The following is a 144,179-nucleotide window of genomic DNA, read 5'->3' as shown; positions in this document are numbered from 1 at the left end:
TCAGAAGCAAGAAAGCCTGCAGATAATCAGCAGAACTGATGCCAGTTCAATCAAAGCAAACCAGTAAGAGCAACTGGGAGGAGTACAGATTACGCAGCATCATTCTGTACAGAAAAAAATACCCTTTTCGTTATGCAACAGTTAAATAATTTAACTAGAAACCCCTTCTATCCCAAGTCAGAACTGCTGACTGCTCAGCTAGTCATTTTGGCTATTATGTAGCATTAATCTCTGCTGTTTCTGAAGTTAGCCTTTCGGAGAAAAAAGGCAACTTCAAAACATGCAAAAATTAATGAAACCCATATGTGGGATACTGTCATTATTCCATGTTTATAAGAGGATCAGGTTTTGTTAAATGGGCTTATTTAATGCAGACGCAAAAGAAAAAATACCCAGCAAAAGATCTGAAAGCTATTGAAAGAAAAATATTTTCTTTGTTAACCCAAGCAGCCAGTAACAAGCAAAAAGACACAATTTAAACTAAAAGCCACTATATATTTTGGTGCAACTTTGTTTACAGCTTCACTGACAGCTTACAAAATTATCCTAAGTAGAGAAATCTCTCCTAGATATATTTTACCCTTTTGACCCTTTTCACCCCTGTACTGTATTTATAGAATACATATAGAATGTATTTATTTAAGCTGGGACAACCTAAAAATCAATGGCTTATGGAAACATCTGTTGGTACAGGCACATGATTTAGACTTTTTTCAACAGCTGTTGTTATTTCATGCTTATTTTGGCTAGGTCAATCGGTAAGACTGGAAGAAAACATTAGTTGGGCTCCTTTCCTGACTTTGGTCTCTCTATAGTGACTGCAGTCAGTGCCCCATTCCCTGGGAGTTTGGGACAAAAAAAAGTCTGAATATCCCCCCAAGTCTGGTTTTTCTCACCAGCCTCAGACAAGAAATAAAGGAAATACATCTCCCAAATGGGCACCTACGTTATCTCACTCTCTCACCTAAATACTGGCTTAAAACGTCCCCTGCTATAGCTGCTTTCTGCCCCACACAGGGGAGCGAAACCTCTCGCCCCCAGCACCCTCCGCTACCCATCTCCCTCCATGGCTCCCCTTTCCACTTCCAGCAGCGCTCCACAAGAAACCCCGGCTTTCTCTTGCCTCCCCTCCCGCTATTTTCAGTGCCGGCATCCAGACATCTGCCGACATCTCCTCCATAAAAGATAACATACAGTATATTGTAAGAGCCAACCTGCCAAAAGGTATTCGATGTGCCAGACAGCACTACTTACCGGGCAGGGAACACGCATTGCTCACAATAAGACATGCATAAAAACAGAATGTACTTTTCTTGGGAGACTAATGCTCACATTTAAAAAAAAAATAAAAATAAAAATTAAACCAAAATATCCTATTTTTAAACATGTAATTCAGCTGCTACTTGAGACAATATGTTTCTATATAAATTCTGTTTTCTTGAAAGAGAAGAAAACAACTTACAAAGCTTTTGAAGTGTTCTAAAAATCATTTTTCGGTGTATACTCAAACTATCGAGAGCCAGAGAAAGGCAATACTCCGAGCACAGATTTCCTCCCCCCCGCTTTGCTCTTTTTAACAGAGAGGAACTTGTTTGGTCTTACCTTTAAAACTTCTTATTTCCCGGCCATATAGTCCTAGTGTCACCATCAGTATTGACTGAATTGTGCCAATCCTTGCCCAAAAGGACAGTGGCAAGAAAAGCCAGTTTAAACAGAAACCGCCTATCTAGAGGAAGGAGAGCTCCAGGTTTGCAAGCGGAGGAGATATTTCAGCATTAAAGAATTCTAGGAGCTACTCCAAGACGCAAATTTTTGTTGTCTGGTGCAGTGTAAGGATTTTAAGCCCAGAAAAAAGTTATTTATTTCGTCTATATACTTACATTTATAACAAAGGCAGAGGATTCATCTACACTCTTCTGGGTGCCTTTTGCATCGTTACAACATAGGAAGTAAATCTCAGCTTCCCCCAAAGACAGAAAACAAGTAATAAACAAGCCTGGACAAGCAAATCCAATGCTGTCCCCCTAAGTTTCCAGCTATGAACAAAAAAGCCTTTAGAGGTTTCTCTCCATGTCTCCCCAAAACACAATTAAAACGAGAATTTGCAAAGTGACCTAAACCCATTTCAGCCCATGCAGCAGGGAGCAAAGGACTCACTCTCCCCCTTTCCCTTTTTAACACTGTGGAACCCCAATCTTTACAGTCAACGTCTCCCTTCAGGCATCTGCGGGTGGGAATTATTTGGAAATGGTGTAAGCAACCGTCCTTCTCCTTTAAAAGGCTCAAAAAGGTACGTTACTGCTCTTTTTTCACCCTTCACATGCAGGCATTAGAAGCCAAGACTTGTCCACCTCCTCCTGTGCAAGCGGGTAAGTATGCATTTCCTCACCTTGTTACGGGCAGTGAGTTAAAAATAACAATAATAGTGGACCAAAACACCAAGAAACACTTCTTTAATCTCAGCAGACTTTAACAGCCCATCCCTGTCCATGTAAGAATCAATGTGACCTGCAGTATAATATTTTGGAGGCGCAGAAGAGATTTTTATGTTCCCAAGCACAAGATCTCAGATCAAAACCAATGTTTCAGAGAACTGCACCTCCAGCCTTTAGAAATGTGTATTTTGGAAATACTATCCCACCCAACCACTTTTAGGCATTTAGTGTGTCCAGCTGTGTTAAGAAACCAAGCAAGAGTTCAGTGTCAAGTAAGTGAGGATTATGATCTTCTCGTGATTTATGGAGGTAAGTACAGTCTCAGACAGAAGAAAAACAAGTCACTTGACGCTGAGCAGACTCAGAACCAGGGCTCAGACTAATGAGTTAGCAAGGGTGAGGCTTCACGTTCCTGCCTCTTATCTCACCAGCTGGAAGGACAACATCTAAGAAGGAAGAACATACTCAGCTGGTAAATGAGACTGGCAGACCCAGCGCCACGGTACTTACAAACACAGTATTAGTGTTTGCAGTAGGAGATGGAAATGCTTGAGGACAGGGAGGCACGCGGTCTCTGAAAAAGGTGCCGTACTTCCTGCAGGTAAGAATATGCCCTCAAATAACTAAGTGCATAAATAAGGTGAAACTACTATTGTTGTGGCTGTAATGGTATCAGGGTATACACCAAGGCAAAATCTTTAGGGAGAAATAATATCTAACTAGGCTGAGGAGATCATAAGCCAAGCATCGGTCCTTCTTGCAGATCTGAAAGGAGAGCAGCGTAACTCAGGTTAAACACAGGCTAGCAACAATTCCTCTGATTCAAGCTACACAAACAGAAGAGAAAGCATACGAGATAACCCAGAAACACTGGCTCTGTCTTTTGGACTAGCCTCTTGGGCATAGCTACCGCCTTCATTTTCGCTGAGTACATTGCTGGCACCAAGACGATAAACACAGTAAGCAAGAAGGGTGGGAGCAGCTAAGTTCACCACTCTAAGAGAAAATCAGAAAGTTAGCTGCATCAAACACATGCTTATTTAGGCATAAATTTAATGCATAAGTGATGCAGAAAGAAAAGGTGGAAGAAGAACCTTGTTAGCTGTGAGACACCAAGTGCAAAAGAAAGCCTGGTTTAGAATTTGCTCCCGTCTGCTAATTCCTATACAGCTGATCAAGTATATTTTATTAAACCATTGCAAAACTCTGTCACATTCTTGTTACAGCCTCCATGTTGGGGTTATTCCAAAGCAGAAGTCCAAAACACAGACCACAGGAGTAAAAACAACAAACTGGCAATGGAGGGAGGTAAGCGGCAGTCAGAAGAAACTCTCATCCCTTACGTCTACCTGCTCTGGGGTGTCCACAAAAACGTCACCACTGTCTGTGCTTTTTACAGGATCTGCACTTGGAGCCATCACATCTGCTTCAGCGTGACCGATCACTAGCACAAGTCTTCTACCAAAATTCAAAGTTTCCTTTCCTTGAAAGTTTTGATGAATTTGCGTCCATGACAGTAAGGACAGCTATGGCTGACCAGGGCCAAACACAACACCAACGCACTGCTCGGTCCCTGGGCTTTTTAGTTCTGACTTGCAGCTGCCTCTGCTCAGCCAAACCCACTCCCTTCCATACCAGTCAAGGGCTTTTTTATTTTAGATCTCATACGCTTGGATACCAAATCACTCAGTCCTTCTATCCAGACTCACATTTTAATCAGCCTTTACAACACTCACCATCTGTTCTTGTTTCACAGTCCCAAGCTTAAAGCCCTCTCCATCACCGCCAAACTGCCCCATACGACTGCTCTGCACAGCGCAGACCAGGCAGCAGGAGAGATGTCCCTGGCAAAGCCCAAGAGCGAGCAAGGATGCTGCATGGAAAGGCAAACATTTAGTTATCAACCAGGTTTTTACCTCACCTGACGTTTTACCAGCAGTTTGATCCCAGAAACATTCTGCAACACAGTTGAGGCACTTTGGGCCACACCAGGATGTGCACACGACACCGAGCAGTAACAGCAGAGATGCTGGAGGAAAAAAATCTGGGATTTCCATCTCTGCATGAAAATGGTATAATAAGGGAAGATGGACCACCTAAAAAGGTGTGTGTGAGGGGGAGGCAGGCTGAGAGCGATAACAAAAAGGGGAATCTGTGCAACTACCACGAGGCTAAATGCATTTTGATTCCATGTTTCCATGGAAAGAGTTTTAACAGTACTGGGTAAAATGCCAAATACGTTTTCATAACGATTCACACTGCATGAATGGAAACACTTAAGAGAAGAATTCTTTCTAATCTGCACTCTAGCTTGACATACAACTCTCTCTCCTTTGTCCTTTACTTTTTTCTTCTTATTCACACCACTCTCTTCATCCTTTGCTGGAAGATTAAGTCAGAAACACCATGCCTGGATGCTGCTGGATCCTGTTATTCTTCATCAGCGGCCAAAAGCCCTGCTCTTCTCTCAGACAGCTGTCCCCAGCTGAGGGCTCTCAGACTGCACTGCTAGGTTTCACCTTCTAATGCGGACCTTAAAGACAGGCGTCTTTAAGGACCTTAAAGACAGAGAGCTCACACCTTCCTACAGTAACTTACTTTAAGAATTAACTATTTTCACCCTTCAAAGTTTTCAGTGTAATTCCTACAGTCTCAACTTGTTTGTCCTCACCTTCTAAACGCTGCATCTCATTTATGGCTCTTCCATCGGAGTAAAAAGTCGGAAGGAAGCTGTTCCCCATGCAATGGTTACAGTCCAAAGCTCCCCAAATGGCAGGCCCTGCTCTGAATCCGGAACAAAAGCTTTGCCCAGGTCTCGTCTCACTTTTGAACCTGCCCCGCTCACAGCACGACCTCCCGAACACTTGTGCTGCCGCAGCGGAGGAGGAACCGCGGTGCCCATCAGCGGCTGTGGCTGCTGCAGCCATGATCCGGTGGTACCCAGGGCCTTCTCCCTCCATGTGTCATTGCTCATCGTGGTTCACATTTCAGAAGACTTCCTGGATTTGGCACAAATTGTCCCAAAAAGCTTTCCCAAATCCTGAAAAACTATACTTAAAAAAAACCTGCCAGGTAGCATAGTGGTTAGTGCAGGATGGCAAGAAAACTGAAGCACCAGTGCGTGACTCCCCAAAATCCCAGAACAAATGTACGGCAATATAATTAAAAACCTATTCCTCGTATTAATGAGGTTTTCCTCTAAGGCAGTGTAACTACCAATGAACTGCAAAAAACATAAGTCCACAGAAAAACATAAATGCTAGCTTCTCCACGTTGTAGGGTGCCAATTTTGGCTTCCAATATATTAGAGCTAGACAGGTTCCTTCAGAAGGATAAAACCCCAGTGATGTGACACTCCAAAGCACCTATTTGTCATAATAACGCGGTCTCCATCGAAAAGTCCACATTTGGTCTCCCATGTTATCGTCCTAATTTCCTCTATATTTAGACCAGGAATTCAGTGTGCAGTAACCATGTCTACCATACAACAGTTACACCACAAAACTTTAAGAGATTTCAAACACAAATAAAAGAATCCATATGAAACAGGAGATTGAACGACTCAAAAACAGAACAGTATTTTCCTTCTCAAGGTATAATATTCAGTGCCAGCATTCCTTTGCCACAGTAACAGTTTTATACATCCATTATTTTATGGATCCATACTTTCATGACTGTGTAAAAAATTAATGTATCTAACCACTGGAAGAGAACTCCAAAACCAGGATTTTCTATAATGGAAATCCTTTAGCTCTGTGTTTTACAAACTTGTGAAATCATGGAGTCCTGATACTAGAAAGGGCCTCTACACTGATGTTAAATAATTCGTATGAGTGAATCCCTTTGTCTGAAGCAAGTCAGGGGCAGAAGGTTCATAATATGTAACAGTTGCCTTCAGTCTGTATCCATTGCAAGACTACAGCAGGAATATATCCACAGCTCTGCCGTCGAGGCAATAGTATTTGCAGATGGTAAATAAAATTGCAGGTAACTTTTGATGCTTTCAAAATGAGTATGAAAAAGCTGAGGGATAAACTTCCCTTGCAGCCGATACCGGCAGGATGGCAGAGCCAGAAGTTTTATTAGAGGAAATGATGAAAAAACAAGAGTATCAGGGCTGCACACAGCAATCCTTCCTCTAAAAAACATTGCCTGTGGTGGCTGAAGGGGAAGGCGTAGGGGAGGAGGAGTAACTCACCCTCTCCAGAGATCTGCGAGGGCTAGCACAAGCCCTGCGGCTGCTGCGAGCCGTGGGGGCGGCGCAGGCACCTTCATCTGCCCCGTCTTGTCACAGGCTCGCGCCGAGCCAAACCTGGGAGCAGCATCTTTGTGCCGAGTCGGAGATTTGGCTCGTCATCCGTGTTCCTGCTTCTCTTGCTAACAGCCGTGAATCCTGTGACTGAGCTCGGAAACGACTGTCTCGAGCTGAGGATTAGCAGCGTTCGGGAGAAAAAGGCTTCGGAACTGCAGTACCCAGGGAAATTAAGCGCAGGACAAAAAAACCTGCCACAATAGTTGTATAAACGCCTTCCTGCTACAGATTTCAAAGCATGAACAATAGTAAAGGCCAAACAACAATCCCAGCCTGGTTTAAATTTCTTTTTCTTTCGCCCTGCATTTATTCTAACTCTCTGCAGCATGTACCGGGAACTCCAGCTTATGCAGCGATGCGCAGAACAGATGGCTAAACCCAGGGCGAGCTATTCTGCACAGCGATGAATTTACTCAGGGCTTGACTGTCTGAAACAGTTTCCTCCAAGACCTCTCGAGCCCCTGCTTTGAGCATCCGGGGCAGACACAGGATGCTGGTGGGTGTGAGAAAGGGCCTCGCAGATGACTAGCCCAAAGCCTTGACCCAGTGGGTATGTGTGTGTCACCCTCCCAGCAGCAATGCCAGGCTTAGGGCAGGCTCCTTTTTGGCTGGGTTTTTCCATGTTTACTCTAGTTACAGGACAACATTTACAAAGAGAGAGTTACACAAGTGATTTTAAAGAGGCAGGGCGAGGACGCAGCCTATTGTTAAGGCTGCACTTTCCACCGCCGGACCCCGCTCTGATTTGTTTCTAACACTCCAGCCACTCGCTCAGAAATGTCCCACACTGTTCTGCAGGCCCTTTGGAAAACAGGAATCTACAATCACCGCCCCAAGTATGTACATACGGACACATGGAGCAAACGGACTTCAGTGCGCACAGGGAACCTGAATTTTGGGACGTCCTCAGGGTGACCAGTTTGTTAAAAAAGTTACTTCCTAAGAAAATAAACTCGAGCCTGGAGAACTATAATAACCCCTTGCATTGGGACACTGACAAGATTCAGCAGTTTTGAGTCATGAAGCATCTCTCTGCTACTTGACTTGACCAACAAACCAGCACCAGCACCAGGCTCTCCTCCTATGGACCAGACACTAGAGGGGATGGTGACACCGTACACCTTGGCCGTAATTTTCTCCATTTATCTGCTGACTCCAGGGAAAAGGAACACGGAGGGCTACAGTTGAGGGGGAAAAAAAAAAATCTGTGGATCCTTCACACCTACTGTCCATCCCAACGCCCATCTCAATGCCGTGTGGGTCTCTCCTCTCTCTCACAAGCCCTCTTCCACCCAGTCCAGCCCATCCCTTCTTCCCACCTCCATCTCCTAGGGTCCTGCCATGCCTGTCCGCTTCTTTGCACTCTGCTGGACTCCGGACAAGCTGTCCCCTCCTCTTCTCCCTGTTCAAAGCACAAACCTGGGGACCTACAAACCAAAAGCAATGGGCAGCAACAGACCTGGGGCTCTGTCCTGACAGAGCATCATCTATCTTATCTGTAACAACTCCCAGGGAAGGAGGTTTCCTAGCCTCCCTAGGTGGTCTTGCGACAGTTTCATGATGATAACAGGATGTTTTCTCAACATCCAGCCTAAATCATCCTGGCAAATTAGCAAATCAGTAAATTAAGCTGCCACGGAAATCTGGGACTTTAATAACCACTATCACATGTTGGCAGAGTGCTAGATTGCACAATAGTTTTCTTTTTGTTGCACTGAATAAATTTAATTCTTTCAACCTCTTCTCACGTTTCTTAATCTGTTGTTGTTGTTTCCTTCTGGACACTTTCCAGTACACTCGTGTCCTCCTCGGAGGAGGGCACCCAAAACCGGATTCAATGACACTGATGGTGCCTCTGCAGTGCCACGCACGGGTAAGTCACCTCCCACACCTTACGGAGGACACTCCTTCAATCTAACTCAAAACAATATTTGTCTCTTTTGCAATAATCTCTCGGTGATGATTCATTTGTGGTCCACTAAAAATCCTCATTTTTTTTCTACTCATCCCTCTCCAGCTTAAACCTGACTTCGTAAATGTGCATTTTGATTTCTTCTTTGCACGTGAAGCACTCTCTGGCTGCTTTTATCTCTTATCTGGATGTACTCTCCAATTTCTTAAGGTCACTCTGAACCCTGACCCTGTTCTCCCAAGTGCCTGCAACCCCTCCCAACCTGACGTCATCCAAGTAAACATACTTCCATCTTCCAAATCATGACTGAAAATATTGCAAATTTTCCCCCAGAAGGCGACCTTGCTGATATATCACATGTTACTGCACTACTTGGATCAGTAGAGAGACTAAAGTGCAAATCTTTTTCCAGCTTCATTCTCTGCGAAGATATTTAGAAATGCCGTGTTTATCTGGTAGACTGCAACTTCTGAAAATACAGACATTAATTAAAAACTAATTCATGTGGTAAAGGTAGGATGGATTAAATTCAATAGGAACTAACTAATGAAATTAATAAATGCAATGAGAAGGCTATTTCCCAGTGAACTCTGTTTCTGGGGTCAGCCAGCTACAATTTGTCAGTCACAGGCTTAGACAACCGAAGCCGTTGGATGAACCCAGCAGTGCAACCTTATTCAGCAAATAATGAAAGATCACCCATTTCTGGGATCAACAAAAGAAGAGAAGTATATCAGGATACAGTTCATTTCAAACTGTCGCTTTGCTTTCATAACGCTGGAGCCACCAGGCGCCATGTCTAAATTATTTTAATATCACAGTATGCAGAAGCCAAACCAGATTTCTCAGCACAGTTAAGAATCTGAAGTCATTCAATTTAAAAAATGCTAAAGTCTAATTTTAATAGATCACATCAAGTTATTGCCCCAGCTCTACTCAAGATCCCCAAACAAAGCAGGAAGATAAGGACCAGGGGAGTCTCCGGCAGGATGAGCACCCACCGCCCAACATGAAAGGAGCTTGGGAAATTCTGGTTACAGAATTTCTATAGCTGAACAAACACAACCTCTGAGAAAACATTCTGGAGATTTAAGAAACAGTCACTTTAAAAACCCATTTTAATTGGAAAAACCATTTTTCCATTATTTTCTTTTCAGTGCTTATAACCCTACAAACCATTATTTTCCTAAACATTTTTCAGCTGCAGCTTTTCCATGACATGCACAAGAGCCTCTCTCAGGCAAAGTCTTCTGAAACAACTACAGGGGCAAGCATGTGCAATCTTACACATCTAATACTGGCATCACGAATCCAGCTAATTCTCAGCCTTTCAGAAACCAAGTCACGAGAAGGAATTTTCCCATTTCTTTTTCCAGCGTGCTCAAGCTTACTGTCAATTCAGCCTGATTGCACTATACAAGAAGTTGCAGTTTTTAGGGTCCGAAGCATATTTTTTTTTAATAGTCTGTGCATATAAACAGCTTTCCACATTGCATATTTATAAATAACATTGTGCGAATTCTCACCCATAAAACCGGAGTTAATGCCATTCCCAAGGTCCAAAGTTGCCGACAGCGCTGGTGAGACTGCTGAATAGCTGACCAGGTGCAAGCAACAACATTCCTATTTGCACCAAGTTAAGAAAACCGCTTTTACTAACCACAAAATGGCTCTGTAATGAGAAGGGAATGAGCACCTGAAAGACTTCTGGCTACAAAAAAAGTCAGCACTAAATAAAGCCGAGACAGGACGTGGCAGGAGATGCACGCTTCGCCATGGCTTTCACCAGCCAGCTCCCTGCCCAGCCTACACGTGTGAATTAAGCTCTATTTATAAGTCTTCCACTGATTTTTTTTTTTTAAATGACCTTAATATAGTGCAGTTGTTATTTTGTTTCTGTTGAACTTAGCAACAGGAAACCCTGTCAGTCCTGCAGCAAACTTTCCATTCCCCTGGCGCTCCCATTCCTACACCAGAAAAGCCAGATTTCTAAAGAGGTGTTTGACGGGGTGGGAGAGGGAGGAAGAAGAGATGAAAGCACACACACAAAAAAATCAAAATGCCTGTACAACATGCAAAATAGAAGCCAAATTCAATATGTTTCTTTTCTTTTTTCCCCTGTTTGAAAGGAAAAGGCAGTGCCCTAATTTGCATTTTCTAAAGATACCGTACTTTACCACCAGACACCTAAGTATTAGTCATGAAAATTACCTTTAATAAAGGGTTGGTAAAAAAAAAATCATCAGCACCTTTACACTCACGCATTCCAGTAACAAAAGACTTACTTATCAGACACCACAAATTTTAGCTTGGAAAGTTATTTGCTCTAGTCCCTGGCTAACTCATGGAGCAGACAGCTACAGAAATTAAGCCTTAACTTGTTAAAACCAAAATAAACCTGATTTTATTACAAGCTTTGGCAAGAGTGTTCTGCCGCCTAAAGAGCTTTACTGCAGGATGAGCAAAGTTTTTTTGATGCTCCACCCTGCAACGTTAACTCATCCCCGCAATATTTTCTCTTTTAACAGCTTCATAATGGTACGGTAACACACAAACACAGCTGCTCAACAGCAACGTGCACCAACACAGGCTGCGAGCAATCTAGCATTTACAAAACACTTCCCTTTTCAGGAAGAAGAAACAACACATAAAAGAGAGGAGCAAATGCAAATCCAGGTAAGAAAGGTAACACTAAAAAACCCGGGCTCCTGACAAAGTTGAATATATATTAGGGGCGATTTAAACCAAAATTATGTTCCTGTCAAGCCCAATATTCACTTTTTTTTTTTTTTTAAATCATAGACAGTCCTTAAATATGGCAAAGCACAAGTAATAGTAAACAATATCAACTAATTTCTGATGCCTGGCATGACCTTTCTACGTTGTTTCACTGACGTGAGGAATACAGCGTTTCCCCCCACATTCGATTCCTGTATGTATTCCCATTATTAATTTTCCTTCCAGGAAAGGCACTAACGCTCCCAGCCAGCAATGCCTTCAGACCTCGGAGCCTGTGCACGCACCAATACCGGCCGCAGCCATGCTTCCCTCTCCCAGAAAATCCCTGGAGAGGGGATGGGGCGACTCCCCACGACCACACACGTGCCGGGACCTCGGAGGCGCTGCCAGCCCCCAAACGCGGCATCACCAACCCCAAAGCACATTACGGGGCATCGCTTTTATCAAATTATATATAAATCTTGCTACAGCCCCGCCTCATGAGGGACCTTTTGGGTCAATCTCTATGTCACTTACTGAGAACAAATACATGTGGCTTAATCCAGTGGCTGAAAAATGCACGGTCTAAAAAAGCCCACGGTATTTTTAAAAGGCTAAAACGACGTCATGGTGATGGACGCTGTTCAGCTTTGCAAAGGCGACAGAAAGGAAACCAGCAGGTTAGGCGGCCGGCCGCAGCAGCGGTGGCGTTTCTTTAAAAAGCACAGAAAAAGACAAGGTGACAACGCATAAGTGGCACTCACCGCTTCCTCGTGGGCTGCGCTCCCATCACGGTCTTTCAGAAAATCCACCTCGTCTTCAGTTTTCATTTCCAACTTCCCTGTGAAAACAGAGGGTTCGCACAGGCAATTTAAAAACAAACTTCTCGCAGTGCTGCTGGTATTCTTCTGTTTATTCAAACCAGTCTCAAGAAAAAAAAAAAGGAAAGAAAACCCAACTCCAAAACCCCCTTCAACAAGTCCATTTGACTTCCAACATCTGGTTTCATTCCTGACTTTGCTGCTTGTTTGTTATTAGTTTTACAACTATCGTGTCTGGGACTGAAGGAAACTATGAAACAGCAGCAAGCACGGGGTAAAACTCCTGAAAAGCTCTAGGTGAGGCTGAGCACATCTGCATGTATTTGTCCATGTGTTTTCTTGGCTCCCGTTCGTCTAGTTAAAAAAAAACCCCACATTTTTTGCTGTCTTTCTTTTTACCATAACCTGAAGATAACGCAAGAAACCAGCCTTGCCTTCTCTCAACAGGCATTTTAAGTGTTGAAAAAAAAATAAAATCACAAGCTTCAAAAACTTAGCCCACCTGCACTGCCTTAAGGATGACGATTAGGTCCCTGGCCCTAAAAGAAAGAGGCAAACCCTTTTCTGCTGGAGTTTACAAAGTCTCAGCTGATTTTCCCCTCTTCCTCACACTCCCATGACGGTGTCACCGCCACAGTGGTACAAACATCATGTCCCAGACGCTTTCTCTGCCCAGCAAAGCTTTTGTTAGTCACCATTCCCCTGGGGTTCCCTTCTGCGTACCTTTTCCTGGCATGAAGTAAATATCCCAATCCTCTTTCAACCCTACGCCAACAACTCTCCTAACACACAGGATACTTTTAGAGGAGTTAAGTGATATGACCAAAGCCACCCAGATGGAGAGTGGCTCTGTTAGGGCTAAGCTCCCCTCTAATCCCAATCCCACTCCCTCTCTCATTTCTAGTAATAACAAACGTTGGATGGATGACAACGCCTTCTTAAGGGCGATGTATGTTTGCAGTGAGTTTATCCGTTCAGGGATTTAGCAAGAGGAGCCTCCCATCTTCACGGGGAAATTGCTCTAACAACTGTCACCAATGGGTTTCCATTGGCATTAAAGTCTACCCTTGATTTTGGGACGATCTGGTTTTGCAATGCTCTATCGATAAACTAATCCAACAGCATTAAGTCAAAATGGCGTGATTTTGTCTCGATTAGATGAGTTTGCGGGCAGACTCTCAGAAATCAGAGGTAATGCTACAAATTTCTGTGGGTCCCATTTGTTGGCAAAGCAGAGATCACGGTCACAATGAGATCTCCTCGGGGTTCACAGCAATGTCATGATGGTTGAGATCTTGGTTCAAAGACAAACACGCAAGGAAGAAACCTCTGGTACACTGAGGACAGGAGGAGCAAGCGGTGTAAACGATACTCCATGCTGGGTAAGAACTGGAAGACAAAGCCATGTACCCTCAGGATGAAATTCAAGTGGACAGCTTTTTGCTCTCTGCCATTTTCTCCTAAGCTTTAATTACGAAACATATCCCAAAAGAAAATGCAATCACAGAGGTCTCTGGGGCACAGAGCATATTATCGCATGGGTGGTATCATCAGTGACATTTGTTAGTGGTTCATCCTGCTTCTCTACCAGGGGAGGGGAAGGAAATTGTAGTAAGTACTTTTCCATAGGGAAAATGCCATCGATGAGAATGAAGTGAAGACTGGTAAAATTCAAAATAAGGTGAAATTCTTCTATATGGCAATGAATGTTTTCTTTAAATGCTGAGATCCACTAGGGATATTTCTCCCAGGAGGAGACCTAGGAAGCAGTGTTTACAGTATTTGTTAATTTAAGATGCCAAACCCCAACCACACGACCTAGTCTTGCTGGGGTCGCTTTCTGCCAAGAAGCTGCATCTACTCAGAGGTGTTTTGTCAGCACAGACACATGCCATTTCTTCTCTTCTTGCCCAGCCTGCCTACCGTGGTATCGTTTCATATACTAACTGCCTGCCTTCTTACTGAGTAGCATACATCTGCCTGATGTGCAAATAATGGTCTTGAAGAAGCCATTACTCAATCGTAATGCAGTTCTGAGCCCAAAGCTAACAGCATGAGGAGCTGCCTTATGAAAGTAGAATCTTCCAGCTTCATCACCTTCCTTCAATGTTGTGATCAGTCACTAGATATTTGTCTGGATAAGGCAATTACCCCTTTGAGGTCTCTGTTTTGGGGGTAGGGTGAAACTAAGGAGAGGCAATGAGATAAACAGGTATATATTTGGCAGCAATTTCACAATATAAGTAAAAAAAAAAATAAAGAGGTCAATGATTTGGAGTAATGGAAACTGCAACTATCAGCCAGTTAGATCTCTGATAAATTAGCATGACAATAAAACCCTCCGACCACACGTGTTTCTGAGAAGTGACCTCGTGAGATACACTTCCTTTGGGAAGGTTTTATTGTAGTCTATCAAAAAAAAGATCTGATTCATTCTGCTGAGCACCGATGACTCCTGCATGGCTAGAAAATACCCTGTACAAACCCAGGCTGCAAGGGAAAACTCCCCAGCACTGACACAGGAAAGAAGAACTGACACAAAGAACTGAAGGCTGCCACTGAACTAGTACACAAAACACGCTATCCAAAGCTTAGACATCAACATGAAGCATGTGCACAGCAATAATAATAATAAACAATAAATCTGTTCTCTGGGATTACTGCCATATCAGAGTCCTAGATGCTGCTTTATAGGAGGTGAATTTCAGAAATATTTCAAATAGTGAGCTTGGATTCACAGCAGTCGCTTGTCTCTACTTTAAGCTAATATTTTATTTGGGCTTCCCTAACATTTTGCCTCAGAGCAATCCTAAAGTTCCTCAAGAGAAGATATTCCAGCTGAAATTTTGCTTTGTGCAGCATCCCATTGCAAATAACAATTCTTCCTTTTGGAGAGGTCAGACCATTGTATTCCAAAAGCTGTAAATCCTTATGTATTTTAAATCAGTGACAGGATCACCTCCTTTTTCCCCCCCCGCTTTCCATACCCTAACACAGAATGATGCCTTAATATTGCTTTCCTACTTCAGTCAGCATCTTATTGGACCGTTCAGTCCCTTCTCCTTTTAAAACCTCGCCTAGACAATGTCATGTCTCCAAGAATCCAACCAGAGATAAAGACCTGGACTGTACGGACAGAGCCAGCAGAGCGGGAGGCTCCCAGAAGGAAGGAGCGCTGCCAGGTATTGACTTACAGCCACTCCCGTCCTATTGAACTGTCACTCTGCCACAGCACTAAAATAGCTTCTTTCTGAAAAACAGCTTGCTAACCCGCCTTTAAACCTTTCTGCTTATTTACTAACGATCTCCTGATGAACGTTTACTGGTTATCTCCAGACACATAAACTTTCTAAAACTCCTGAGCTCAACGAGAAAAGGATTTGCTGGACCCATCACTGACTCCCCCCAAAATCAATCTTTTCCCCTGCCCCCAGTTATTCTGCTGTCACATATCAGAACAAATCCTCTGTCATCACCCCCTTTTGCATTCAGGCTGAAGAAACTGCTCCCAGCATTAAAGCAGTGAAATAGCTTTATAACTTCCTGATTTACACCATGGCACATTTTTTTTTTTTTAATCGCTTAAATGTTTTGTTTGTTTGGTGCTGGGAAAGCAAGAGACACTGTATCATTTTCTCATAGCAAAGAAGAAAATGGCAACTGAAAAAGTTCAGCTGCTTCCATTCAACAGCTGCCTGAACAGGTGGAATATAAAGATCAGATTAGCTCCATGGCTTCAGTAGAAAATTCACCTATGATTTAATTCCAAGCTGGAGCAACAAAGCCATTTCTCTTTCATTCAATTTATCCCTTAATTTCCCTTTTCTGAGTTACCTGGCGAAGTTTTCTATTAGCTCCTGTCGCACGGGCATCAGATGTCTACGCTGTCCCCCAAGTTCCACCGCTTTCTCCCATCACCACTCATCTGCGGGGAATGCCGGTCCCGCTTCCCAGCCGATGGCAGCAAGCAAAACTCCTCATCTGAGTTCCAGTACTGCTTAAATGCACTGGAAAACACCCCCAGCTGCTCTGCCCAACAAAAAAACTTCGCAGCCCGGAAAAGGCGGTGGGGGTAGGGCTCACTGGCTCTTTTAAATGACCTAATACCGCCGATTAGGAAGTGGCTTTGCGCAGCTCAGAAGGACACTGGCAGCTGTTTCAAGTAGATGAGCAAAGAAAATGCCCCGTTGTACCCTCTGACTCCACGTTAGCAAAAATAAAGGGGAGAAGAGAAGGAATAGCACTAAGCAAATAAACCCTCTGGCCCACATGAAAGCATATAACTTGAAGATACAGTAATCCAAAGAGCTCCCTCCCATTCATTCCTTCTCCAGGGAGGACTCACGTGCTAAAAATTCCTCTGCACAAACTGATAGGAGATGATGTCCTGCCCTTACCTCCAGTGCCAGCCAAGCAACACGCATTTGAACTGAAAGTTTTAGTACGTAACTTCAGATTTCTTCTTTCTCAGAAGAAAACTCCCAAACACCTACACTTCCTCTGCAAGGCAGGCCTCCTGCTCTTATTTCCCTTCCTTTGCTGATGAGATGCTAGAGGCACACCTACAAAGAAACAACTAAAAAGTAGGAAACCAACTGAATTTTCCTACCTGTAACAGGCTCAGCTTGTTGCACTGATGGGCTGACGCCCCTCTTCTTTGTCGAGGAACTTAAATCCGTTTCTCCGTTAAGGCTGGCTCCCACATCCACTGCAGTCTGGGGCTCAAGCCCCGCTTTTTCTGTGGCTGGTAATTCCGGGGAACAAGGTGTCTCTGCTGCAAAAACCACTGCATCAAAACTTTTTACCATTTTAGGAACTTTATCCAGAGAGGAGACATCATCTGCCGAAACCAAACTCTTTACTCCCACATTTTCCAGTGACTCAACAGCATGTAAACGGCACGAACACGGTGAGAAGGGCAATTCGGGTATGGCTCGGCTTTGCTTTTCGTTGGGCTCAGCCAAGACCTCCCCCTGAGCTGCTTTTGCAGTGGGACCAGCATCACTCTCGCTGGTTGGATAAATGGTGTCGGTGCTGGAGTCGCTGTCGCACGTGGGCTCTTCTGCGATGGGCTGAAGTGCTGCCCGGGGAAGCACGCTTTCCATATCCCCCTGCTCTTCCGGATACGCTGCAATGGGGGTTATTGCCACCGGCCTTAACGCTTCCTTACCCTCAGAGGCACCGCTCAGGGCTCCCATTTCCAAAGCATCCCGTAATTCGGGGGTGCTGCTGCACGGGGAGATTTGCTGTTGGGTTTGACTGGGATCACATTCCCGGTTCAGCCCTGCATCTGGACAAGGGTTGCTCTCTGCACCCAGTGCCTCGCCTGCCAATGCAGGTCCATGCATGGTGTCTTCTCCTTCACCCACTGCCCCGGTCTCACAGGCTTCTTCAGCAGGGACCATTCCTTTCAGCCCAGCATCCATATTGTTGCCACCTGCCACAGGCCCCCCCTGAGTGCAGGCAGAGGGTTTCACAACAGAGGTAAGAAGTTCCTCCGACAGTATCTGCTCCCTGCCACTTGCACAAGCCTCCTGGTCAGGCTCAGCTTTGCCTCCTTCAGCCTCCTCCGAGAGGCTCTGCTCCGGAGAGCCCTCGTCCCCAGCATGGTCCCCAGGCCAGCCAGCCCTGGCAGCTACCCTGCCATGCTCCCCGCCGCGCTGCTGGGCGAGCTCTGCCGAGCCTGCTGCCACCACTTCCTGGTTTTGTTTAGATTCTTCATTATGAATTACAGAGGGTGTGCCTATTAAATTACCCTCCACACAGCCTGCGCCCTTGGCACATGGAGCTAATCCAGGGTCATTACCTTGCAGAGCTGCCTCCTGCCCGGGAGGTGCCACTGCAGTGTCTCCCTCCTGACTCGCAGCCAGTCCCTCTCCTCTGGGTAGGGGACAGAGTGATTTCTTCTCACCATTCAGTCCCTCCTGCTCCAAAGCACTTTCTGCTATCTCTGCTTCGCTTTGTGCAGGCTCTTTTTCTGCCAGGCATGTGCTCACATCCTCCAGAGGGAGCGATGCAGGTTCACGTTTGCTCTCTTGAGCAGCGTCCAGTTTTAAGCTGTCGCCCATTTCATTGTTAACAACAGTTTGATCAGCAGAAGGGCAACAGCTAGCAACTTCCTGAGCTCCATCTGCAGAATCTGCGCTTCCTCCATCTATGCTGCTGCTGGTATCAGTTCCTGCTGGTTCCACTTCATAGGCTTTGCTGCCCTCCATTGCTTCAGCTGCATGTTCACTCATCTTACCGCTCTCCTGGCAACTCGCAGGGTCTGCACTGCTTTGATTAGATCCACCATCATCGTTTTCAGGTTTAGCATCAGAGTCATCAGTTTCCACGCTATCTTTCAGTAAGGGTGAGCTGGATTTCCCATCTGTGCAACCTGCTTCCACCTGCCCTTCTTGCTCCCCGCTGCTGTGGATTTCCAAACCAGGACCAGGTTTTGATGCACACAAGGGAACTTTCACTCCATTCACTGCTGGCAACGCTGCCCCGGTGCTCGCAGTGACATCCTGCCCCGCTGCGACACGAGCATCACCTTGGCTTTTTGAGAAGCCACTGTTTACCTGATCAGTGCCTGAGTCCGCCCCAGTCTCCTTGTCATCGCCAGTCTTGCAAAGGTCAACAGAGACATCACCAGTGCCACTGTCTGCATTCATACCGTCATGTGCCAGTACCACTCCCACATTTGCATCCTCCCCATCTGCACACTCAGTGCCATTAAAACCACTGAGTAAGGGCTGAGCAGCACCGGCTAACTCTTCCTTAGCTGGCGATTGCTCTTCTAGGTTTGCCGTCCTCCGTTCACCAGCCTCAGCCATCCCATCCTCTACCTGCTGCTGGCCCGCAGCCCTCTCAGCCGCCCCTGTACAGTTCCTGCATTCAGTTTGGCCCATAGCCACATCCACGCCCTCCGAGGAAGCTGAGGCTTCGCCTGCAGTTTCAACCACAGTAACAGTACTGTCAGCTGCACGCTCCTCGGCAGCTTGCGCTTCCTGATGGGTGCTATCTCTACTGCACAAGCCGGCTTGATCCAAACCAACTCCAACAGATGTCATTCCAGCTTCCTCATTTGTATTTCCACAGGATGGAAGATTTACGGCACCGTTTACACTTGCACACGGGCTCACTATGCAGTCCTTCTCATCTGCTACAGTCCCAGAGCCTTCAGCAGAGGTTGGCCCCTCCTCTTCCTTTTTACTCCACGTCACTGTATTTTTACTTTCACAGAAGCACTCTGGGCTCTCTGCATCCCCCAGGCTCAGCAAGTCATTTGGCGCATCATTAAAAGCTCCCAAACTCCTGCTGTTGCATTTGTCCTCCTGGTCGGTTTGGTCTGAGAGCTGCCTGATGTCCTGCTGAACAAGATCAGAGGGACTTTCCTGCCTTCCTTCTCTTGCCATTTCTTCTAGGCTCTGAGAGGTAGTGCCCGGGTGACCATCTGGCTCTGCTCCTTTAGCACAGTTGTCTCCAGGATCTCCCAGTACAGGCTCTGTCTGCTGCCTCAAACTCTGTAACAAGACCAAAAAAAGAAAAACACATATATTTTATTATTTTACTCTGTCACATATTTACACAGTATCCACCATCTACAAGAGCTGTATCTACATAATCCTATTTGATGTGATTCCTTCCTCCTTGATGTGATTCTTTCCACCCTCCTTCTACCTCTATCTGGTGTCCCTTGGGACAGAGTTACAAACAAACTGCAGCGGGTATTTTACGTGTTGGTTTTGTTACGCAGTAATATCGAAATTACTAGAATGACAGAAATTTTGCTTGGAAAGAGCACCTGGAGGTCATCTAGTTCAACCTCCCGCCCGAAGCTGGACTATCAGCAACTTAACATCAGGTCAGCCATGACTTCATCTTGCCAAGTCCCTAAAACCTCCAATGGTGGAGTACCCGCCACCTCTCTGGGCAACCTGTTCCCCTGCCACACCACCCTCCCATGAAGAAGTTTTTCCTAACGGTCAGCCTCAACACCCTGAAGCTGAAATTTGTCCCTCTGCCCCCTTGTTACACCATCTGCCACCACTGAGAAGAACTGCAATCTTTGTAATTGCTCGGCAAGCAGCTGTAGTCATATTTCTTGAGTGCACTTAAATTCAAGATCAGTAAACAGCAGAATTCAGTCTACCAAAAAAATGCAAATATATACCAGCCTAGTCCCAAAGGGCTTGAGTAAATGCCACCTAAAAGCAAGTTCAGATCACCGCCCGACGGCCCTCCCCAGTTCTCAACAGCGTTGCTCGATTTTCTCTGTATTAATGGAAACGCTACTTCAGACCTGGGAATTGGCTGACGATGTCCAAACACTGCCACTTGTCTCCTACTCCTAGGACTGAACTAATCATCTAATCTATTCCAGAGAATTGCATGCATAATTAAATATCTGAAATTTACTTCCTAAATGGATATAAGAATTTGAAAACGATGACATACTATTAAAATTAATACGTGCATTGTGTGGAACAGTAGCAATGTACTCAGTTCCTCTCTAATCTGCATTTTCCTTCCAGAGCATCTGCTTTGTCAAGGATCCCTGAAGCTTTTATAGTATGATACAATCAAACCTTTATTTAAAATAACCGTCTCTTTCAATACCTTCTTTTTTATTCTCTTTGCTGCATATCAATGTTCACATCTTAGAAAAACCGACTTGTTAAATTAACGAGTGACCTCAATCCTACAGCGTACACCCCACCGAGCTCCCTTGATTTTCTGTGGCAGGCGCAGGGTTTTGCACCGTAAGCTTTCAGAGGTCACGCTGTTTTCTCAGTAAGTGCCTGTGACTCCCCACAAATACAAAACCCTAATTAACTACTTCAAAACTGTTATTTTTTTGCATTTATTTGTAAAAATACTCCCAAAAGTAGATGCATCCTAAAAGCCTAACTTAAACAGGTCCCTGCAAAATTGGTTTAAGACTCTAGTTCTTAAAGAAATAGAATTTCATACCAAAAATGTCAGCTTAAACGCCCCTTTTCTCCCTGAATATTAAAATGGCCAATAAGTTAATTGATGCATCACAGGGAACCTTCTGGGTATTGCATATATAAACAGTGGCTAAAATCATCACCGCTATGTTGAGGATATTGCATTTACTCTTCTTTCCACTCTCTGGGGTTTGCAAACAATGAGCACCGCCACTGAATCACAGACCATTAAACATACTTCTGGTGTTTACCATGAACCTCCTTCTTTAAAATCATCCTGCTGCTCAGCCCCCACATATGCGGTCACCTATGCCAGAGCTCCCTGCTTTTGAGGCATCCCAAGATAAAGTTAGCATTGGAGGCAGGCAGCACGGCATCTCCATCCACGGCACAGCGCCAGGAATGGGACGCAGGGCTCTGCGTGCAGCGGTACCCGCAGGCTGCAGCTATTTTTTAACAAGGGCAAAAAAAAAAAAAAAAGAAAAAAGGATCAAACGGCGTGCCAGCCGTCTGGTGGCTAGAACCCTGCAGCAGGGCACGGAGACCGCGCTTGCTGGTTCCCAGCCAAGATGGACAGACACAGACAACACAACCAGGACAGACAGACACAGACAACAGTAATGCTTGCTTGGGAACAAGCAAGTTTTTCACAAGGAGAGGCCGCGGCAGCCCCAGCATCCTCATGGTGAAATCACTCTGCCGATTGCCTGAAAAATAGAGCCGTCTCCAAAGGAAGTCAACTGGCTTTTAACTGACCCGAAATGAACCTAAATGAAATAATTACAGGGCTGCTTTCCAAATTCAAATCAGATTAGATGTGAAGTGAAACAGTGCTGGAAAGAAAAAGTCTAAACATAGCCTTTTCTGATTTCATTGTCAGGCAAAATGTACCCATCTGGCATTCGCACAAGCAAACAAGCACGCTGGATATGCCACCGTGCTTTAGCGTCTTTCGATGGAAAGGGGAAGCGATTTCACAGTTAGCCTGGGTTTGCCACTCATGCCACCAGTTCCTGTTGAGACCGGCAGTAACTAACATCTCAGGTGCCCAGGGAAGGGTGAGAATGGCTCAGGGTGGCCCATATCTCTGAACGTCCCCCCAGCCCACTGCCTGCAGACAATGATTCCCCCCTGAAGTAAAGGAACAAAAATATACTATTGTTTAGACCTCACAGCTCTGTAACAGCAGATCTATGAGCTGATAAAGAAACTCCCACAAGTGATGCCCGCTGTGCAAGATGCACAGGTGTTTCTGAGAAGTGGCAGAGAAGTGTCACACTGTTTCACCTTCCCGACCCAACCGAGTCCCTGTGGCACCTACTTTAAAGCAGTAAGAGGAAGCCCTTCCAAAGCCTCATGGCTCCTACAGTCCAACCACCATGGGGTCCCAAGAGGAGCGCAGCGAGGGAACCGCTATGGACTCACACCCCGTGTGTCCAGGGCAGGCTCGTCCTCTGAGTCCTACACCAAGGTGCTAAGGAAACGGCTGCTTTCTCCATCACCTGCCCCAGAGACTCTCCCCTCAGTCTCCTTTCTGACCCTGAAATTTCCATCTGAACAGAGATGTACCCACCATGTGCAGCCCCCACAGACCCAGCCCTGCGCCGGAGCGTGCCTGATGGCTGACAGACACCGTGGAGGGACAGTCCACCTCCAGGGAGGTTTCCCTGCCCATCCAAGCAGGTCCCAGCCTAATGGAGAAGGCAGGAGCTGGGAGCAGAGAGAGCCCACAAGGCCAAGCAAAGCCAGCTTTGCACAGCCCCAAACCCGTTTCTCTTCTCAGAGGGAAAATTTGCTGCCTAGTACAACTTGATCAGATCTCCCTGTGCTCAAACGAGAAGAAAATAGGCAGATGTCTACCTCGATGTTTGCTAATGACATCCAGAGAAAACGTCAAGGTAAATATACCCCCGAAGGGTGCTTACATAGGGAAGTCCTCCACAGGTGCCAGCCTGCAACCAGCCAGCTCCGCTTCTCTGTCATCACCTCAGCCTTTTCCTTACCCTGTGCTGGTGGCTCTGCATGTGCATCTGAAGGTGCCGTATGTCACTCTCCAAGCTGGCTGCTACCCCTTGCTTGGCTTCAGCTGTCAGCATGTAAACATCCAGCCCGCGGTGGTGCTTCACGCTGTAGTCCCCTGAGTGCACAGTGTGAGACAAGGTGCTCCAGGAGTCCGGTTCCCTGGCTTCCTCTCTGCAATGAAACAAGGGCAGGTTAATCTGCAGGCGAGGAGGGATGCTGCATTGCAGGACACGCACGCTGTTCTTCACTCTGGACAGTCATCTAATCAACGGCCCGAGTGAAACAGAGCACCGGCTCCAGGGCCAGACAAATACACACGCACACTCCTCAGTCTTGAAAATTAATGTGATTTGGAGTTAATGCCAGCCACAAGCTTTATTTCACAAGGTCTTTGTCAGGTAGAGAGACCTGCTTTTTTCCCCAGACTACGAGAGACTAGCAGCAAAGGGCACAAGTATTGCTTTTTAAAATGGAATTTATTAGGTGTAGATCACCAAAGCAGCTATTGCAGAAAAACAGACACCTGAAAGACGGACTGCAGAAGGACAAGTTAGAAGGAATGGGGAGTACTGTGATACTGATACTACAACTTCTACACTGAAACCAGCAGACCACTTCACAAACACCCAACAGCCATCAAATTGTAGCAATTTTTTCACTCCTGAAATGAATTTAGCTTGCCCTGTGAAACTGCTTCTGTGCAAGATGTTCTCAATGTTGTGAGACAGCTGCTCTTCTGCAGCAGTGTCCCAGATTTTCTTTTTACTAATCAAAAGAAAAGAAAGGAAAAAAAGATGCTGCTGTAGATCGGAATGAAAAAATAACTCAGCAGTTACATGCATTCAATAGAAATTTCTATTCAGTCATCTCTTTTGGAATGTCAAACCCTGACTTTGCACAGGCTTGTGACTCAAAGCAGTAATTCTTCAGGTCTCACTGAGCTGCACAGAGGCTACATCGCCCCTTTAAGGGGGTGAGGAAACATTTATCTTCTTGAGGTGTTCATCTAAAGCTTCAGATTTAGAGATTTCATTTTGAATCAGAACTGATTCAGGAAACTCAGAATCTGTTTTAATTGTCGCAGGACAGAGCAGCTCACACAGGTCCCTCCTGAGCGCTGCATCTCCCAGGAGAGATATGGAGCTGAGCAGGAACGTTACGGGAGCGGGGGCTTTGGCTGACCTGCTCAGGGGGGTGAGAAATGGAAATTTCTCTGTTTTCCTTTCACTAGGGCTGCATCTACCGAGTGCCTGCCCAAGCCGAAAGCATGTCCCCTCCTTGTCATGGAGACCAGCCACAACAGGCATCCCCAGCTTCACTCTGCAGCACAGCTACAGATTACCCTCCAGGGGGCTTGGGACAGAGACTCTATGCAAATAATTAAGGAATTCAAGAAGGTATGTATATAGAAATGTATACCGTCAACCAGGTAAAATTACACACAGCTTTCAGCATCTTAGCCAACTGGTTTCTTACTTTAAAAGTAGCAAACCTTTCTAATGGGCAGGTGAAGCCCTGGGCTCAGGCAAACCACAGGGCTACCTCTCTGGGAAACCACACAATTTAGAAAGCAAAGTTGTAACGAGCAAACAATAACACGATTGGCAACAGGAATGGGCAGAGCAGGGTAGGGAAACGGTCGGACAGTTCATGACATGGCAGAGAAACCTGTGCAGACGTCGGTGGTGGCAGTGGCTGTCCCCACTCTGCCCCGGAACAGCCACCCATCCGCTCCTGTGACTCATTTTGGGCTAAACCTGCAGGGAAATTCAGACAAAGCAAAACTACGTCTTCCACCATTCACCACCGTTTAAATCAACTGACTTCAGTAGAACTAGTCTTGATTTACGCAGACTCAATATTTCTACAGAGAAACAGAAGTAAGCGGCCAGTTTTTGGTGGTGATTAGTACAAATCCATGGAGGCACTGAAGTCAACTGAGTCATTAGAAGTGACTAAAGAAATGACCTTCCTTTATCAAGGAAACAACACAGACATTTCTGTCTGGAGTATTTTTCTTTTCAGCTGTCATATATGCAAAACTACTGTACTCAGGGCCACTCTCAGAGTACAACGAGGCAGTCAGCACAAAACCCACGTTCACCCATTCATGGACAACATCAGCCGGATTAAAGAACCAAGCATGATAAGTCTGCTCCACTTTCTCATCAGCTTCAAGTACACTTACGAGCATCTTCAAATCAGCACCCACAAAGCAGCCTGTACAACGTGAGCCTTAAAGGACCCTCAGAGACTTCAAAAAGCCCCAAAATCTGGAGCGAGATGACAGGCACAGTCCCCTGCAACACTCCACAACTTCTGCGATTCGCCACCTTCACATGGCCCAGACCGATCAAATAATCACTTCTGCTTACAAAGACAGCAATTTCTTTTCATATTCAAGCTGCCGATCTGTGTTACACTCTTATAAAGTGCTTTAAACCTTTTGAAAAACGAAGCTCTTTCCCCCACCCAGCCAACAACGAACAACTCCAAACTCTCGTTTTCAGTAGCAGTCACCCAGGTTGCCCAAAATTAAGCAGTAAGGTAGTGGATGGCTCAATCTATTGATGCCTTCAAATCATCCCTTTCATACACCGCTGCATCCCGGCACTGATGGCCCGCAGCAGAGAGCAAAAAACAGGTATTCACAAGTGTTAACTTGTTTGCACACTGCTATTTCTGTCATTCGGGCAATCACTTCCAAGGGCACGTAGATCACATGAAAAGATGTTCCTGCACGTTTGTCTTCATACATTGAGCTTAACTGTTTGTTTCACTCCCGCATGTCTCACTGCAAGCCCTGGTTTTTATTGAGAGATGATAAAAACACACTTTCTTCCAGGGGAAAAAAAGCTTTGCAGTTATGTATTTTGTACTGCCTGGTTGTGAAGGATCCTTATTTTGTACAGATTGGGAATTTCTGCAGTAATTATATACAAGTGCATACCCAAGCTGGTCTACTAGGAGATAAAAATAGATATGCAAATATTTACTGAAGACTTAATAACAAAAATGTACATAGAAACTCCAGCATTCAAGAAGTCTGAAAATCTGCTTCCATTCAGCACAAAAATTCAGTTTGCTGCCGTTTGCTAGCAGCAAGGGAAATCTGCCTTATGAGGTTTAACCATCCTGGGTCAATTCTTTCTCATCCTCCCTTTTCAACAGCTTCTCATCAACATACATAAAAGATAACCAGAGAACTGAAAATTTCATTGGTGTAATCTTTGAGCCCAACTTCTGCAGAATAAAGTATCTTGCTTGGTTAAAAAAGCGAGGGCTGACCGATAAGGTTGACAGCGTTCACTAGCTCCATGCTCAGCACAACCATGTTGTGTCCCCCTGAAAAAGCCTGGAAGAAATCCTCCGCCTCTGGCCCCTGCTACTTCTGCTGGAGGCTGCTGTCCCGTGGATGTAAACCCAGAAGGGAAATTGATGGCTTCTGGAAAGGACAGACTTACCAGCTGGCCCTTCATCCGCAGAAAGGTGGCTCAAAGAAGGATGCTGACCCTAAACAGGGTGAGAGGAGACGCAAACAAGCCTCCAAACTACTCTCAGGCCATGCCCTGCTCGATACAGGGGCTGATTAGATTGCTTAAATGGCAGCATCACCTCCTGCCCATTTGGCTCATAAGACAAGACGATAGGTAGTGTTCTTTAAACCTCCGAGCATTGCCCGAGTAGACTCGTGCCTGGCGAAGGAGGAGCCGTACCATACTCATGTGCTGAATCTCTCCTCGTCTCGCCGGGGAGCAGATAGGATGGCCCTGGGCCAACGAGCGGTGGAAAGAGGGAGAGGAAAGCCTGCACCGACACAGCGCGGCTCCCGGCTTCCTGCAGATACAGGCGAGATACTTTTAAGAAGGGGGAAGATAAGTGAGAAAGGGAGAACAAAAAACCCAAGTAAAAGCTCTGCCCGCCTTCAAAAGTTGCAGAAATGGTGCTGGGTGACAATGGTTTGAAATTCGGCGGTGCCAGTGCTCCTGGCAGGCATGTTTTCTCATATGGAGATAACGGGTTTTGAACAGAGGGGAAAGGAAGAGGAGGGGGAAAAGATCAGAGGAGGAACAAAAAAGCCTTAGTGGGTCAAGCAGAACCTCGTGTTAGGAATATTTATTCCACACTTTTACAAATGGGCAAGGAAGGCGGTGTGGGAGCTCAAGGTGTTATTTCCTGGGGATATCCCCTTCAGATTTCTGAGCTAGACATTGCCTGAAACAAAACAAACTCAATAGCGTTGCCGGCTCTTATGATCTTACTGTAAGTCTGACAACAGCTGTGGGTTTTTTCTGAAAGCATCACCCCCTAGATTCACGTGATAAAGAAGGAAAAACAACCCACCAAACTACTTTTTTTTTTCTTCTTCTTAAATTAAACAAAGCCCCAAGTAACATGCTTACAGTGAAAAGCTAGGAAATGCTAGAATTTAGATGCTCTTATCTGTAATAAATAAATAAAAACTAAAAAATAAATAAAAACTAAACTAAACTGAAATTTAATCTTACATCCTTATTCAAATTCTGAACTGTTATTGTTGTTATACTATTACACTGAAAATACTAGATCAGACAAACTGTGATCTGGGATAAACAAGCAACAGTGCCTACAACAGGATGCTGGGCTTGGTGGCGATTGCACAACATGTGTCTAGCACAGGCAATTTAAATCAAGCCAACAACCCTTCCTGTGAAAACCCAGCACCAGACTTAACGCAGTCACCAGCATCTAAACCCAAGACTTCTTAGAAATTTGACAAATTAGAACTCCAACGCTATTTGCAGAAGTGTTGGGGTAATAGAGGCTTTCTACAGGTATGATCAACTTTGCACCCACAATCTTTAGTGACACACAAAATTCAAGTGCACACAAACACTTTCTTGCTCCTACTTGTTTTTGTAACCATCAATATGCATTGTATATGAGACTCGGAAAACACCTGCAAGCAGTATGTGCTAGAATGGGTTCAAACAAATCAACCATTCATAAATTTGAAAGCTATTTAACAAGCACAGCATTCATACTTCAGGTGTTTCCAAGCGTTCCAAAAGCCCCAGGAAAGTAAAGAAAAAAAAAAAAGTTTCTTATATAAGAAAATTTTATAGATCACTCACTAATTTGAATACTTTTGATGTTGAAGGAAAGAGTTAAAGTTCATCTGATGTAGAAATGATGACTAATCGCTTACGGTGCTTCACACAAACATGAACTGCAGTGGGTTCGGACACTGAACTGAATTCAGGATTGCATAACCTACCCTTCAATAGCGGATTAAATATTTAGCAACTGGATTCAAAATACTTAATACTAACTTCTCAGTCCATTGGTCAACACATTATACTGTAGGAAATCATACAGGAGAAAAAGCTGGCTTGGTCCTTCAACAGCGGTTTGCAGACGCACATATCCTACGAGAAGATGTCCAGTATTTCCTACCACAAAGGGTTTGTGCTCCTAAACCCAAGCATTTCTTAGGCCCCAATGTTAAAATATTATGTTATATATATTAAATATTATATTAATATTAAATTATATTATATTGTTTATATATTAATATTATATTATTTATATATTAATATTATATTATATTAATATTAAAAAATATTATATTAAAAAAATAAAATGCAGCTACAAACTGTCATCAACTATATTTGCCAAAAAGTACAATGTGCATTCCATACAATAACTGTCTGTTATTAAATGTGCTTTTCCATTTGTTTTATTTTCATAAAAATAAATGAAATCCCTGCTCGGGATGTGGAGCCGTAGGTCCAACACAAAACTCCACGTCAACTTGGAGTCACATCAGTAAACAAAAGAAATTTAAGGTGCATTTATGAAATGCACTCAGAGCAAAACCAGATGCCATCTGTTGCATTTTAAATACAAAAGCACAGTCATGGAGACTACTTCATCAAGCAATGTTTCCTTTACAGCTAAAAACAGCATCTTAGATCAGGACAAGCGATATGGAAGGAAGACTTGTCTCTGCAGAACATCTCCGTGTGCTGCAAGTGAGCGTGACCACAGACTCCGTAACGCAACCCAAAGATGAAGCTGTTGCTTTGGCTGCCTCTGACACAGCAGTTTACAAAGTCTTCTTCTACAATAATCTGTTCAAACTACAATCCCCACCATGAACGTCACTACCTCTAGCAGATCTGTTCCAGAGACTAAATACAAGTATCCTAACCAGGTATCCAGCTGACCCACACCTGAAGCCAAAAACCCAGCAGTTCTCAGAAATCACTTACCTGCCTTTTCTAAATTTATCCTGAAATGGAGCTGGTCTATCATAACCATTTAGCAATCATGCAAGGCTTATTATAGGGGCTTATGGCCCCTATAATTTTTGGGATCACCTCCAGATCAAGATTGCTGTTGGGGGTGGGGCGGGGGGAATAACTGTCTTCTCGTATCTGACCACATCTTCCCAAATCTCTTCTTCTTCTCCTCACAAGCCTGTTTACATGAACATCATCTCCCAGGACCTCCAATTTCTGAGCAGGATATCAGAGACAGTAAAAAGCTGTTTCTACCATACAGACAAAGCCACTTCTCTGTCTTCTGTATTCAGAGGTAGATACATACAAAACAAAGGAGAGGAGGGAGCCAAAAAATGAAAAGACATGTCTTCACAGGGATGTGGGAACACACTAGGAAACCAGTAAAAGCTGGAGCATGCCGTGGTGAGTAGGTGGAAAGAGAGAAACACAAACTCTTCCTGCTCCATCATGATCACACCTGATTCCTCCGTCCCTCTGCTCCCAGTCTGCTCCTCTGCCGTGGCCAGAAGAAACCCACACCACCTCAGCATCCTAAGCACGATGATCAATCAATTCAACAATGGTGTTCCAAACAATAATCTTAAAGTTCAGCAATACACAGCCACAAAACCAGACCCTGTTGGATCACCGCTCCTGCCACGCTTCTGTAGCTAAACGGCATCTTAACAAACGCATCTCTCATGAGGTCCTCCTTCACTGCCCTTCTATAACGTCTTTGTATTCCCCTTTAAATGTTAAATTTGTGCCAGCGCTTATAGAGACACAAAGTCAACTGTTCTCCTCTCCAAGCCATATCCTAAACCTACTGCCCGGCACCCTGAATAGCAATTGAAAGGACCTGTTGCTTGTTTTAGGGTGGAAGAATAGAGGGAAAAACATCAGCATTACTTCAACAAACTCTTTGGCCGTTGATTCTGCTTAGCCAGAAATAAAAATACGTGTAGCATCACCTGCCCAGTGTGGTGACAACCTCCTGGCCACCAGCATGTCCCCCGCTGCATCCTGCTCGTGTTCCCTGTATAAAAATACTGGGAGAACTGGTGTAACCAAGGGGAGACTCGGAGCCTTGCACACAGTTCCCAGCTCGTGATAACGGCAAGGGTGCACAGAGGAAAGGGGGGTTCAGCCTGTGCATTCTCAGGGGTACAAGCACCCTGGTTACATACAGCTGCCGCCATCTGGCACTGAAGTCGGAGCAGTTGGCCATGTTTTTAGCCCCAGGAAACTAGTGATTTTGGAAAGCATCTGCACCACAGACAGCTCTGTGCCTATGCAAAGACTGGATTTAATGGAACAACTTAACACCAAAATTCAATGAAAAACGTCCATCTTTAAATACCGTCCGATTTGGCAAGTCACTGTAAGAAATGCTTATTTTTAAGAACACGCTTAAACTCTCTGCTGAACATGAACTGGATGTTTCTGAAATTAAACACATGCTTAAAGGACTTGCTAAGCTGGGGTGCAAAGAAATGAGGTACCAAGCAAATCCTCTCACAGCTCTGGCTCAGAAAAGCAGAAAAGTGTATTCAATTATAAAAGTAAAGTTACTGAAAAAGCTCCCTCATTTGAGAGGCACCATGGAGATTACAGCACAGACTTCACCAATTACTTACGTAAAATCAGAACAATAGCAAATGATAATCACGGATTGCAAAACGTTCATAAAACCCTCCTGCTACCAGTGAGTTATTCCTCATGTGTGTTAATTAAATCAGTTTAATTTTGGAAATGCAGACTTGTACTGACTTACGGTTTCACATACTGAGCCACCTGGCTGTCACCAGGAGATCCGAAGAGCGAGCAATCCCAGAGCTGTGCAGAAGCGCTTTATAGCAGTAAGCAGGCAGAGAAACCAGCAAAGGCCAAAGTAATATTAGAGTGAAAAACTCAGAGACTGTTAGAGCTCTGACACTTCTCCTTTGTAAGGACTGGAAAAATGCAGGAGTTTTTCTTATGGGCTTTACTTTTGTCTTACTCCCCCTTTTTCAGAGGACATAAATCGCTCTCAGCTGTGAAGGAACTACAAGCATTTGGCTTCACGGAAAAAAACAATACTTTGGGGTTACCAGACAGAACTCTGTTCCGCAGAAATGAAATCAGAAATAAAATCAGCGTTTGTATGTTTTACAAAACTGCACTTCCGACTTCCCTGAAATCCTGCACGCTCGCTATTTCTTGGAGCCATTTTCCTTGCCTGACTTCGGGAGCACTGAAGAACATGGAGCTGGCAGGCAGATTGTATCACCGCACCGAGCTGCATTTGAAAACATCAACTACTGCAAACTGCAGCTGTCCTACTGCAGAGGCCAAGTTACTCACCGGGAGCATATTACTCCCTGTTTAATAAACTTTTCGGAGCCAGCCCTTCTCTAACGAGCAGAGCAGCCCAGCGCTGCCAGTGCCCCGCAGTCAGCATCGCCCGGTTTCTACCCAGCGAAGCAACGGGCTTCAACCAAGGACCCTTCGCTTTGGAATTTGCTCCTACCAGACTCAGGAATTATTGAAAATCAGAGAGGGCTGTGCAACCTGCCTAGTTTCCAAAGCTTTTTCATGGAAGTAAAGCTAACTTGTTTAACTTGTATTTAAAATTTGTATTCAAATTTGTATTAAAAAAAACCAAAACAACAAACTGTTAACCAAGCTGCCAGCAAGCAAACAAGAATGTTTCTACAGAAAATCCTTTTCCCCCCCCCCTAAAAAACTCCTGCCCTTATGGACTGTCCTATATCATTTGCACCACAGGACAATGCTTTACCGTGCAGTTTCTCGAAGATCAAACAAGCACCCTCAGGAACAACACACAGCCAATGAATAAACACTGCTGTCAGCATCCTGCTCTCCATCCCACGTGTGCTCTATCGCAGCTCCTCAGTTTGGTCCCAAAAGCAGCAGCCCATGCACCTTTCCTGCCAGAGGATGCACGAGCCAGTGCACAAGCTCAGGACTATGGAAAGGAATACTTCAAGGGCTGTAAGATTTAAATTGGAAGCGTCTTTCTGGTTTTTTTGTACATGAAGAACCGCAGCAGCTGAAAAGGGAAAGCTCATCTGATAAACAGAAATTTAAAATGTCACCAGTGCAATTAGTTTTTGAGAAAAATATTTACACCGCAGCTGAATCAAGCTGCTTTGCAGCTGAACCCTGGCAAAACTGCAACAACGGAGAAGGTTTTGTGTCCGCTTTTTAATGATTGTATGCTAATTACAGGAAAATTTCACCCCTTCCCAGTGCTGGCTGGGAGAATCATTGTAAAATGCAGGGTCCCACGAATTAGCAAGCTAGTGAACAATAAAATCCCCCCAAGGATAATGCATCACAAAACACACTGCATTCATTTATTTGGCGCAGTGCAGTTTAATTACTTGTAAAAATAATGACTCCTTTGTACGGGTTCTCACTAACATGCGTTGCTGCTCTGTATTTTGCTGAGTGGGACGAGTTGCATGCCAAATTTCTGTGCATGGATTATTCAGCGTGCGCACAAGCAGAGCGCAGAAAAGAGGTTGCACAGTATCCATTGTGTTTTGACAGCACATAAATGATATATACTCTCTTCATGGAATTTGGCTGCTTTTCTATATTTTGAAACTCAATATTTCTCCTCTCAATAGGGATTTTCAAGCCCCAATCCCATCGCATTGCAGAAAGCACTAAGCACAACAAAAATCTCTGCTGGGAAATCAGGATGTGTCCGTTTTGCAGCCATCACCCTCCCATGGGGAAGGGCCATGGAGGTCCCCACATCACACCGTGCTCCCACCGCTCCGGCCAGCCCCAAGCTCGTACCGCGGTGCTTCACCAGCGTCCCACCCATTGAGAAAAGGGGTCCGTGACTTCCAGCATCCACAGATTTCTGTTTGCAGGCCTTCATGGAGACAGCAGGGGTTTGAGAGTCACGGGATATGTGGGATGGCTCTCACATGTTTATACATTATATTTCCACTCAGCAGCCCAAGAGGAAAACTAACCATAATGAACAGTTTAAGGATATACTAGAAAGAACAGGACCGGGGATCTTGGTGGTAACGTTACAGAAGTGCATAGTGTCTTGGTCTTGCTAGTGCCTTATTTGCAAAGATGAACTGTAAAGGTCATCAGAGAAACCCCTTGGATTACACCAGCAGCATCCATTAAAGCCAACGGCACAGGACAATGCCAGGTAATCCAAGTCCTCCCTCTTCTTTCTTTCCACTCAGCGAGAACTGCCATTCCAATACTGGAATCGGTTGTGAAATACTCCACCAAATACATGAATAGCTGTTGTAATAGCTTTGTTTACTTCCCATTTCTTTTTAAATTACCAGCTCCACTCATATTCAAATTGCAGTATGTGCTGTGAGCTCTATAATCAAGTTTTGGCCAATTTAGGCTTTCTATAATAAAGTTTTGGCCAACTTAAGCTTCTTTACAGTGTGTAAAGTCTGTTAATATGGTTAGTCTCACCTTGGAGAATTTTGCTACAGTTACAGGATGAATTTGTACGTTCCAATTGTACAAGATAGCCTGCAAGAGAGTTGTGTTGAACTGACTGTTGAACTTGATGAAGAAAAAAGTAATATTGTCATCATCTCTGTGTTAATCCCAGCCAAGTGTGGCAGACAAAAAGGCTATAGAATCATAGAATGTGTTGGGTTGGAAGGGACCTTTAAAGGTCACCTAGTCCAACCCCCCTGCAGTCAGCAAGGACATCTTCAACTAGATCAGGTTGCTTAGAGCCTCATCAAGTCTGGCCTTGAATGTCTCCAGGGATGGGGCCTCCACCACCTCTCTGGGCAACCTATAGCTCCTGTCCTACCCTGCACCTTCTCCTTCACCCTGACTTTGCATGTGGTTGGCTGAATTGTTAAAGATGAAACTTAAATGCAATCACTCCGGTAACACAAATCATATTTTTTGCCTTCTAACAGTCCGTCCAACAACTATAGAAAGAAGAATAATTTACAATTTCTAACACAGAAATGTCGCGTGATAATGTGGACGACACAGCAGACTCCTAAACATGACATCGGGTCACTCAACATAAACCCCTAGTATCTGAAATCTCAATTGAGAAAAACAAAGTTAATAACAAAGCTTAAGAGAACCAGGCATCAGAATAACACACATGCAGACCAAATCTTTTCTCCTTTACAAATGGACCCCTTGGGACTTATTTAAGCTCTTTGTCTTTATTAGCCTCAGCTTTTAAAGCTAGATCTCCAAGCATTTGCTATTCAAACATAACTTGTCATACTCTGAAGAATTCCTTGTAAAACACTGCAGTATATGCTCATGCCAATAGTTACTTCCTACAAGTTTGTAAGATCTGTCTGCTTCTCCAGACCAATCAAGAGAGTTTCTGCTGCTAAATAATTGCTTTAATTCTTACCAAACTTTTTTACCTATACTGGTAAGATACCTATTCTCTACAAGATACTGCCTTCTTTCAATACAATTACCATTATTTCACTTAAACAAAACACTCCACATCTACAAAGTAAGAACACAACAGTCAACCACCACCACAAAGCCCACCCGCTTCCCTCTTTTGGGCAGCTGTGCTTGTTTGAAGAAAAGTTTTTTCACTTGTGTTTGCATAAGGTTTGTCTTAATTAGTCAATATTACAGTGACTCACTTTGGGCTTTAAGAGACAGCTGGAAGGAGAACACTGTGCAACAGAAAAGGAGAACGCAACAACATCATTGCATTTCCCCTAAACCTTAAGGACCTGCTCCCACTGTTGCTAGCAAGAAAGGTAAAAGCAAAATTACACAAAAAGTGCCTTTAAGGGTAGAGTATAGCTCTTAAACACGATTCAGTGATAACGTACAGCAAAGGCAAGCATGATACAGAATGGAAAACTAGCAGAGGAACCATCAAATGATCCTTACTCTGTCAAAAGCTGGTGCAGCTTCTGGTAGCCCCTCTCCAAGGCCAAGCTCACGGGTGTTGCCCCTTCGTTGTTGTGGATGCTGAGAGCTCCTCTTCCACCCGGCTGCTGGAGCAGAAACCACGTCAGCCGCAGCAGACCCAGCCTCACCGCAAAATGCATCAGTGTTTCCCGAGGGACGTTCTCTGGGAAGAAAGAAAAAAAAAAACAAAAAAAAAAAAAAAAACAAAATGGGAATTTGTAGGCTGAGGGTTAGGGGAATGCCATATCCCCACCTCCCAGCCCCACCACACACAACTGTGGGAGCTGACAGCCCAAAAGCCACGGAACCTGCAGCACCTGGAAAAACACGCTGGCTGCCAATACCCAGGAGAGACCAGTACTTTAAAGTGAGGGACACGCTACGGTGGGATGGGAAGTGCTCAGGACCTCGCAGGGTGAGACTGACCACTGAAGTCAATGTGAAAAACCCACCATTTCATAAACAGACACAGCAACCACCAAGTTGCAGCGCATCCAAACAGAACCTGGCATGGTCAGGTGGGTTTTTCTGGATGTCCAAGCCTTCTCCTCACGCATCCGGCACCAGGTTTTAGGAATGGACAAGTTTTGTTATTTAATGGGACGCTGATTTGTCGCAAGGCATGGCAAAAATCAATTGCATTTGAAGCACAAAACTAAAGCAGTTATAAAAGAGAAAAATTTAACCTCTTGTGTAGACAAAAAAATTGAAGATTTTGCTTTCCCGTCTTGATTATGCCTCAGACCAGCTTTTCTCAGCTTTATACAGTAGCTCTATCATTCTGAGCAGCAGCATTTACAAAGTAGCAAGCTCCACTGCTGCTTTTTATGTTTAATAACCGTGACCTTCTAATTTAGTAAAAGTCACCCTTGAGCCTAAGCTTTCATCTCAGAAAAATGTCCCCCTACTCTAAAAGCTGCAGCCCTAGAACGATGCTCTGAAAGGCTTCAACCAGAAATGAGCTCCAGATGCACTGCTGAAATACAGTATTTGCAGATCAAAGCCTGTTACTTCTCTATGAAGGGCAAAAGCATTTGGGTTAAAAAAAGTACCAGAAATAAAAATTCATTCTTTTTAATTAACACAGGATTTCAGTATTGACTGGCAGCAACAACACAACAAAAAAGCACCAACTGGGCCTCGGTAAACCATGCCAATGAGCACCCTTGGTATAATACCTTTAATATCACAGCAATGATTTATTGGGTTATTAATTTGGTTGCCAGCCAAACCTATACAGAAGGTTTAAAAATGCAAGTGCATAACGGCTTTAGGATTTAATTAAGTATTTTTTCCTGAAGAAATATGGCCCAAGAGAAATCACTTCTTCAAAGTGCTGCTGTTTTTCTTGCTTACTTGCTTTCTTAAGGGACATCATTAAGACCTTTCGTCAAAAACAAAGCAAAAATGGGGAGTTCTCCCCTGACTGACACACAATTTTCCCCGACATTTTGGATCAATTCCTGAAGAACTAATCTGTATTCAATAACCGAATGCTTTCTGGCACCACCTCTCTTCCGAATGACTCCAAATTAGGTGTCTGGGCTACAAACCAATCCTTCCCCCTAACCTCCTCTTGATTACTGTAAAGCAAAACCATGCTGTCCTGAATACATGAACATGTCTGAATGGAGATTCCAGCTGATCAGAGAAAAAGGGAATAGCTGGGCTCACTCAGAGACAAATTCTCAGCCTGTGGGAGAGTAACAACAAGGATTTTGGTATTAAGTGCTATGAAGTGTAATGCTTTAGAAATGAACAGGGCAACAAGGTACTTAATCCATGGTTGTCAGTCTTGGACTTAAAGAATAATGAGAAATAACACACCATATAGGCAGACGTAAAGGAAAGGCTACTGATGAGGGTGCCAAAAGGAGAAAGTGTTGATACATGTGGGACTTACCCAGAGTAAAAGCAGATGCCCAAGGTTTCACTCAATGAATTTGCAGTTGGACAATACTCCTACGTTACCTGTACTAACACACTGGCAGAGTCAGCTAGTGTAAATAAAGCAGTGCGAGTCTCTTCCTACTGAGACGTAGAAAGCACAAAAGCACTTCTGTTCGAGCAAGTGACTGCCGTCCAAATAAAGAATACATTCCACTGGTCTCACCACATCTGTTCTCACATGAGATCTCCTCTTCTAGCTGCTTTGTTGAAAGGAAAAATCATCTTCCTAACTAAAATGGATAGACCGGCACCAAAACTGAGCAGTGTAGACCTGAAAAGCATAAGCGTAGGTCCCTGGACCAAAATGCTTCCTCTCCTTCACATGAGAGCCTTACAGTCAGGTAGAAGCATCTTCTACTCACCAACTTGTGGTTCACACATACCAATTGCAAGTTTTGCAAGATGCTACTCATCCTGTCATCCTGTCCCTGATCCAACTGGGTGCCCCTCTCTATCTCATATTTCCATCGATGAAATGTCCCCTCCCACCTGTCCCAAATGCCCCGCTGATGTAATCTGCTCAAATGACTGCAACTTCTGAAAATCCCACCTTTTTCCCATTCTTTTAAAACAAGCTTCTTTATCGTTAAATAGTGGACACGGTAGTCCCAGCATTTGGATGGAGGTGTCTACAAATGAAACGAACTGAATGCGGCCCTGCCCCAATGCCTTTGAGCAACAGCGACGTGCACAGAAGATCTGTACAAGAAGACATGGCGTGTTGCCATCCAGAGCATATTAAACATACAAACACACTATCCAGGCCTATTTGGAAAGATCTGCCTAAAATATATACTGGCATGAGGCCATCCTAACAGATGGGCACAGATGATGGCAGCAAAGAGACAAAGTACTGTACATACAACAACTGCAGGGGCCCCAGGGAATGGCTTTAGAAGGTTCTGGAGTGTACAAAACTTCCATGGCTACAGTTAAAAGGCGTGTGCCATCTGTGGGCTGGATTAACTAATATGTAATGGCGTATGGTGTTGCTCAGAACAAGATGAGAGCTGGTCTGCATCAAGTATGGGAGTGTTGCTGGATGGAGAGAGGAGGAAGACAGACAGATCCCACCAGCCTTCCTACCTTTGAAGGGATGAAGCTTGTAGCACAAAATGTTGGAAATTCAGTCAATGATTTCAAAGTCTTGTCATGGTGCAAAATGTCCGCCCCCAGGCACGGAAGAATAATGAAAGCTTTAACTTGCAACAGCCAGAGCTCCTTCTACTACCACAGATCAAGCATGAGCTCCTGGGCTTAAAATGGCTGCCCTCTGAATGGCAACAAAATTTTCTTGTAATTAGGAAATTGTGGAAATATAAGACACACGATACTGGAAAGGCTAAGGTTGTTTTGTTCCTCTCTCGTTTCCTAGTAATAGGCAAGAGTTGAAACTTATGATTATTGTCCCATAATGGCAGGGCACTCTAATCCAGCTGGCAAAACACAAGACTAGATTTTTAATTTATTTTTTTTTTTTGCAGCTGTAACACATGAACAGACAATTTATCCGGGTAACTAAGGACAAAATTTCCACAGAAGACTGACAAACGTACTTTGCTAATGGTAAAGGATTAAGGTTTAAGGTGCTATTAGCACAAAACAAATAAGCATTGAAGGAAAAAAAAAAAGTTTGGGTATGACACAACCAAGAACGCACAAACAGCTCTGTAAGTAAAAACTTACATTATAATCCTGATTAAATAACAGAAAAAAAAATACTGCTCCTTTTTAAAAATCGCTCTTTATATAGAGTAACCCACACCTAACTGCTCAGTTTATCCTCCGTGCCCTGAGACATCTTATCAAGGAACAGCCAGCCATGGACTGGCTAGCATCTCTTGCTAGTCTTCCTCTCATGGTGACCTTCACTTGGTTCTCACCCAGAATCCTATCTACTCAGCAGTTTTGAAATCTACCATCAAAACTGGCCTCAAAATCTTGTTTTCTGCTGGAAATGTTCTCACTGATCAATCCTGGAGAAACACAGGGAACAACAACCAGACATGAGCTATCACTTGATGCTGAGGTCCTCGAGGAAGGCTCCAGCAGACAACAGCGCTGAAGAAAGGTCAAGGCAAAGAAACTGTGTTTGGAGTTACGAGTTCAGTTAATAAAAAGATGTGTGAGCAATTCTTTTTTAATCTTATAAACAAGAAATTTTTCAAAGCACACCAGAGGATCTTCATGTCCCCGTTCCCACCAATATCAAAGGGAATAGAAACTTTCTCATGCCAATGATTTCTCAGCCACAGACTGAGAGTACATCTGAGTACTGAGCAGCACATCTCAGACACTGCCTGAACACAAATTCTTTTCTGCTGCCCATTTGCCACCGCAGAGGGTGGCAGAGAATTTAGGTACGGAAAAGATTTTTGTACATCTTATCGAGGACTATAGCTGAACAGACAACCTTGCACTGTTGGCACTGAAAAGATCGTGGCAATTTATACTACACAGTCCTTTATCAGAGGGCAGAGAGGAAGGTGAGCAGCAGATTGGGAAAGGATATGAAACCTTACAAAAAGAACACCTGTCACTATTACACTGAAAGGGTTCTAAGAGAAACGATAAAAAGAGCGCAGTAGATGAACAGACTGAAGCTTTATGTCTGCAAAACATCACCAACTGCTTATCTTTAACATCCTCTCATGGAAAAACACGTTAGCTCCTGATAATCAAATTTCGTTATAACTATTTCTGAAAGCTTTTCTAGGCTTTTTGCTTTTTTCTTTAAAATAAAGTGCTTTTTTTTTTTATCTTCTCTCTTCAGATATTCTCCCTTGCTGTAAAAAGAACAAATTAACCATCTCTAATCACAACGACACTCACATTGCACTACGCACTGAGATCCTACTGGTTTTGTGTGTACAGTTATTAAACTCGTAACCCAAATCTATCCAGACTATTTCAGACCAGGGCGAAGCATTCCCCTCTCTACCCACCTCCCACCTGGCAAGCTCACGGGTTTCATTTCTCAAGCAGTACTTACTGCACGCAGATGTGTATTCCGCAGCATTTCTGGGAAGCTGTACGTATTCAAGACGTCAGTAACTGCGTTCCTATAGTTAAGGAGCTGTTAAGTGTTTTATCTAATGAGATGGGCTCCTGGTTATATGCTCGTAATCGTGGCTGACTATCTCACAGCTCAAAGGGAATGCTACCCCTAACGCTCCCAGCGGCATGGCTCCATTCCACAGTTGACCACCACAACCCTCTGCCAACCGTAACCAGCTCCTGAAAGCTCACGCTGCTGAAATGGTAACCATAGGTCTGGATTTCACGCTTACTTTTAATAAGCAAAACAAAATGTTTCCTCAAAGGTTTTGTCAGAATATTACGTAAAAGAGATTTTGAAAGTGATCTGTTCTCTACTAATAGTTACCTTAAGGATTAAGCTCTCTAATCTTTCCATACCTGAGCCCTGAATCCTCCCTAATTTTTTTTTCTGCTTTTTTTCTGCAACATAAACAAGCCATAATCATTACTCATACCTCCAAATATTCTGTTCTGGTTTCCTAGTTAGCTTATTTTCCCTTCAGTCATTTAAAATAGAAAATCACAGTCCTGTATTTACATTGCATGCATCCTCAGAATACATATTAAATTTTGATTTCTAGATATAAAGTGTAACAATCTGTTCCATTTAAACAACCACATTTAAATGCCACTGAGAACAGTAAATAACCCTATTTTGACAGCCGTAACAACTATGTTCTTTAGAAAGTTACAGTGCACTTGTAATAATTAAGATGGACATGATTATACGGCACCTGAAAGTAATGCTGTGTTTGGAATACCATGGTAACAGGAGTAATCCTTAATTATGGATATTCTGAAATTGCAGATGCCATTTAAGTTCATACAAATAGACAGATAATTAAGAGCAAGACCCGGGAATCGCCTGCTGCAGAGGGACAGGGTATGGCTGGGGGAAGAGCACAGTCCTGCCCCAGGAGAGAAGCCATGAGGACTGCAGCCGTGCAGGGAGAAGGTCAGGACACACTTGCCCAAGGGGGTTCACACACAGTCTTTACCTGCAATGCAAATCCTCTCCCTGCCCCTGCAGCACAAGGACACGCTGCTGCGCCAGCTGAACGGGAGCATGGCACCATGCACGGTGCTGCTTCCTCTGTCTCCTTCAGCCTCGGCACATGTCAGGCTTTCTTTTGCTATCCATTCATCTAACCAAATGGTTGAGTATCTTCTGCCTGCCTCAGTGAGAGAGGACGGAGCCCAAGGACCTCTGAAGTCAGGAATCTTAGGTGCTCCCATCCCCAGTTCTGCTAGCATGGCACCAAGTGGGATCGGGAAGACGTTTTACTCTCCCCACGTCCCATTACCTGGGACCTCTATAGCGTACTTTATATCTGTGGGTAAACAGATACTTAATGCAAGCCTTTCTGGGGTCCTTTTCTCTAAACTAGGGATTAAAAGCTAAGACTTGGTCCCTGAGATCTTCTACAAATAGCAAGTAGGCGGCTGCACCTCAAGCCTCCTACACAGCAGGTGGGTTCAGGGAGAATGAGAAAAATAAAAGAGATGGAGAGCAGGAAGGCAACTTAGAAGTCAGATGCACAACACCCTAAAAAGAAACCAGACAGCAAAAATATGGCCACTGCTACCGGAAAAAGGACCAACACACCACAGGTGCCTTCTTCTCTGCTTTCAAGTCAGCTGCACAGGTGTTGGTCAATCGTGCTACTTCTCCACAGGAATATAATGGTGATCAATACACCCTGAAACCTAAGTATACTTTTTGAGAGTAGGTGTCGTGAGGAAAAGCTTGAGAGAACAGCTTTTATGTGTGTGTATATATATATATATATGTATTAAAGGGGAAAAAATTCCATAAAGAAATTGTTACCTAGACAACTTATTAAAGTCAAATCAGGATCAAATCAGAAGGTCAAAGAATTAAGAAATTTGGACAAGAGTATCACCTTTCCACAGGAAAGCAAGCAGGAAAAGCTGGAAAATGAGACCACTGATAAATACTTCCAGAGAGAGGATTCTGTTTTCTGAACTCGCTTTTCCCGTCAAGTATTCATGATGCGCAGCCACTGCCCTCCATCACCTGAGCGTTACTGTCAGTGGTAAGACCAGGCTGGGTACCACGCTCCACACTGCTGGCTGCTGAACAAAAAGCTCGCCATCAAAGCCCTAATCCTACAAAAAAGTAGTCTGGTGTTCAATTTGGCACAAAGGGTTCATTCAAAGCTTCCTGAGGTCCAAACAAATCCACTTTTTTTCCAATGGATTTTGGGTGAAGAACTAAGGACTTGTGATCACTAACATATTTAGTCTTTTACACTGTACCAGAGTAATATAAATCAGTAAATATTTGGGTTCGAGCAAAGTTAACCAAATACCTACAATAATATTACTGTAAGGATTAGATTAACCAATGCTGCTTAGTGCATTTAATTTTGGGACAGTTTCTTTTTAAGTAATACAGCCTTTTGCTGTTCCAGAACAATATTAAAAAAAAAAAAGCTAATAAGAATACTGCAAATGAACATAGTGGGGTTTTGAAAATGCCCTGATGAAAATACAGGAAGAAATGTTCATTTTATTTTCTATTTGTTTTAATGAAAATGATGTCTAAAGAGATAACAGAGGAATAAACGTAAAGACAACCTCGTGTGTAAGAGATTAAGATTTCCAGGATTACTGAAGCTGAACAAACTTCTCTTGTCGAATGGCAACAGCTAACTTGAGTAGGTTATATACAAATAAATTAAAAAAAAAAAGAACACTGGAATGTTTGCAAATGTCCTCCAGCAGTTTTAAATAATTTTGGAGGTATTTCTAACCCACAGCTGAAAGGACACGCTCTTAGCAATTTGACTATATGACGGTACCACACCTTTAATCTTCAGCAATGGGAAACTCTTAAAGAAGGAAGATCTTGGTTTGGTAACCAAAACATAGGCAAGAAGATGACTCTCAAATAGCTTTGTCCACAGTAATCCCGCACTTTTCCATGCTAAATAGTCAAACCTACTAATGTGTTAGAAAAGAGGTGGAGGATGCTGGTGTCCCTGCCCAGGGCAGGGGGCTGGAACTAGATGATCTTTACAGTCCCTTCCAACTCTAACCATTCTATGAATAAATGGATGAATGCAAACCACTGAAGATCATTTTAATGATGTGACCACCAGTCTGCTGGCACCTGGGGGTATATGGGCTGTTATGTTCCTCCTCCTCCTCCTCCTCAGTGTGTGGACCTTAACCGTTCACTTTGCACTGCACAAACCTACTGACACGGATGGTGAGTTAAACAGCCTCAGCAGACGGAGCTGGGTGTTACTTTTAGCAGCTTCTCTGCTCTCTGGGGGGTGTGACGGCAATGAACTCCCTGCCCTCTGCTCAAAGACTGGTCAGGGTTGGGTGCAGGCAAAAGCAAGGAGAAGCCTCCACACAGAGCCATCCCCTCGCCAAAAATCAGCACAAAGTTGTGCTTGGTGGTGGATCTTCTACCCAGCTTCTGCCTGCAGAAAGGCCATTACTTCCTAACTGGTTTTGTACAAGCTAGACTCCGACTTCAGCCCTTAGAAAAATCAACTTTTAAACACGCTTGACAGCAACAGCCATCTCTGAACAGCAGTTCCCCATCAAGCTGCGGCACTCGGGGAGCTGGCTGGGGTTCCCGGCTCGCTCCTGCCTTCAGAGGTTTTGCTAAACAGCAGCGTTTTGTTTCCAACCCACAAGAGCCCATAGAGACATGCCAGCTTAGAGGCAGCGCTAAAAAAATCTTTCAAGACGGGCTCTGACATTTTCTTTTGTTCTTATTTCTATAGTATTTTCTCCTTCAAGAAGGTTATTTGAAGTATCTGGGGCTGACATTTAGCGAAATGTGAAATATGAATTGGAATAGCTGTTCATAGGTAGTGACGCAGCGCGGGACGGGGTGTCCCACTGGAGGGGCACTGGCCAGAACACATGTAATTGTCCACATGCTCCCACAGCTTCAATCTTTGCTGTGCTTTTCTCTCTCCCCCACACAAATCAACCCACAACCACCAGCAGGGGAGTGCAACTTTTTACCCCAGAGGTTTTTCTAATCTACTGCTCCATCCTAAATCAGAGACATCTCTTCCATCTTGCTCTAGGAAAACAGAGTTCCATGACCAAAAGGATGCTTACACACGCAAATCCTTCCCACCACAATCACAAAAATTCCCCCAAATTCCCTATGTATAATTAGCTCACTGCAAAAAATTACCAGATAAATCTGCCTCTAGCAAATAAGCTGATCAGAAGATGAAAGACCAAGACATCAATAAACTGCCCTTTTTCAGTTAATTATGAAAGGACTTCCTGCAAGGAAATATATTTTATAGCACCAATGTTCTTGGATGAAAGTTGTGTTTAGTGCCATTATATTTATTCACTTAACACGTTTTTCTACAAAAACCTCACAAGATGCCAAAATGCCCAGCACTGCAGAGCTGCCCCTTCTCACTGTGGATGCAATGGATGCTCTACAGGTCCATTAGCATTCAGAGCCCCACACCATCACGACTTCCAGGCCCACAAGCGCATGCTGAGCAGATCAATGTAAATCCCACTGCCCCATTTCCCTAAGTGCTGATTTTCCAAAGAATAATCAAAGTCAAAAAGAGAAACCGGATCTCAGCCTTCCTGCAAAATCAGTGACAATTCAGAGCTTCAATCAAAGTTTTCATTAACTTAAGATCCCTTTGACTTAAACTAGAAACGGCAGCATTATCATAACTTTTTTAAATGCAGAAAGAAACATCAGTGTCTTCCACACAGAGGAAAAAAACACCAAGTGTTTATCTCCTTGTAAACATGTGTCAGCATCTGAATTTCTATCCAGAAACCATTAAATATGATCAAATCTTTTAACGTCTGCTAACACTGCTCCAATTGACTGCCTGTGTATTCAGGTTTCCAAAAGCAGTCAGCAAGTCAGTGAAAAATAAAGCAGAAAAGAGAAGAAAACCTCCCGTAGAAAACCCTGGCGCTGCGAGCAGAACTGAGCCTGCCGCGCTGAGCAAGCCCCGTCCCCTTCCTCTTCATGTGTTTATGTCATTGTACCCTATAAAAGATAACAGATACCTCACAGCCACATTCCTCAAGTGCAACTATTTGCCAGAATACCCTGATAATTTACAGTAAGAATTTGTACACACTGGAACTAGCCCCCCCGGTGCATCAATGTGCTTCCTTAAGCTCCTCTGTGACAAAAAAAAAAAAAAAAAAGCAGAACTCCAAGGACACGGATGTGCCACAGCATCCCGAACACCTGGGCACCTCTGCTCCGGCAGTCGCCAGAGACTTTGGGCCAGCGTTGGGGTTTATTTATGAGCTCTCAGCAGCCCTCTCCGCTATGGTTAAGGGCTACCATTAGTCAGGCTCTCCCACCTTCGCATTTCATATGCCAAATTGTCCAAGGCTTATTTTGGGGAGCGCTTGTGTTCGCACAGCTGGTACCCAACCAGGGATGTGATACAAATCCTCAGGGGCAGATCCCCAACTTCTCCAAGAAAAATTAGATATATTTTACACATTATTGTCACTTTGCACATGTGCTGTGAAACCAACTTTTACCAAAAGTGCCGAGTTCGTGGCACAAGAGTAATATTTGCGGGAGCATCAGACCTTCTACACACAGACTGCTTTCTTTCAGGAAATCTCAGAAGTGTGATGCTGATACACATAACACTGCATACACACAAAACCCCAACCCTTCAGGGTGTGTTTTAAAACACCGACCATTTACAACAGCTTGTTCTATTTCATAAAAGAAGACACAGAAAAAACATCAGTGCTTTTTATGTTTTAAGGCGGCTGAAGTGCAAAGCACAGGATGGAGATGTAGTAGGGGCATGCTGGTGCTTATCCCATCCCATCTCCGAGCACAGAGGCCAACACACCTTTTGAAAGACATGTGGAGTTTTGGGAACCCTTCTGCTTTGGAAAACCTTTCTCCCTGGCTTTTTACCTCTCACCCACGAGTCTCACGCATGCCCTAGAGGTCCTCACCGGTCAGGGACTGGTCCGCTCCCAGCACGTTCCATTCTGGTGGCAGTTTCAGGTGTCGAAATGCCAAAGCCACTTTTTCATCCAAAAAGTCCACGTCGGCAGCGGGTGGTCTCGAGCGGTCCAAGAACCGAGTGAAATTTAGTGCCTGCTGGTTGCCGGCGCAGGTGGCCAGAAACTGGGCAGCGTCATAGGCTTCATCCTGGACAAACTGGAAACTCTCTTCTGCCACAATCAGAACAGGATGACCTTCTCTAGAGGCACAAAGTGCCACCTTCACTGTCTCACAGCAGTCATGGCCTGCAAAATAAAACCAAGGGAAATGGTGAAAAAGAACAATTGCATGCGCTGAAGAAACACAACAGAGCAACTCCTTTGACACACATAGCCTTTACATTAAATCAGGTAAGAGCAAGTTATTGAGGATCACAACTCTAAATTAAACACTCTCTTGGGAGTTCATACCTATCATCAGTATTTCCTTTAGACTTTAAAAGGAAAAGATGTGTAACTTTTCCCTGTCAAAATATAAACCAAGTAATATAAGCCTTATCGGACCAGGCTATTTTTGATCAGCGACAAGTAAACTCAAGAGAGTTAAGTAATTGAAGATTTTGCCAACATACCAAAAGCCAGATTACACGGTCAAAGTTTTCTTTTCCAGCTCTGCAGGACTCCAGCAACTCCCCAGAAACTAGAATCGGAGTGCCGCAAAACCACGTACTCCAAATGCTGTCACAACACTTGGCTTGTACTGAAAACACTGCAATTTCACCTAAAAGAAAGACCTAAATGGCTAGGAGAGCACGACCTGCCCAGGCATGCCCTGTGCGTGCCCTTGGATCTCAGGCTCGCTGCTGCACCTGCCCTTTGCATTTGGGTTCACAAGACAAAAGTAAAACCAAGCTGCTTCTGCTAAATAAAAACATGGAAGTGGCCACTTTCCATATTTACAAAACAAGAAGGGCGGGAGTTTAATAACTTTAAATTTATTTATTTATTTAGGGCAGAGGAAACAGGAGAAAGGACGCCCTGGCATAGCAGCAGTTTCATTGACTCAGAAACTATTAAAAAAAAAAAAAATCAACAAAACTCACAACACCTTTTTGCAATTTTAAAAGGAAAAATATAACATGTATCCAACACAACCAGCACTTGTAATTGTCCGGCATGCCCCTTCAATAATAAGGTTTGTGTTTCAAGTTCACCGTACGGCACAGTTTTTGTTCCAGTCTCGGACTGACGTCATGGCTGTTTTTGCCAGAACAGCATGGACCCTGCACTAATTACTGGAAAAGCTTCTTTTTGCCCATGACCTCAGCATACTACTACATTCATGAAACTCTGCTTAATTAAATACAAAATGACGATTTATTTTTAAAGGCTTGAAAATTGAATTTAAGCCCCTATTTGTGGTCAGTGGGAAAGTTTCCTTCTTGTATCGAGGCTCGTTGCTGTTGATTTCCCTGACAAAAGGAAAAATATGTCCTTAATCTTCATGGTTTTTCAGCCAACCTTCCAAATCTGTTCTGAGGCTTTTGGCATCTATACAGGTTTTGTCTGCTGAAAGAAGCGATCCTGAAGTTAATTGAAAGGTCACAACTGCTATTAGGACACTGTGGGTAGCACCAAAATTGTCAGAGACGGGGCTGCGCGGCTTCCTAAGGAGAGCAAATGCAGCTGGAAAGGTATCAAAGACAAGTGCAGAAGGGAAGGAAAACACACATGGATGTTGCTGCAACAACTCAATACAACCCGGAGGCTCTGAAGCTGAAAGGTGAGAAAACTTATTTCTTTCCAGCACCGGGCATCTATTAGCAAAAGGATGATGTGAAAGCTGAAGGAATATATTTACTAGCATTGATGTTGTAAAAAAGAATAAGGGTAGGAAGACCTATTTCTGTTCTTAAAAATATTGCACGTGTGTTCTAATACATCACCAGTCAATAGGACGGGCAGGGAACTCAGCAGCCCAGATGAAACCCATTCACAAACTCCACTCATCCTCACAGTAGAAGCCTCAAATGTTCAAGGGAGGAGTGGGGGGCCGGTACAACTTTGGGGGGAAACTTGCCTTTAGTGCAGGTCAGAACTGTACATCCCTCCCCCTACAACTTCTTGCTTTGCACATCTTCCTAAGGACATCAGAATAAGGAGCAGATAAGAGTTATTACTTTTGTTTATAGCCTCCACAAAAGCAGTGAGTTACATGCAGGCTGTAAAGAAGGCCGTGCTATCCTGTGGGAGCTGATGCAAGTACTCCGAACTTGGCTCTCCCTAATGCAAAGCAGTGGAAGTTTGCTAGAATGCGGAGTTAAAAAAAAAATAATCATAATAAGAGACTCTTTAATTGCATGAGAAAAGCTAAACCTTTTATTTTACTTCATGTTTTTTAAACTATTTTCTGTCTATTCCCATAAGAATTCCATCTGCAAAATAACCTAGAATACAGCTACCCTGCCAGAAAGCCAGTGGACTTTCAGGGTTGAAGCCGAAGGCAAACACGGCCTGTGAGCAGCTACAGAAAAACACTTTGGGACAGTCACTTCCTTGTCATGAAGCCAAACAACTCTTCTGTGGGACAGCAAAAGCTCCATCATGACAACAACTAGAGAAACCTCAGTCAAGACACATGGTCTCCTTAAACCAGTACATCATGGATGTACACAAAAATTTCCCTGGGATGGAGCATTTGTGAAACACCAGCCCCAAGGGGGCAACAGGAGGTGACAAAAAGACCATGTCCTGATCTGCAGCCAGCAACGGTTCTCTTGAAATTCCCCCAGATATCTAATACAGTCTTGAAAGGGAGGTGACAGAGCTGATGATCCATTTTCATCTAACAGGATCAAACAAGCATCCTGCTAAACCCTGGGGAATGTTCTTCGAAAGGGCAACCGCTCACAACGCTTTGATGTTCTCCTTCCCTACATCTGAGAAGATGTCAGACTTGGGGAGGGAAAAGAGTCTGGGACAGGTTCTGACTTTTGGCAAACAGTTCAAACGAAAGAGGAGCCAGTAAGTAACAAGCGCGGCCAATACTAAACAGATTGCTCAAGAGGTCTCTGCCCCCCTGCTTTGAAACCAGCACAGGAACGATGTAAGCAAACATGTCCCCAGTACACGACCTTCTGAAGGAACCATCAGTGGGGCAACGCTTCTCTCCACATCAAAGACCGTAGCTTCCTTCGCCTAGACTAATGTCTGAACTTCAACAGCCCTTCTTCCCAGAACATCAGCAGAAGTGAGCTAAGCTTTCTGGCACTCACTGGAGATAAGTGGTTATCATCTGTAAAACAAGCCCAAATCTGTGTTTACGAGGTTCAGTAACTTGCCCAAGATCACAAAGAGCTCCGGGCAGTGCCAGAACAGACATTATTGCTCTTGGTCGTCTCTCTTCTGCTCCGGGCTTCCTCCTAACACAGGTTAAGCACCAAGTCATGCACTCTGCAAGCATCGGGGCATTCGGCTATCAATGACTCTAACTCCCTCAGACACCTTCCCCAGAAGCGGAACAAAAAAAAAATACTGACCCATTAAAATGGCAAAACAAAACCCCTGGGTGTGTCAGGAAGAGCCATGAGCCTATTTATAGCCTATTTATAAAGGTTTGCATTTTGGTAGGCTGAAAACACACGTAACCGAATAAATCGTGCACAGATTTATTCACAGAAGGGAAGAGAAGTCTCCGTGCTTCACAACGTGATCAGGTTCACGATGCTACCCAGCACCGCTCCCATTGCCTTCAGTCTTCTCCAGCAATCAGGCCCTTTGGCCAAAATAGCAATCAAAAGCAAAACGATGAAATACCGAACATCACCCAACTGGTATCATCCATCAGTATCCCAGTTCAAATTTTAATTCTTCTGACAAACACAATAGTGTTTCTCCTTTGCTGATGTCCCAGACTGCACAGAAGAACTTCTTCAAATGCATACCTAGGCTCCTCTGTATTGTTTTTTTTTGCCACAGTATGAAATTCGGTCATTTATGCTAGCCTAACTGTGATAAAAGTTAAATAACCCATTCCTTAATTCTTCTTGCATTGCATTTTACTCCATTTCTCCTTCTGCTTCTCAGTTACTTTAAATTTAGCTTGGAAACAACTCACGACTTGGAGCTGTTTTGCGAAGTGCCAACACATTGCAGGAAAAATACAGAAATTTAAAAACCATTTCAGTCTATACTGAGATGGGCGCAGGGACTGCTTCTGTTGTGACAAAGCAAATTCCTCATCTTCACGTAAAAACACGCTTCAAAAATTATTTAAAATGAGACGGCGACTCTTTAACTAAAGAATTCATTAGTGGGTCACTTATTGAAACTTGTTTTGGGCAACACATAAGAGCAACAAATGGAAGAACACAGGGTTCTGGCCTCTCCGAAGAGATGAGATGCATCACTATGATAGCACTACATCCTCTACGTGATGATGATGCAAAACAATGAGCAGAAGAAAAGGTGGAGATTTCTGAGCTCTAAGTAATTACAGATAAGTTAATGTAGGGCCGTAGACCTGGCCATCTAACTGGTACCCGTGTCTGCGATCTGGGCTGTGGTTAAAAGGGCAGCAGCAAAACCCTTCTGACTTTTTCTCATTAAACAAGGCGCACATGGAGACAAAACACCCCTAAACAGAGCTTTACTAAAACATGATTTCATTTCCTACTCCTCTAAAAGTGGAAATCCTGTCCAAACCTCCTATTTTCAGAATTCACATTTGAGCTATCAAACAATGGGCCCCCAGCCTGGGCAGCTATTTAAAGCCCTGGTGGAAGCACATGTTTGGGTTTGCCTGGTAGGTGACTAAGGACTCCAGTGCTAATCGCATCCTCTGAGTTACCATGGTGGGGCTGGGTTGAAAGAGGTCTCACAAAGAGATTTGAGCAGGACAGGAAAACCACACAACAAATGTGGTGAATCTCATGGAGTATCTTGGATCTGCATCCAAAAGATGGTGGCATCTGGTGGCTTCTGGACAGTGAAATCAAGGGATCTCCCATGACCACCCAAAAAGTGGTTCTTTTCTGCTTCAGAAATCCTAAATTCGGGTTCTGAAAAATCAGAGCCCGTTTTTGAAGTGCATTTGTGTGCTTTGCAGAGTTATTGTATTCACTCTTGCAACACAGGAAACTTTATGAAATGCATAGGCACAGTACCAGTAACAGACAGGAGCCTTTGTTTTTCATTTTAAACCCTCAACCATTAATATGGAAAGCGTAGGAAGATTTTTTTTAAAGCCCTTTATATACTGCAGATGTTCTAAAAATCTATAGAAGTGTAAGACCCCACACATTACATCATAAATAATTTCAATACAGATTCAATCACTTTTTCCTGTGACTGATGTCATCTAGAACTGGCATCATTTCCTTTTAATTACACTGCCTAAAGCAATTAAGTACACCAAAGAGGATGGACTGCAAAAAGTCTTCTTGGCTATGCTATTTTATTCTATTTTAGGGGGGTTTTGTTTCATAATTAAGAGTATTTTCAAATCCACAACTGGTATTGCCAAGTGGTCATTTGTTATGCAACTTGTTTACCCTTTTGGTCTACCAGTACAAAGATTGTATTTCATGAAATACAGCTTTTTCTATGAAAAGTTGTTTCCTAGGGGAAAACACAGTCTGCAGTAGAAGAGAATAAAACATGAACATATGTAAAGGATTTCACAGTGAAATAAAAGTTTGAAAGGAAGATACTTGCAAGCTAATTGAAATTAATTTTAGTCTATCCTTTTAACTAGCAGAAAGAAAGTAGAGAAAAAAATAATCTGAGAACTACAGGAATTAAGAACAAGTAAAAGACTGAACCTGCTTCTCCACCTTAGCTTAAGCACGGAGAGGAAGCTCCTGGTGAGTCAAGGCATTTGGAGTACGCGGGAGGGTTTCAGCCCCGTGGAAACTGCTGACAACCAGCTACCGGCAGACAGACAGCCTCGCAGGCCCTTTTCCTGCCTCTAATTTTGTTCCTCCTCCCCTCTGAAACCCACGCAGGAATCCTGCATCTTCTGAGAGCAACCAGTAAGAATAAGTGATGTAGGTATTCCAGAGCAAAGGGTCAGAGTGCTGGAACACATTGCAACAGTACACACGAAGGCAGTTATATCTCACAAAATTACCTTAGTTATTGTTTCAGTGACTCAGCTCACAGACAGGGTGTTTCTTACCCTTCACTTGGTTGATGAGGAGCTGCTGCAGCTCTGGACTTACAGTACTGGATTGTCTCTTCCTATTTTCCTCCACTGAGCTCCTCTGCCTCGCCCAGATACTACACTCCAGTCTTTAAATGCAAAGCAAAATTTGTGCCCAATAATGCAGCCATTATCGTGACAGCACCCAACTTGCACTAGATGCACCACACAAACACTCGAGCTCCCAGCACACCAGCTCGCTCTGTGAGCCTTCTTCTGAGAGAAAGTTCTCCCCAAATCTGCCCTAGAGCTTCCCGATGCCAAGATGCCTCCGCTGCCCATGGCAGGCTGCGGTCAGGGCTTTTCACTCATGTGGACAGGGATGAGGTTGTTCCTTCTTTCATTGGTTTGTTTGCCAGATCATGATTTAAGGTTTTGGTTTTTTTTTATGAGCTGGTGGAGTTTTTTTTCCAGCGGGGAAAAGCTGCTCTAGCAGCAGAGGCAGGCGATGAGGCTGTTAGGCTGTTTTCTTGCAATGAAGTTTCACTTCCCTGCTTGAACACAGACTTTCTACACTACCACATGCAATCTGCTTGGCCATTCAATGCCTCAGTTACCCTCTCTACTCTACAGAGACGTTGGGAAGAAGAAAAATGTATTAAATATCATGACAGTCTCAGTTGTTAGAGTAATAAGAACTTGCTGAAAAGCTCAGTTTATGACCAACACTAAGCAGGATGAGCATCCATGAAATAAGTAGACACATCCATCCCCAACAATACAATTTCAGCAGCAACAACAGTTTAGCCGTAGCAGCAGAGCCGATATATCTCTCTGCATCTTTCCCTGCTCAGACTTTTGGTAGTTTCTTAATACCCAAACTCCAGCGACCAAGCTTTTGCAACTACTGATAGCCAAACCAGAGAAACATCCAGTGCCACAGCATCTCTGCCTGCCCCACAGGTGGGCTTTGGTGTGGGAAGTGTCTCGTGAGAGAATTGTTCTGCGGAACTACAGAGTGCCTCTGGTACTGAGGAAAACTTCTTCAGTTATGGAGAATTTGAACCAGATCACTTCGAAATACAAGCATTTTAACAGCGACAGTAAAGCAACAGTTAAACAAGATTTTGGTACCTTTTCACCAAGGCAAACAGAAGCTTAGGTAGACGATGGTCTAAAACCTGTTTTTCCTTAGGCTGGCAAAAGAGCTACTGGAGGCACACAAAGCATCATCCCCTGCCTGATTCTTGTAACACAGCAGCTTATTTTGATACTTCCAACTTATGACAGATCAGCTCAGATGAGAATCTGTTCTTTAGAAGGGGAAATTATTTCCCTTGAATTCGTAATGCAGTCAAGAGTGGGGCAGGATAACTACCCCACCCCATCCTTCCGAGAAAGTGCAAAAATACAGGTAGTATTTAATCCTTTGAGTGACTTCTGATTCTACATTTAGCCACATCTTCAGGTAAAAAAACCTGCTCCCATAAATTTACAATCAGAACTCCTTTCTTTTATTATGCACAGAAATAAAAGCTTACATTTGAACAGTACTCTTAGCAGTATATATTCAATACTTCAGGCTGATAATACAGACAGCATAAGAAAGAGGCAGATTGCTGTAGTAATTATATAAAATGCAGCAGTAATTTGACTCTGCAATTGTAAGCTTTTATTTAGGTAAGGTCTGTCAGGATGTAGAGAATTTTCACACACAATGATAATTTAGGAGGTATTCTAACAGTTTATATTTCCATTCCATTTTCTTTAATTTCTCGACTAAAACCACCTTCTGCTGTTGAGATTTTTTTTTAATGTGATTTCCTTTCAAAGCTTTGCTAAAACATTCTACTTAATTTTGGCAGCAGATGTAAACAAAACACTTCTCTTTCTGTTTTTTACGCCTTCATACATAACCAGAACTACTGAAAAAGTCAAGAAAAAAAACATTAAAAAATGGTGGGTTTTTTTTACATTAGTCTTAACTGAATTATGGTTACTCCTTTCACCCTAGGCCCCGACGAACTTCACCTGAAGCCCCCTCTGGACCATATGAAACTCTGGGGACTTGGGAGGAGGACAAGAGTCTCCAAACCCAGAAGGGAAGCACAGGAGGTTCAAGGCAGGCTGGCAGAGGGGCTGGGCATGTTCTTGAGTGAATCAGCCCTTCCTTCCTCCACCTGAGATGTCCCCAAGGAGTGGCTGTGCTCCCAGGGATGTGCAACGCGTTTTGCATTGCAGGGACAAATGAAAGATGCTCAAAGCTGGAAGCGAAGGATGAGATTTTGGTTAAAAGCTGTTTGCAAGAGTTTCCTTCCAGAGCACTTGTAAACTGCCCAGGCCTGGACGTTTAACCGAGGGCTGGTCTCCCACACAGTGTCTCTTGTTCATGGCTAATCCTGCAGTGAGGTCAAATAACACCAGCTCTGAGTCACCACAGCCATCTCCAAGGCAACTGGCTGAATATACAGTGTAAACACACGATTACAGATTCACTGTCGAGTTCAGGAAGGAGGAGGAGGAGGAGGAGGAAGAGCTGGGTTGAAATAAGTCATGCTTTTATTGAAATCAGAGTAGTCAGTGCTGATGCAACACTGGACAAACACATTGGTGTCAGCAGAGGATATGAAAAAAGCTGTTTTCTCCCAGTTTGCTTCTACCCAGAACCCTCTTCACTAGTAAAGTTGTTTTTTTTTTTCTCATGTTGTTTCTCCAAGATAAGGTACGAGCACAGAAGAGGATGTTATCCAAATGGCTTCTTACATCTGAGATGTCACCTCTTCCCTCGCACCACAGCCCCAGACAGTGCTATCTGGCAGGAACAGGACTACCTTTCCGTGAGGTCTGTTAAATCTTTGCCTGATACAAGCTGCACTTGAGACAGCAGCCATCCCTACATGGCATCCTACACCACGAGATCACAACTTTACCAGGTTAAAAAAAAAAAAAAAAAGCCCATTATAAACAAAGGAAGAATTGAGAGCAATTCCCTTCTTTCCCTTTCAAACAGGAGCAGAGTCAGTTTTCCCACTAACAGTGACAAAACCAGTGACTCAGTTACATTTGGGGCTGGCAGGACAGAGAGAGCCCAGAGCATCGCCCTGGGTACCACCTGGCAGCCACTGCCCCAGCCGCATCCACTGTCGCTCCGAGGATGTCAGGACATCGCTCCTGCCCGGAAATCCCATCAATCCTGCCGGTTCCCGCGCAGGCTGAAGGGGAACACTGAAGCTTTTCAGTCCCTTTCTTGGCGAGGCAGCGGCGGTCCCGAGGGGGAGGTGAGGTCATTGCAAGCGGGGCTGGCAGAGCCGTGCGCCCACCACACAAAAGCAGGGAAGGAGTCACCCCCTCTGCTCCCTCCTCTGGAAGAAAATAAGCACTAAGCTAATTGATTGCATGGGGCTCCAGTCGACAGTAACCATAAAAAGACTTCTCTTCCCAAGCCAATTGAACAACCTGAAGAGCACAGAAAGAGGAGGAAATGAAAAAAATACAGTGGCCAACTTTTAGCTGCTCGTCACCAGGAGGAAAAACTCCTTGGCCCTAATTTTACTTCACGTGCATCTCTCATAAAGTAATACTTTCAAGAGAGATAAAAAAGCAAAACCAAGAAATACACTCGATCACTTAAGCTATGCTGTGTATAGTGAAAATGCCAGGCGTTTTCTCACAGTAGTATCAATGTGCTGCATAGCAACAAGTCAGAATGAAAGGTTAATGGTAAGGACCGCAGCCTGGAACACGCTCATTCCCACGGTCCTGAAGTCACCAAAGGAAAATGCTGCGCTGATTTGTTTTGTTTCGTTAAGGGCACGAAAGCTTAAAAAGAGTGGTGGGCTTTAATGCGAAAACCTGCGGCTGTGCAGGAGGGACGGCACCAAGCACCATTTGCTTGCCTGACACTGCAAGAGTTTCACAGACTCTGTGCTGGCACTGATCTGCGTGACAGGATTTTGGGGAAAAGGGCTGTATTTCACCAGGACCACAGCAATGAACCTCACCGAGTTAAACAGATCCAGAGTGTAGCTACGACTTACTGGGCTGTACACCATAGGGACAACAGCATCTCCAACCTTGCAAATGTATCTTCCAATATTTTACTCACATTTAAAAGCTTTTTACTCTGAGGAAATACAACTATGTATTTTCTACAGTAGAATCCCATAGTTACACGTTAAATAATTGCAGTATCAGAGTCATATAATTCTAGTGAAATCAAGCGAGAGATTTGTAAAAGGCAAAAGCAGTCATCCAAACCATACTTTCTACTCTCTGTGCATGTGTAAATGAGCAAAAAGAAAACCAACAAAGCAGCATTATATTTAAGTCCACTTGAATCAATCAAATTTCATAGACTGATACACTGATATCCAAAGAAAGGCAATTGTTTACCAGGAGAAATTGTCTCCAGACTCCCAGGATTAACCTTTCTCGTGCTTGTGCAGTGTTGGACAGTTGACCCAGTGAAGACCAAGTAAAAAACTACATCATCTTCAACTTTGTCTTCCTCGGTCAGCTGAACTGTAATAACAGAGTCACCCTAGAAAAAAGGACAAGAAAAATGGTTAGGTTTACATTTGCAAGAACTACATTATATTAAACAAACTTCTCTACACAAGGCTGCTGCTCCCTGTTCATACACTCCTTTCGCACAACTCGGGGCCAATGCTAGTTTTCAGACATGCAAGTCATCCTTAGCATGCCTCTCAGCATCACAGCCAGCCAACCAGCTAGACAATATATTGAGCGCTGCTCTGGGAAGAGATATGTAGAAATCTCAAGGGTATATTCAAAATAGCAACTTAATATGGTGAAATCATGCCAAGTCTGACAAACGCAAGCGCGCACCCCACACAGGTTTTTTTGATACACGCACACACGCACGTATATATATACACATATCCCTGCACATACGCACAGCTAAAACAACAGAATTGGGATAGCAGCCTAAAATTGCTTCTGTCTTCATAAATTTGAACAAATTCCCTAATTCTTGCTTGAGTGTTCACATTTCTCTCCGTCCAAACTAGCCATTGTGTTGATAGTTTCAGTGTAACCAACTTAGTCACTGGATGCATCTCTCACTGCAATCCATAAACACATAAAGATATGAAAGTTTAATATCCACGCGGATTTCTTCCACCTTCCTTGTAAATAAAACCCAATAACTGTGGCTGTACACACAGTGGTAGCTCTTCTCACCTATCTGTAAGTTCATGCCTTGGTGAAAAGCTCTGTACATTATCAAAACCAGCAGTTCTTCAAGCCCTGAAAAGAAATCTGTCGTGGTCTGCTGGCTGAACGCTCCCTGCTTAGTTTTAGGGAATCTTTTTTTCAGTATCTCAGCATATGCTATCATTTTGTCCATCCTTGCTCTCAGCAAAAATTATGTTCATATAGGGCACACGTTACCATAGTTAACCCAGCACAGGACATCGTAAATACACCCAAAAATTCATACACCTGCATGGACAAGAACAGGAGCAATATCCACCAACTTCAGTTTTCCATGGCGAAGGGAAAGCAAGGAAAGAGGATGGCTTGCAGTTACTCCAGCACTAAGCAAAGCATGTTCATTTGATCTCACCCTACATCATTTATCTGCCCAAAGAATTATATAAACTGCAAGACACAGAGAACAACAGACTGTGATGTGACCTTCTGCCCCTTTTCTACCAAGATCAAAACCAGCTGGATGCCCCAGATTTACGCTCCAGCCGCATTAGCCAGCTCTCCACCACCGCCCCACGGAGCACATGGTTAAGGCTGCAAATCTGGAAAAGATTTTTTTTATTATTATTATTTTTGCAGATTATGTAATTCTAATTTGCATATCCAACCGGATATGCATGTCGTTTCATTTAAAACCTTCTCCTTAAGATCACTCAGTGCGTCCCTTCTCTTTGTCAAATATAACTACTGCAGAAAAATCCCAGACTCCCAAGCCCTCCTGCACACCCGAGCCGCGTTAGCATCGCCTCCCGCGCTCCGTCTCACATCTCCCCCCCGTTCTCCCTCATCTCAGCTCCTTTTACACCCCAGCACAGCTTCCTCCCCCAAGTTCGTGTCCAGTTCTCCTCCTCTGGTCTGGCCTGTCTGGCACCTCTTGCCAGGGGTTGCGCCTTGTCTTGATAGAAACAAGGTTTTGCAGTGCAGCACAACCAGGCCCTGGTCTTAAAAACAAATATATGGGTCAGTCTTATAACACACAGGAAAGAAAACTATGAATTCAAAAAAGATAAGTGAGTCTAGTTTACATTTCCAGAGGTTGCAGAGTTACAAATGTATATTTTAGGAAGGTCTCACGTGATAATATCAGACCAGACTTCCAGCTGTGGAGAAAGGAACCATGTAGCAAAAGTATATATTGTATGTAGTCAGTGTTAAAATAAAAACAGGTGCAAAAAGAAATAAATCAGGCTTTAAATTCAAGCATGACCAGTTCACATGCTGAGTTGAAAACTAAATATTCCATTTCAAGCAAATGGATCCTGTTTTGAGCGGATGTTCAAAAAAACAAAAGCTTAAGTTTAAACCTACAAACCCTTTGTGCTTTAGTTTTTATATCCGTCTTTGTTCAAACTGTTCCTCCCTTAAGGCATGAACATACAAAGTACTTAAACGGACTTAAAATGCAGGTGACATTTCAGGACACTCATCAACGGGGATGATTGTTTAAAGTGGTGGCTGTTAAAGGACATTTTTCTTTTATTTAACTCAGAAATCAAGTACAGTTAGTCCAATTCCTGTGAAAGGAAAGCAAATCCGCACAGAGTGCACGTGAGAAGACACCTGTCTATCCAGGCAAACTTCTCACATTTCAAGGAAAAGCAATGTAATTTACAGTGCTGTTGCAAAAGCTAATTTGCATATTTAGTTATTAACAAAAAATCTGTAAAGACGTGTAAAAAAAATGTGTAAAGAAACCTCAACACCAGAGGTTCCACATAACCTGAAATCTGTCTAAGCAGGGATTTAAAAAAAGATAGCTGAACTTCTCATACCTGACCTAATTTTGAAGGTGTCCCTGCTTTGGAGGGTGATCAGACCAGATGACCTCCAGCAGTCCTTTCCAACCACATTATTTGACTCTTTATAATTATATTTTATTTCAGGTATTGTTTAAGTCTAGGGAGAACACAAATTATCATCAGCTGATACCAATTTAAAAGGCTCTTCAGCTCCGCTCCCTCCTCCTCTTGTGGAGGACCCTCCAGCAAAAGACTGACAGGGAACACCCAATATCCTTATTATGATAACTAAGCACCTTAGTATCTTCAGCGAGACCAATAATGTCCCACTCAACTCCTGTGTGCTTTGGTTTACCTACAGGTGTCGTCTGAGCTACCCTCAGCTGTACTGTACAGCTCATCGTCCGTGATGGGATCTGAGATCCCAGGCGCAAAGAGAGAAACGCTAAATGAGAAAGACCATCCTCCTTCAACGCACGTCTCTACTTCCCAGTTATTAACAATTTCGGTGTCCACTGCCAATTTTAATTTGATTTTAAAAAGTTCTATTCAAACAATGTATTTATTTGAAAAGGAAATAACACACAGAACAAACCCCTCCGTTTCCAACATTTTTGGAGTTAAAGAAAATCAGTTACGAACGCAGCCAAATTCCTCCAACCCACATAGAAGACTTTCCAACAGCCCTATTGTATTCAGCCTCCAAAAACATTTTAATTGAAGTATGTTTACCTTTATTCATTTAATATTGTCCAAAAAATGTCATCTGTTCAGTATCACTGCCACACAAGGTGGTTATTATAACCCCTCTTTCATCCCGAATGGCTAGAAATGGGAGGCCAGCCTGCCAATATCCCTTTGGTGAAAGCACAGACAGATCAAAGTCATTCTCCGGAATGCTCCAACAAATAAGAATAATTTAATTTCAAAACTGGTTTGGATTGACTAATATTTACTTGGCTTAAAGCCCACTGGAAATGAAAACATTCCATTTTGGTCCATTCATGAAAGAGGTCACCCTCTCCCTCGTTCGGATCTGAAAATCTCTGGTTTCGGATAGCTGTAATGGGATGTAAAGAAGGTGGATGTGGCTCTTTCCTCTAAATACATTCCCTTCCTCAAACCGAAAGGAGAAAGCAGGTCTGCCTCGCCAAGGCATGGCTGCGCTGGAAAAGCCAAGCCTGACCTCGGGCTTTAAACTATTATAAAACAATTCAGAAAGGGATTTTAGAGTGGCCCATCTCTGAACCTTTGGCGTAGTGAAGGCAGCAGAAATGCAATTATCTCTAAAAAGGCCCAAACGCTGTTAGTAGGTCTAAAAACCAAAACGAGATAGACAACGCACCTGTTTGTCAGTGTATTTTGCCGGCATTATGACAAATCCACCTTTTCCAATGCTGCCGTTAAAGGCATGCGGATTGGGTGTAGGCAAAGTACGAGCAACTCCGCGTAATCGTTTCTTCTTTCTCAGGCTTGGTTTCTGTGCCCGTTACAATGAACTATTTACCTTCAAAGGTGGTTTTTTCTGTTGTTTGCTTGTGTTGTTTGGTTTTTTGTTTGGTTGGTTTTTTTTAATAGATGACCTCAGTAATATTTGGAAGTGACAATGAAGCAAACAAAATCTTTAAGCTCAAAAGAATTAAGATCACTTATATTACCAGCTCAAAAATACTATGCACTTTTCAAAAAGAAATAATTGTTTTAAGCATGTAAAGAGGTCTTTCTTTTCCGCTTCAGGCTCTGGAAATCTGTCTGGTTTTGGGGAAATGGTCATCATTTGGGGCCACGAGGACAACCCTGGTAAATGCAGAATTCAAGACCTCGAGATGAAAACCATGAGTTTAGCTGGCAAGGGGGAGTTTTCCCTGAGGGATATTGGTTCTACCAGCAACAGGTACATTTCTCTGTGACAGCCTACAAAGGGAAAAAATATTCTTAGCATTTTGGCTAACAAAATTTTAAAGTTTCTTAAAAAAAAAGAAAAAAAAAAGAAAAAAAACGCAGGCTGTATTTTTATAGCTGAAGCATGTGATTTCGAAGCTGGCTTTCCCCTCATGGCTCATACTGGGAATTTTGAAGTGAGTTATCTAACCCACTAACCACCCACTCTGACCTCCCCACACACACAGTCTAAAAATACTTATGAAACCAAAGTGTGTGTTAGATAGCAACCCTGAAGCACGCATGCATTACTTTAGCATTCTGCTTTTAACGAGAAAACACTAACAACCAGGAATCCTGACTTTGTTCTATACAGAAAAGAAAAATTGCCGCTGACGACCATTGCCATCTCCAGCTGCAGGTAAAATGCAGCCAGTGTAATTCTGCTGAACGGAAAAGTCCGTATGTTACACGGGTTAGAGAGGCACAAGCACAGAAAGAAACCTCCCTCCCAATGTATTTCCTTCTAAAGGGCTGTTGTAGATGGCGTTATGGTGCTTTATTAAAGAGGCTGGATTAGGCACTGGATTAGATGAGTAAACGTAACCTGTCACTGCAACAAGTTTTGTTTTGTTTCCACTATTCATAACATGAATCAGAGCCTTGTTGGGTCATTGCTTATTGCATTATGTTGGGGCACAAAAGGAGAAATATGCTTTTGAAACAGATTTTTTTTTCCCCTTTGGGAAGCTCTAAATATCTCCAGAGAGAGCTGCACTGTACCCAGGAGGACAGCACAAAATCACAGCTGTGGTTTCTTCCTCCTCCTTCAAGGAATTCAGGCTCATTGGTACCTTTATTTATTCATTTTTAGATGGAGTTGGACTTGCTGTTACCCCAGCTACTGCTGAACACAGAGTACACAGGATGGGGCTGTAATCACAGCAGGAGGGGCAAGTCTTTTCACATCCCCGCGCTTCGAGTTTCCCCATCAATGAAATGGAAATCGTGGGTCAAACACACCGAGTATTTTTCATACAAATGGCTTTTAAAGCAAAAGCTGGCTTTTTAATCACATTACATTTTCTTTGGAAAGTTCATAGGACCGACAATAATTATGTTAGACAAAATCAGAGGGAAAGTTGAGACAATTCCACCTCAAATTGACAACTGCAGAATACTCTGAAAGCAGCTGGAGGATGGAAAAGGCAACTTCAGAAAAAGTAGCAGAAATCATCCCGCAAGAAAAACAGCAAAATATAATTGTTTAGATGCTCAACGATCCATTACCATCTACCTCTGCCAGCACACTAGGTCAACAGGTAAACTGCTTCCAGAGAGTGTCCCTGTCTCGGCTGAGCATCCTGGAAGATCCCTCCCATCTAAGGTTATTTCGGGTTGGTGCAAACACGCACACAAACCCCTGGAGAACCACCTCTGGAAAGGACACCCGCAACACATGGACATCACCGGGCAGAACAAAATCAAGTGCGGCCACACGGGCTCCTGACTGCAAAAACAGATGGGAGTTTGGGCAACTATTTTTTAGAGCAAACATGACAGCACTCTCGTCTCCTGAAATAACCCTTCTGATTGAGAAAGGCTTGGATCCGAGTTTTCCCAGGTCTGATTAAGTGCTCTGGCCAGTCAGCCGTGATGCAGTCACTGAGCGCTATCACCACTGGCTCATAATACCCAGGGATGCTGTTCTTCCACAGCAAGAAAAAAAATATACATCCAGCAAACTCTTCCAAGGCTGGTATTCCCAGGTTAACAGAAGCTTAACCCAGAGGGGTGGAATCTGGGGATGGGTCCTACATTCAAAACAGCCGAGCCCCCTTCCGTCCCTGCCTTAGCATGGGGTGAGTTTGTCAGTGGACCTCACTGTATCTTGTGTGTGTTTTTTTTCTTATGGGAACACTATTAGGGCTTCCAAGATGCCTCCTGGTACTTCACTCCCAGATGCTGCAATGCTGCAGCTTGAAACATCCGTCCCCTTTTGGATGTGGCCATTTATCCTTCAAAGTTCCCAGCACACGTATATAAAAGGAACAGACCAGGGACGAGGTCAGAAGTATCTGTTACAGCGTAATAACTGCAGTCATTACAGACATCCTCAATTTTGGCAGTATGTGCTGACTCAAGAGGAGCAGTTAGGAGAAAAATCACATCAAACGCAGTTTATTCTGCAGAACTCCAGTCTCCAGAAACAAAGGTAGGGCAGTGAAATCTGTTTGAATACTAGCAGCTCCAGAAACCCCTCCTCGCCTGGAGATACGCCCCTTGATAAAGGCAGTGACCCAGGTCAGGAGCGTGGAGAAAGATGGATGTCGTTCGGCTGGAGTGTTGCAACGTCCTGCAGATAAAGCCTCCAGGGAGAGACTCCAGAAATAAACAGAATGGAAAGCTGCCAATTTTGGGGTAGATTTGGGTCCTTTTTCATAGTCAATGACTTCAAACTCCTTGATCTTTTAAAGAAGCACGAAGCAGAAATGTTTTTGTGTTTTCTTAAAATAAATAAATAAATTTTTAAAATCACAAAGGAAGACAAGAAGAGTGGCTCCAACAGTTTAAAAAAAAAAAAAAAAATCTATCTCCAAATGTAACTTTAGTTCCCTTTTAAATTAACAGCATTGCTATTACTTCTGCCAGTGAAAGGTTTTGGGTTAGCGGCATGGATACTGAGCCCCTCTGTGATAAGAAAGGCAGATTTTACAAAGCAGCCTCTTGCCCTTAGGAAAATACAATCCCAGACTCTAATGTCTTGCCCACAGGCCACCAAAAGAGCAGAACGATGGTACAGGTTTTTCTGCCAGCCCACATAGCAACTTGAGGTGATACCTTCCATATTTCATTAACGCTGCGCTGAGCCAAGTGATCTCCTCTTCCAACGCTAGCCACAAAGCCATGACTGAAATACTGACATATATGTAAAATAACTTTCTTTTCTCCACCACTTTCTTCCCCCAAAGGTGAGAAAGAATTTGGTCTAAAAATAAATTTAGCTCAGCACACTGATGGATAAAAGACTGATGAAGGCCAAAGCAGGGACACAGAGTCAAGAGACCATTTAATTAAGACTCTGCGTAAAAGGAGTATGTGGGAAAACATGAACATCTCCGATAAACAGCCCTGAACTGTTGCCTCCAGGCCCAAGCTGGCTCCCACAGATCCATCCTGATCACAACCTGTGCTGAGAATGCAGCATGGACACCCTCGACTTGCCTGTCTGCAGAGCCAGCATCGTTACAGCTGATTTATTAACGCAATCTTCACAGCCACACTGTGTCCCAAACCAGTCCAGGTGTCTAATCCTGCAGCAGGGTTTATTTACAAAGAGATAAATGGTTTAAGGAGAGCAAGGGGTCTCCTTAACACAAACTCCTAGAGAAATGGGTGCGCTTGAAGAAATCTGTTATTAGTAGCCCACATCCTTTGACAGAGCATGTCTCTGTCCGTCTCCAAATCAATCAGCTCAGAAATGAATCTTTATTGAGTGTCAAGATGCTATTATAGGTATCAGATACATATCAATCCAGGCTGCTTTAAGGAGATCTCTACTGACTGCCAAGAGAAAATCCATCACAGTAACAGGACCTTGTTAGTGCTGAAAGAGACACATGATTTATCTTTACGGGTACATCGTCGTGACATACCACTTTGCCGCACAGAGCCAGGCAAGTTATTAGATTGGGTTGTTAATAGCTAATTTAGCTGTATCATTGCCTTAGCACGGGGCTCCACACGCTCTGTGGCACTTATGTTACCAACACTTGTTCAGAGCACGTTTAGTGCCTCTGCCCGGTGCCGGACTATACTATGCAGACAGCCTTCGCAACACTAAACGGACAAGGTAATTTCTAATAATTTTTAGCACACAGGAAGACGTGATAAAATTAACAATAAAATTAACTGCAAAATGGCCAAAAAAAATAATCATCAAAGTTAAGGAGAAAAATAGAAAGGATGAGAAAAGCGCCATTCAACCATTTGTATTATATGCAAACATCTAGGGAAGAACTGCTATGATAATTTTATTGTTTGGGTGAAATTGGCAGTACAGTGAAGAAAATACTGATTTATTTTATTGTTTATACAGGCAGTTTAGTCTTAGCCAGACCATTCATTTAAAACATTGTGTGCTTGCTGTCCTCAGTCACCATGGTCTGTACTGCCTGAATAAGCAACTATTATTGACAGTAACCTCAAACCCCATCCACAGCAAGCCCCGTACAGCTCTGGCACAGAGGAGAGGAAGGTATGGAGGGGCACAGGGAGTAACACACTGTGGGCTGCCCTCTAACTACGCAAGTCTCCATGTAATGCCACCATATGAACATGAAGACAAAAGACTGTAGGAGAATATCCCCTCCAGTACCACCCAGTCTCCACCAGTAGTGATCCTGCTATTAGAGGTTTTCAGAAATTGTGGAAACTAATCAATTCGTATGAAACGCATCCAAACTGATGGGAACGTCTTGATCTGTCCTTGTCCTAAAGCCTCTTCTGTTCTTCACTACGCTGTTAAAGAACCAAGCCAGATAATTTTATTTCCAGCTGTGTGATTGATAGTATTTCCTGCTAATTACTCACGTAGCAATAACAACAAAATTGTAGTGCTTGGGAAAAATAGCAGGCAGTCTGAATGCATTCAGTGACTAACAGAAATTTAGCTATTCTCTTGGCATCAGAGAGGTGGAGAAAGTCACAATTCCTGGAAGACAAAGTACATACGATGACACATTATTTGCAGCAATCTCCTATCACTGGTGTATTTTCACAAATAGCCTTGATGCGTGTTAAAGGAAAAAAAAATAAATCAGGTTTGAACACTAACATCCAAAGGCATAAGACAGAAGAAGGATGGTGTTTTCCTAGTACTTCAGCCTCCTCTGCAGTACAGCAAAAGCCTCGAAAAGGCAGAGCTCAGCGTGCTTCAGAATGATCATTTTCCTGCCAGCTGCAAAATATCCTCACCAGTCTTTAAATATTTCACAACTGCAGTACTTGGAGCTACTGTAGTGATTGAAGCACTTTTTAAAGTGACATTTTTTGCCATTAGAGAATAGAAACCCTTATAACCGTTATCTTCCTGGAAAACCACAACTACTAGACAGATGAAACTTTTGCAATACTTAGAACACTTAGAAACAAACATACAAATGCAGGCAGCCCTGGAGACACTGAAAATGTGTCCTGCAACAAAACTGCCGCTTGATGGCAGTGCACAGCATCGATCTTTGCACAGAACGATTAATCACAGTTTATTTTATTTTCCACTTATGCACAATATGGCATTGCTTTACTGAACAAGGCGGAAGACAGGCATTGGCAGAGCCACTGCCCGCAGCACAACCTTCCGAAGCAGACAGGAGGCACTGCAGGTGGAGGCCAGGAGATTGGAGAGTTTATTTGAAAGCATCATGCCTTCATCAAATTGTTATCTTCATAACCATGACTCTCACGTCCGCTTTGCTGTCAAAACTGGCCCTCGTCTAACAAAATCACCATCCGCGCTTCCTTACAAAAAATAAAGCAGGGACATGTATCTTGATTGATAAGATGGGAAATACGGTCGTTTCTAAATGTAACATAAGAGTATTTATGAACCCTCTATATCTAAATACATTCCACAGAGGAAAAGTAGTTGAAGAGTATTTTCATCCTCTTAAACGCCAAGTCCTGATCTCTGTTGCTCATTCCTCTGGAGAGGAGGGGAGGCAACAGTGCCAGCCAACACTGGGGATGGGACACAATCTCTTAGCATCCTTCCAGATGTTAACCAGCTCACTGGCTACACAAGAAACAAAAACCCTAAATTCAGAGCCTAAGAGGTATCTGTCATTTCAGCCAGTTTTTATTAAAACCCGTCATGTGACAATGTAAGGATTCCTTTTGCGTTTTCAGAAAACAGACTGAAGCAATCTAATAACTCCCCAAAAGAGGAGATCGTTGTCTCCTCTGCTTTCCCACCCCTACCTTGTACCAGCTCCGGCGTCTTTCTTCTGGAAGTCGTATTATTTAAAGTTCACATAAATGTTGCAAAGCAATGGTGACTTAAGGGCAGAATTTCAGACAAGTGCTCCTGACTTTGTTTAAGCGCATTGTTCACCAGCACATTCATACCCACAAAACAGGATCACAGAAGAAAAGATCAAATAGATAATTATGGGAGGAGGTCCTGCACCCAAATCACCAGCACCTTCAGTTTCAGATAATGGGGAAGAAGCATTGAGAAGGGGCCTCTCAGCTGCAATTTAATCAATGTCTCATCCTGAAGGAAGGCGAGGCTGATGGTCAGGAGGCCTCTTCCGACTTCTCCAGCCAAAGCTGCCTTCAGTAAATCATAGAATCGCCTAGGTTGGAAGGGACCTTTCAGATCATCTAGTCCAACCATCAACCTAACTCTGACAAAAACCATCACTAAACTGTATCTCTAAGCACTATGTCTACCCGTCTTTTAAATACCTCCAGGGATGGTGCCTCAACCACTTCCCTGGGCAAAATGCACAGAAGCGACCATTTCACAAGAAGTCCTATACTAACATCGCACAGGTCTCACAAGCTTGCCAACGCCTCGCTTAAGAGGAGCAAGCCAAGCAAACAGCCTCGTGATAACCAATCTGTGCAACCTAAAGTCTTCATTTAGGTACCCAGGAACTGGGAAGCAGCAGGTAGCTTGCCAGAGCATGGTGCAGAGCTCAGGTGGCAGCTGCCAGACACTCATTTCAACAGAAGGGATGACTTCTTGCATGAAGTAGACCAGAATTTGGGAAGCGGAAGATGAAAAGAATCTGGATCAAGGACCTAAGTAACACAAACTTAAAAGATGAGGTCAATCACAGTTTAGTGAGGAAACTATTTTGCCTGCAGAATGAAAGCAGAACCAGACAAGTTGCAATATGCTCCTCTCAAAAAATCAGTTTATTCAGGCGCCCCAAAGAACTTTCTTAAAACCAATCTCAAGAAGCAGGTTCTTCCACAAGCAACACAAGCAAATATTTTATTTGTAAAAGGTGCTCATAGGCCTTCCACTCATTCATAATTCAAAGACATTTTGAAGGTGGGGCAGAAAACTACTTTGTCATTAAGAAGAAATCAAGTACCCAACAAATAAGAGACAAGAGGTTTATCAGATCCTCTCACCACAGAGCTGAACTAAATATCAAGGCTGGCTCTCCTCATGCCTAAGGACCTCGGGAGAAAGTGAGACAGGGCTTCTGTACAGTGATTTTCGTGAGAAATCCCCACATCAAAAGAATGCGAAGTATGTTCTACTTTTTCTGCTGGACTGATCTCAGATATTCAGGCATCCCAGTGGCCTTTGTCACCACAGATGCCACTAAGCAAACAAATTCAACGTTAGTAGAAAAGTCACTAAACCACAGCTGCCAACCTCATGACAACATTTTACTGTAGGATTATAAAGGTATTTCATTTTGTCCTTTTGTCCCTCTGGTAGAGATTTCTGAAGATCATTAATTATTTAGCACACAATAGTGCACAAGTCACACCTGAAATGGTTTCAGCTCCGGTAAGAAACCGGCTGCCAGGCACGACACCTCGCTGCACTCACGGACATGGGGAACCATGGCGGGTGGGACAGACACTGCTGCCACAAGCCTCAAGCTCTCTGTAGTGTGAACTTTTTTCTTTAATGCTTTAATATGTATTCAAAAGAGGTTTTTTTTTTTTTCTTAAAACATGAACATCAGAGGTTATCTCAATTGTTTTTCTCAGGAATACACAGTGTACTTCAGCAGGGCATCATTGTGTGTAAGATATGTAAGTGGGAGAAAAACATTATAAGCATTATTCTTTTCTTCCCGTTTAGATTAAAGCAGGACACTCTGGGAAATCTACAGGAGTAGTTCATTCATTAACAGAAGAGAGGACCTACTGTACCCAACACCCAGGTTATACTAAGAGAGGGTCAACGCATTCTTTCTGAGGCTTTTGAAGTTCATACTTCATTAAGTCGCATGACATTTTGGCTTGGAAGTGGGAGCTCTCATCTCTATCAAAACTCTCCTTGAGAAACTCTGCAGGTTACACAGCTCATAAGTGGCAGTTTATACAAGAGACTCCATCCACAGCCCTGATTAAAGACCAAAGTCAATGGAAGCATTTTTATCAATTAAGTGTTTGCCCTCCCATGCAATCACCAGTTATGACACATTTGGGTTTGTCACTCCAAATAATGTGGGCACACCTTAGACAAACCACGCAGAGGAGGAGTGCTGTGATTTAAAACAAGTTTGTTCCTTTTAATCAAAAAGGAAAAAGGAAAAAAAATTTGCAGCGATACATCATCCTTCTCCAGCTGCTAATCTTTTCCATTTCACACCCACTGATCATTATCACCGTGAAAAAACATTCCTGTCTTAAAGGCAGATCTAAGGTTGTAGCCGTGGTAGTAATCAAGAGAAGATGACAATGCTTCCCAACTCATCCCCTGCATGCTACTCCAGTCCTGTTCCAACACATTCATACCCAATACTGCTTCTAAAAAAAACCAAACCACTGACTTCGGAGTGGCAGGAGATGCACGTGTCAGTAACGTTACAAAGATGCTATTGCTAGCAGATGCTGAAAGTCAGAAGCCATGCAGGTCACTTTTGAAGTAAGGTTTTCAGCTACATACAGTGTCCTGAGGAGTCGAGCTTGATCATTCACTCGCGTGCACTCTATATTTATTAAAGTTTGGCTAGAAATAAGGACACAGGTCGTGATCCTTGATCCTTTTGCAATTAAATCTCCTGCTGGATACTCTGCTGGATTCTCAATTAATGATGACATTTATAAAAAGATCAACACTTCACCTTTATAAAGCTCTTTCCCATTTTCTTTCTTTTCCCTGGATGTTAGCAATAGTTGAGTTTAAGCTAAGTGACTAATTTTAATTATTTAATATATAAACAGAGTTCTTAATGATTGATGGGGCTTTGAGGCTGCTGCCCATGGCAGCAGGGTTGGAACTGGATGATCTTTAAGGTCCCTTCCAACCCGAACCATTCTATGATTCTATGAATCACAACAATAAAAAGGTCACTTAGCAAACCTCCGTTGTTTAGAGCAATGTCAATCCTTTTTTTCCTATCCACACACTCGTTGACGATGTGGATATTCCAATAGCTTACTAAGAAGTACCTTACAATTCTCAAGTTGAAATTTTGACTTTCGTTCATAGAGAAATACACCTTTTATAAAAGGGTGATGATCAGCGAGGTCACTGCAAGCACTTGACAAAAACAAACGAAACTGAAGCTCCTAACTTCCCACCTCCCATTAATCAAAGACTTCTGCAACCCTCCCATTCCATCTGAATGATTTGGAGCAATTCTACCCAGAATGATTCAGTTCTTCAGCTTTGAGACCCTGGGCTTCCCGAGCACAAATCCCCAAGCAGTTCAGAAATAAGGTTTGAAACACTGTTCTTTATCCACTACGCTGTGCTCAACAGAGTTCCCATATCAATGGGACAGCACTGAAATACAAGTAGGATGTAGGTAAAGACAGTTTTGGATTTAATCCAACATCTGTGCATCAGTAGAGAAGTTCCCAATTACAGTTTGAGGCAGGTAAACAAAGGACTGTCCAGACACGCGGACTTCTTTTTTTGCACATCCTGCAGTAAAATGCACCTGAAGAAATGAATGTATATTAAGGGCCTTGTATTACAGAATATCCCCATTTCCACAGAATATCCATAGTCACACCAAAGACTACGTAAAGCATGATCCCTGTAATTACATGCTGGAAAGAAGACAACCCATGAGAGGAGTAGCAACAGAAATCAGATATACTCAATCCAGCCAAATGACAGTTGCTCTTTGTAACCTTAACCTGTGCGAGTGAAAAAGCTAGGAGATAAAGCTCGTTCTCTGCCAAAACTCTCCTCGTGCTACGCTGATTATGGCTCTGGAGACCACCTCTGGATTAAGTCAAGCTTGTATCACAAAGTTTAAGATCACTGCTGTAATGGGGAGAACTCAAACCTTCATCATCACAGTTATGTGAACCACAGAAGACTTTGTCAAGGACTTTCCCACTCTGCTACCCCACTTCAGAACATCACTGCTGGTAGCAGGACAGCAGCTCATGTTAGTACCCCATCGAGAGAGCTGAGGAAGGAGGACGGGGGTTTGAACATCTTTATTTCAAATTCACACCACAATATTAAGACACAGACTCTGCAAAGTAACACTGCCTTTTACGTGTTGACAGTGGTACAGATGGGATAGCTGCTTGACCTACAGCCTGTTTAAGCACCAGCATTAACGGTATCATACTGTGGTGAACCTTCCCTGTGCTATATTGAGGAACGCTTCGCTGATCTATCTCTTCTGGCACGAGCTCCTCTGCCCCATGATCATGCTGGTGTGAGCAGCTCCAAGCTCCTGGGCCAGGAAAAGCCCGTTAAGCAGCATTAATGGCAGGTAACGAACAGCTCTGGGCAAGAGATACAATGCTCCTGGAAGGACCAACTGAAAACACCAGCAACAGTCTGTTTGCAGAGGAAAGGCTGAGCTCATATCCCAGCCCAAACATGCAGTAATATAATACTTCGCTCCAGTTCCTGGCAACCTCATCGACCAGCAAACAATCAGACAATGCTTAAATGCAACAGACTTCTTTAATCACAAAAACACAATGCTCATTATTATTACTACACGATGTGTTTTCCACCTTATCTCTTAATCTTTACACTTACAAAGGCCACCAGTCTCATCCCAGCGGTCATAAGCTCTGCAGAGGCAAGACAGCTGATTTTCACAGAACAGGTAAATAAAAGTCCGAGCAGCCAAAAGAAGGTACCAAGAAGGATGCAAGGACCAAGGGAAATCTCAGGTTCCCAAAACACTTTTCATTACCGTAAGGTATTAATCTGGACAACCTGGTAATGATCAGATAGGATGAAATGCGCTCTTGCTCTCTAATTGGCTTCCAGGAACTGAACTGGAGACATCATTTTTTACTTTCTCCTCCTAAAAGGAGCTCAGTAATGCTGCTTATGCTATGTTTATGTTCTGCTCACACCTAACAACTCGAGATGAGATGAGCTGTCAATTAACAACACACCGAAAACAAAACTGTTTCGAAAGAGAGAGGATTTGCGTATATACCTGGCCAGCAGAGGAGGAGGAAGAGAGAAGAGGGAGTCACTGATGTATTAATAATGTTTTCATCAACCTATTTGTATTGCAAAGAAACACTATACCGAGTGCCATATAATCATTATTTTACACTGCGCTACATTTGACCTCAGACCAGTCCTCTTCACTCTCATGTGAGAATGAGGACTTTTAAGTACACCAGTCCAGTATTACATATTAAATACAAACCCACACAGAACGGTGGGAAAATAAACTCAGTCAGAAGATAAGACTGGGAAAACAAAGCCTCCAGATTAGTTAAGTCATACACTGTTCAAAAGACATAAGGATAATTTTATCCTGCTTTCTACCATTCATGTATTTCTACCATAGCATTTACATCAAATATTTGCATATAAGTTTTGTTCTCTTTTATTGTGCCCTAAACTCTAAGTTTCCTCAAAGTCAAGGTGCATTCAGTATGCTTGTGATTTAACAAATTTCAAGCAATGTTTAGTTTCATAGTAACACAGAATATGGTGGTGTATGCCAGAAGAGCCATTCTCCCAAAGTCAGGTCACACTACGTAATGTTTTAATCTTGCTTCAAGCACAAGACTTCGTACGGTAAGTAGAGAATAAAGTCCGACGCAAACTTCCAGCTGGTAATTAAAAGTAGGCAAAATTTAAAAGCTTCCATGGCATTAAAGGTCAATATAATCCATTATTTACAGCACACAACACTTTCCAAGGTACAGGTCTATCACCAGCTCTAATCGTTTCTCCTTCCTTCTCCTTAAAAGCCACTTTTGCAAGCAATTTTCCCTCCAAATTTTCCATCCTTGCATCCAGCTCTACCCTAGTTAGCGAGGTCTGTGCGTAGGACGATCAGCCCAGGATGGCTTCACCAGCTAACCCAGCTCTGAGCATGGCAAGGCTGTATGGAAAGCAGTTACAAACCTGGCTGGCAGCTTTGGCACAAATTTAACACAAATGCGTACACCCCCACAAATCCAGGTCTAATTTGACAGTCCCCATGTTCTGCAACAAAGCTGCTATTCAAGAGCGAGAGGAAGCTTGTTGCTTATTAACGTAGCCATCGAGGTTACAAGCTTCCAGGAGGCTGACGTAAACCATCCCCTGCTGCAGCACTCGCAGCACAGCCGAGCCCTTCACTGCTTCCAGTTCCTCCCTGCCACGTTTAAAACTCTGACCAGAAAAACATTACCACGGTGGGCAAGCACTGCACACCAGGATGCCCTATTTTCCACACAAGCAATTTCTTCTTATGGCCTCTCCACACACGAAGTCGTGAGAGCACAGCCACGCATTTGAGCACGCTTTGGGGAGGGGAAAAAAAAAATAAAATATAAAAGCAGGGGGATGCCTGTACGGTGACAGCATTGCAACGTGTCTCAAAACTTCTTTAAAATTGTCTGCTGGAAAGATAGAAGGGCTCTGTGACTTACCTGAGTATTACCACCGAGCGTTTGCAATTCAACAAATACCAATAAGGTCTTTGGGGAGCAAAGAAAAAAGGAGCAGCATCTCCAAAGAGGGTGGAGGGGAAGCATTTTGTGTGAATAGCAAGAGAGGAAAAAAACTGTTTAAATTTTGTACTCACATATAATGGAGCTTGCTGTGGATTAAGTTTCATGACCTCAGAACACTGAAACAAAAAAGAAAAGACAAAATTGAGACATTTTTGGTAAAATTATAAATACTTCTTCATATGCTGCAGAACGTTAGATTTCCAAAGCTCTATTATCACTTCTACTTTATTATTCCAATACTCACTTTTACACACCAATTTTCTATTTTCTCTTGCAGATCAAAAAAGGATCTCTCACGTTTTTTTTTATTTATGCTTACATTAAGCAAAGACAATTTTAAAATGATTTGTAGAGCAAAGCACTCATCTGAATCATCAGCAACATTGGCACTGAGAATATCCCAACCCTTAATTGCTATCTGTCCACGCATTCCCCCACTCCCACCTAAAAAATGTTTGTAAAGATTTGTAGTTCTGTCCGCTGTTGGAGAGGACCAATTACTCTGGCAAATACTACCTTGCCCAAGTCATTTTGGTGCCTTTTTTTTCCCCTCCCGCTGGATTGTTTGTTCAACAAACTTTTCAAAACTACTTAGAAATCAAGCCATCAAAAATTCTTCTTGCAAAACTGAAGAAAAACTTCAGAACAGATGATGCTCACGATTCTGCATCAGTATTTTTCATAGTCAAAAAACTACCATTACTCGTCCTACCAAGGTGATTTTAGTCAAGAAAATTTCCTCTTTCAGGTCTGCCCCTGGAATTTCTATATAACCTGCTGAAAGTTATTTGCATTGAGCTTTGAATCAGTTGAACCTGAATTTCACTCGGATTAGTTTCTCTATTGCAGTAGAAAATATTCACCCTAAACGAATGCTGTAAGTTTTCATTTATGTGTGTATTAAGCAGTCCAGGATCCTAAGATGAAGGAATGCAAAACAATTAAAAATGGAATTTCTGCTGTTGCTCATGTCTGCAGTACTGGTAATGCTTTGCAAATACTTCAAACCCTTTTTAAAAAGGAATGAAATACCACTCTGCTTTTCACACAGAAAACACAGGATCTTGTTCATACTTCATTCCCTTCCAAATCCCACAGTTTGCCTTTAGTGAGACAGAAATTAAACCACAGCTTAAGTTTGCTTAGCTGATTCCAGCTATCCTTGCTTCCTCACACGCTCTCCTTATTTTATAGAGAAGCGTTTTTGTACTGGTTGCTCTAACATGTCTGAGCTACCTGCCAAGCTTGCTCACCAAAACACAGTCCCTCTGCAAGAGGTCCTCCAAGGCAGCCAGGAGACGGACGAATATTTTGCAACAGTTTTAAATCTAGTCAAACCCATACCTATTTTCAGCCTCAAGATTTCCCTTCCAACAGCAAGAATGCCTCAAAATGGTTATGCTTGATAGTTTTCCCTGTATTTTCAGCTCTTACAGAGACTGACTTACTCATGAAAACAGGGGATTAGTAGCACCAGCTATCATTTGGGCAGGCGAGCTCCAAAACCAGCTCTGCAAGCAACCCTCACTTCTGCCCTACAACACGCTCCTGCCATTCCAGTCCTACTGAGGGCTCAAAAAGAAAATTAAAAAGAAACAAAAGCCAAAAAATTGCACAAACCCTGCCAGTCTCCCTCATGACCTACCTGAGTGTCTTTCCCCTACCCTGAACCAGGGCATCTTGAACAGGGGTACCAAAACGTTATCCAGCCAACAGTCTTTATCTTATCTTATGGAAATTAAACCATGGCTGGAAAAACTCCCTTTTAAGCCCACTTCACATTTGTATTTTACAAAGTGTCATTGCAATGGACCAATTCCCTCAGGAAGCAAAATTCAGGCCTCTGTTCTTACCGCAGCGATTTAGTAGTATTTGGATAAGATTTTTTTAAAAAAAATATTACAATACAGAATCAAACCAGTTGTGTCTCAGGTGATAATGCTTACAGGGAGTTAACATAAAGCATCATTTTCTCTCCACATCTTTTCAAGTCTTGACAAGTAATCAAACAACCTTTCTTTTTGCTGATAAAAGCATGATATACCTTCAAAGACAAAGAATCTATACTTTTGCACTTACATCAACTATTAAGATTACTCCTTATCCCCAAAATTTAGCCATCATTCTACACTATAGAATAAGGTGCAAGTTAAAGGATATCACATGAAAAATTCAGGAAAACAGAACATGACAGGTTTGTATTTGCCTAAGACACCACAGGCAATACACATATTCTACTCAAATTTCTCTCCGCTCCCAAATAATTAGGTTTTTTTTTTTAATTTTTATTGCCTATTTCAGTTTCTCAGCAGTTTGCTCTGAGGAAAGGAATTCTAATGCAGTCAAATATATTCCTCCCTCCTTTAACAGCTTTACCTCTTCCCTATCACAGTTCACAGGTATGCTATTGTCACTCGTGCCATTACACACCGTAACTTCTGTGATCTGAACGCTCACTCAAAAAGCAGAATGAACAAGCGCACACTCAGGAGGTCACACCTGGATTTCAACCGCCACTGTTTGCTTTGCTTCGGCAAACCCACGGGGCAGCAGCCGGCTTCTCACACTTGGTGGGGTGTTCTCACCACTGCCTCATCCCTCCTCACCACTGCTCCACCCAGTCACCAAGCCAAGGCTTTCTAAAAAGTCCCATCCAAAGTCTCATGAAATAAGGAGGAAGGCCCTAGGTGCAAGCCTGGGGCATGCACCTAATCCCCCCGAAGCAGGAGCAGGATCTAGACTGTTGTATTTTCCTCTCCCTGATGTAGGCTTGAGAAGCTGAGCGGTGTTGACAGGAGAATCAGGTATCTAGGCTGTAATTTCTGCCTCCTTTCTTATAGACTGTTTCACTCACACTTTAGCCTACCCTTTTCAGCAAAGCTATGGAGGGACCTATATTACACCAAAACTAACGCGTCTTTATCGGACATTTGGGTTGCAATGCCATAGAACTGATCAGCTGTGAGCCCCCTCTCTGCTTTCACGCTTTTTGTACAAGATGCCATTCTAGCACCTGCCACCAACACCCATCACACCTTCATAAAAAGAATAAACCACTGTTCATGTGCTCCATCACAAGGTCTACTCTGCCGGGTTTATCCAAAGTGAGAAGCTGTTATGGTACACATTACACTTGATACACTCAAGACATTTTATCTGGAAGTCCGAATGTGCAAACACTGCTTAAGCTCCTTTGGTAAAGTTTTTTATCAGTCCTTTTTTATGGAGCAGACAATATGAGTATGAGTAAGAATGTTCCTTTTAAGGCCACTGGTGGAAAACAGTAAAAAGAGCTTTCCGGGGCTGCGTAGCTCAAACAGGCTGCACTGAAGGTATCAAAGACCTGTACAAAATATCAGCTGCAGAAGAGCATGCCCTCAACAGAGTATTTAGGTTCCTGTAATTCAAGGAATCAAGTGAAATGGCCTCCTCTGATCTTTGCCATTCGACAGAAGTGCAGATCATTTTGTCCTGCTTCATCACCTTCCTGGCAGATGCCTGATAGCAGCTGAGTAGAGAGAGAAATGGGAAAGAGGAGAAAGACATGAACAGATCAGGAAAGGATGGGTTAGCATTAAAAAATCCCCCTGGGTAACCTCTTTCTGAGGCAGAGTTGGTTCTGTTTGAAATGAAAGTGCCACAAGTGGCAGAGTCCAAAAGTAGTAAATGCTTGATGTGCAAGGAAAGGAAAATATTGACACTTCCCACCAAGGAAAAAAGGGGAGGCCTATGAGTTCAAACTCATGACGTTTTTGTTGGGGTTTTTTGGCAAGAGAAGTGCACAGCAGCAGCAGTGAAATAAGGTGACATTGGTGAACACTTGGTCCTGTCGAACAAAAAAAACAGAGATCCTGGAAATACTTCCTCCAGGAAAATTCCCCCCCGCCCCCCTTACCTTACTAGTTGGCCCTTATATATCAGTAACTTAAAATGATTACTCATTTCATAATACACATGTCAGTCCGATTTTTCAAAGGATGCAAACTCAGTTTGCAAAGAGACAAGCAGGTTTGGAAGATATTTTATCTTGTTAGGAAGTGCTTTGGCAAAAACATATGAGAAAAACTGAGTGACAGATAAGCCTGAATGACTACTCTGCGTCAGCAAAGGACTAAATTTAGGTTTCTAGACAAGTGAACTTCTCCAACCAGTGGGTAGGCAGGGAACAGCCTCTGAAAAAAAACTTTAAAAAAAAACCAAGACTTTAATACAGTAAGAAAAGGGACCATACTGTTCATAATCAAACCAAGATTCATAAAGACCCTAACATAGTCAATTAGTAAGATAGACCACTTTAAGTGTAAAAATAAGGGGGGGGGGGGAAGAAAAAGAAAAGGTAAATTGTGTTTTCTCCTATATTAGAGGAGCACATCCTTCAAGTTGATGGCTGCTCTGAGCCCCAGAAAGCAATTTCTATCTTTTGGGGCAGGTAGCACTTACTCTATCAGATATTGTAGACTGCAGTGAGAGTATCTGGCCCTAGTGAGATATCAGTAGGGCTGCACCTGAACTGCCTTGGAAGCCAAACTAACAAGAATCAACAAATATCAATCCCACCTCCCTTGCCCAGCTCCCACCCACCACAAGATGTCATGCTATGGGCACCCTCGTGGCAGCCAGCAGATTCTGCTCCAGTAGCAGTTGCCTGTACTTCAAAACATTCATATTATTTCTTGCAAATAGCTGAATCTTTTGAATTTCAGCGTCTGGGAGTTTTATCACATGTTCTACAGCCATCCAGACACTTATCTTGCAATGTTTCTGGAATTGTATTAGGTTTTCCCCCTTAGGATAATAATGAAATCCCTTGCGTTTGCATATTTGAAATTAGGACATGAAATGTGAGTCCAGGTTCAAGCTCTTAAAAGTAACAGTGGTTTTGGACATTACAAAGATCTGCATAGGTCAGGAAAACTGAAAGCTACTGAAGCCTTCTCAAAATGGGAAGGATACCTTTCTGCTCTGTTAAGCATTAAAGAATTAATAGTGTGAATGGTATTAAAGTTTCTTCCAGAGAACTTGAGTGGTTTTTTGCCCAAAATTTCAAGGAAGAGGACAAACAACTGTGCTTGATTTCTCTGGGTATGGTAACATCTGACAAGGAAAGAAAGGGGGGCGGGGGGGGGGAACATTTATTTGCATTACTGTGGTTCCCAAAACCTCAGCCAGGATTAGGGCTCCGTTGGTTACGTGCTGTAAAAATGTCAATGCAAACAAAGTTTCTGCCCTGAAGAGTGTACAAACAAGCACAGGCAGTGGGAAAGGATACAAACACCAAGTGCCTAAGCAATAAATCCTCTTCATCCCCTACTCCTGGCTACCATTTAATTTAACCTTAATTAGTTGGCTTATTTCTTCTAGGCATGCCAGGCAAAGTATATATCTTGAGGACAAATCTGAAAGCAAGGCCAATGGTCCTCCAGATCTACCCAGCCCGCACACAAGCAGTAATCCCGAAGGCCTGTGAATGCCACATAAAACGGCTTTTTGATTTTCTCCATCGTGCCCCGTTCAGGCTTGCTCTTGCTGGCTGTAGGCTGACATCAAACGCCAGCTTCACTGCCCAGCTTCTGGATGCTTCCCAGCATCCACTCCTCGCTGCTTCGCTCCACGGACCATACGAGGAGTATGTAAGAAAGAAAACACGATGCTATTCCCAAGACCTTAGTCTGAGAGTCATCTGTTTAGGGATTTGACTTTTTTTTTTTTTTTGTTAATCAGAAAGGAGAGCTACAGGATGGGCAGAAACAAGTACGACCACTCTCAGCTCCAACAACTGGTCAGAGCTGTAACAAGCAGGAGAACAAGGGACATTAATCCATGTGGTATGTCTGGGAAAGCCTACCTACCCCCTTCCCTCTCTCCTATGCACTAAATACACTTCCATTTTAATTGTTTCAGTTTTTTCAAGCTTTTCAAGTTCAGTTTTAAGGTTTTTTTAGGAAAACTTCAGTTTTAAATATACTTCAAGTTTAAGCTCTGCCGAATCTTACTTGAATCTCAGTGACAATCTGAGAAGTGACAATCATCTTTTTCATTTCAGTATTTGATTTTAGAAACAGTGACCTGTATTTGCAAAGTTTTAACCATGCACTCCCAGCTGTACAAAAAACAAGCTTAGCCATAAAGAGCTCGTGGTTGTGGGTAGGAAAGAACAGCCAAAAAACACACGAAGAATCTGATGAAGTTATGGATCGCATGGAAAGCATTTGAATAGATAAGCAGAAAAGCAGAGAAAGCAGGATGGCTTTCCAGCTGCAAGGAGGACTGCATCACAGCATCACCGGGCTGAAAGTCAAAGGAGGATTTTTTTCTTTTCTTTTCTCTTTTTAAATGTAACAGAATTTACTTCGTACAAAACCATTCTGTAACACTGGTTTGTAAGGACTTCAGTCCTTGAAAGGGATAAACTTTCTGACATCAAGGCTCTGCAGTAACACTTCACCAGGTATTCCAAACTCCATATCCCAGAGAAATTAGAGAAGCACTATTTATGCTAGTTATTTTTAAGAGTAAGCTGTAAACAGACTTTCTTTTGTACTGTAACATTGCCACCAATAAATATACCCACAGTGGGAGAACCTGCATTATAGCCAATCCTCAGATCTTCACCCTTTAGACAAACAACCCACAAGCTGTAAAAGAGTTTAAAGAAATCCAAGGATTTCCAGGGAGCACACATCCACCCCCTTCGGCTGGGCTGCATTGCTTCCTTCTATACAGCTGCACTACAAAAATAAAATGAAGCTTCCAAAAACACATCACTTCTCATTCAACAAAGCACAGTGTCCTCAAGGGCACTCCCCCACGCTCTGGTTTTACAAAATGTTAATTTATGAAGTGCTTAGAAGCATCAGGAGGATTAAGTTTCGGGACCTAAAGTGCTCCTGCTCTAAACTATACAAGATAAAGAAAGATGGGGAAACAGCAAGTGGGGGGACCGGAGAGCAGACCAACCGGCCATATACAGAAGGATTCCTACTGGAGCCACAAATTTCATGCAAAGAGAACTAAAATAGCAACGTCTTTCACAAGTTTATTGTTCTCCCCTAGTGCCAAGGGAATTACTGAGCTGGAATACTCCCCGTTTCTTATGAGTGGTATATGACATTACTGCATTGTATTACCCACCACCGGTCTCACTTTTTCAGTATAATACAATTATTTGAAAAAAGGTCCTTCTTGGTTTGGTGTTTTGGTTTGGTTTTTTTTTTTTTCCTTTTTGTCTGTAGAAAAAAGGTCTGAAAATGGAAAGAAACAATGACTTGAGAGGTTTTTTTAATTACTTATACTTTCTTGTTTGGCATTTTTCCTGGGTGTCTTCCTACAAAGCTCAGATCTGCAATAACTTACTCTCATCCTGTGATGCTGGGTGAGAAACAGGTTTCTTCACACACTTTGTCCCACAAGCTTCACGCATGCTGAATGAACTCCAGAAGTCACCATTCATAAAATGAACGGGCTTTCTAATTGGTGTTTTAATGCCCCCTCCTTAAAATTCGTGTGAAAAGAAATACAAGAAATCCAGGTCAAAAGCTATAAACAGCTTCGTCAGGAGAAACAAACCCATAACCCAGTTCTTCAACGATGTGCATGGAGAAATTTGTATAAATAGAGTAACTGCAATTGCAGTGACTAAAATAAACCTTAAGAAAGAAGATGATCACACGTCCTTCCAGGCATCATATGACTAGATGCAGAACGACATTCCCTGTAGCTACACGAATGCTTAATTTTACATTCTGGTCAGAAATAGGAGGCTGGAGGAATTAGGAGAAATAACCCATCCCAGGGTTATTTTGCAGACACACAGGAAAGCGATACCACCAGCAAGAGCCATCGACCATGGAAAGGAGAGGAGGTGAGGAAATGAGAAACCACGCTTCAAACGTGTGGCAGCAAGCAAGTTACCAGCATATCGCAGCATTGTGTTTACTATCACAGCTGAGCTTAGAACTAAAAAAACCTCAGATATTTGTGTACAGTCATCTGAATTTATGTTACTTGCTAAAGGTTATGTTTTGTCACTAAATTCATTGCTCAAAAAGAAAAAAAAATAATCTCTTAGGCAGCATTTCCACAGGTGATACTGCTTCCCAGCTGTGTCCTGTCTGCAAACAAAACCATATGCTGCCATTCAATTACAAACACACAGGAGTTTCTTTTGGCTGCGAGCAATGGAAAGGAGGTTTAAAGGTTTTGTGTTGGCCTGGCTCTACCATTGCTCGCCTCCAAAGGTGCGCCAGACACATGCAGATTGCTTTCACAGCAAGGAAAAAAACCAAAACTTCATGACACCTTTCTCCCCCTAAAAAAAAAAAATTGAAAAAGAACATATTAAATTGCAAAATCAGCCTAAAATCGCATCTTTTTTTTCTTTTAACTGTGTTGGAAAGCTCAATACCATGGCCTTCACATAGAAAAGCCCACCAAACAGAAGTCAAGGAGTTGCTACAGCTGAACAACTTGCAGGTTACACCGCAGCAGAGGGGCCGGGAGCCTAGCTGGAACACAAGCTAACAGAGCGTCACTGATTTAATTGACTGATGATTTAATAAAATGCTCTGGATATAGATTAACTCGCTTTGCTTAATGTAGCTCAGCTTCCTGGCAGCAGGAACTGGCCCAGTGCTGTTCCTGGGCTGGGAGCTGGGCTGCCCAGGGGCTGCACCCACCACGGCTCCGGGGTCATCCATGCCACTTCCCTTCCCCAAGTTTATCCCGTTATCTTTCCCAAAATAATGAAGCTTAACACAAAGCTAAGGTACAGGCTAGCATATAAAATAATAGAAAATAATAAAAATAATAAAAATAATGATAATAATAATTAATAGTAAATAATAATTTAAAAATAAGCTTAAGTCTTCTTCATGCTATAGTAAGTCCCTTACCCACCTCTACCAGCACTGCTTTACTCCAGAGATAAACACCTGGCCAAATACTCATAGCCTCAGGACTGAGTTTCTTTTTTTTTTTTTGCAACATTTCAATCTCATAATTGTCAAAAAAAAAATAATCATTTAATGGATTGCTTAATTCCTACCCAAAGCCTGGAAAGAAATGCAGCAGTGTAGGGTTAATAGAACCTACGCCTGGCAGAGGAAGGCAGCAATCTCTCTCAAATGTGCACATCTGGTTTCCCTGCTCCCATCTCTTCACCCATTAGTAGACAGAAAAAAACCAAACCCACAAAGCAAAACCCACAGCGCCTATCACTCCATATGCCCAACTTCAAATAAAGAAAGATACTGCAAAAGTTGGAAAAACAGAGAGTAAAAGGATTATTAGCTAGCTCTAATTATACAAACTGATCTCATCCTCTTGTCATAAGCCTCTTTCCTGTGTCCGGAATCTATTTGTGCAACATAAAGACCGGCCTTTTGTAAATGTCCAAGGGTCATCAACACAGGGTGATTAATTTCCCATTTTATAATACACACATACTGCCAACGGATTAACTTGTAATAAGATCTAACCCTGCCCTCACTTGTCAATTTTTTTTCCTTTAAAACATTACTAATGGCAAACAATATTTAAGATACCAATTTGTAAAATCCAAACAATGTTTCAAAAGGAGCTATCATGCTGCTATAATAAAATAAAAATCACAGACCACATCTTCTGTTCAAGTAGCTACATCCTAATAAAGTTAAGAACTAACAGTCGACTTGGATTAAAGCGCAGCATGTACGCAAAAGCACACGTATGTTTATACTCAAATTAAGTCTTCCAACAGGTTCTGGAGCAGCTGTTTCACGTATGCATGAGACATTTATCTCAGGCTCAAACGTTAACTTCCCGAAATCCTTAGCAGACATTCTACATGCCTCTTTAAATGACTAAAATCCAGTTTATACCTTCCAATACACTTTGTAGTCTGCATACACGTTTTGGCAGTAAGTTGTGGGGAAGCTCTCAATGATAACCAGCTCGTGTTTGTAAGAGCGATTATTGACTTTGGGAGCTTAACGAGGAACCTCTTGAAAAGCCCCAGTTTTCAAAGGACAAGTAAAACCACATTTTTCTGCAGAATGGGGGTCCACCCCACAGGGTATCAAGCTGGGCAGCCAAAGCAGAAGCATTGGGTAGTTAATAGTTGCTAGTTACCTTTGACAGCAGAGGTGTATTATATGGGATTGAAAGTGCCTCGGGACCCTCAGCACCAGGTGAAGAACGGTGGGGAGGGAAGAACAGAATTTGGAGAGTATTTCAGCCAAACATATAAAAGGATAAACACGATGGGCAGCTGTCATCAGCACCAAAATGCCTGCAGCCTGGCAGTGGGAGAGAGCAACGCCTCCAACTATTGACTCCAACAACTCTTGACTATAACATATGCTCTAAAACCAGCTTTCTCCACCTTACTATTCCCCTGACTCTCAGAGCTGCGTTATTTTAGGTACTACATTGAGCAAGGATGTTTCCAAAGAAGAAACAAAACCCCCAAACCCAGAGCGGCGAGATAAGGTCCTGCTTCTCTCTGTGCCCCGCAAGCCACAGCGCTTGCACTGCCTTCCCAAAAATGCAGGTGTGGAGGAGAAAATCATGAACGAGGCCCAAAGCACCATGCGCGTCTTCATGCTGACAAATATTATTAAATATTTCCTAGCATGTGCAAACCAGGTAGTTATACAATGCATATTTTATTAAATGCATGCACCAACCTTAACTGCTAAAACCACAGGTAGAGGTTGGAAAAACTGGCATCAAGACCAAGATCCAAGAGACACCTCCACTCTCATTTTGGTCAGAGCACCTTCTGTACACGATATTTTAATGTGCTTTTCCTCTCTGAAGAACACATCAGACTCACTTTTCCCTTTAGGCTCCCTTTTGCAAATGCTCCCACTCTGCAGCTTTAGGCATCGCGGACTTACTCAGGGAAAGCCTGGTTGGAATTTTTTTTCAGAAGAAAACTTCATCAGAAACTTCAGATTTCCTACTGGAGAACCTGTGTTAACCCCACTTACTGTGGCACAGGACAACCACATCTGCCACTGAAAAATTAAGAATTGTTTCTTCTTAAGTGCTCTTTTTCTTTCAACTCACAAAACTACAGGAAAAATATTCTCCTCTAACAAGTACTTTACTTAGGTAATCACAGAATACGCTCCTTTTACTGGAGCATCCCTTCCAAGGCATGACACTCTCAAAAAATGCACATCATGCATCCAGCAAGTGCAATGATGGTGTCACTTGGTACCACATCCCCAGGGTGGAAAAATCAGAGCTGCCAGCTCTGTTCCCAGGACACTGTTATTACATTACACATCCAGGGAATGCCACACAAAAAGTAAAACACCAAGCAACAAGAAGTATTACATCTCTAAAACAGACGAGAGAGAAAACTTACTCAAATCTGATTCTTAAATTAATTAAAGCATCAAATAATAAAAATCCAAATAAGCATAGATTCTACCTACTTCCAGAACCCCACTTCCTGGGTTCAAGCTCACACCCAAAAAAAGCAAACTTAGCAAACAGACACCCCACTTTGCACCTGAAATCATTTCTTTCAACTGCCTTTACAAAGTGGCCTTTCAGACCAGTCCCTCAGGAATCGAACGGGTTAAGTGCCCACAGGTCCCAGCCTCCCCAGTAAATCATTTATTACCCCAGCTCGGGGACAAGCAGCTATGCAGAACCAAGAGCCCACGCTGTGCAGCTGTTCGCCAGCCAGGCAACTCTCTGCAATTACGTTAGAACGCAGGATTAAGCTTGGGGAGTGGAAATACGTCCCTTTATTACTGGGGTTTGGTGTTTTTTTTTTCCCCAAGTTATGCAGCTATTTTAAATGTTACAGAGCTCATTAACATGAAGTTCATTAAGCAGTTACCACTGCATGAATGAAATGAAAAGATTATAATTGTAAGCACAATTATGGAAATACTAGACCAGCAGGCAAAAAAAGGAATGGGTATGAGAATGCGGCTCCTAAACTCCAGTTTAGCTTTTTTTTTTTCTTCCAGATCAGAGGAGGCACACCCAGAAATCAGACGTGATGCAGAGGCTGGTTCCCAGGCGGGAGGTCAGGTGAGAAGCTCTCACTGCCTGTGTTAGGGCTCCCCGGAGATTTCTGCACTGCTGCCATGCAAGGAAGAAGTCATCCCCTTGGTCACCCCCAGGAAGGGTCTGGCACCTTCCTCAGCATCAAGCACTGCTGGCTGCAAGCTCACTGCACTCCAGGAATTAGCAGCAAGTTAAGAAACTACAGTCAAATCAAGCCACGTATTGCTTCTCTTACACGGCAGCTGGTGTCATGCATTCCTCCTTTAAACATGGCCCATACATTTGGCTAATGAGCATCAACGTTCATGATGAACCTGGAGACCAGCTCTCAGCCAGTCACATATTCATTCCCGATAAAGCAGGTTTCATTCAGAGTTTTGCCAAAGACTTCATTTTTTTTTTTCTCAAGCTCTGAAAATAGGTATAATTCCCCTGCCCAACCCACTGGAAAAAGGAAACCCAAATAATTACAATAAGTACTTGTCTCTCTACAGTAACAGCAGTTTATGATTAATCCACCCAGCTGTTGCCACAGCTCAGTAACGCCAAATGATTTGGACCCGGTATTGTCAAAGCACTGGTCTTCTCAGACAAGACCATGGAAAATGTGAGCCACTGCAGAAGGTAAACAGGTTAGAGACAGTGGGAGGAGAAAAGAGACAGCTTGTGGTGATTTTCCTCCCTCCCTCCCTCAACAGAGCTCAAGCATGGCAAGCGCCCATTTCCAAGCAATACTCTCGCAGTTTCTTTGCTTCAGGCTAACAGTTTTTGCAAATTCAAGTCTTTTTGGAGAGAATGGGTGTAACTCCATGAGTCAGAACAGCTACTGTCAGTAATGCAATAACCATATATTCGCTTTTAGGTCAGATCCATCCCCTGATCTGGTTCACCACACCGAGAAGCTGGTCTTAATAGAAAAACAAACCCAGAAGCCTCAATGCCACAACTGCTCCAGGACAGACAGATGGTTGTCGTGCTGACTGGGAGGCATGTCCAACCAGCAGCTGGTGGGACCTGAGCTCTGATCCTGACCAACTTCCACAGAAATCTTCAGGCTGTAACCACATGCCTGCCTCGAGGATGTGAAAGTCATATCTTAAAATAACAGTGAAAACCAGTCGATGCTCTAAGTATTAAGTCCTATTTTACACCAAAGCATATGGCTGATGTAAGGCCTGAGGCCACACACCCCTTTCCTTTTATTTTTTGCTTCCACTGCAAAGAAGTTGTATTTTATGGCAAAATAACTTGTTGAATTTGCCTATAACACGTGCTTTGATATCAGCATCCCTTCCTGCTGTCAAGCAGGTAAGCTGGGTAAACCCATTCCCCCAGACCCCTTGCCTCAACCCTTGCTTGTACCTGAAAGAGCTGCCAAAACATTTAACCTTACTTTAACTGCATGAAGCAGTACAGGTGGCTCCAAGATCCTTCAGGTCCTTCTCACACCGAGCAGGGAGGAGCGAGGCAGGTCACGACACTCAGCTCCTGGAAGAGAGGGAAGGAGTCATCATCAGGTGCAAGGGACAGCACAGCTGCTGAGGGTCCCAACATCTAAGCTGGCATCGCAAAACCTTCACTGAGGGAGATGGAAACCATCGTCTACCTTGCTAGCCATCTGGGCGGCGTGTGCTGGCTCCTGCATTGTGACCTACCCCAGGATTCCAAGCACAGACACAGGGCAACGACCACACTGGCTACCCATAGAGCCACAGGGGCATCCGGCACCATCTAAGAATAATTGTGCTGCTGAGTTGTATTTGCTACTGTCCTGCTATTTGGTTTATCCCCAAAGCTGCTGATCTGTTGTCCCTCATCGTATCCCAAACCACTAAGTAGGCCTTAAGTTCTTTACACCCATCTTAAACACAACCCCTCCAAGACAGACTTCATCAACTATTTGTGAACTCCCTTACAGTAAATATTTTAAAAGGAATAAAAGCGCCAAAAGCAGATGACGGCAGGTGACGGCCAGCAGATAAAGCTTAAATCTACCAGCAAGTCTCTGCCAAAACCCTTCTGGGTTGCCTGCACTTTTCCCCAGGCTCTGGAGCAAAATCTACTCAGTAGATTCATCCACAGGGATGAATCTGGTCTACTGAGTACACCTGGAAACAGCAGGTAAAGCGGGTTAAGTGTCAAAAGGAGAAAAAGCCCAGGTTGGGCTTTAGCTTATTAAATGCTGTGTGGGAGATTTTATTAGCTAAATCAAAGTCATCAGGGCACCTTAGGCCATTATTTGGTTACCACACCAGGGAAGGTTGTGGCTACACACACATCACCGAACACAAGCACGACACGCCGACTGCCTCCTCCTGTTCTACCAGATAGGGGAGACTCTGCCCCTGCGCACTCCCCGTTGGGAAAGCATCCGTAATCAGGGAATCTCACAGCCTGAGCCAACCTGATGAGTTCAAAGTGCAATTACAAGCACAGAAGTAACAATGGCAAAACTAGTTACCGGCTGGGAAATCAATTGTCTTGTGTGAATTAGCTGGGGAACATACAACACTGGAAAATAATTCATTGCACAACAAATCTCACTCATTCATCTACACAAGAAACAGCATCACCTGAACACCTCAGTGTCGGTTTTACACAATGTTTTCTTAAGATTTATTGCTAAAAGTCTCATCCATTCTGCTGGTTGTTCCTGCTGAGAAATGGGGAGAGTGTTTTGCATGGCACTACAGGGTACTGCGTGCTAAAAGGCATTTTACTACAAATATACATATTTAAACATAGACCAAATTGGAAAAAAGAAAAGAAGTTTGCCCTCTTGTTCCTCCTAAAGTATCAGGATTATGCATGAATTTCTTCATAGCAGTGTCACATATCCCTGAACATATTCTTATGGCAAACTACTGGAGCTGAAAGAAGAATTACCTGAACTCTTAAATCCCAGTCAAGAGCACACAAACCCTCTTTGAATTCATTAACCAGTAAAAACCATCCTCACAGTCACAAACAAACAGACTGGAACTTCCCTCCGGCATTCCTGTAGTATTACTTTCGGGACCACATTTTAAAAGATGGTTACTGTTTGATAAAGCAATTATTAACTACGTTAAGCAAGCAAGCAACCAAGGCTCCTACCAGCCACCTCGTGTTGATCTCCAAGTAACAGCTCTCTCCGAGGCATGTACTACACCACCACAGTGGTTTCATTCATTTGTGAGACACTGATAACTTTGCTTTTAATACCATACTTGTAATATTTTGGCAGAGAAAGCAGAGTTTACTGCTATTCGTTTGAACCGACAAGCAATACGGGTACAGCTAACACTGTAAAGTAAATAGTGAGTATGCTGTGAATCACCGCAGGTTTTTCATCATATACACCAAGGCATGAGGGTGTGTGTGTATGGAGACACACATGCAAAGCTCACTTGGATGCTCATGACTTGGAAAGTATTAGCAAGCGGAGAAAATCAACTGGCCTGGCAATAAAAAGCAGTAAGACAAGATCATAAAAATTCCTCCTCTGGGCTTTTTGTTTTTTTATTTGTTTGCTTTTATTCTGTAGGAATTCTTAGATTGCTACAGAAAGAAGCAAAGAATATTAAAAAGTCTTAGATATAGAACCTGCACAATCAGTAAGGCTGTCCATGTCAAAAAATCAATTCCCCAAAGAATTGATTTCTGCTTCCTGTGAAACTGCTATGGGATAACTCCCGCGTGCCTAAGCACACCCATTTCAGAAGAAAGATTTCCCCATGTGGATTCCTTCTCCTCCTCTTCCTTTACTGGGAAATCATTACGAAGTGTAGGTAAACACTGACATAGCTCCTCTTTTCTGAATCTTTAAAAGATGGTTTAAAAACTATGTTTCATGGGTGAGGTCATACTGCTTTACAAACCAAAAACTGTTCTGTGTCATCACAGGAAGATGATGACATACACTGTTTTTTATAAGGAAAGCTGTAAAAAACAACCGAGTTTCTCCACTTCTATGCTAACATTCCAGTATTCTGACCCATAACTCTGGATCATCTGTACCCAAAAGGGCCTATAGTCACGATAGCCACGATATCACACAGTACTCACTAAAGTAAATGAGAATGTAAAGGAGAGTCCTTTTGACACTTGCCTTTACGCTACCTATTATGCTTGGGTTTAATAAGAGGAAAAACCCCATCCTGTTTGCTAGGACAAGATTATTTGATGGCAGACTGATCATGTCTTGCTCCCTACGTACTGAGACAGCTGAAGCAGAAGTTACCCATGCCACTGATGAATTACTGAAACATGCTTATGGAAGAGAGAGGGAAAGAAAGTTTAAGGTCTGTATTACAGCTGTTTAGACTTTTAAAAAGACAAGGTAACTGACCCTGTGGATTATGTATGCAATTCCTGCAACGGGTAAATTCTTTTCCCAAAGAGCCCAATGGCTTAGAGGTGATCTGCATCTGATGCCTCCTTTACAGGCAGAGGAGCCAATCTCTACATTTCTAAATTAAATGAATGGCGGGGACTAACACAGTGGAAAAAAAAGGAGTTATCCTGTGTTGAAAGTCTAATTTGGAGCAAACAGCTGGGGCTCTCAAACACACGTTTGGTAGAGCCCCAACACTTGGATCTCATGGTTTCCAGTTGCTCTGCTGGTTTCTCAAACACTCACCCTTCCCAAACACCTCCCGGCACAGAGGAAACCACTCCTTTAAGCTTGCCCTTTTTTTTTTTTTTCCCCCCTGAACACAAACCCATTTTATTTTTCTGAGAAGTGTTGGATGTTTTGTTGCTCTGCCAGCTGATCGCTTTAACACGTCAAACGAGTTATCTCACCATCTGGTTGCAATTGCCATCATGAAGCTTCCAACAAATTCAAAAAACAGCACCAAGATCAGGGCACTAACGGTCTAGGAGATGAACTGCTGATTATTTGGGATTATTTGATACAGCTGGAACCTTGTAACCTTTTGATAGCCAAGACACCCAAACACAGCCAATCCCACAGCTACGGCACCCAAACCAACCTCTGGAGTATTTCCAAATTTTGGCTGTTGCCGGCTATAAAACCTCCTTACAATTTCATATCAAATGATGTCAAGGAAAACACTGCTTCTCCTCCTCATCTCCCAAATTACTGCGTGTACAACTACATGCTGCTGTTACCTTTTGCTTTAATACACAGCCTATACTCATATACCATGATATTTTCATTACAGGACATCCTTTTCCTGCTCCTATAGCGTCTCCCAAGAGAAACTGGCTCACAAGACCTTCTCGGAAGTTTGTCCCGTGGTCTGAACCATGTTTCCTAATTCCTTAGGGAAGGGAGCCCGGACACACTCCGCTCGGACAAGGCATTTCCCACAGTCACATGCTACAAAGCCACGTTCAGAGCAGCAGCTTCTTCCCTCAGTTGACCTCAAGGGAAAGTCAAGCAGGTCCCCACCAAAGCTAGAGATGAGCAACAGCATCCAAGCTGCTACAGCACTCAGTGAGACAAATCGATGTACATGCGTTGGCAATATAAACAGAAGAATTACAAATTATTTGCCTAAAAACTGCTTTGCTTTGGACAAGCATAAATGCAACATGGATCCAGTAACTGCCACATCACACTACATGTTTAGCTGCAGAGCAGAGGGCAGATTGCAGCTCATTACATTTTGACGCACACACAAGGTTCCTCTGAAAGTAAACGAATGATTTTGTTTAGAGGGCAGCATCTGATTTGGCATGCTGGATGAAGAAAAGCCAAGAATTCTAAAACAATAGAAAGTAAAACATATCCATATTGCACACGATTGTACACACTGCAGAGCAAGTGATAACATTAAGATGTTAAGTGGAGTCCCATTAATCCTGATTACCAAGAGATGGGAGACAAAAATTCTTTCATATACACTAAGGTAACTTTTGAAACTTAAAACTCTCTGACAGTGTTGCCTTGAACTTGTAGATAGAAATATTCCCATTTCGGTGGAAAAGGGAAGCAAGGAAGCACCCAACCAAGAGCGCTTCCATGCTCACTCTAGCCCTGGACAGACACAATCTTTTTCTCTAGAACTTGGAGATCTGAACAGAAATGAAAAAAATTTTGGGTTTGCTTTTTACTTCCACCAGCAATTGCAAAGCAGTGAAACAAATAGACCAGGGATGCTTTATGCATCTCCGCCTTGCCTCTTCACGATAACCTGAGCTCCATAAACTCAACTTGTGCAATAACCCCCAGGAACCTGTTTCCCCACGAGAAGACAAGGTGTCACTGAAAGCAGCAAAACCCCCCTACCTCTGAGAGCAGAGTCCTCCACAAGTGCTCTTGAAAGGCATACGACATATTTTGAAGGTTAAAACCAGAAGAAAAAAAACCTGGAAAGTATAACAGTATTTTTGTGCACCATTACAGTTTTTACTAATAACAAAAGCAGGACTTGGTCCAGAAATTTGTCCATTTGAAGTATGTCACAGCATTAATCCCAAATAGCAACTGCTTCTTTCCAGTCTTGTAAAAGCACATCAGGATTGAGATAAGGACTTCAAATTATTTCTGCAAGACCATCATGGCTGACTGTCTGCAGGAGATATTAAAACTTAATTCTTGGAGAGTTTAAAATCTGTGCAATGCATTAACACTTCATTGAACCATCATGGCAAGACCAGCATCCCCCTTGATACTGGGGAACAATATCAGAGTGATTAGCTAAAAAATAAAGCAAACAGCAGCAAGCTGCAGTAACATCTCAAGTCCCCAGCCACTCCTAAAACACAAACTCTTTTAATTCTGCAACAGATTCTTCTCATTCTCCCCTCCTTTTTTTTTTTTTTGTTTGTTTATTTTTGTTTTCTTGCTCTTCCCATCCAGGGAGCAAAGCCATAGGAACCATCTCTCCTCTACCATAACATTCAGGTTACAATCTGAATGAATTGTGCCCTCTGGCTAGCACGGGCCAAAACCCAAAATAAATCCCCTCCAGAAGACCAGGAAACAGAGGAAGCACAAACTGTGAAGCCAAGGACTACTTCAATATGGCCAACACCAAGAGCTATGAACACAATGCCTCAACACAAAGGAAAACACTGCTTAACCACAGTCCCCCGCTTAACAGAACAGGCCTATCTTCTTTGAAATACTGGGTGCAGCTCGTGAGCAGGGCACGCTAAACGTTTCCTGGGAAGGAGACATGTCACCCCAGAACAGGATGCAACCCTGAGTAAAGGCAGAGTGGTTGTAAACAAGAATCAGGCAAAAATTTCTGTTGGAAGGTCCCTTTGGAGGTCATCTGTTCCATCACCCCGCTCAAAGCGAGGCCATGACTTCAAGGTTATGACATTATCCCCATGCTTTCATTGTTCAAAACTGTCCCAGTCAACTGTGGCCTCTGTCTCAATTCCCACGTGTACAATTGAGCTAAACAGGCTCATGAGCTCCACCACCACAGAAATGAAGTCAAAACCTTCATCAGTTCCAAGGCACTCCCAACCTCAGCCATGCAGCCTGCACAATTCACGTATTTAATCTGACTTTTCCCACATACAAAACTGATTTTCTTCCTCATTTCCACACAGTTTCAAAAAACAATCAATAAAATAAAGAACTTGTACTGTACTTAGAAATCTTTTGATAAGGAAGGGAACATGTACACGTTGGAACCAAATATCAGCATGTAACATGCACTGACACATTAATACAAGCTTCCTCCTCCATGTTAAGAATCATCTTGGTATAAAATACAAAGTGCAAATCTGTATTCCTGTCTGCCACTGCAGCTCTGGCCAAGGCCAAGGTCCCTCCATGCCGAGCGCCATGGAGAAACACAGCAAGAACCCCTTTGCCACCATGTTTACAGGTTAAAGAGCTAAATGCTGGGAGGGGACACAAAGGGCCAGAAAATGAAGCGACCCGCCCAAGGCTTTAGAGATGACTGACAGCACATTCTGTAATCCGGCTGGTATCGCCTCTCCACCCACCCTCTCCACAGCAGTGACATCCCCGCTTTCTTCAAAAGCTGGCTGCTTCCATCCACTGCCATGCGGCTGCCCGACTCTGCCAGACACCAGCCGGGCAACCACGGCATTAAGTCACTTTACTCCTCAAATCAACATGTCACTGGAGCTGCACAGCACTTAATTATATAAATTAGGAGATCTGTATAATGGTCCCAAACCAGTAATGAAAGAGAAGGTCTAATGATGCAACAAAAATCTGCAACCCAGCGCTCAGATTACGGGTGAGTTACACAACAGCTCAAACAAGTAAGCATTTAGGCGGGTAGCTGCAGACTCGTACAGTGCAGATCACGTTTGCCCAGAGCCATCATCTGACTCCAAACATGTGAGATCCACTCAAGCACACCTTACCTACCTGCCTTGCCCCTGAAGCTGAAGGTTGAAGGCGAGGGGCTCAGTGTTTGAGCAGGAGTGCCATCCACAGCAGAGCAGAAGAGATGCTCCAAAGCGAAGTCAGCCCTTTTCCCAAATCTCCCTCCCAAATTCACATTCAAACTTAACAGATATGTCTAAAGTCTGTCCTAGCAACGCCTTGTATCTCGCAAGTAGTGCTTGCTGCTCTCAGCATTTAACACCCCATTATGCAGAGATGACATAACTCCAGTGAAACCTGTTCCGTTTACAACTGGGGTGACTTTTGAACCGCGCCGTCCGATTGAACTCCCAGCTGCAGCCTCATTTAAGAAAGCATTATCAGCACACAGTCAACAGAGAGAGATCACCCATCAACTCTGACAACAAATAAGGCAATTTAGGTATTTGATGAGCACTCAGCATGAACAGTTTACGTAGAAGAGAATGCTACCGCAAGATTTCTGAGTGTGGGTTTTTTACTGAATAGGCTCAAATACTTTCAGAGAGTATTGATTTCTATTCATAGCATTGATATGGCATAAGGGAGAAATCGTTTGGTTTGAAATACTCTTTTACGCTGTATTGACCTTCTATGTCAATAAACATGGTACCAAATTGCAGCTTAGCAGCCTAATTTTACCTTCTTTTTGTAAAGCACTCAGATGAAAAGCACTATACCAGCATCAGGGCTGAGAGGTATTATTTGGATTTTGAAAAGCACTTAAGCGTTATGATCAATCTGCATGTTCAATGTTGAAGGGCTCAAAAGAAAATTGACAGCACCAAAACTGCAATGGTAAGGATGTGTGATAGTATCAGCTTGGAAACTGCTTACCAATATTTACATGTGTTTGTTTAAAAGCCTCAAGAAGAGATGCTATGCCTTATCTAGAAGCCTTTTATAATGACTAGTATGTCACTGTTCTTATTAGAAAAATGCCATACGTGTTCCCCTTTCCCTTGTAAATAAGCTGTTAATTCTATTAAAATCCAGGTTGGGAACTTCCGCATATGACCCTTCCTGCACACAGTCCCTCCTCTTTGTTTTCTCACCTGCCCTGTGGTCCATGAAAGGCAGAAGCGATGCCGGCAGCAAACCAGGCAATGAGTGAGGCACGGTGCGGTGGCTTGTGTGATTTTCACAGATTATTGATGAACCTCTGAATGAAGCCTCTGGGCCCACCCTGTACTAAAGGGCCCGCAGCTTGTTTCTGGGTGCATTAACACATGTGGTCATGAAGCACGTTGGCACATTGTTCTGATCCATCTGAGCTCTTGCAAGGCAGGCTGGGTACGTGGACACTTCACAGCTGAAGCTACAATGCTGTTCATTGCACAAATACCACTGAGTGCACAGCGGCAAAGCTCAGAATTAAACTGTGTTTGTATTTTGTTTCCTTTATGTACAGAATCATTTTCGCAAAGGCAGAAGGTAGCGCAGGGTGCTTTTACAAGCCATTTGTAGCTGCAGCGGATCTGCAGTTACTACATCAAGGTGGAGGGCTGGAAACCACCAGCATGCAAACATACGGCATCTTTTACCCTGCAACCCCATCAGCAGGTTGCCTGATCTGCTTTCATATAGCTCAACTTTCCCCTGTCCCTAACAAAATAACTTTCATTCGGTTGCCTTCCCCCCCCAATAAAGAGGGGGAACAACTATATCTTTAAAGAGGCAGCTCAAAGCAAGGGATGTTATTAAGTAGCATTAGTACACGGTACAGATTTTGTCCAGTACCCAAACAGCCCAGGACTTCTGAAACTCCTGAGTGCATGCCGGGGCAGGAAGCAAGCTTTTGCCACCAGCAAAAACATTCCCAAAACAAGTCAGCAAAAGTCCACATAACCTTCACCTCAAAGCCTGACATCAAATATGGCCTAAAATTATCTGAGCCTGCTACTGCTCAGCATTCACGCAAAGTGACATCCTGGCTGTGCCTGCATCCTCCCATGCGTTTCAGAGACAGGCTGGAGATGGCCAGAATGAGACCTACTCGTTATTTTCTCTGCAAAGTCCACTCCTCCCCGCTTTATCATTAATCAAGAGTTACAACCAGTCACTGAACTAACACTGCGATGACTACATTACCAGCTGCTAGGCATCCTGGAAAAAAAACAAAAACAAATTACATGAAGGCTACCATCACTTCCCAAATCCTACTACAGGTGCACCAAGCAATTAGGTAACTTTGCTGACAGATCTGCCAGTACTTTCCTCCATCGACTCACTGCATCTCTCCTCCCAACCATCCCCTGAAGCAAAGGATCTTTAGTTAAAGCAATGACAAAAGTTTTCACCGAACAGAATGCCCTCCCCCTCCTCACCCACCCCAAGCAGGTACAGCAAAGTAGCTTTTTGCTCAGTGCAATGAGCAGTGATGGAAAAACAAGAAGTTAAAGCCGACTCTAATCGCTGTGGCACACCCTTCTTCCAGTGCACCTGTAAAGGACCGCTTGTGCAACACCGCCTGACTGTCAACAGGAGCTGTAGGCGCTACCCAAGCATGCACACAGCAATAAAGCAAAGGCACTACCCACATTTCCATGTGCATGCAGGGTTTCCAAGTGCCTATCTACCCATCTACACCTATGCAAGTGGTGATTCACCTCTTGCAAACACAGCCCCGAACCACTTGGAACTCCCCTTTTCCCATGTTCCTGCGATTGTGGCTAATCTTGTGGTCAAATATTGCCTGCCTTCTTCAGGACTTGGTCATCATCCCGCACAGCACCAAACAGGGTTGACTGGTAATGAAACTAAAAGTAATAAAATAAATAAAAAAAAAAATCACCAAATAAAAAACCAAATCATATTTAACTGAGAGGGTATCTTCAATGGTACACATGGCCTTTTCAATACTTTTCAGGACCAGGAAAGTTTTTGCTCCTTGCTTTGCTTCAGCTGACCATAGCCTGCTTGTGGTAACACATTTGGTCACCATCTGACTCAGGACATTTTTATATTATTTTTTTTTTTTTTTTTTTACTATGAGTTGTGGAAAAGGGACAAAGGAGCACATAGACATGATGGCCACAAGGACCACAATGCCAGTGCTAAAGTCTATCCGGTCACCAGCCAACACCATAGGCACAAGCTGTCCTCATAAACAGGCTGCAGGAGTTACCCGGTTCCACAGTCCAGCCCCAGCTGCTATCCCTGGGACGGTCCTGCACACGTAGGAACTTTTCCACGCACATGATCCATGCACACAGTGTGCCTGGAGCAGCAGCACAGGGCCAGGAGACGGACGCTCTCGGAAAGCATCACCTCCCTGCGCGCAGTCTGTGTCTTGCGGAGGGCTCCGGAGGAGCTTTTCCCAGCCACACACAGATGCTCAGTAGTTTGCCCCTACAAGAAAGTTTTAATGCCACAGATTTAATCATCATCTACTTGCTGCACCAACAATGTAAATAAATCCCCTATTCAACACCATAGAGGAATAACCTTAGTAGCAAAAGCAGTGCTCTATAAACTATTGTTTCTTGAGACAGACACTTGTCCCTAACTGTGTCCAGACTGACTGGTCCTCAGCGTCTAAACCACTGATCTAGTTGCCTGGTTTTAGGGCACCAGTTTGCTCAACACTTTGTTATTTTTTTCTGAAGGAAAATGTTCTAAGGCAGGGACCACACCACGGTATTTAATATTGTTCTTACCTTGGGTCAAATACCTTTATTCTCTGTGCTTTTTGTTTGTTGATGCTTGAGTTATCTTTTTCAAGATAACAATTTTACTTTTGTTTCTTTTTTCCCCTCCAGGTGCCCTGCCCTTAACAGCAGCAGACTTACATCTAGACGTTATTCCACAGATAACATCTATTGCTAAACAACATTTTTCTGATCTATGCTTACAAAGCGATCCAACACATGCTCAATTAAAATGCTCACCATGACGTCTAAGGGCACGTGCACTTTTTCCAAAGCACATTTAGGACTAGAAAGACAGATTAACACCATGGAGAAGTGTGACACACTGATGCCAATTTAACTTTTAAGTGCCCTACACACAAATAATAAGAAATAACGTACCTTAGATAAAGGAATAAGTGCTAGTATTTCTACCAACAAAGACAACAGAACTTAATGCCTGCCCAGAAATCTAAACAAAGAACGGGTTTAGATTAAGAAAAGTACTCTGAGATAATCACCGCATCTTCCCCGATCTGTTTAACCTACTTCCCAGCAGCAGCAAATGCTCATTATGCTTTTTCCCCCCACCAAAAGAAAAATGCAAGGGGTGCAAGCTCACAGCACAGGCATTTAGCACTAGAGGTAGCTAGAGATCACAGATAACCCCTCAGATCGTAGTAAGCGATGGGTGTCACAGGTGAGGAGAGCCTGCTTCACAGAGAGTTACGCCCTCACAACAAAAAAAAAAAAAAAAAAAAAATCTCTTCAACAGCCAGCTTGTGAAAGTGAACAAATCTTACAGCTCCTGGATCATCCAGTAAAGGCCTGACGCTTAAAGGTGCCAGGAAAAAATGCAGCTCAGCCTTCGAGGTGCTCTTCTGCAGGTAACTGATGAGTCTCCCCACCGAGGGCTTTCAGTTCTGGTGAGGTTTCCGCAACTGGTTTAAGCCAAACTCAAACAGTCGCCACCATGGTGGCCTCATCGACCCCAAAGCTGCCACCACCCACGAGTCTGCTGCCGTCCGGATCAAGGGTCATCTGGGATGAGACTCACGTTTCTTCTGCCACCTTATTTTTCTGCTGGAGGAGATCCCCTGGCCCAGGAGAAGGGGCTGGAGCTCTGGGCCCGCTCTTCAGGCCTAGCCAGCTCGAGGACACGCGCTGGCAGGGTGAGCTGGCTGAGGGACAGGGCCCTCCCCACGAGCAGCCTCCGCAGGGACACAGGGGAAGGGCTCGGCACTGACATCTAAGTTCTTGGGGGTGACGCGAGAGGAACAGATCTCCTGAGAACTTCAGGTGGAGGAAGGACAGCCAGCAGAAGCCGATTAACTCCTAAGCAACAGAGATCTTTCCATGTCAACCTCCAGAGTGCTCACAGGTATGCATGCGATTAAGAAGGAATGGGAAAGGTGGGGTCAGACACAGAAATAGAGAGGAAAAAAAAAAAAAAACCACGAAGTTTTTCCAGTATTTCTATGGGAGATAAACATCTACCCACTGATTTTATTTATTTAATTTTTTTTTTAATTTTAGGGTGAGAGGTTGTTTCTGGGCTTTTTTTTGAGATGACATTAGGATCAGCTTCAAGTTCTATTGCTTCCCTTGCAGGCTGAAAAATTTCACCCCCATTTTCCCCTCATGCTCGTCACTTCAGGATTAGGCCCATCATCTCTAAAGGCTTACAGGAACAATCCAAAATTGGAGACCAAGCCCAATAACCCCAAAGGATTTGTCTTCAGTAACTTTTCCACAGCTTGAACTACAGCTGTTTTCCTTTGCAAATTCCACCTCTGAACTGCCAGAGCATCAGGAGAGGAAAGGAGCAGAGTGCAACGGTTGGAAACAAAAGCTCAACACAGAGATGCAGCAGAAGATCAAATCCAGTTTTGCTGCCAGCAAAACTCTGCTCGCAAATGCACTGATCTAGTTCCTTCTGTGCTTCACCAGAACACTCAAGGTTGGACTTTCTTTTTTCATCCTCAAGGCTACAGAACAAAGTTATGAGCCAATCAGGACCAAAAGGTTTCTCTGCACCTCTGGAACTAGCATCTAATTCCTCTGACCTATTTTAAAAAACATTAAAGCCTCCACTGGAAGTAAAAAACAGGTTCTTTATTTGAATCGTGCATGCCCCACCTGACCACAGTCTGCCGGCCCCAATCATCCTCAAGCAACCGAGGAAATGAAACACAAAACATTCAACAATGCGGAGGGTCAGACTTAAACCAACAAAGACAAGGAAATTGCAAGTTAAGCCTCCTGCACTGCCCTTGATTCACCTTGTTTTGTTCAGCTACTGCTCTGTTCCCAGACCCTTCCTCTCTCCTAATGCCCGAGAGAAATCGGGCAAAGAAAACAGCATGATCTAAACATAGATGGCATTCGTTCCTATCGATTAGGCTGGGTTTTGATGTAAATCGCGACAATTTTATCTGGTTTGGAACTCTGCAGAGTCAGCAATGCTTAACAATTTCTTGTACAGTTTGCATTATCCCAATAAGGAGAGAGTAAAAATGACCTGGAGCAGTTGGAGAAGAAGATTCCCATCACCTAATTTTACCCTTCTAGAAATCGGGCACAGTCTAAGCTAGTCATCTCCTCCCTGTCTACAGACCAGTTTGTTTTGGTGATTTTAGGATGGACGAAGCATGCTCTGGAGTGCTCATGTTCTCATTGCTTGCAGAGGTCTGCAGAGCTAGCTTGGCTAGCACTTGCCTGAATTTTTAGCTGGCTGACATCAAACAAGATGGATCTCATCCTCCTCTAGTAATCATCAATCAGTTGCTATGAAGTAAGCCCGTGAGTCTCCAGGAGAGACAGGACCTCAATCCCCTGGTGCATTCAACATTGCTCAGCAAAGCGTGCAGTGGTTTAACACTAAGCAGGTCACTGAGGTCGGCGGCAATACTCATCTGGCTGATATTAGATATGTGACCTACCTCTCTGCTGCACTACATGGGCGCAGCGCTCAGTCCCTCACAGGACACGGGCACAAGAAAGAGAGCGGGAAGAGATGACAAGTAATGCAGTCTGCTCCTTCCACGGCTACAGGAAATTCCATGCACCATTTTGCATGGAATGTGCATGAACAGGTGCACTTACATTGCCTTAGAGCAGATTCAACTAACATCTCAGTTCTTCCAGAGGGAATTTAAGTTAAATTTTGATGGAGAAGCCAGCAAAGGTTTATTCAAAATGTTTATGAAAAGTAAGAAATCTGAACACTTGCACTTCACAATGACAAAAGACCAGAGAGGTTTCATAAATCCCACCTGCAAGTTATTAAAATAGCAATAAACATGAATTGTGTAACATAAAAGGGTAATTGCTATCGCTGAGGAAAAATTACTGTCTTGAAGGCTAGTATTTTCGCAGATATCAAAACTATGGGAAACAACTAGGGGAAGAACTTGGGGTTTGGGTTTTTTGTTTTGCTGTTTCCCCATACAAACAATTAGTGACTTAAAAATGCAGCCACAGTATCTTGAGTGAAATAGATACAAGCAAAACATAGATAGGTATGTTTCGTTATACAGCTTTTTATGTATCCTCACAGAATAGATATCTCTCAAGCAGTAAAAGACACACTCATCCACATGACAGCTACAGATCAGAACTCAACAGAAAATTTAACATTTAGGACTTGGAGTAGCTAAAGCATGGTCCCAATTGGATGTCAACAGTTTGGAAATCCACCTATGCTATTCAAGTCCTGAAGCACTTGGGGTGGAAATACTGCAGTGTAATGAAAAGATTCACAGAAGAAAGATTCTTACAGTCTTGTTCGTCACCCAGAATCCCATTACAAGCACATCTGGTTTCTTATTTCCAGCAAGGCTCCTAGAGTAACAGTACAAGAACACGCAGCGCTGTTTGGCTGGTGGTCCAAAGGTGCTCCTTCCCCATCCCCATTCTCTGACCAATATCTCCAACACAAGGGGATGCAGCAGCAGGACAAACCTCACATTTCACTATCTTGCACAAAGGAAAATAAAACGCAACTGATACTTATCTTCACATGAAGAAGGAAACCTAAAGTGGGGAAGAAGAAGCAGCACTGAAATGCTTGCAAGCTGGCATTTTTCATAATTAAAACAAAAAGCAATCTTTAAAATAATGGCCTCCAAGATGGTAATTTTTCTTCAGTGATTACATGTACTGTTCAGTTGCAGTCTGTATTTGCTACACTTTAATAGTAGATTAAAGAGAAGTTTCATAAGCTTGTAAGGAAATGCACTGAAGAGCACTTCAAAATCTGTGCATTAAAAAAGCATACATATTACACAAAAGAGGAAACATGGGCTAGATATCAAGTGCTATTACAAATTCTGGAAACACTAAAAGCATCTTTTATTCTTAATATACTATGGGAGGGATCCAACGTAGGACACAACCTGGAAAAAATGCACATGCTCAAAGCCTACAAGCCTGCCTTCCGATCAGATGCAACTGATTACCACCATGGGGCTTCTCCAGAAGGTTTTAAAGAAGGGCCAAACTACCAACCTGTCAAATGATTTTAAAATACAGTTCAAAAGATTGCTCCATTTCTTCTTTACATTGTCTTTCAACAGAACAAATCTTCTCATGGCAGAGTTTAAAACTAAAATCTTAGAAAGACTAAAGATAGGCGAGAGCACCACTTTGGGGAGTGAAGATGTGCAAAACGTGCTGGTGAACTGCTGTGGAAAACATCTGCATTACACAGGGAATTAGGTCCACTTCCAGGATCCAGCAGGGTCTCTGCTTTGCATTTCTTTTCTCAGCTGAACTTACCATTTGCCAAAACGATGCGTTTCTCAATGCTTTCCAACTATAATTCAAATCCGCTCCCCAACTGCTAGATCTTACTCGTCCAGGAACACCTCACAACACAGTCACTGGTAATAGATCTTCCATCACAAAATCATAGAGACATCCTTTATTAGTAGTACTATTTCCACAAGCATCCAGGGAGTTAACAAGCAGCATATGCATAGGGATTAGGAGATGGAGGAAGTTTATAAATACGTTTACTCGCTATGAAAGTCATCTTGAGCTTCCCACGAGTCTGATTCCACACACAATTGAGGTAAGGCAGGTTGTATTATTCTCTTCTGGCTTGTCCAATAGTTGCTATTACTGGACCTGGCAAGGCAGCATGTGACACAGAAAAATGCAGCTGCATTTTTGGCTTGGGAGCTTCTACAAAAGCCTGTGAGTCATGAGCCAAAAGGCCCACATAAAAGAAACAGAGAAGAATGCAGATTCATTCTTCTTTTTATTGTAAGCATGTGTGTCTCTTATGTGCATCGGGACCGTCCAGTAATGACGAAAACAGAAGTCATTTTGAAGTTATGAGAAGGGAAAAGTCCCTTCAGTCAGGTAACTTGGGTTCCATCTGCACAAGGCCACTTTACGTATAATGCAGAGACTACCACTGACCACAGAGCATCTGAGCCACACAACGTAATACATGCTGAGACATGCCTCTGAGCTATGCTGTTGTAGAAGACTCAGGGTAATGGTGGGTTTTTTTTGTTTTGGTAGGTTTGGTTTTTTGGAGGAGGTGGGGGCGGGTTGCAGAAATTCTCACTGTAAACCCAGGATATCCTCATCCTAGATGTGTAACGCTGAGCTTCCCCGCAATGCTGTCTTGCAGTAAAACATCCCCCTCATCTGCCCATTGCACTGCAAATGAAGCTTACAATGCAACAATTTGTGTCTCAGATGTGTCAAATTTCTCTGATTAAAAAGTATGACATTTTACCACATTTGTTACTCTTACCTCTCAGGACTGACCAAAAGTTTCAACCTCTTTTTTTTAAATGATAGCAACCCAAACACACCCCCTTCCTACACTGCTTGGAGCGGGTATGATAAACATGAGACAGAAGGGAGCATGAGAGCAATGTGGACTGTGGTCTGCAGAAGAATGTCTCAGGACTCCTCTTTATCACCAGCCCAGGGACATTGTCAGCGAGAAGCTGTTCCCACACTACATCATGTCATCTGCCTGCAAGCAGCAGCCCAGCACTGAGCCAGCTCAGCAGAACTGGGCTGGAGGAGAGCAGTGGAAAGGGAAAATAAGGCATCAAGAATTACCCTTCCATGAGGATAAACAGCATGAGTCCACCTTATTATCCATCCTCAGAAGATGTTTTGTACTGGGTGGACAGAGCATGGGAGGAACGAACGCTAAAGGCACACGGAGGCAGCATTGCACAATGCTGTTCGTGCACCTACCAAAACAGCGCTTGCTCTACTTGGTCCAGTTGCTGCATTAATATTTAACCCACCTTGCAAAAGAGATCCTTTATGTCCTTTTTTCCCCCCAAATATAAAGTTGTAAAGTCAGCAGCTTGTGTTTCTTCCCATTTGAAAGGGTCCCACCAGCAACCTAGCTCTTACACCTGGCTTCACTCCTGTTGAAAGCTAGCTTTGATCATTTTTGTTGGCCACACAATCTTACTCCACATCGGCATCCATGATGATAAACTACCACAGCAAGCATGTGTCCTACCTCTCAGGTACACCGTGTTCCTGGGGAAGCATTGCTGTTAGAAGGCAATGAGAGGCAGAGGCAAGAACTAGAAGGGAAGTACCTTAAGGCAGCCAGAAAATCCTTAGCGATTTTTGATGAAGAATTTTCCAGCCCTTTCTGAATTGGAGCGGCAGGAGGAAAGAACACTAAATATAACCCCGTGCCTTCATTGGGCAAGGAGGGGAACATGAGCAACAAGAGGAAACTTTCTCAAACAAATGTCACTAGATGCATCACAGTTTAAATGGAAAGGTTGAGCATCTGAGTTGTTGATGTACAGAAAATGGTCACATGTAGTAGAATTGAGAAAGGTGTTCAACATGTTTGAAGAATTCAAAGAGTATGCTGAAACACAGCAAAGAAATCCCAAGACAGACAGGTTCACAGCAGCTTACAAAGCATACCTCAAAAAAGTGTAAGTTCATGTCAAAAAGTGTAGTTGCCGTCTTGTAACTTTTGCTCAGTTTGAGGACTCAACTCTGTTCTACCTCCAGTGGGAGACGCTTGCTTTTGCTTCATAAGAAGAGGTTCCCCACCTCCAACTTAACACCCTTCTAAAGGTACGAAGGCTGATGAGGAATCCTTGGGTCTGACAGGTCTGATGGAAGGTCTCTTTCAGGAGCAGAAACTCCCGATTCCTTTATGAAAAGGCAACTCTCAGCAAGATCATTCCGATTCCATGCCCCTCTCCTATTTGTATACTTGGGCTTTGTTACTCCCGTGCATTCGAAGTCACGGACAAAATCAAGAATCACTGGCAATGCTCAACCAGCCGTGCTCTGGTTGGTTAAATATTATAATACCAAGGTACCTAAAACTGCCCTTCTGGGCACTCTGTGCCAGGCAGCCCACAAACACTGTGCAGAAACACTGCTGGATCTTGAAAGACATCACAATATCTTTGCCAATGCTCTTTATTACTCTTCAGGAAATGATAGGCTCATTTTCCAGAACTATAAAGTCCAGTGAATTCTTCCTAAACTGGATGGAAATCTGAAAGCTTAACAGACATAATAAATTGTGCATTATCTGTATTACCGAGCCAGTCTTACACAAATAAATACATCTAAATTAGACTGCAATTTGCAAATCTTCCTTTCATGTGAAGAGTAGCTCTGACTTTAGTGGGTCTACTCCCGTAAGTCAAGGAAAGAGGGGTCTTCTCTTTTATATTATGTAAACCATGGGTGAATTAAATTCCTCCCACACAAAGCTCTCACGTAATCCCTGCTGCAGCTTGCTCCTGGCTCACAGATTGAATATTCATCTCCATACAGCTTCAAAAGGTGTATGCTTTTCAGCATCACTGTCAGGCGCTTTTTTCTTTTTTTATATGAGGAATGTACCACAAATTGAAAGAAGGTGGGTTTTTTTGCATTCCCTTGTAATGTAACAACAAGATTTATGTCCCTTGCAATTAAAGAAATTATAGTCCAAGAGCATAGCTAAAACCTTAAAAGGACTAAATATAGAGACGTGGAAGATTACTCCTTACCACTATCTCCAACACTAATATTTCTTTCAGGCCTACGGCTCCAGGTAGCAATTGTGCATCATGTTCTTGCCTGGACAAGTTTATTTGCTCTATGTTTTTAGTAACATCCAGACCACGTGTCTTAGAAGGTCACAGCAACACACAAGCTAAGCATAAAGGCTAACAGCAGTCACAAACGAACATCAACTTCTCCAGTATTATCTGTAAGAGTCTATTTGCACCCAAAAAAATACACCACATCTATCTGACTGCAAGAGGACTTCTCACCTGGCACCAGTTATCACATAAAAAGGCAACAAGGCACAAGATATTTGCACATATCTACCTTATCACCTCGATAGGACGCAAATTTTAAAAGTTGCTTAAATAGTCCCAACACTGCACAGTAAAATGGAAAAGTGAATGACACAAGCAACCTCCCAACACATTCTCCAGCCAAACACCTTGTTCGTCCCTTTCCCCAGGGCTGAGGAAGGAGCTGGAAGAGACAGCAAGCGGCAGAAGTTGTTTTCCATAAGGAAGGGAGATCCCGCCATCACCAGACTCCTCCTCCCCTCCACAAAAGTCCAATTCAGCTCTATAAATACACAAGCTGGATGGGAGGCCAAACACACCCGTGATTTCACCGGGGAGGGGCCGGTCACAGCATAAGTCAGCTTTGTCTTAGGAGGTCATGTTGATAAATGTCACCCTGGAACCTCCAGGACAGTGGGACTTCAACCACCCTATGATACAACATGAACATAAGTTTAGGAGAAACTATAGATGCAATCAAGTCGCAGAAATACCAACGAGTTAGCTCTACAGTTTATACATTAATCCCATTTTCCTTTGCTTTTATGCACTTAATTTAAAATACCAATCCGTGCACTGGCAAAGCTTTTCAACCTGTGCAGTACATATATCAATGGGCAGCTTCATAGGTGTTTTGGTTAAATACCAGTAACTTATTCTTTTAAGTATATGATGTTTAATTAAAAAAAAAGAAGATTAAGCAAAATTAATTTGTTAGTCAGACAAAGGTCAGCTGATATAAAGGGACTGCAATCTTAACAGATATTTCTTATTGCATTGCAATGGCTAGAGTACTTCATTTCCGTATGTAAATGTGCGGAGGTCACGACCGAGCTAGCGTTCGAATAGAAGTTGTTCCAAGTCACTAAACGTATCCCAGGTTCTCGTAATTCCCCATGCAAATAAAGAGCAGCAAATGTTTATCCCTCCATTTTCCCCAGTGCTACTGGTTTACGCTCCTGTAGCTGAGGCAACCCCACCACGCCAAGCAGCTCAGCGCCTTTCAGAAAGATTAACTTCTTAAATGGGCATAAACGGCAACAGATGAATGGCAGACACACAACTCACGGGCTGGGGCATGGCACAGGAGATCATGGGATGACCTCCTCATGAAAATCATCTCCCCACGTAAAACCCCACTCACAGCAGGGTCAGCTCAGGTTTTTAGATTACCTGAGGTTTGGTTTGTTTGCAGAATGTTTTTCCTTGCTAAACAAACTGCTGGAGAAAAGAAATAAGAAAGAAAAAAAGGTGATAACGGCTGGCTGGAAAGAAGATGTGAAGGAGCATAGCAACAAGTGCTAAAGGCATCCAGCAGAAATTTTATGTGCTGACAAACATTCATGACACCTTGCAGCATTGCCAGGAGCTGAGGAATACTTTAAATCAGAAAAAAATGTGAACCCTCCAGGTCCTGCTGCACATTCAGCTCCATCTCACCCCAGGAAGAGAACACCAATTCAAGTCTACATCTTCCAAGCAACTACAACTCTAAGACTCCTAGGGATGTTGGATATAACTAAGCATAAAAAAAAAAAAAACAAACAAAAAAACCACCCAAACCAAACACTTAGCTTTGTAACACACATCAATTTAACAAGTGCTAACCTAGTTTAACTAAAATTGTACAACCAACTTCCTCCTTCCTTTCCTCCCCCTCCCACCCCTGGGAAATGACATGAAATACAAGTTAATGCTGCAGTAGGCAAACATTAATAGTGACTGAAACCACTTAACCATCTATTCTCCTTTCCCTTCCCCTCATTTTTATTTTAAGAAAAACCACATAACCCCTGAGAAGGGTTTCAGCATAACAACATTTTTCTTCCTTTGCTAGATTGAGTATAGATCTAATTTAGGAATAAGTGCAACTTAACACATACCTTATCTCAAGCCATAAACATCCAAGATTAAAAGATGCTGAGAGAATTGGCTGACAGGACCACAAGAAAAAAGTTGAAATTCTTCTGTGTCATCCTGCAGCAAGCTCATTGCACAAGGGTAACGGCAAGGAGCTGAACCGGAGTCCGCAGCACCTTGACGGGGACTATTCACGGATATTTTCAGGGATCTGACAAAAACTTCAGATTTCACAAGAAAAACCTTGTATTCTGTAACTTGGCTCTACTCCATTTCACTCTGTTCAAAGTGTGACCGACATTAGGAGCCTGATCAAATTCCTTGCTTTATCCACGCTTGAATTAAAGCTTTGGCTCAGCAAGGGGAAGCAGACCAAGTTACACGAGCTTTTCTTTTTTCAGAGGATGCCAGCCGTAAGCACCGGTGCCAGCACTGCAGGTAATGCAGGCAAGTCCCAGGGAGCTTCAGTTTGGCTACAAACAAAGGGATTTCAGCTTTTGGTGAAGCAGTTGGTATTTCTTCATCTCTTGTTAGACAGTCCAGTGCTAAACTTCTGTTTTCTTCTGCAGGTAATATATTAAGCATCTTTAGAAGTCCAGCCTACTCTGATCTGCGAAGTGGGAATTTCTTCAAATAACTAATCAAATCACGCTCACGTGATTGGTTTTCGGCTTTCTAGTACTGATAAATACCAAAAAAGTTTCAAAACATTTATAAGTCAGACAGAGGCGATGCGAGTGCCTCGCAAAGGCAGCAGTTGCCATTACAGGATGACTTCTTCAGAGGGAGGACCACATCTAGCCACAACAGCCCCATCAGCTCCAGATGAACCTTCCCCCAGTGTCTCCTGGAAAAGTACCTTCTCACTCTGTCCCTGCCACAGGGCAGCACCAAAACACTTTTGGCTTGTAGCCTTCACCCAAGTGCACGTCCTTCCCCAACCTCAGTCCAGATCCAGCTGCTGCCCTTGAACTCTTCTCCAGCTCCAAGAATCTCCATGCCCACCAAGGAGAGAAGAGCAGCTAAGGCTCAGCCAAGTCCTCCCTGGGGAAGCAAATCAAAAGTCCAAATGGTTTCCCTAAAGGACAACTGCCAGACCTCTGTGCAGGGCCTGCAGGAGAGACAGGGGAGGAACTGAAGGAATAAATGCTTTGTTTGCTTCCAGGAACCAATGCCCAACCTCACGAATGTGGGGAAGAGGGTCAAGTTGTCCATGGGCACCCCTGGAACGGGGCAAAGGGAGGTAAGAACCCCTATTAGCTTCAAAGAGGCATCTATGGAGAAGATCATAGAATGGTTTGGGTTGGAAGGGACCTTTAAAGACCACCTAGTCCAACCCTCCTGCCATGGACGGGGACTTTTCATTAGACCAGGTTGCTCAAAGCCCCATCCACCCTGACCTTGAACACTTGTGGAGGAGGGAGGAGGGAACAAAACTGCTTGATCGAAGGGAACCAGGTCAGGGAGAACCTGCGTGACTCAGCCAAGCGCTTGCACAGCAGGAGCTGGAAATCTCCACATTTAAGAGCGTGCACACGCAAATGCAGTAATATTTTACAATCATACATCACTTTTAAAGTGCGCCAAGTGCTTCATAAATATTAATTAAGCAATAGTACCCACAAATCAGAAGCATAAGACAGAGATACAGCTATCTCACTTAATATTTAACAGCATGATAACTCAGGGAGCAAAAACTACTTTTAAGAAGTCACATACCCACGCTGCTTCTCCTGCCTCAAAGAACCCAGGCTGTGTCCTACAGCCAGCCTGCACAGCACTTGCTAAAAGAGGCCAGTGTTCAGTATTTGGATTCAGACTCCTGTTTCAGTGCGTGACCCGATGCTTTGCACCGTGCAAACGATCCCACTCCAGCCGTCTCCCTAAGACATTCCTTGATCGCCAGCGAAGCCCAACGCAGAGGTAATCTTACCGAAGTAACACCGGTATGTGGTTGTAAATTGTGATTCTGTGCTTGAATTGTCTTAGCTGCCTTCCCTAGCTGCACAGATTATCTTCAGCAATTTCATCTTAAAGTTCATGTTTTACAACACTGATTTCCCCTAAAAATATTTTTTTAAAAAATTCCTTTTATTAGGTCAACCACATTTGCCAAATTTTAACAGACTACTTTCTCAGCTGCCTAATTTCAAATTCACCTTTACATATAGCTTAAAAGGAGGCAGAAGGTCATCAGAGCAAGTAAGTGGGATGTGATGCTTAACATCAAGGTTTACGCGAACAGACTTTACAGTACCAGCTGAGTGAGGGTCAAGAATCATGAATTTACTCTGCAACACAGGAGAGTTAAGGAAGGAAAAGGAGGAAATCTAGCCAAAACTTGGAAATATATATACTCCTAATTAATACAAGGCTACTAGGAAAAAGCAGATGTGAAGTCAGACCTTGTTTTATTCAGAGGAAAAGCCAAAATCTACAAGAGCCAAACTGAATTTACTCTAGGCAGTGGCAGACACTGAAATACAGCAACATTACTCCTTCAACATTAATAAAAGATGTCGTATATAGAGCATTATTTTTTTTTTCAGTCCTTGAAACCCTGCCAAGTCATAAGCTTTTTATGGGAACACTGAAATGGATGTTGATCAGAGCCATACCCATATGAGTTTTAAATTTTACCACCATTTAGACCAAGGGCTTCCCCCCTCCCCAGTCCCTCACACATCTGCAAATTAGTAATTTTTTGAAAAGCCCAATGAACTAAAAAGCTCATACACCCTCAGTCTATGAACATACTGAATTCACTCTTGGATTACGAGCTGAACCCAGGCCTTTAAAGCACTATAAACTCTTCCCACCCCCTAAAATGAAGTTCCTCAAAGGTAAATTTTTAAATTTTATTTATGAAAAATAATAGCTACTTGGTAAGTGAAATTAGAGTGCCAGAGGTCACCTCACTATCAAGAACAATATAGTCTCTTCCCCGTCCCTCCCTGTGTTCATCAGCATCTGCTTTTTCCAAGTCCTAACCTTTATTTTTCAAAAAGTTAACACTGATTCATAAAAATACAATTAGTTTGCAAGTACAAGGCTGCTGCCATCCAGACAAGTGCTTGATTGTTTTGTTGTTGCGTCTAATGTGATAGAGCTTCAACTGAGTTGGAAAACTTCATAAAAACCAAGGGGCTTCTTCCTTTCTAATTAACACAGCAATGAAATTTAACAGCCTGGCATGGAAACTTCTCTCTAGCGTTATGTTTTTGGAATTACTCATCTACTCCCACACTCTACAAGACTTTTTACAAAATGCTACCCAGTATTTTACCCTTTGCAGTTCAAAAGCTTCTATTTGGAGTCCTCTGTATCAAGCCCACTAGGATGGCAAAGATGCTGCACCAGAAGACCTCCAAAACATCTGCCATTCTTACCATCTACTCATCCTACATGCCTCCTATGTGTATTCCGTAACTTTAAAACTAAAATCTCTGTCCATTGCAATACATATCCATTCTATCATTGACACAAATTTAAAAACATATTAATTAGGTGTGCAATGCCTTGAATTTACTATAGAAATGGACAAAAGTACACAGCCTACATCCAAGTAGGTCTGTCTTTCAGGTCCCTGGGCTGGGAACTTCTGTGTTCTTTGTATACCATCCTGATTTATGTTTATTTAAATAATGACAAATATTAGTTTTAAATTTATAGTCACTGCTTTATAAGACGTCTCCAATCCTATCAGGATAAAGGGCTTATACTAAACAAAACAGTTTGTTTATACTACTAGTACATCTAATAGGAAATACTTTAAATCCCACATGTTCAAAGCAGGACGAAATTACAGCCTATCTTTCCATGAAGGGCTGCTATCTCTTGCTACCAAGACGCCAGAAGGAGCATGTGCAGATCACAAGGCCTGAAAGTTCAAGTAGAGAAGATGGCCTGCAGAACCTCCGAGCCAACCAGAAATGTCACATGTCCACCAGGCCCAGCAAACAAAAAGTAAAAGAAAACTAAAAATCACCTCGTGCTCTGGCAGCAATAAAATGGCTAGAAGATGCAGAAGAATCAAGGAAGGAAAAAGCAAGCCAAAACCCAGACATACATACGCTCCTGGTTAATGTGAAGCCACTAGAAAAAAAGCACATGTGAGGTTACACCTTGGTTCACTCAGGGCAAAAGCGAAGGACTGTAATGGCCACTCAAGCTCGCTCTCGACAATGAGAAATGCTGAAACAAGAGTTTAAAGACAGCAAGACTACAACCTCAAGCCATTTCCTTATTAAGTAAAGGCCGAACCAAAGATATTTATTCTGTTACTCTTATTATTCATTTGTATCTACAAACACACAGAAGTCAAAGGTTTAGTAACTGTAGGAAGCCCAGCACTTAGATGAAAGTTGGTTTCCGTTAGACTCGCTTGACTGGGATGTACAAAAATTCACAGGAAAATTTTCAGATTTTTATATTTCAGATAATCTTAAAAATAATTTTAAGATTAAGGCAGATTAGAAGAATTAACCGTCTATCCTATAACACCTTCTATCCGTTTCTACTATTGATAGCTACTCAACAAAACCTCTCATGGCACAGCACGCATTTGTATGGGAAGAGCAGAAAAGGTCGCTTCCAGCATGCAGAGACCCAAAGTAATTAGAGTTGCAGATATTACAATTGTAACCCAACAGCCCAAACACAGTGACACTGCAACTTCCCACCTCAGAATAAAAGAAAATCATGTTCAGTAAAGCTAAAAGTGAGTCTTAATGACACCTTACAATAACCACTCACACATGCGAACTGCTGCAGGTACTCAAGTGCGAAAGCAAAGACAGAACGTCACCCTGTCCTCTTCAGTACATTAAAAAATTACATGTTTCTATAGAGTTTCTGTGTATCCAGGTCCTGTATTTTGTCTAATACTGATTTTGTACTCTGGAACTGTGCTTGTACAAGGACTAGCAGAGCAAAGCTCTCCTCTACAGTTGATGCTCTTTTGTGCTAAGACCACAAATAGAAATTGCACAAGACAAATACTTACAATCATGGGTACTTAGTGAAATCTCCTCAGCACGCTTTACGTGCCTTCTTGCCTAGTGACTGCACCAACTCTCCCCTCTATGTATAGGCTGAAAAAGCATTTCCCCAATGCGTACACGAACGACAGCAAGTCAGTTTTGAAGGGGAAAGAAGGAGAAAGGCAGCACTCAAAACTCCAAGGATTATTTACGAATAAGCTGAAGCCCTATAAACTTGGCTACTGAAGTACGATAATCTGCTCTAGTTTATGCCAAGCGGGTCAGACAGAGGAAGAACCTCAGCAATCTTCAAAGTCAAAGCAGATGGGGAAGTGAATAAGTGCCCATGTGAGCAAAGAGGAAACAAGCTTCTGTTCATTTTAGCTTGTTTCAGGGCTTCAGTTTTCTAGACACCATCAAAAAAAATGTCAGACCTTTAACTGACATGAGCAGAAGAGCTCACTTCTGTAACAAGTATTAGGGGAACCTCAGAGTAATTTTTTAAGACTGCTATAGATGCAAAAAAAAAAAAAAACACAACCAACCTGATGTCTGAAGATTGAAGATGCTGCTTTGCTCAGGAATAGGGAGAAAGGTAAAGCGGAGGAAAGGTGCTAAGAGGCAGAGGCTGGGAAAAATATTCTTTGCTGCACGGCTATGAAAAAACTCATAGGATTCTTTATCATTAGGGCTTCAGTATCACTGATATAAGTATTTATTTACGTAGCTGTAAAGTAGGCTCTACTTTAGAGCTAATTGTAGCTCTAATTAGAGCACTTCTAAAAAATTACACGTGAGGTTGAAGTAATTTTTTTTTTACACTTTTTGAGATAGAAAAAAGCAGCAGTCCACACATGCCACAGAATGAACATACACTGCATTCCTTAAGAAGCTGAAGCTGACCTCTTGGTCCTTTCTCAGGCTTTACATTGCTAGACAAGATCTGGGCCAAGACCATTTCCATACAGAGGGATGCATCTCTGTCTCAGGCTAACCTCATCATCCAAGTGGTGAAACCTAAAACCAACTAATCTCTCCCAGGGTTATGCTTGTGGAACTGGGAATCCCTCCATCTGCCTCAGCAAAATAAAAAGATCACTGGCTGCAAAATAAACAGCACATTAACCACAGAACAATAGCCCCTCCAGTCAATGTGCTTTGTGCCACCCACCAAGGGCTAACAATGTTCTATCAGAACCCTCCCCCTAAAAAAAAAATAAAAATAAATAAATAAATATTTCATGATTTGAAGAAAGAGCTTGTGCAAGTTGACAACACGCAACTTCTTTTGGATCCGTACCAAGGAAGGACTCCCTTCCTCTCCGAATTCCTGGGAGTTTTGCAAGCTTTCTGCAATCAGAAGCGGCAGACCCTGAAGGCGCACAGAAATAAAGTTTACCATGTTGCTTTTAACCAGGAACTTTTAAACTGACTGAGCTGGGAACAGTGGAAGAAGGATTATTCAGTGCTATAGTTTGCTAGGGAGACACAGAGAGCCAAGGACATGCTGAGGAGATGCTCATCTTCCAAAGAAAATATTGCTAAGTGAAACAGGCATCCTTCCACCACTTATTTTAGGAGGCGGCTGCTGAGCTGCATCAGCTATTCCACTGGTCTCTCCATGAGCGTTTTTTGCCCAAGACTTCTGCTGGAAGAGCCAGAGCTGCAAAATTTGTAAGAAAACTACACAGGAAGAGGCATTGAGGGGTTGCACACCACCAACCCGCTCTAGATACACACATCTTTGTTTATGCAAACACAATGGACAATCTGATACTCAGGCTGGGTTGTCTGGAGCACATACAAGACAGGAACAGGTATATAAAGCCTCTGCTTGTTTTTCCTCTGTGTGTGCTTAACTATACATCAAGAAATTTGCTAAGATGAGAAGTGTGAAGGAGTGGGGAGAGGCTGTGCTATGAGCAATAACAAGGGGGAGCTTCAAACTGCATTTTTTCCTATTATCAGTTATCATCACAAGCTGAAAAGTTAACTGCCTTGCTTTATGTAACTTCTTACCATGACAACTATACCTTTTAGCAAAGATATCATTCTCACAGCGGCTTTAAACGTTTTAAGACACGATTAAGGATTCCCCCATATCCCTCTCCCCACTAAATAAATAAAACTCTGGGGAAAAAAATGTTAAGCTTGAAGGACCACGTAAAGTTGCATTTGCTACAGTCAGGCCTTTTCTCTGTGCTCTTGTGTAGGGGGAGGGGAAAAAAAAAAAAAAAGAGATGCAAGCTAACAGAACTCATATCGGCTTTTTAATAGTATCTCCACAAAAAGGATTATTTTTTTTCCTTTTATGTGGCACATGCATTTGACCTGGGTCAACAGTGCAATGTGGCAAGTTGAAAAGGGATCACCTGATGAAAGAGAAATACCCTCCCCTCCAAACTATACTGCAGGAATTACAGCCAAGCTCCCCGACCGCAGCACACACAGTAAGAGCGTTCTCGAACAGCGCACGTTCTGTCAGCAAAGCAGTGCTAATACAAAACTCAATTCAAATAAAGGAGTAATGACACTTCGGAAAGGGTAGGGCTTCATCAGGCTTCCACCAAACCAAACAAAGACCATCTCAGATATTCAAACCACTGCAAAAAAAATTATTAAATCAAAAGGAGGAAAACAGTGTCATCCTCGTACACGTTTCACTGTTGAATAATGACAGTGTTTACCTTTCCAGCATAACGCATTACTGCTCTGGATCCAACTTTAAAGCAGAGTACAAGACAGAATTAATTACATCCTTTCCTCTTAACTATCATTCCTTGGCTTATTTATTAGGTAGGTCTGCATATATTCATAGATGTGTCTAATATACAAAGTTAAAAGGATTTAAAACTGCTGCCTAAATACTTCCCCGGTTTGCAGAGTCCTCTCCACTCTCTGGACAGGCAGCAGCATCAATAAATACAGCCTCAGGCTGCCAATTAGTCACTCCTTAAGCTACTGAGCAGAGCAGTCGAGGGAGATGTGGGGGAACCGCAAGCACGCTGTGACGGGCAAGTGTGTCTCATGAGCAATGTGTTGCTGGATCCCAAGCAATAAGCTACCTCAGACATGTACTAGAGATAGCTCTGCTAAGGTCTTTTCTCTGAATTAGTAAAATGCACAGGATGCCAGCACATCCAACTTTAGCTTTGTCTTAACAGTCCACTCCTGCTTGCAGTTCGGCAAACTGCCAGGCAGACCATCTGTCAGGACTAGAAAGTCCACCTTAAAGCGGAGCATCCACAGCTCGGAGGCCACCAGCCAGTTCGTGTTTCAGTTTCCAGTTTCTGGAGAAGACAAAAGCCACACTACACAAGATACCTTGAGTTCAGCATCTTGGCAAAGGAACAGCAGATAAACTCAGACAAGCTACCTAGAAGGAAAACTAAAGGGAACCCAAGAGCCCCTCTGGAGTTTTCCATTTTTCTAAAATGAGTTTTTAAAGCTAAAGACCTATTCACTCTCCTGGAATCCTCCCCAAAGAGGGACAACTGCCAGGGAGCAACAGTCTGAAAACACTTCTGGTTTAAGACTGGTTCAGTTTTATTTCACCGAGGTCCATCATCTCAAGGGACAGAGACCAGAAGCTTCCACGCTGACCATCCACTGAAAGGAGATCAAAAGGGAGAGAGGGTGGGTATCACTGTGGACCCAGCAGCAGAAAACACAGAGAAAAGAAAGCCCTTTCACAGACACTTTTCAAAGAGCAGCAGCACTTTTATCTTCGTCAGCATAGATGCTAGGATACTATATTCCCATGTGAATACTACAGTCACTGTTTGGCCTCATCCAGGATTACAAGCTACTCCAGCTAATACATCAAATTAGTTGCATAGCTGGGAGTGAACTTGTTGCCTTCCATCAGAGGTCAATCAAATCTTCTCTCCATCACAGAGAAAGAGAAATACAGTGCGTTTATGGTACGGCAGCACACTTAGCTCTTCCACCCATCACCCAAGCAACACAGGAACTGGGTTTGCAAAGGTATTTAGAAGTAGGTAGGACCATGTGCTCGTAAATCCTGTTTACCACTTATCAGCTTGAATTTAGAGGTGTAGATGGGGTTCACAAGACAAAAGAGGAGTGTTAAATTTGCATGGGTTCTCACATCTTTTGAGATAAAAAAAATAAATAAATATAAAACTTTCAAGATTCTTATTATGATTTACCCTCCACGTCAGAAACTCCTGCCTAGACCTACTGAGGGGAAGAGAAAGGGATGGAGGAAGAGCATCTCCATCTACAGACCTGGAAGTATTAAGGCTTCATTTTCCTAACAAAATGACATTAAGTGATACCAACAAAGTAAGTTTACTTTCCAGAAAGAAGAAAAATAAATGCAGAGCATCTCTTGAAAAAAAATTTTACAGGCAGATGAAAGCTGTATTTCATTATTCTGCACCACGTCCACTTCATTTGATTAAATTAATAAATGAGGTCCTTATGTCATACTACAGGCATTACCCCTACTTTTGTTTACTACATCTTAACCACAGCACACGCAGCACAGCTGGCTGGCAGCTCACAGTTACAACACAACATGCAGAAGAAGTTAAGATAGGGGAAGTGATTCTAAAAAAACCACAAAAAAAAAAATCTTGCTTCACTTACCTAAGCAAAGTTGTCATTAGAGAGTTTTCCAGTACTAAAATCCAAGAAAAAAGGCCTGAAAAAAAACCACAGAAAAAGGCAAAGTTTCAGTAAATAGGATAATACTCTCACTCACTGTTTTTTTTCCAGGGGGCGGGGGGGGAATGAAAAGTCAGTGATTTAAAGAAAAGGTACATTCACTCCATCAGTTGCATTTCAGATAGCTATTTGTAACCAAAAGGTGCTCCTCAGGCAGCAAACATATCAGAAACAACAGGGCAGATTTTCCACCGTTGTCGCCAGTATTACACCAGTGCAATTCCTCAGATGTCAATCATGTTGGACTGCAATAAAACCAGTGTTATCCAGCAGACGAGTCAGGCCTAAGGCAATTAGCTAAGCTGCCCCGTTTAGATTTTCAATCATTTGTCATTCCCCTGGAGCTGGATTATTAGAAAGCCTGGACCAAGTTGTGCGGTGGGAAGCGAGGAGGAATCACCCACCCCAGTAAGGCTAAAGGTGGCATGAGCCAAAAGTGTTGCTTATTAAAAAAATATCCAAACCACCCAAGGGATAATTCCAAAAGACTGCGAGGCAGCACAACATGGGTCGATACCAAGAAACCTGTGATATACAAGGCTCATTATGGGAACAAAAATCCAAAGCACAGTGCAAATTACTGGCAGAAATGGCACATGGCTACAACAGGTCTTACCGAAATCATCACTACCAAAAAAAAGCACTCAAGGCTTGTTAAGACTCATGAATGCGGACAAAAAAAAAACCAAAAAACCAAACAATGACCCAAACTAACTGAATATGGATGACTGCAAGCTTCCAAATCAAAGAGGGAGTTGATCACTGTTTAAGAGGAAGAAGTCACTGCTTGTTCCAAGATTAAAAACTTTTAATTCTGGCCCCGGCTGAAGCACTATCATTCACTAATCTGGTACAATTTAGTCGGGCTGATCCTCCGCTCAGACAGACAGGCCATTATCAAAAGTTCCTCTATTCATTTCGCTTCCTGTTAGCCAGTGAAAGCCCCTTTTATACGCTCCTCGAGAGGCTGTTAAAACCAGGGAAGACTTTCCGATAGAGAAGATAAGGTAGTTGGATTTATTCATGAGAGGAGGAAGGGAAGCTGTACAGGCTGATTACAGCTGCTCCAAAGCTGCAAAGTGGAGCGTTGGAGGAAGGAGCTGGAAGATGATGGATTTCTTACAAATAAGCATTATACCAACAGCATTATTGTTAGAACTAGGCGTTACCTCTCCTGATACTCAACTACAGATTTGAGATTTTAGTCTTAAATTGGCATCACCCAATACGCACATGTGGTTGAGTAATTCAAAAAACACATGGATGAGGGATATTTTTTAAGAGACTGAGCAAATATTTAAGAAAAACCAAAACCAACACACCATAATACCCAAGACCAAAAGGATAAACTAGCCAGAGTCAGAGGGAAGACACTGCCTAGAAATGCTCTCCAGATTAAGACAGTTCATGTATAATTTTCAGGGTCAGATCCTGTTCTTATTGCCGACATGAGCACTCAGACTTCAGCGGAGTAGGATGGTGATTTCCACTTTACTTAACATGTGTCAGCAAGTTTGAACAGTTGCTTTGCAGATTCTTAGAGCTAACCAAGCAAAACCCCACCGCCAAAAGCCCGGTATAGTACTTGGCAGATGAAAAGCTGCCTGGAAACTCTATCAAGACTCTGAAAAACATTCCCCCTATTAATGTTCAATCTGGTATAGTTAAAATAGCTTTAAAATGTAACAAGAGGGAAATACAAACAAAAGCACATTTCTCAAGTTTAAAAAGGTCGAGCCAAAGCAGCAAAGCTCTACCAAAAGTTAGGGCTAACAATGATGGTTGCAGGGGTAAACCCTGCCTCTTCCTTCCCCTCTCCCAGACTATTCTTCTCCGAATGAATTAGCAAAATAAACAAGAATCAAAACACCCAGAGCAGAAAATAGTATGCAGCTTTTAAAGGAAGAAAACAACTCAGTTATACTTCTTCATTACTCCATCCAGTGCACATACACGTCAAGTCGTTAACTGTTTTCCCCTCTGACAATGCTAAATGAAATCAATATGAGCAAAAATAATAAAAGAATAAAATTATATGGACAGGAAGACTTAAAAGACAAGGTGATGCATTTTTGAAGAGGCACCAGTTTGAATCACACAGGAATGGAGTGCAAATCTCTACCAGGTAGGAAGAGGGAATAACTAAACCTAGAATAGCATGAAGACCCAACAGAGATGGTCCACAGGTCGTCACGTGGAAGGTGAAGGATCAAAGATACTTATGTAAATAGAGACAAGGCTGTCAAAGACTGACAAATTACCTCCTGCTTTGCCGAATGCCAAGATGCAACCAAAAAGCAAAGAGCTACAACAAAATCCAGAGCTTATCTTGATCCAGTTTCTCCTTTAGGTTATTATTAACTTTATACAAAACTTCAGCACAAACTGTACAGACACTTCAGTTTGCTCAGCGTCACGTAATTTCTTCTCGGTGATTGAGCAGAGAATTAGGGAACCAGGAGACAACAGTCGCTTTCTATTCTGCGACCAGCCTGCATCTCTTCAGCCATATCACTCCAGGCAAAGCTCGGCTGGCACTCGCTCTCCTCACTTTCTGCTGCAGCGGAGATCTTGCCTGTCGCAATCACCGACTTCAATCGTAAACTACAGCAGCTCAGTTGGCACATGCTCAGATTTAGTGGGTATTTCAGAAAAAGTTGCCAAGTCTCAGATTCCCCATATAGTAAATAAAGGTAACGTTGCTCACCTATCTTCACACCTGCTTTGCAGCGCAACGGCTGAAGAGACAACCTATTGTTATAAGTCTACAATGCACAAAAAGCAGTTGTATGTATACTTAATTTGCAGTTTAGCACTCTTAAGGCCAAGTTTATCAAAGCGTAAAGGGTGTTTCCTATGGTGGGAATGTCGTAATGGGACAAGACACAGCCTGCTTGTTCTGCATGTTTTGTAAGATCATTGAGTCTTTCTTGTCACAAAACAACTCGTTGCACCAATATTTAATTAAAAACAAGTGAGGAAAGTGCATCCAAACCTTCCCATTTGTTTTCAAGTCTGAGGAACCCACACTGGCAAGTTACAGCTGATGAATCATTGATAGTTATTGGAAATCAGTATCAATGCATGGAAACCGCATTGCATGGAAGTGAAGAGGCAAGGACTAGATGTTCCTCAGTCAACTCTTTTCAACTTGATAAAGCCCCAACTGCGCCAGATGCTCCAGCTGATGTGAGGGGGTCAAACTAAGTCTGAACAGTCTCGCCCTCCAAGTTTACGCACTATAACAACAACAGGCCAACGCCCACTGTTACAGAGCCGAATACAACTAATTTTGTTCGATTAAAATATGACTTTACACACATGAGAGTTTCAGGAAAGCCAGAGAAGAACAGGTTTACTTGGCTCTTACATTTCAGTGCCCATCTTCTGCAAATTCAGTGTTGCTTGCTGTGATGATGCTGGGGTTTGGGGTTTATGGGTTTTGTTTGGTTTTGTTTTCTGTTATAACCCCAAAACCCAAAAGTTCCTACTTCTAAAGATCATGTTAGGTTTTTCCGCCTCCTTCAAAATCCTGGCTACGGATACGCAAATGCCTAGTTTCTAGCCTCTGTACTGCTAGAAGTTACACTTGGAATAGTTGTGACTGAAGGCAACAGAAGATTTCAATAGTAGTTTCTCTGTCACTCCAAGAATCTGCTTCGCAACACAAGCCTGCAATTCCAGATTTCTGCATTCATCGCGAGGGACACGTGGCACAGACGCTTACCAGCGACTGGACTTCAGCACATTCCTGGGCAGTTCTGCAGTAACCACGTTTAGACAGTTAAAGAAGGTTCTATCAGAGCTCAGAGATGAAAGTTGGAAAAGAAATTTAAAAAGAAAGAAAAATCAGAGAGCAAAGCCAATAAATGCAATTAAGATTCTGCAAACTCCTGATGACTTTGAAAGAGCACGGGTTTTCCATCTCATCCTCCGAGTGAAGCTGCAGCACACGCTTAGCAGTGCCAGAAAGATTAGCGGGCTGCCAGAGCATGCACAGGAGAAGGTTTGTGTGCAAACAGAATGAACAGCCTCTACTAAATTCTTGTAACCAATTAAGCAACAATTCTCCACTGAGAATACAGCATCGCCCAGCTGCTTACCTAATCCTCAACCCCTGCTTCTTGAGCTGGCTTTCAATTTTTAAGTCTTCTCTTCAGAAGCAAAGGACAAATGCGTGCCGATTCTCTAGACATCCTTGTTAAAAGGCAAATAAAAGCCCTGCAAAGATTGTCAGTACTCAAAAGTGACTTTAATACTAATGAGAATTTACCACCAAGTCTGCAAACATTAATACATGTGAGTAGCCATGCTAAATCCACCCTAATTACCTGTCTGCAAGGCTCTCCCCCAGCCAGAACTGGACTTCAAGCCAAGGGAAGACCAAACCTGGAAGATGACTGCGGACTTTCTCTGGTCTGCATCCCTGTGCTAAGCTACTCAGTGACACTAAGCAGACGCGTCTTGAATGTGCTGCTTCCTCTCATGTAAAGGGGGAAGGAAAAAAAGAGAGTCAGAAACAGTACTTATCTGAAAAAAAGCAAATATTTTAAAATAAGAACCGCTACTGTTCGTAGGATGGCCTGGAAAAGAGATACATCTGAAATTCCTTTAAATACATGTGTTTCAGTTTTCAAACTGCATACGAGTCAATCTGACAAACGAGCTTAGACAGACTTGCTCAAACGAAGCCGAGGGTCCCGTCCCCCACCCTTTTCCTAAGTTAAGCGAGTGTAACTTTCTGGCATAGACATTGGTGTGTGAGATTTTAACATTCCCCTTTCCATAAACAGTCATACATCAAGCTCTAAAAATTTGCTTCACAGAAACATTTGCACTAGTAAAACTCAATTATTCTAATATTTGTATGACACATGCAGGAGGGGTGCATAAAAAGGTTATGGTGAGCTCATTTAAGAATTTAAACAAGTACTTGATAAAAAAATTTTTGAATTATTCACTCAGCTCCACTACTAAATCAGGCTTCCAAAGGAGTCTTTAAACAATAGCACAGAAGACACTGTATTTATAACAAAAAGGTGGTATTGAAGCTATCACTGTCTCACAGCGCAAGCCATTCATAATTACAGTCGTAAATGCACACAGGCACGGTTTCGTGCATTGGTTCACAATCCTGCCGGATTAACTGGACACTTTCAATATTTATACTAATATTCCCTTCTGGAGAGGCAGCACCATTTCTGTCTAAATAGTCTAAGTAATGCTTTTCATGCTAAGCAAGAACGATTTCTTCAAGAACATCCAAAGTTGAGAGAAGCGCAAGAGAACAGTACTAAGCAAGATCAGGACAATCTTTTATATGTATTTATTTATTTTTATACCATCCCACGTGGGCTGCCACACAAGTATTTTGCTATGCCCCCCAAAGCTTCAGAGCCAAACTCAACTGAAGACATCAACATGCATCTCAGCTATAAACTTTTATACTAAGTTTATGTACAACACAGCAATTTTCCGCATACTTGCTCCTTGCAGTACCAATTTTTATTTTTTTTTTTCCAAACCTCAGAGCTCACTTGGAATAATGACCATCTCTAGTGGGACGAAAAGCAGGGGACTTCAAAGAAGAGATAACATGAGTGGTGCTCCACTTCTCTGGTACACGCATCCTCGTACCACCTGCTTCCTTTCTCCCCATCCCTTTTTCTTCTCCACCACAGGCTGCTCTTGGTGGTTCAGCTCAATGAACATGAGCCAAGGTTTCCTCTCAAAATAACTACTCCAAGAGCATTTCAGCTATGAGCATCACCCACAGAAGCATTCCCATTTGCGTATCGTCTTCTCTCCTGCACTAGTCTGTTCCCAAATAAACTCGTGGGCTCGTGATACAAGGTCATAAAGTTGGGGAAAAAAAACTCGGATACCCTCCCACTGCATCCAACCGTGTTCCCAGGGCAAGGGCAGGATGAGTCAGTCTCCCAGTATAGCTGGTTTCAGGCATTTCTGACAGCATTACTTTAATGACAGTATTTCATTTCCTTCAGCATCTCATTGAGTGCACTCAAGTTAAGTATTAATGAAGTGTTTTAACACTCTCACTGTCTGGAGGAGAAGTGGGGCATCACTAACCAGCTGCTCCGTTCACCAGAACCACCAAGAACAGGGTTTTTGCATCACATGAGGTAAAAGACAGGTTTGGGGGCGAGAAGCATGAGCCGAAACTACCACATTAACAAATACCACCGAGCCCCAGGACAACAGCTGGAGCCTGCCCTGAGCAGAACCAGCAGCACACCAACCTAAGACCACCATAAACCATCCAAAAACAAAAGAAAAAAAAAATATCTAAAGGAAGATAACTTGCCATTTCTGAAGAAACAGGGATTCAGATTTGCTGTTGCAAAGCCAAGCCATAACAGCGGTGCCACCAGCAACACACCTCCTGAAACCTCTTTTTATTTTTTTTTTTAAACCCCTTAAATTCAGCTTTGCTGCTGTACTTTCCTTCAAATGTACACCCCACCTCCTCATCTGCCTGTTCTTACAAATCTATCTATTTGAAGCACTGGTTTTCCTGACTCTGGGTAAGACTGAACACCTGCATCACTGCAAATGTAATTATGGCAAAATACCACGGCTATTTGCAGACTTCCTGTTCATCACATACTACTAGTGTACCTTTGCCTTGAGCAACTATTAACAGAGCTGGAAATCCTGAAGAGACGCTAGAGAGAGAGCAGAAGCAACCCCCCTACTCCTTTATGCAGTGATGCTTTGGATTTGCTTTTGGAATGACTCAGAGGGGAAAAGAAAATCATCAGAAAAATTCTTTGTAAATCTGTCCAATGAAAAGGAGAAAAAAAAAAAATTAATTCAGTTAGAAGTCTGCATTAGCTTACTCCAATCGAGACAGGGAGGCATTTTACACTTCAACTGAACTGGCAGCTCAAATTCAACTTCAGGCTCCAATGCAGGCTTTAAGTCAAATTCCTAAGCGGAGTAAAACCCTTATTAGCCTGTCTTCACTGTAATTTTAATCTTAGTAAATTCTGAGTATGTAATTTATGTTAAGAACTAACCACTTTTTTTCAGAACTGGATATATTGCATGGAGAATTGTTCTCTGGCTAGCAAAGTTAAGATTTCCCTTAGAGAAACAATTTTTTGACAGCAAAAGAAAAATCACTGAAAGCTTTAAAAACATGCAAAAGCATTTTCATAAAGGCATCACAGACAGTTGTTTTAATTCATTCATTCAACTTAATACATTCCTAACCTATCAAAACCTGGCTATGCAGTCTCACTTTAAACAGATGCTACGTACTAGAAAGATTTTTGACCTGGCTTAAAAACTGATATTTCTCTTTCACCACACACACACGAGGGGTGGGAAAAGACAGGAAAATGGCTGATATTTCTACCTTTAAAAAGGAAAAAAAGCATTCCATTCCTTCTCCTCTCCAGCAGAAAAGTAAAAAGAAAACACCTTGAAAAGACATCATCTCAATTTCGAGTTCCACTAATGTGACCGAAGTCATAACAATTTTTCTAGTTTAAATGAAAAAGAATTTAAAGCCTTGTCTAAAGTTTACAGAGTCTCCATGAGAGTCAAAACTGCCAATGCTGCGGGTACACACCACTCACCCACGTCAGCACAAAAGCAGTATTTACATCCTGTAGCCGACCTAAAGCTCTGAAGCCCAGGTTACTATCTGTCCCAATCGTGAAATGTTCATTACGTATTTCCTGCATTATTTGCATGGTTTCTTAGGTTTTGGGGTTATGCTTTGGTTTTTGTCTGGGTTTGTTTTTTGTTTTGTTTTTTTAAATACCCACTTAGTAAAAAGCAAATGAGATCTCAAGCTCAAGGCAAAAAACCCAAGTGAATTATCGGGGTGGTTGCCTCTCCTCCTTTCTGCACTTGCTGCTGCCGTTTTGCGTCGTTCCCTTCGCTCCCACTCCTCTTTGAGCCGTGGTTTCATGTAAAAGCAGTTCAACTTTTATCCCCCACCTCCAAGCCTGAAAACCAACACGTCCTTCCAAGTGAGGCTTACGCCCTGCCAGAGCTGATTTGTATAATCTGAATAGGAGAGACGGGGAATATTTACGTATTTGCCAAGCGAGGGGCTAGGATTTGAGAGGGAAATCCAAGCAAGATGCAGCAGGAGAAGAGCCGGACTCTGCCAAGAGATCAGGTCCATCCTACACCGGGTCTTGCAGCCGCAGGCTGGCGCAAGAACACCAGCTATTTTAACGACTTGCATTAAAATCCTCACACGGGGGGAGGAAAATTAATTACACATTTTAGCCTCTAGATTTTCCTCCATTTTGTTCAGTGTACACATGCAAAAGTTAAGGCGAGGGTTTACAGGACTCGGGAGCACGTATGGCCCCGCACAGAGCCGTGCTTAAAGCGGGCAGCTGTGTGAGGGAAGCAAACCGGAGAGGACTCGGACAGATGTTTCCATTCACGAACACTGCCAAGGAGCCGGGAATGCCGAGTTCACTACCTTGGCGTTATTTACATTTCACAACATCCAGTAATGACCATGCCACAGGCAGTTTTTAAAAAAAAAAAAAAAAAAAAAAAAAAAAAAAAAAAAAGATACAGCACAGCAGGGGAGCATTTCACCACCACCTTCATCAAGGGGGCAAAAATTAAAAGCTTTTTTTAGTCCAATTATGAAACTTTGCCTTGTTTCATTTTGCCCACTGTCATCCAAACGGGACACCGGCATCCTAAGCCTCATTAGTTCACAGGATGGCCTTGAGCTAATTACCTGCTATTGCCATTTTGCAAGAGGTTGTGCGCATATGCTTGCTTCTGGGGCATCAGGGATGGTTATCTGCGCTGTCTCCGTACCACGTGAACCTTCTCCTTCCCTTTTCCAGAATAAACCTATTCCTGATCTAGCACAGAGGACAGCTTCTCCCTCAGCAACCCTGACACAAACCAAATGGTCCAAAGGCCAAACCTGGCGCTCTTGGCTCAAAAAAATATCCTTTGAAATCGTTGGGAGAGTGCATTTCAGAGGCATTCATCCAAACCTCAATCCTGAGACCCAACAGGTTTGAGAATTAGTTGCCAGATCCAGTCTGGCAACTAGAACAGCTACTCCAAGCACGGTCCCATCCACCCGAACACACTGGAGCATTATACACCGACCGCATGCGACGAGGCACTCCGCCTGTCCCGAGGTGTTCCCTGCGGGAAGAGATAGGAAGGGTGATGGGAAAAGCAATTTTTTCACACCAGCGTTATGATCCACAAAGCCCTTTCTGAGCCCACAGAAGAGGTATAGAGAAATAAAAAGGTCAATATAGCCCAGTTCTATTAAAGTCAGTGCTTGCTTGAGCTTTTAAAGGGGTTCCGCACTTTTAATATTTAAGCTACACACTCTGTATCATGTTTCTTTGAAAGTGTCGTGCTGGTGAACATTGCCCAGACAGGGAAACTGTACTGCCAGTGAGTGCAAGGCTCCCCTCCCGCTACCGCCACAACGGGACACCTTCCTTCCCGAAGTAAACCAGACACTAATGCTATTTATGGATCCCGTTGCAGAACCAGACAGGCTTCCTAGCCACTATTCATCAACGTGTAAATAGGTTTTATTTCATGGCAGGGCGAACAGATTCAAAAGAAAAAAAAAAAAAAAACCAACACACAAACCTGAAGTTCTGCCTTACTTCTTAAATATATATTTGAAGGGTAGTTGGAAAATCAACATAGAACAGTAATAACATCAAATAACGGCTGATCACAACTTCCCTTGGAGACCACATTATTTAAAAACATAAATCTGGCAATTTCAAATTAGTTCCTAAAGGATTATAAGAGGAAACAAAACATCCATGGAAAAGAAGGCCAGCTGACGTACCAAGGGACAGACATCCAGAAGAACATTATCTCCATCACTCCCCCACACCCAGAAGAAAGGCAGGGAACATAACCATGAAATCTTCCTTAGTTCGCAGAGAAAGAGACTACATCAGTTTCCAGAGACACAAAGCTGGACAACATTCACCAGCATGACTTTTAAACATTAAGACTGCAGAGTCCACTAACTTGCCCTGCTAACTCTTTTGAGTTCTAGTGGGAAATACAACTTTGTTCTTACAAGCATTTTCATAGAAGCACCTTTGCATTTAAAACACCAACTGTAAATGCATCTGCTATTCAGATAAAGCACCCGCAAGCACGTAATTTGATATGTAAGAAGTTTTACAAAGCTCTCAAAAAGCCCAAGGACATTTGGAAGGGTAGACACAAGTTTAGAATGAGTCTTAGCATATCATCAGCAAAAAACAATTCTATTCTTAGATATCTCCCTTTGGTGTTTCCTATGATCTTCCTTTTTTTTTTTTTTTCTCCTATTCCTTTGAGAAAGTAAGTTGTTTGCTTATTAGGAAAAAAAAAAAGAATATGGAAGAACCTGTTCTGCAAGGCATACGAACAAAGCAGTGTCTTCCAAAAAAAGAAAAGCTCATTCAAAAGTATGTAAATATTAGGGCTGGTAACACAAACAATAAAACCACAGGAAACACAAGAAATTAAGAATAGATCAGGACTTATTCGATTTCCTGGCTGCTGGATACATAAGCACTTCTCTGGGTTGGATGTATCAGACAGGGTTTATTTTCTGAATAACAGGTATCGGGGAGTTGACATAGATAATTTAAAGAGGCAAAAGAAAAATTCAACATCTTTTCCGATCCGGCTTGTGCTCCTTCGCAGGCAAAGACGCTGACCACCATCCAAGGCAATGACACCAGGACTGGCACATCACGGCGCCAGGGCTCAGCATCCTGCGCTAAGCAGTGAATTAAAGTTTGCTAACTTCAAGGAGAAGTTAGCAAACAGGGTTAGTCCTGCATCTTCACACAGCACTGCCCCGGACACATCCAAATGTCTGCTCTTGAATGAGGACTGGCTTTCTAAAGCTGAAGCTGAGCAAGAAGCAGAGGTGACAATTAGTTCCCAACATGCAGGGTGGTCCCTGCCATCGCCACCCTGCAACTCTCCCTGGCTGGAAGGCACACATCCAGAGCTCGCCAGTGCATTCCCCAGCTCGGGCGTATTCCCAAATTCCCAGTTGCTGCTAGGCTCTTGTCTAGCACCATCCCAACAGCTCTTTCCTCTCCACCATGGGAAAATTTTTTTTTGCCAACTGGCCAGAAGTGACACGGTCCCAACTAGACACAGTTTTACATCTCCTGTGCGGGTGTTCAAAGCCCGGCTCGGCTGAGCATCACGTTAACACAACCTCTCTGCAACAGCTCCCCGCTTCTCATTCCGGCTTCCACCAAATGCTAAACCAAGTCTCCTTCTTCATCCTCCAACCATCCAGTGGCTCAGACCCAGCCTTATCTAACAGTCAAAAAAACCAAAATCCCTACAAAGAAAACAATTTATCTCCTTCAATGCAAACACGAAGTGATGTAGCATTCCCGAAAACAAAGTTTAACAAGACTTAAAGCATACTTCCTGTGACATGGCCTAAGTTTCTCTTGGCACTGAAATATCACAAGTCCAAGGCATAAACACACACAGGTATTTATACAAACTGTATTATTCTTTTTTAATTAATATCAGAAGCACTGATGAGACTAGGTTTTTAGTAAAAATTGGCAAAGATTTTACAAATTAGTTCCTGGAGAGGGGAAGGAAATGAAGACTCTTCTAAGCACAGCATTAAAAAAAACCCCTCTAAGTTTACACTCACCTGATACCTTTTTATATAATGCAATTGTACTGTAACTGTATGATTGCCATTTATCTGCCATCTCACGGTATTAACTGACGTAGCAGAGGGGATGTGTCACACAAGCAATCCAGTAAAGAAAGGGTAAAAAAAAAAAAGCACACTCGTGTTCTGTAGTTCCAGGAAAATGTACACATCTGCAAGCTTTTGCCACAAGTCCTCCAGCCTCCTCAAGTAGTTTTGAATTTTCATTTCAAAACTTGTTCTCCGCTGGCTGAAGTGTTTTCCTTTTACATGCCCGTTGTAAGCTGTTGCTGGGACGGGATCTCTTACTAGCCTCAAACAGCCCGATGACTTCTGAACTTTGAGATTATAAAGCAAGAAAGTTACTGAACACTCACATGCAAGTCGATTGGCTAAGAAAAAGCAGCACAAAGTCCTGCCAAAATCCTCGCTAATCTGATAAAGGAAAAACCAGGGAGGTCTAAGCACTAAACCCCACCGTTAAAATAGAGCCAACTCCAGCTGCAGAAGGAAGCACATCACATTTAGCGAGGTACTTCTTCAGATAAGACATCTGAAGAGGCAACATTTTACCACCTTAAAGGGACTGCCCATAAGAGCAAAATTCCCAAAATACAGGAAAACATGGGACTGACACGTGAATTTCCTACAGATTGACAAATGCTGCTTTCTCCCCTGAAGGAGGGAGAAACAAATTACCAGGACGTACATGACATGTAGCCTGTTACCACTTAAGTACTTCTTTAATTCTCCCACTTCCAATGCACTTCACAAACAATTAATCCTCTTAACATCCATGCAAGCATATTTATTATCCACAGTTCTAGCTTGTAAGCTCTTCAAGCAATGAGCTAGTTCTTTTTCTAGTTTAATACATGGCTCAAGAAAAGTGGGACTGAGGCCCTGTTTTAACTGTAAAACAGCTGCCAAGAAATCGGTTCCCCCCACCCCACTCCCCTCCAGCATCTTATGGAGGGGATGAGCAAGTCACACACTCAAGAACATCCTTTTAACCTAGTTAAAAGCACTTTTAACCTAGTTAAGTGCTCAAATCTCAGCCTCCACGCTACACACACCCTTCTTCAGGCTACATTACCAAAAGGCTTGGTCAAAAATTAATTAGTAGCCCTGGCCAGGACGGGAAAGTAGCTCCAGATTTTGTAGACCCCCAAGCCCCCACTGCACAAGCGGATTCACACTCTGTGGGATGCCAGCACACAAACGCAGCCGCACAGTAACCCCCAGTATCCTCCCACGACAGACCTGAAGACGACATATATTTATTTTCCTGTTGGCAACTGCACTACTTAATACAGAAAAACCTGCAGGTAGCAAACATTTGCAGCAACGTTTCGCCTTGCATCACGCAAAAGTGTAAAGAGTCACCTGGACCTTGTGAAACGACTGTTCATTACACAAAACTTCCTTTTACGACAGTACCTATAAAAAGGAGTTTAGTCTTTATTTCTCTACTCAGCTGAGACAGCCTACCTTCTCGGCAGCTGCTAGGAGAAGAGAAACTATAAACATTTACATTTAATGCAACAAAAGGTTTGCTCACCACCTCTTGTGTTCCACCATGCTCTTAGACGATGATCACTCATCATAAAAATGGGTGGAGTGGCTGCAAGCCACTTGGCGATGGAAAAACTGACTCCCATGTTCAAGACAAGCTCCTGCACAGGCTGGAAACCCCACCGAAGCGAAGTGCTGTCACGACTCCCCGCATGGGAAGTCTTTCAGCCACGGATGCAAACACATCTGCTACATAGCACATGAAGCAACGAGTTTTACTCCTATCTCCAGAATCACCCTCTGCCCCAACTCAGACCTTCAGATCAGACTACAGAAACTGTTTTAATCTAGGTCACATGTACACTCATCAACAGTCTGCTTTTAAAACAAGTAAAAACCAGCACTCCCCAAGTACGAAGTGCAGACTTTTAAGATGTCCAGTGCCGTCAGTACACAGCCTTATTGCTGCGGTAAAAGATTTATGGGAGCAGGGAACAAAAGAACAACAAAATTCATCACGTAACATCATTGGTACATCACGTAAGCCACGCTCCTCAGCTGACTCACTAAATGATATTAACTCCAAAAAAAGGACAAGTCCCAGTTTTGCTGCCATCTTACTTGTGGGTTCGGCAGTTCAGAAGCGCACTGTGCTGTGCAGAAGCTCATGTGCCAAAAGAAATTGCTTTGTTTCAGGGTCAAATCTGGCCATCCTGTCTCCCCTTCCCCCCAAAAAATAAATCACTTCCCCCCTTCCTCTAACACCTGCTTCCTCCATCCGAGCATTCATTGTCCCACTGCTATTATGGGACCAAAGGCTCCAGCAGCCCAGAGGAAGCTCAGGAGGGAAACCAGTGTATAAAGTGAGCAAGACTCTCGTTCACTTCAGCCATCTCACGCTTCGGCATCCCCGATCTTCCCTCTCTTCCTATTGACAGCAGCTTCCAAGATTTGGCTGGGTGTTGAGAGCTGCACGTGCTGGGAAGCCGAATGTGCCACCTATCCTGGTATTGAACCCCACCGTGCCCACAGACACCAGTGTGGACCGCTTACCGCAGCCTGACCCAGCACAGCTTTCCATACGGTTGCCCCAAAGGGAGTGACTTCACACAAGCAGCAGCTCTGCTTTTCCCTAAAAACGCAGCAGGAGGGGAGCAGTGTGCCTCCCGCAGCCCAGCATCAGGGATACAGCGAAAGCAGTCTTTGGACAAACCCATCCTTGGCCTCAACTTCCATTAGGAGGTGTTTATCTCCTGCAGGAGGTCACTGCAGATTCACACACACACCCCCTTGGTCTTCTGAAAATAGGGATACCTGCAAGAACACGACGAGTCGGACAGCATCCATGCGTGACACATGCCAGGTGCGTTAATCCATGGAAAAAGAAAAGGTGAGTCAGTAGTTTGAGTCTGAAGACAGTCCGGTTTAGAACAGCTGCTCCATGCCAAAATCCTTGTTTGTAATGGTTTTATTAACGGCAGCATTCAGACTTACAGAGCAGTTACACCACTGGGGGCAGAGACATGTTGGGAACGAGATTTACTTTCCCAAGTAACTTTGCCAGAAACCTCAGCTACAATTTAGATGAAGCTACAAAGTACGTCACAGGTTTTAACATAACGTACTGCTCCAATTTGCATTAGTCATGGGTGATAAAAAGCACAGGGGATTCAAATGTGACACATCCGATAGTTGCTCTCAACACAAAGTTTTGAACATCATCATCAAATGACATACACCCTTCTGCTTTAAGATGACCACCCTAAATCATGTTCATGCAGAATAAGTCTCACCAGAACTCAGCCTCGTATTTAAATAAGTAATTCACCATTTATTTCCCCTCCCACTCAGAAATAAAACCTGAAGTAGCTGCTATAGAAGAAAATCCTTAAATCCTTCCTTTTACACTGGATCAGACTAATCTCAGAGGTGCTGGCACTCTGTAAATAACACCTCACGTTAAACAACAATTGGAGGAGATCTCTCACCATGTACTTTGCAAACGTAACGTAAAGTTAAAAACAGTTCAGCGAGAAGACTAAAGGGTAGTGACTTTTGTGAAAGGTAGACTATCGCCCTGAACAAAGTCAAAAAAATACACCACGAGAGACTGGAAGCAGTCAGAAGCTACTCTGGCAAATGCTAAACATTTTGTATAGTCTATTTGAAAATTTCACAAGTGCTTGAAACTAAGATGCAATGGATTAGTTGCAACTTCCTGCGTTCATACATCTTAAATAGTATCTCAGAAGAGCCACTGCACAGGATCCAACTCACTGATAACGAGCGGTCAGTCGCCATCCCATGATTTCCAAGGAACTCAACATGGAAGGATCAAACAAACAAGAAAACTGTGACAGTTTAGTTGTCACGTCTACTGAATAAAAACCACTATCAACAGTTTTGGAAAGACAAGAGCAGACAGATGGGAAAGTAATTTACGAACAACTTACAGAATCGCTGAAAAAAAAATTTTGAATGAAGAGGCTGGATCATTTTGAAGAAATATAAAAGTGAATTCCTGGTCCTAATGATGGGGAAAGAGATTCCTAGGAAATGCAAGTGGTCAAGGAGGATTCACTCTGGATGCTGCAGTCAAGGCCAAAGCCAAGGTCCTCTATGAAGTCTGGAAGCCCAACAAGGTCTCCACCACCACCAGTCCTTGCAGCTGCGAGAAACCTTGCGGGCCGCTGCCCAGAGGCACCAAACCCAACCTTACACACAAAACCTGCTTGGAATATACTGTATTTCACACCCTCAACACAAGTGCCATAGGAGGTGCTGGCAGTAGTTTGAGGGGTGTTTTTTCCTTACATTTACTCCAATCCCATGCACAATGTTTGAGAAGTTCCCAGCGTGACTTTGTTACAGTTCAGCGTTTGGACTGAGAGAACTACATCGCTATGCCAGCAAGGAATTTAGCTTTTTCTTACCCATAATAAAAATCCCCCAGTGAACTCTTCAGCATCAGATTTTTAGGGTTTTTTTAAACTGTATATAAAATAGTCTTGTTAGACTGCAACATGTGATCCATTACAGCTACAACAGAATTAAAGTTTACTTTTTGCAACATATCACACTGCATACTTTTAAAGGACTGTTGACTATTTAAAAGTGTTTGTGATTACACTTTTCTTCCCCTGTTTCTCAACAACTTAGAAGTGTACCTAAAATGGTTATAAAGAAAAATAAAAAAAGAGGATAAAAATGGCAGGGTTTATTTTTGCAGAGAAGATATATCTTCACTCTAGATAGAAATAATTGCAGTCTTGGGGAACTTAAAAAGGAAACGCTTTGACTTCTAACTCACTGGCTTATCTTAGAAACAGATCTATCTCCCTTGCCGTCTTCAAATGCTATAAAATAGGGACAGGCACCACAGTCAAATGCCTTCTTTGCAATTGGAAAAGCACTTCCAAGGGTGTAGCTCCAGGAGCATTTCTCCTGGTGGAAGCATCGGAGCCTTTGCCGCAGCAGCTGCTCATGAGACCATGAAGGGACGTGAGTCAGAGTAAAGAAATCGGGTAAAGAATGAACTTTTTTGCTGAACTGATCCAAGGTATGGATTGTACAGAAAAAAAAAAAGTGTCTTCGTAACTGGAATCTATTCCCCAGTTAGGTTTGCTAAACAGACCCACAAATCCCAGCGTGGCCCAGCTGGGGAACTGGAAGAGGCTGCTTACGCCTACACCGACACACAAAGGAGATCACAAAATTACAGTTCAAAGTTTAGGATGACACTCAGAAAGTTTTACCTATTGCTTGCTTCTAGCAGCAGTCTCTGGAAGGACATTAAACTTTTTACAACATTTGTGGCGTCGCAGCATATTTGTCATGTAGACATTAACAGAGGAGTCACCCTGCTTCCGTGACAAAGGGCCATAAATATATAGAGATATATCTTTTTGAAGAAGTTCTGTATACCTTGACTGCATCAACAAGTTCCCGGCATAGCTGCTTTCCCTGGAGCGCTGCCATCACATTTTCTTATCACTAACCAAAGTAACTAACCAGCTAACTCCCAGTGATGTGCTTTGCCTTTTAGATCTGCATAAAGGTCATTTGCAAGGGAGAAAGGCAGGTTAGGAAAAAGAAAAAAAAAAAATTTAAAGAAGACATTAAGACATTATGCCACATCCACAGCTTTCTTTCCAAAAGTAACTGAGAAGTGCAATGCCAGGCTGCAACACCAGGACTGGAGTGTTTGACTATTCAGTAAGTACAAGGAGTGGCCGACTCCCTCCCCCCAGCAAGATTGTTGACAGCTGTTTTAGAGGAGAGGAAAAAAAAGCGGGGCATGACTAAGCTATTCGGAAAAATCTTGTTGTATCTAACACCCTAGCGACAAGTTTTGATGGAGAAAAAGTGCAGTGCTACCTGGAAGTGTCTGGTACGCTCCAGCCCCAAAACTGGATTATATCCCCCGTGGCAAACCCCATAGCCGCAAAGCGGAACTGTACGTACGCTCAGAGCTATCGGTTGCTTCAGAAAGTCACTCATTACCTTCATCTGTCCTATAGGTGATCAATGCAAGCAAGCAAACACACAAGCGCTTGGCACTGAGCGGCACCCAGTAATCTCAGGCTGCAAGGTGCTTCCCACCCCAGCCTCTCGCGTGCCTGCAGACAGGGTGCTGCTCGCCTTGTCGCCCGGCTGGAAACCACACAAACCGCCACCTCCCTCTCCAGAAGGCTGGTAAAACGCGGGGCCACGATCACCCAGCAAAGGTATATCGTACCTTGAAGGCTCCTCAGTAGAGCAAAACCAAAACCAAATAGTTCCTCCATACTAATCAGCTACGTGGTTTAGTTTACTTCAGGCTATTTATCACCCGTGTGGGGAACCCCTATAGAAATAACATTTAATAGCACTCAAGTAGATTGCAGAGATAACCAGCTACAGTAATGAGTAGAAAAGCTTCCAAGCTGCTTCAAGGACTGTATTATAGGCAAGTGGATCACCACCAAATGCCAGGCAGAGAAAACCGATACGCTGGTGTGCTGGAACCAGAGTGGAAAAGAAATAGGTACAGCAGGCATGACAACTTCCACTAACAAATTCTTCATTATGCAGCTATCTATTAAAACTTACTATGCCAGCAGAAAATGATATGAAAACACCCACAGCCTTTGTGACGCAGGAGTGTGCATACCACCAATAAACCTACCAATGTTGTTTTCTTTCCTCTGGTATAATTTATTGACCGCTGCCTTAATTCATGCTTTGGATGGAATAACCAGATTCCTTTAACAGTACTTAATCCTCCTCTTAGCACAGGAGCGTACCCTAGACCAGAACACAGCTTACTCAGGAGTATATCCTGCTGAGAGATTAGCAGCAAGTTCTGCATAAGCCTGAGTCTCAAAGCTTCCCTATATAGACTGTTTAAAAACATCCATCATTGGACAGTACCTGGCAGAGCTCTGTTTCTATGAGAAGCTTTGACTTCTTAAGTGCGTTCTCCTCCTTTGATGCTGCAAAGCTGTAAATCAGGAACACGGAGCTCCTGCCTTTCTCTCTGGCTGCAGTCCCTGGCTGGACTCTGTTACTCTGAACGCGCTGTGTCCTCACCTCTTGGGCTATGCCGGCCATCCCTTGGCCACCGGAGCTGGGCAGGAGATGCAGGCTGGAACGCTGTCATGCAACGCGGTGCATCCACACTACCTGCAGGAGACTCGTCATTCAGGCTACCTACAAAACCCGTTTGCCTTGAAGAACTCAACATCCGTGCCCTTCTAGCAACAGCCCCAGGCTAGCCTGTCTGCCCAGCACCGGGCAGCGCTGGAAGGACAGACAGGAGACGTATTGGGCTCAACCCATGAACGCGGAAGACGGGTACATGCTTGAATTCATGCCAAGGGACAATATATGCCCAGCTGATCCTCACCTTGCCCAACACACCCTTAACCTGCTATCAGGCTTGTAAAAAAAAAAAAAAAAAAAAAAGAATAAAAAAACAAAACAACCCAACCCCAAGTGTCCAAGCAAGATATTGTTCCCATGTAAGGCAACAGCCTGGACCAGAGTGGCCCAAAGCACAAGCAGAACCTCCTAAGCAGATGCTCCTCTAGTCCTGACAGCAGCTTCTATCCACAGGCACGGGTGTTGTGAGGTTAACGTCAATTCACTCCCACTACTAAGGTATCTATGTATAAAAATACACCTCCTCTAACACAGTAATAAATGAATCATTAGTATCTTACCTTTAAGGAACTATGTGGAACTTGGTTCACCTTTGCGATTCCACAATAGCTTGGCAAGGGCGTGCAGAACACAAAACACACACCCAGCAAGGGACTGATTTTAAGTTGAAGAGAGCCACTACAAGCAGAAATAATGTAGCTTGGCCCTTTAAAGCTGATTAGATTACATTAGCCAAAACTCCCAGCACACAAGACATTCATGGATCTCAGACCAACTGTCTAAACTCAGCTCTGAAGCTACATGCTTTACATATTTCTACTGCATCGCATATCTCCATGAGTACCTCAAGTTTTACGGCTGACGAAGATTACAGAGAACACCACAGCGACCAACTGTCCTACAGAAATACAGCATTTCTATTCCCTTCATCGAGTCCCTGTCTGGTCATCCACAACAGAATACGTACAACATACTCTTAAAAAAAAAGCAAAAACCAAACTTTTAAAAATCACTTTTTTCCACTTCCGAGCTCCAGCTAACGTGAAGCCCTGTAAAGGACACTAGAGCAGAACCAGTTACAGAGGTCAGCAAAACTGATCGCTCCTAATCCCAACTCCTTCATATGACTCGCGGGGATAACACAGGCACAGAAGGTGGATTAATAAACCCTTGAGAATTTACGGGTTAAGAAACAACAATCCTGGTCCAGAAACTCCTGCATGTGCTTCAAAAGAACAGGGTCTCCATTCAGGAAGAAAAAATATAATGATATTTTGAAGGAACAGAGCGAATGCACGAAACAGGCCCCACGGCAGTGACCCTCGGAGGGACTCCAAAGCCCCCCTCAGCCCCCAAAGTGAGAAAAACCAACACGGGCCGGCTGCTTGGGAGACTCCGATCTAAAGCCCAGATCACTTTCTTCGCAATAAATTGAGATACAAAGTTGCGTCAGCGAGGCTAGAGAGGGGTTTTGTTTGTTTTCAGATCGGGTTTATCAATAATTTCAATAAGAGAGGGTGGCTGGGGGGGCGGGGGGGGGGGGATGCGTGTGTCTGAGGACACGCTCGGGGCACCATCCGCGCCCCCCACTCCGAGGAGCGGGGCCGCCACCCCCGCGCCCGGCAGGGTAGGACCGAGGGGACCCGGGGGGGACACCGGGGGGGACCCGGGGGGTGGGTGGGGGGGGACCGCGCCCGGCCCCGGCCCGCCGCGCACCGCCGGCCCGCAGACAATAGCGGCAGGGAGCAGCCGCGCGAGAAAACACAGAAAAAAATAAAGGAAAAACAACTAATAACGACAAAATGAAAGGGAATAAAGACAAGCGAGGGAGTGGGGCCGCCCGGAGCGGCTCCGCGCGAAGTTGCGCGGAGAAGAAAAAAAAAAAAAACAAAAAAAAACGAGGAAGAGGAGAAGGAGGAGGAGGAGGAGGAGGAAGGGCGGGGGACGCGTGCGAGGGCGCGGGAAGGGGAGGGGGGCTCCCGCACACCACCCTATCTCCCCCGGGGGGACACCACCGCCCTCCGCCCCCGCCAAGGGCCTCCCCAAACTTTCCCCCTTCGCCCAACTCCGCCGGGGCAAGACTCACCGCGGGGGCCCGGCGGGCGGCTTCGCCCCTGGCAGCGGGGCCGGGAGGGAAGGGAAGGGAGAGGGAAGGGGACGGGGAGGGGGGGAAGAGGCGGCCGGGCCGGGTGCTCTCCGCCCGGGGAGGCGGGCAGGAAGGAGGGAGGGAGGGAAGAAAGAAGGAGGGAGAGAGGGAGGGCCGGGGGCTGCCGGCTCCCAACCTGAGCGCCGCCGCCGTGCCCGCCCCCGCGCCGCCATCCCGCATGCGCCGAGCGGGGCCGCCCCCGGGGCCAGGGCGGCGGGCTGAGGGCAGGGGGGAGCGGGATGGCGGAGTGGGGGTGTGTGGGACGGCGGAGGGAGTTCCAGCCGCCCTTCCTCACCGCCCCTCGCCGAGGGGAAGGGGTGTCTAGGGAAAGCCCCGGGCTGGGGGAGCGCGGGTCCCTCACCTGCCCGCCTGTCACCTGCCCGCTCCTCCCTCCTTCCCTGCCGCTGGCCCCCTCCCAGTTCGCCCCGCTGCTGCGGGACACCCGTCGGTTGTTTGTATTGCGCTGCTGGTGTGAAAGGACACGGGCAACTTTTGATGTTTGGGGTTTATTTTTGTTTGAAGGAGATGCTTCCTTCCCACGCGCTAAACTTCAGCCGTAAGGGCCTGTTTCTGGCGTTCTCACCTCCGGCAGCTCTGACAGAGCCGAGGGCACGAGGTCTCCAGCCGCGAAGGTGACTGGCTGCGCCCCAACGCTGCGCATCTCTACCTGTCACAAAATCCATCAGCTCCACTTGAGCCCCACCAAGCCGGCCTACAGCCTTGTCCTCTTCCTCACCGCCTTTCCCCCGTTCCTCTACCATTGTGCGTTTGGCAGAGGAACATCTTCCCATACCATTCCCACGGCTTGCCCTGGAAAAATGGTGGAAATGGCAACCCACTGTTAGTAAACAAGCTCATGGGGCCTGTGGTCTGTGTGTGGCTGGGTTTGAGGGGGCCCCTGGGAATGAAGATGCACGATCTCTTGTGGCAACCTGCCTTCGGTTACCATTTTTGCTGGAAACTCTTTGGAAATGTGTACATCTGGTGGCCCAGGTCAGCTTAACCTACTGTGCATGCGTCTATCCCACTAGCCCTGGTGGTGGTTGGGTGGTCATGTCCACAAAGACAGCAACAACACTGAGTTTAACATGCATTTCTTGCCCCTCTAGAGCCGGGCAGTCTCACCTCACAACAACCAACGCCAAAAACACTTTCCAATACTTTCCAAAGAGATCTTGCTGCTGGCCAGAGCAGTGGGCACAGGCTGCAGGTAATTCCCGTACATCATGTTCTTTCCAGGTAGAACAGAAATAACAATACTGTGTACGGTGCAGAAAATTTTCTGCCGAAAATCCTGTGTGTGAACTTGGCGTTGTCTTCCAAAATAGGCACTGTTGATTCTGTTTAAATCAGCTGAAATAATAAAAATGGTTTCAACACTTGTGCAATGTGGTCATTTTGGAGGTTGGAACGGACCAGCATCGTACACCCTCTTTAACCAGGGTGTAAAGCAATAGTTTTTCATATGTGGCTCCAACAGGGTGAGAGGCACATGAGAGCGAGAACACTGGAAACACATTTTCTTTTGCCTTCCTCCTCCCCCTATAAAATGGGCTTACAAGGCAGATCTCTTAAAAGTTCCCAGGCTCAAAAAGAGGGGTCAGGCACAGTGATGGCTCAGGAAAGAGCACCATCTAGTGAAAAACCACTTCTTGCGGAAACTCCGTCCCCTACGAGCCTCCAACAAGACAATGACTAACCAAGCCCAGCCCAACCTACCTCATAGCATCTGAGGCAATCCTCAGCGAGGTAGCATGGTAGCAGATAACAGATGCCTAAAATTTTCCATAACATGCATACCGAGATCTTTAAGCTCTACTCTCTTGGTTGTCCATCAAGGGAACGTTTCTTCTCTGCTTGTCAGCTCCAGCCTGGCAAGTCAACCTCTGTCTTCTGCTGCCTCACCTGGAGCTGACACAGCCCTGGGCTTGCTGTAGCCCCCCCGCCCCCCAGCCACGTTGTGGGGATCGGAAGCCCCAAAGAGAGAGCTCAGCCTCCCAGCTGGGTCTGTACCAGTCACATACATGCCCATGCATATGGGCTCTCACGTGCCGCTCTTGCGAATAGTTTGGAAATGCTTTTAGGGGGTCTTTTCAGCATAAGGGTGCAAAGGTACTCTGCCAGGAAGGCTGTCCAGGAGCATTTATTGTAGTCATAACATTCAAAACCAGGAGGCAAGGAAATTATAATGGAAAATGTTGAGGAAAGATGACGCAGCAGCTTAGCACCAAAGCAGGAGGATCAACTGATGGGCCCCATCCATCAAAGGTGTTATGGCCCTTTCAGTCAAGGAGGGTGAATCAAAACACAGGCAGAGAAGGTGTAATTGTTTCTATCAATCAGAAGTATTCCCTGCCAGGGTGGGCTTCTCCAGCTGCTCACACCTCCCCAGAGTGCCAGGTGCTGATGGTGACTTCAGAGAGGAACTAGCCCAGGTAGGCAGGGCTGTGGGACGGGTAGACAGCTCGCTAGACTACCAGGGGGTTGGACAGAGGCTCAGTTTAGACCTGAGCCCAGATCCCCCTTGCCTGTGGGAGGACTCGTGGTACCCCAGGACCAGAGACCAGTGAGCATCTGCCACAAAAAGGGTGGATCACCCACTTCAAACGCCCAGCCCATGGTCTCAGCAGCACTTAATTCATCCTTTTTACCTCTCCCTTCCCCAAGATGTAGTCTGTGCTCTACTTTTGTCTTTAAATTGTTATCCACCCCCAAATAATTCTTTATCTCAAAATATCCTGTCTGCACCCACGTATAACCACAAACCAAAACAGAGAGGCAGTAGATGAAGGGAAATTTGTGCAGCAGCTTTGCGGATGCCAGCCTCCTGACAAATCCTTTGCCTTCAAATCATCTCTGACACTGGTTCCCCTGGGTTTCACCATTTGCCATACACCCAGGTCTGCTTTTCAAACACTATAAAAAACTTAAGAAAATATATCAGATGTTCTTTCATTGCCTCTTTCACGTTTTGATTTGCCACAAGCTTTGCTGCAGGGCTCCGCACTTCTTGCTCAGGAACTGAATTTAAGTGCGGGTTGCACTCATGAATGAGACTGGAATTTGGATCTGCACAACATAATCTGAACATTTGTGCGTAGTGGCATGAATTAGCAATATGAGCGCATTGTTCCCATTTGCTGGAAATTAGCTGTCCTTGCAACTGAATAGAAAACAGTGCAATGTAATGATGGAAGCAGCAACTATTAAAGATTTGTTTTCATCATGTTTAAGCAGCTACAAAACTGAGACACTGAGCATTAATGTGGCTGACAACAGCGCGTGGTGTTTTCTTTGTGTTCCTCCTTGTTTGAAGCCGGTGCCTGGTAGTTGAGATAACAGCAGCTACACCTGAAGAGATTTGAATATCATTTTCCCTCTTCAGACTCCAGCAATGTCATCTTTAAAGTCCTATGAGGAGTAAAATTTTTAACGCAAAATTATGGATTGTGGTTGAGAGCAACCTTCAGGAGAAGTTTCCCCATTCCCGTGAACGGTATATCTCAGTTGACATGTAAAAGTTCTTAGTGTGTCACAATCATCAGACATTGGAGTTCGCCCTTAGGACAGGAGATAGCCTGGAATGGGTGAACTGCAATAAAACCCGCTCAAACCAAAACACAAACACAGATGACCTGCAATATCAAATTAATGAAGTCAAAGGAAGTCCCCTGGGTTCTTCTTCTGCCCCGCTGTGGGAAGCTTGTGGGGCTTTGATGGGAGGAGAAGGGGAGCAGTCTTGCACCTAAGCTGTCACCCACCTCAGCTGCTGATCACTGCTCGCTCTTTCTGATTATTTCTCAGTTCTGGGAGGCAGTGCTTATCAGTTGCTCATGCAGATGTCATTTTAGTTAGTTGCTCAATTGGTGGGGCACATCTAGCAGGTCCACCTCTGCAGCTCGCGGGGCCCCTCCATCTGCTGATAAGCTGTGCTAACACCAAGCTCTGAAAACTCCCCCTTACATGTATTGTTGGAAGCCGTGTTATAAATACCGCCTTGTTCCTCTGGTCAAAAATTTCCAGTTACTTATGTTTAATGGACCTGAAAGCAGGTAAGGGAACGTCTCTGCTGACAGTCCCAGCAGAATCACACCCCCATGCATTTGTGACAGGGACAAATAACCTTATTTCACATTGTATTTGCTTTAAATATTCTCAGGACCAAAGAAATCGTCATGCTGTACCTGCACTGGCTGCCTCGCTAGGTCTTTATCGGCAGCTTCCAAGCAGTTAGTATGGAAACCAGAAATAAAAGCAACCGAGGAACAAGAAGAGCTTCACAATCGGCTTTGACGTCCCACAGGGACAAGGCGCGTGCAGGTGTGTTGCAAAGAAGGTGACGTTTCCTCCCCTTTGCCCTCCTCCTGCCTGGCCTCAGGAACAATGGTTACTATAACAATAATAACTCACGCGCCCTCCTACTGCCTCGGCCAGACCTTTGGAGAGCTGGCAATGTTTGCAGAGAGGCTCGAGCCGTACCCGCGGGCTCGCCCTCCCTTCAGCCCGGCAGGATGGGTGTCAGATAGAGCGGAAAGGGAGGGCTGAAGAGAGACTTGCAGGCTGCAAACACTGCTGTCGTTAAGCCTCCTGGCAGGGTTTTCTCTTGCATTTTGGCTTTACGCTTCGCGCTTTGTCAAAGGCCACTGTTAACAGGCGTCTGCTCTGGCCATTCTGTCCTTTTCAATACACCTTTTAATTTAATCCTATTCTATTTCTGTCTTCAGTGAGGGTTGTCATCCAGTTACGTGCAAACCAAGGGATAGACAAATTTATGCCAAAAGGCTTTATTAAAGTATCAGAAAACATCCTTCAAATCAATTTACAAAACTGAATTATGTGGGACCCCAGGAGTAAAAAATGACAAACACAGAGAGTTAAATTGATAGCAGACCACGATAAAAGCTTTTAGTCGATGCAGGCTGTAAAATTAATCAAATGCAGTATACTCCCTAAAAACTAGAGCTGTTTCCTCATCTCCTGCACTCCACTCAATTTCAGATCTAAATAACATACAAAGTAGATTAAAATTAATCAATACAGCAGATCCCACAGTAAAGCAACTAATCAAGAAAGCAACACATGCATTTGCAACCAATTATTTATTACCATCACCACGTGTGGCCAGGATGTGAACGCATATGGCATCCCTGGCTTCTCTTGAACCGATGCCAGAGCTGATGGGTGTATTTGCTTCTTGTGCGAGGCAGTAAGAGAAACTGTTGATGTCTGAGGCACCTGGAAATGTTTGCTTGAATCTTGCGAAATTACGTCTACAGCGTGGATGTGCAACGGTGTCTTTTTCCCTGCCTAGGACATGAATGCTCCATCTCTGACTACCACTGTTCGGGTTTTCTCTGTAGGTGTATATGGACTGGGTGAGACCTCTCAAGCTACAGAACGTGAGAGAGGGGAATCCTCCAGGTGTTGCCATCACCTCCATAGGTCATGGCAAAAATTT

The 144,179-nt window shown here is 43.5% G+C and overlaps 2 protein-coding genes across 3 annotated transcripts in view; both read right to left on the bottom strand.

Annotated features, from left to right (window-relative positions):
* AKAP13 (A-kinase anchoring protein 13) overlaps positions 1-16,229 on the bottom strand; it is a 95,952-nt gene extending 79,723 nt beyond the window's left edge. For both annotated transcript variants that reach the window (XM_074602062.1, XM_074602063.1), the window contains exons 1-2: positions 16,033-16,229; positions 12,142-12,218 (exon numbers count right to left, since the gene is read on the bottom strand). In XM_074602062.1, coding sequence (XP_074458163.1) covers positions 12,142-12,207 — 66 coding nt within the window. In that variant the 5' untranslated portion in view covers positions 12,208-12,218; positions 16,033-16,229. The remainder of the gene's footprint in view (positions 1-12,141; positions 12,219-16,032) is intronic.
* Positions 16,230-35,224: 18,995 nt separating this feature from the next.
* LOC141749050 (A-kinase anchor protein 13-like) lies at positions 35,225-138,736 on the bottom strand. Its single transcript, XM_074602064.1, has 7 exons — positions 138,662-138,736; positions 117,654-117,708; positions 87,339-87,433; positions 74,008-74,052; positions 56,829-56,976; positions 46,304-46,600; positions 35,225-35,501 (listed from the first exon to the last, which is right to left on the bottom strand). The coding sequence occupies exons 4-7, from the start codon at positions 74,038-74,040 to the stop codon at positions 35,314-35,316; spliced, it is 666 nt and encodes a 221-aa protein (XP_074458165.1). The 5' UTR covers positions 74,041-74,052; positions 87,339-87,433; positions 117,654-117,708; positions 138,662-138,736; the 3' UTR covers positions 35,225-35,313.
* Between the last annotated feature and the right edge of the window lie 5,443 nt (positions 138,737-144,179).

This window comes from Larus michahellis, chromosome 9 (assembly GCF_964199755.1).
Source record: "Larus michahellis chromosome 9, bLarMic1.1, whole genome shotgun sequence".
NCBI classification, from domain to species: domain Eukaryota; kingdom Metazoa; phylum Chordata; class Aves; order Charadriiformes; family Laridae; genus Larus; species Larus michahellis.
The sequence above is the reverse complement of the archived record's forward strand: the minus strand, read 5'-3'. Positions and strand labels throughout refer to the sequence as shown.

What these genes read in the sequence shown, in the direction of transcription:
- LOC141749050 (XM_074602064.1), bottom strand. Translation starts at nt 74,040, where the DNA reads ATGAAACTTAATCCACAGCAAGCTCCATTATAT. An exon ending in CACAGCAAGCTCCATTATAT is followed by an intron (nt 56,977 to 74,007) that starts GTGAGTACAAAA and finishes CCTTTTTTCTAG; the next exon opens with GGTGACTCTGTTATTACAGT. An exon ending in AGCGGACCAGTCCCTGACCG is followed by an intron (nt 35,502 to 46,303) that starts GTGAGGACCTCT and finishes CTTTCTTCCCAG; the next exon opens with AGAACGTCCCTCGGGAAACA.